This window comes from Crinia signifera, chromosome 6, assembly GCF_055691185.1.
Source record: "Crinia signifera chromosome 6, ASM5569118v1, whole genome shotgun sequence".
Lineage (NCBI taxonomy): Eukaryota > Metazoa > Chordata > Amphibia > Anura > Myobatrachidae > Crinia > Crinia signifera.
Genome location: NC_139222.1, coordinates 125,155,905 through 125,300,083, shown reverse-complemented (window position 1 = coordinate 125,300,083; position 144,179 = coordinate 125,155,905). Strand labels below are relative to the sequence as shown.

The 144,179-nt window shown below is 43.5% G+C and overlaps 3 protein-coding genes across 5 annotated transcripts in view; 2 read left to right on the top strand and 1 right to left on the bottom strand.

The window, feature by feature from the left end:
• The window catches only part of LOC146008105 (embryonic polyadenylate-binding protein), a 155,314-nt gene extending 139,183 nt beyond the window's left edge, over positions 1–16,131 (top strand). For both annotated transcript variants that reach the window (XM_083147041.1, XM_083147042.1), the window contains exons 13-15: positions 1,147–1,240; positions 2,287–2,417; positions 15,793–16,131. In XM_083147041.1, the coding sequence (XP_083003167.1) occupies positions 1,147–1,240; positions 2,287–2,417; positions 15,793–15,873 (306 nt within the window). In that variant the 3' untranslated portion in view covers positions 15,874–16,131. The remainder of the gene's footprint in view (positions 1–1,146; positions 1,241–2,286; positions 2,418–15,792) is intronic.
• A 13,125-nt stretch (positions 16,132–29,256) lies between these two features.
• LOC146008104 (serine/threonine-protein kinase 4-like) lies at positions 29,257–107,550 on the top strand. 2 transcript variants are annotated; one of them, XM_083147040.1, is made up of 11 exons: positions 29,257–29,358; positions 35,598–35,678; positions 37,677–37,805; positions 44,599–44,713; positions 66,107–66,271; positions 67,513–67,680; positions 76,026–76,163; positions 79,055–79,183; positions 86,814–87,012; positions 101,962–102,113; positions 106,819–107,550. In XM_083147040.1, the coding sequence occupies exons 3-11, from the start codon at positions 37,789–37,791 to the stop codon at positions 106,975–106,977; spliced, it is 1,242 nt and encodes a 413-aa protein (XP_083003166.1). In that variant the 5' UTR covers positions 29,257–29,358; positions 35,598–35,678; positions 37,677–37,788; the 3' UTR covers positions 106,978–107,550. The 2 variants fall into 2 exon arrangements, with proteins under 2 accessions (XP_083003166.1, XP_083003165.1); XM_083147039.1 differs by lacking the exon at positions 29,257–29,358 and adding an exon at positions 30,414–30,783.
• Positions 107,551–113,536: 5,986 nt separating this feature from the next.
• Positions 113,537–138,170, bottom strand: LOC146008103 (delayed-rectifier potassium channel regulatory subunit KCNS1-like). The gene is made up of 4 exons (XM_083147038.1): positions 137,553–138,170; positions 126,175–126,287; positions 125,094–126,080; positions 113,537–116,379 (listed from the first exon to the last, which is right to left on the bottom strand). Exons 3-4 carry the CDS (start codon positions 126,057–126,059, stop codon positions 115,990–115,992), a joined length of 1,356 nt encoding a protein of 451 aa, XP_083003164.1. The 5' UTR covers positions 126,060–126,080; positions 126,175–126,287; positions 137,553–138,170; the 3' UTR covers positions 113,537–115,989.
• Positions 138,171–144,179: the final 6,009 nt, after the last annotated feature.

Below are 144,179 nucleotides of genomic sequence, written 5' to 3'. Positions count from 1 at the left end.
ATTTATTTTTTACAAATAAAAAATTCTAAATGAGTACTGTGAGTTACTTTATATAACCAATCTGCATGTATGTGTGTCTGTAGATAGATATATATATATATATATATTTATATATGTATATATATATATATATATATATATATATATATTATTTATTTTTATATATATATATATATATATATATATATATATCTCTGGAATGAGCGAAACGCCTTCGTTTCAATCTGGCATCGAAGTAGACTGATCCTTCATCAAAGTGGGTTTTACCATACCTAGCCATTTTATACACTATTGGGCTTGATCTCGCAAAGCACCTTACCACCTATATTTGTATTGCATTACCTGGGAACACAATATACCCCCAGAGAGTTGAGCTGGATGGAGATGCTGATGTCAGCATGGCGGGTGAGACAGAACTGCACCTCCCTTGCAGACATCTAGTGAAGTAGAGCATGGACTTGGCACATCAGGCAGGCCAGCTGGAGCCAGAGAAGCGGACAGGTGATATCCATCTCTCACCTCTTGCACCGATGTGGCACTAGGACCCACAAGTATCGGCCACATTTTTTGTTACCATAATGGGCCATTACATATTACATAACTTCTGCTGCCTGTGTACCCGGGAGCCCTCCCCCCCCCCCCCCCCCACATTCTGGTGCAGGCAGTGAGGCTTCCATCTCCCTGCCTGCCGCCGGCTCCCTGCGGCGGTTCACTTTTTGCCGTCAGGGGCAGCGAACCCCTGCAGCGTTGAATAGGGTGACAGCCCTCCGGAACCCTGCATATGTGCAGCGAAACCTAAACAGGATTTGCTGCACATCGTGAAAAAACGCATTGAATACTCCTCTATATGTGGGGATTAATCTATATACATTTAAGATCTTATATGACACATGGGATGTATAAATTTAACTAGTATCTTCTATTTATGAAATCACTGCTGACATGATGATTATTCTGTCATACTGTATAATGCCCCCGAGATAATTGAGTATCATCAAAATGTTCAAATGTAGTGGTTTTGGAAAGGTTTGAAACCTATATAAATGTCATCATGTTTACATAACGCAAATCAACGAAAGAAACACATTAAGATTCTGTGCAAAAAAGTTCATACATTTTGAGTTGCAAATTTCTCTTTCCCCATAGGTTATAGAACCTGCAGTGTTAATGCAAGGACAAGAACCACTCACTGCATCTATGCTTGCAGCTGCACCACCGCAAGAGCAAAAACAAATGCTTGGTATGTACATTTTCTCTTTTGACTCAGGTACAGATTCATCCTTCTACATCTAACCTTAATATGTATGCCATGCAGTGTGATATGTCTTCCCTGACAGCATTGAACCGGGGGTCTCGGCAGAACGAGCCTGACTTCACAAGCAGTAGGGCTCGTTCTGCTGGGAAGTGATGAGCTCCCGGCTGCAGCTCGCCTCTTCCCAGCCGCAAGTCGTGTCCATGCCCCCTTCTCGTCCCACTGCAGGAGGGACATTGAATCCCACCTGCAAATTCTTGGTCGAGCAGACCGAGAATATGACAGGGTCACAGCTGTTGGGCCAGCTCGACAGCTGTGACCCAAGATTGAATACCCCCCTAAGACTGATATGATTGTATATTTTGTGTGCTTTGAGTTTGCATACGGAGCACAACATTGTAGCTCTTCCTCCACTGATTCCGAGACTCCGTTGCACACAGATATACAAGGGTCACATATGAAACTAATCATCTTAGTCTCCTGGTGGGTCCTAGCAGCATCTGTTGTGACAAGATTTATTTTAGGCACCCACTGCCAACAATCTGTGTTTCTAGGCAGTGTTAGGCACGACTACAGCAATGATGTACGAGTAAGAGTCTGTGGTGAGATTTAATAGGATGAGAGATTCAGAAAGTGAGAGATTTTGTGAGAAATCTCCAGTTTTTTTTAAAGCGGCAATCATTTACATTGCAAAATCAGTGTGATTTTGCAGTGTAAATGATTGCCGCTTTAAAAAAACTGGAGATTTCTCACAAAATCTCTCACTTTCTGAATCTCTCATCCTATTAAATCTCACCCTCCATTTTTAAAAGTGACAAAACAATCACAAGGAGCCATACTGTAAGTGCTATTCTATATTTGAGGGGCTTTTTTTTTTTTTTTTTACTCTGTATAAAATTGTGAAGTGCTTTAGGGGTAGTTCTCCCCTCCTATACAAACAGGAAACGAAACGTGGCAGCATGGAGTGCTCAGAGAAAGAGGACCCATTTATCCTGTCAAGTTGTAATTTCCAATTTAATGTTTATTCGTAACAGGTGAACGGATTTATCCTCTGATACATGGAATGCACTCAGCCCTTGCTGGCAAAATAACTGGCATGCTATTGGAGATAGATAATTCTGAATTACTGCACATGCTGGAATCTCCAGAGTCCCTTCACTCAAAGGTATGGAAAACCTGAATTGTATGCATTTAAGTATTTTGTAATTATATTACGGATAGTGCATATGGTGTATTACAACTAACATACCAGATAATGTATTTATTGACTAGTAAGCCCGCTCGAAGCATATGCTTCTAAAGCTAGTAGATGTAGTTTCACTTGCTGCCAACAGATGGCATTGTTTCAGAGTCACACAGACAAAATATATATATATATATATATATATATATATATTTGTGATTTAATTCACCCCCCCCCCTTAACTGTATTCTTTAATATTGGCTCCTATAGCAGTCTGCCACAGACTACCTTTGTTCACTCGACTCAAAGGTACTGCACAGGGCAGACATCAGACCCTTAGCAGACAGCAGGAAGCCAGCGTTTTTTGATGCCACATCATTGAAAATTGAGATGTTTGCCATTTAAAAATCAGGCAGGGCGCAGCGCCATGCTAAAACAGCCTAGCTTGAAGAATACTTACCCTTCTTTTGGTTTCACACCGTCTCTCCACATGCTTCCATACATGAAGTACTTATATCATATATTATCAGAATTCTCTGTGTGGCTCCAGGCTGAAACACATGTATAGAATGCTGCCAATTCGCTCTGATCATGGTGTGTAATTTCATATTTAGAGAAGCCAGGCAGCATTCTCTACCTATGTTAGGAAATGATTGAGAAAATCACCCTCAAACATTGCTGCTAAATATCAACACCTGACGAAGGGTCACCACCCTTCGAATTAGACAGAAATCAACTAGTAGATAGATGGATAAACATAAAGTGCTAAGATAAATGAGACAAATCTGTAGACACATAAAACAGAACTCTTTTTATATTTTTTAGTATCTGGGTTTTTTTTTGGAGTGGTTTCCTTCTGTCACCACTCAATGATCTCCCCATATGGATGATGATGTATATAGAAGGGGAACAAAATAGAACAATAGTGTAGTATGTTCAGACTGTTATGATGAATCTAAGAACACCCCTACAAAGTGTCTCTTCTCAAAAAATAACTATGGTGATGCTACTGTAACACTCACTGTGTGTATGTTTGGAGGATTCACATATCGGTATCTTTACTTTTCATAAGATTTCATCACAAAAAAAATATATATATTTTAATGGAATCACTCTCCAAAGTACATAGCATGAAAATAAAATAATATATGAAAATGATATTCATCCGATGCCCTTATAATACCAACACTGGGAGTGAGACCATAGGTGAAAGAGAAAAATACTATTATCACCTGAATAGATGAAGTCCAGGTAGTCTCATTATCCTAGGTTCTAATGGTCAAACTCCTTGTAGTGTGGAAGATGGTCTTAAGATCAGGGCTCCTTTCTTCCAAACCATGTGTTTTTGATCACCAAGGATCTTTTTCAAGATGTGCAGAACTGTTTACATACTGTAGATGGCTATAACACATTGAGAGTAACCGAAAGTGGCATAGCTTCCTGTTCCTTTGTGTGGGTATTACAAATATTTTATAACAAATGCAATATACTCATACAATATATGCAAAGCTTGATATGAAATGAAAAACTCCTCCCTTACTAACAAAATAAATTTCAAAGTTTGATCGTCCCTCTTGTGAAGATAGCGTGACTAAAAGGTAAAAACTCCATGCCGGCAGCACATGCGTTTTATTTGCCAGTTTCCATTTCACCGGCCCGAAATCACATGGCAGAAGTGTCAGCACACCATACCTGGTGCTCACCACTAAAATAAAATTAAGTGTTGGTGCACTATCTGTATAAGTATGGTTCTTTACTCAACCAATGTTTAATTTTAATAAAACCAATATTCTAGCAAGACCAAAACAATTCTAACAATGTTAAAAATCAAACATTAGGAAGACATTCAGACCCTTGGTGTGATTTGTGAGACATGGTAAGGTGCGTATTTGTGTAAAAAAAGCAGAGCATAACCAGAACCGGTCCTTGATTGTACAAAACCAGCACCGGGCTCAAGGGCTGGTTCTGGTTCCCAAAATATGGGGGGACAAAATGAGTAGGGGTCCCCTGTATTTCAAGAACCAGCACCAGGCCCAACCAGCCAGCAGGTTAATGCCACAGCCGGGGGGGGGAGACGTTTTATACAAGCCGTGTCCACCCCCCCAGCCAAAAAATTCACCTCCTGACCGGTCCGCATGGACAGGGATCCTGGGGAAGTGGAGACCCCCCCCCAGAACTTACCTGCTCATGCTAAACCCGGGGCTGTCCCCGATGGCCCTGGGCTGTGGCCATTGGGCTGATAAATGTGTAAAATTAGGTGTAACTATTGTGTAGTATTGTGGGACTTGGAGAACCACAAGCCCCCAGCATGCGGGGCATTAAAGGAACCAGTGGGACTTGTAGTTCCACTACAGTACAAATAGTGAAAAAATACAGACACATGCGTACAATAAAACTTTATTACACACATAGCCCATTCATTCAATACTCACCTACACTAGCTTGCCACGAAGCATCGGTCCCTTTTTCCAGCAGAATCCATTTTGGGTACTCACCAGCTGCATTCTCAGCTTCTCAGAGTCTCCGCCATCGCTGTACACACATCGTGGCTACTGTTTACATCTGGGGCTCCACCCACAGACCGGGAGTTAGGCCAGCCCACCAGCCAATCATGATCGGAGAAATTATATAGTCAGGACAAACCATGCCTTAAAAAGTTGATGGAACATTTAAGAAGTCTAATCGGTGTGTTAAATGTTTTTGGAAACCATAATCCTTAAATATAATTATTTTATATTCAATCTACCATATCCGAAAATCCGATATTTGCAATATTCAGAAATCAAAAATATTTTTAGCGCACCTAGAATAGTGCTTTTTGCTAGGAGGGCACTGGATGAATTTCTATTTTATTGGAAGTGCCGACACTATTGAGAGATATAAAATATATATATTTTATACATTTATACAGGTTGAGTATCCCTTAACCCAAATATCCATTATCTAAATTATTCCAAAGATAATAGTCTCCAGAATGTACTTCTTTTTTTGATAAAAACTTAATGGGGACATCTGTAACTGGCACTACTGAGGACATAAAGTGCAATGAGCCAGCGCTGGCTGAATAATCGATTTAGACAGTAATAAAATAAAAAATGTATTAACTCTAATTATACAAATATTTAAATTAATAAAATAACTTAGTGATGCATAAATCAATACATAAAAGTAAAAATAAAGGATAGGGGATGTCACATAGGTGACATCAAATTTGCAGATTGCAGGGTTTACAAGTCAAATGTCAAAAGATTGTGCCCAAAGCAAGTATTATATTGTATATTACCAATTGGGAATCCGCTCCACTGATGTGCACTGGTTAATGGGGTGGTTGGAAATCCCCTCCAGTTATAATGGAAAGAACAGCAATGATGATAATTGTATGCTCTATTCCATTGAGAGCAATAGGGATCCTGATGGCAAACCACTCGTTTTCTGGTAAGTCTCTTTAGGGAACTGGCGTAGTATCCCAAACAATGTAGAAACTTGATCCAGGTTCAGGTTTTGCTCTATGATGATCAGGAATATCGATAAATCCTCAGTGGGTGTGGGGGTCTCAAATACAGGCACTCAACGTGTTTCCCCGGATAAGTGTACTTCCAGCTTCCTCAGGAGTGAATGATTTGGTGTGGGCTGAGAGCTCCTATATATACCACATTCCAAAGGCGTAACTACCATAGGTGCAGGGGGTGCAGCTGCTATGGGGCCCAGAGCTGAGAGGGGCCCACTTTGCCTGTCAAAGTATCATGTGCTGTATACTTTTTTCAGCTTTAGGTGATAAATAGGGGCCCTTACAATCTTTTGCTGTGGGGCCCACATGTATCTAGTTACGCCACTGCCACATTCCTTAATTGGTGACCTGCAGCACCTGTGTGGGGCTTGGGTGTTAACATAAAAACAGTCATGAAAAAACAAACATATGTAATAAATATAAAAAGGAGGCAGTCATAGTATTCAAATGGATTAATATATTAAATGATTATACAATAATTCAATTGAGAAAAGTAAAAGCAGACTTGGCACAGCTGGGTGGTGATTAATTTATAAAAAAATGGGAAGTGCCGATATGTCACGTGACCGCAATTCGTTTAGATGAATAAATAAACAGATTATTTACCAAAGATATTGTATATCGAAAAGCAATCAGATCCTGGAATTGTGAGTATGATCAAATAGCTGCAAACATATCTGATGTCGATTGTGTACTGTATAAATTGTGCTGTCAGCGTGTTTAAAACATCACTCTGTTTACTAGGTAACAAGTGTCCGCTTACAAGATATTGTGTGGAGTTGTATCACATGACATAGTCACATGGGCCCTTATTCTGATCGGTGCGGCCGGAGCCGATTATGCGGCCAGGACCGTGCGTGCGAAACCCCGCCTTCCATACGGATCGCCAACTCCGTCCGTATGCGGTAAGAAGCTGTCCGAACGGACCGCACGTGTATTTTTCACAGAATACGCCTCCTCCATCTAAGGGAACCTCCCCCATCATTCGATGGTCGCAGACCATCTAATGCAGGACCGTGTGCTCCACCAGCACCCGCAACCTCAGACCACACGGACATTTTTCCGTGCAAAAGCAGGGATCTGGGCGGGCAGCTGACATCCGGCGATGTCATATGTCTGCCCCCTACACGTGCGTCACGGCCGCATTACCATACGTACGCCCAGCGTTTTCATGGGAACTCCCATGAAACGCGGGGCGTATGCATATGGTAATGAGCCCAAATAGCCCTTCACGCCCCTCTCCACCCCCTGTTCGGAGTGTTCACATACCATGCGGGATTTGGCCGTACGCCCCGCTTGCACATGCGCAGAGACGCCTCTGCACATGCGCAGACACAAAACATCGGCGGGCCGAACGCACGCGGATATATCCGCACCGATCAGAATAAGGGCCATGATTATGACGTATTCAGTCTGTCATAATGATCAGACACTCCGGTCACGTGATATCGGATAACCCCAAGAGTTAAGTATTATAGAATGAGTTTCCACCAAGCTGTACAGATAATATCATAAAATAAATATAATAGTGTTGTCAACGCATGGAAATATAAATAGTAACTTTTTATTCAAATATATTTGTTCAATTCTCGCGCTAGTACGGTATCTCTATATGATATAGATATTTGAAACAATGTGGCTGATTAGATTAATGAGGTGCGCAGAGGGGGTGAATGGAACAAATGTCCCAGGAACCACGCGTAAAGTACATATCTAAAGTACTGTATTAAGTTCAATGGTCTCATTGAGACCTTCTGGATATAAAGAATTGAATTTAAGAGTCCAGAAAACATTTGCAGGGTTTCGGAGGGCTGGAGCATTCGCTGCCAGCCCTCCATGTCCCCCTATTCAACTCATCAGGAGCAGCGAGCCCCTGGCAGCAAATTTTAATTCGCCGCAGGGAGCTGTAGGAAGGCGGCAGGCAGGAAGATGGAAGTCTCCCTGCCTGCGCCTGACACTGAGGAGGGCTGCCAGGACACTGGCAGAGCCCCCCCAGAGCTGGCAGGGGGCTGGGATCATCAGCCGCTGCACTCCCTGGTCCCGATCATGCATATGTAATGATCGGGACCAGAGTGCAGTGAATAAATGAATATTAATGAGCTGCTCTCGGCTCCCTGCTGGCCAAAGTGTATTAAAAAATTTTTTACATTTTTTTTTTAAATAAAATTAAATATATATTAATGTGCTTTAAGCACATGATTACAAATAGCATGCCCCTTCTTAGAAAAAAAATCTGATTTTTTTTACACCAAACTTCCCCCCCCCCCCCCCCCCCCAAAACCCTTTATTTCAAAAGATCACTTTTCTGTTCACCTAAAAAAGATGTCGAATGCAAAACGGCGAATCATGGCAAAAATCATGGAGAAAGCAGTTCTCCGTCCTAGCATTGAATACACTCTTGGCGAATCCCAGTGAAAACCCCATTGAAATACTCCAGCGACTTGCAACGAACAAGAAACGGAGAACTGGCCGGAATTCACTGTTTGCTTTCGGCGAACAGTGAACATTGAATAGAGGAAATCACATTTTCAGTGAAACAGATTCACCGCAAGGAGTGAAAACCGCCCGATTCGCCGAAAAAAACTGAGACTTGGGAGCATTGAAAACTGGCCAATATCTTGTAAGCGGACACTCGATACCTAGTAACCAGAGTGACACTTCCAGTTTTAAACACTTACGCTGACAGCGCCGTTTATATAGTACACAATCGACATCAGATATGTTTGCACCTATTTGATCGTGCTCACAATTCCAGGATCTGATTGCTTTCCGATATACCATATCTTTGGTAAATACTGTAACCTGTTTATTTATTCATCTAAATGAATTGCGGTCACGTGACATATCGGCACTTCCCATTTTTTAATAAATTAATCACCACCCAGCTGTGCCAAGTCTGCTTTTACGTTTCTCCATTTAATTATTGTATAATCGTTTAATATATTAATCCATTTGAATACTATGACTGCCTCCTTTTTATATTTATTACATGTTTGTTTTTTCATGACTGTTTTTATGTTAACACCCAAGCCCCACACAGGTGCTGCAGGTCACCAATTAAGGAATGTGGTATATATAGGAGCTCTCAGCCCACTCCAAATCATTCACTCCTGAGGAAGCTGGAAGTACACTTATCCGGGGAAACGCGTTGAGTACCTGTATTTGAGACCCCCACACCCACTGAGGATTTATCAATATTCCTGAACATCATAGAGCAACACCTGAACCTGGATCAAGTTTCTACATTGTTTGGGATACTACGCCAGTTCCCTAAAGAAACTTACCAGAAAACGAGTGGTTTGCCATCAGGATCCCTATTGCTCTCAATGGAATAGAGCATACAATTATCATCATTGCTGTTCTTTCAATTATAACTGGAGGGGATTTCCAACCACCCCATTAACCAGTGCACATCAGTGGAGCGGATTCCCAATTGGTAATATACAATATAATACTTGCTTTGGGCACAATCTTTTGACATTTGACTCTTAAACCCTGCAATCAGCAAATTTGATGTCACCTATGTGACACATCCCCTATCCTTTATTTTTACTTTTATGTATTGATTTATGCATCACTCTAAGTTATTTTATTAATTTAAACATTTGTATAATTAGAGTTAATAATTTTTTATTTTATCACCGTCTGAATCGATTATTCAGCCAGCGCTGGCTCAGTGCACTTTCTTTCCATGATAAATTAGGGGATTGACAACCCCACAGCCAGCTGCTGATAATAGCGCACCTCACACCCAGTATACTACTGAGGACATGATATGTAACTGGCACTACATATGTGCAAGAAAATGATTGCTTACCATTCAAAAACTTTAAAACCTTGTTTCATGCACAAATAAAATATATTTCTCATTCCTCCAGCATGTGTCACTGGAGTGTAGACAGTGGGTATAGAAGGGCGACCACAGGGAGCATGGGCACTCTATGGAAATGAGTGTGTCCAACTCCACCCCTTCTACTCCATCCCCTGCCTGTCTGCTGCAGGGGAGTTGCCGGTAGGACCCGGCCACCGCTTCAAAGCACTGCGCCCAGGTCCCAGCTGAAGGAACCACCGTTCCTAGGGAGCGCGGCACAAGCAGATAACTGCCGGTGTTTCACGAGCCAAACCACTGACCGGCCAGCATCGGCAGCGGTGAGTATTGCCTGACATCTCCAGTTAGTATAGATGCCGGAGGAAGGCGGTGGTAGCGGGACTTAATTTAAAAATTAGCGCCAAAGTCACGGAGCTGTCGGCGGGGCTTATTGCGTCATTCAGCCCAGTGTTTTCCCACGCGGCTCTGCTCTCACAGGACTGTGAGCGCCATTTTAGAGCACTAGAGCTATAACTCTACACTTCTGGGCAATCCCGCTATAGCTCTAACGGTCTGTGAGTACACAGTGGGGTTAGAGCTGGTGAGACAGTTTAGGCTGTCTCAAAATTTAGGGGTCACCCGTAAGGTGGCTCCCCCTGAACCGGTACCGGTTATGCAGGGTTTAGAGGATCTGATTGCAATGGTTAAGATTGCAGCTGACCAGGAGGTATCTGAGACCCCGGTAAGCCATCCTTGTTTGGTAAGAGACCAAAACAGTCTCCCACGTTTCCAGATTCGAAGGAGCTGGACAAATTTGTAACGAGGGCCTGGAGTCGTCCGGATAAGAAGTTCCAGGTGCTGCATACATTTTATTTATCTTATCCTCTTCCAGCGGAAGATAGAGAGTGGAGCCTCCCCCTACTGTGGACCCGTCGGTCACCCGCTTGTCAAAGAAGACAGTGTTACCAGTCCCAGGAGCCACTTTCCTGAAGGATGCATCAGACCGTAAATTACAACTTACTTTAAAGTCCATTTTTACTGAAGCTCCAACGCCCAGCTCAGGTAGGGTGTTGGGTAAACAAGGCTATGGGTGTCTGGGCATCCAAGATTGTGGAAAGCCTTAAGGATAACCCAGATCCCTCTGCAATTTCTCTGTGGGCTGAGCACATCCAGGAGGCCTCGGCCTATTTAATGAATGCTTCTGCCAACTTCTGTAAGATGTCCGCCCGTATTTCAGCCTTGTCTATTTTGGGTCGTAGGGCCCTCTGGCTTAGCCAATGAGTCCAAGGGTGTGGTTGAGGCCTTGCTTTTTTTGGGAGGTGTTCTTTTTGGGGCAGAGTTAGATAAGTGGATTTTGCAGGCTACAGGAGGAAAGTCGGCATTCCTCCCTCCACCACCTCCTCCAGACCCTCATAAGTCCTTTCAGTGGCCTTCATTTCACTCCTTTCGCCCACAAATCAAGTTTTGTGGGCGTCCCAGGGGTGGCTTTGCCTCCCCGAGATGAACTCGTGGCAGGGGCAGAGGCACTATTGCTGCCCTGCCAGAGCCTAAATCCACCACCAAGCAGGCATGACTATCTATCATAGGAAGATCACAAGGTGGGGAAGAGACTTCGACACTTCAGACATGTGTGGCTTCTTTCTTGTCCAGTCGCTTGGGTGAGGGATCTGGTATCTTTGGGATACAAGATAAGATTCCAGTCTCCACCTCCTCGAAGGTTCTTCAAAACAGGCTGGCCAGTTTCTCCAGAAAAAGCACTTCTTCTAAGGAAGGCGGTGGCCAGGCTTTAGTCCATGCAGGTAATTACCCCTGTGCCTGCGGAAGAACAAACTCAGGGGTTTTACTCCAACCTGTTTTTGATCATGAAACCGGATGGTTCGGCACGACCTATCCTCAACCTAAAGATCCTGAATCCTTACCTTCAGCCTCTCAAGTTCAAGATGGAATCCATTCAATCTGTCATAGCAGGTTTGAATCAGGGGGAGTTCTTGGTATCAATGGATATCAAGGACGCCTACACATACCCATTTTTCCCTCTCACCAGAAGTTTCTTCATTTTTCGATTCTGGACAGTCACTGGCAGTTCCAGGCACTCCCCTTCGGCCTCTCTTCTGCACCACGGGTTTTTACCAAGGTAATGGCCGTGATGATGGAGATTTTACAGTCCAAAGGGATGACGATCATCCCGTACCTGGACGACCTCCTGTTAAAGGCTTTTTCTCGGGAGGAGCTTCTCAGAAACATTGCTTTGACCAAAGAGGTTCTCCTCGAACATGGATGGATCCTCCATTACAAAAAATCCCAGCTATATCCATCTCAGACACTGCAGTTTTCTACCAGAGGACAAGATCAGGTCACTTCAGGACTCAGTACGTCTTGTGTTGCATCAGAGAAAAGTATCAATACTTCTTTGCCCTTGCCTGTTGGGCAAAATGACTGCATCCTTCTAGGCTGTGCAGTATGCTCGCTTCTGCCCCTTTCAACTCAATTTACTAAGTCAATGGTCCGGCTCTCACCTTAGCCTACAGAGAAGGGTGACCTTATCTGCAAGGGCTAGATACTCCCTGGCCTGGTGGCTCAACTCATCCAATCTCTCTCAGAGAGGGCAGGAGGTTTGCAATCTGGGACTGGGTCCTTCTCACAACCGACGCCAGTCTTCGGCGCTGGGGAGCAGTCACCCTGGATCACCAGTTTCAGGGTCGTTGGACCAGCTCGGAGTCCTTCTTGCCCATCAACATTTTGGAGCTCCGGGCAGTTTTTCAGTTTTTCTATGCGCTCCTACATGTTCACCGGCTCCTCCAAGGTCGGCCGGTACGGATTCAGTCCGACAATGCCACGGCAGTGACTTACATTAACAAGCAGGGTGGCACAAGGAGTCCAGCGGCTATGAAGGAGGTGAGTAGGATTCTGTTGTGGGCGCAGTCTCACCTCCTGGCCATATCAGCAATATTCATCCCAGGAGTCAAAAATTGGGAAGCGGACTACCTCAGTCGACAGGACGTCCACCAAGGCGAGTGGTCGCTTCATCCTCACATCTTCCAGCACCTGGTACATCAATGGGGGGCTGCCCTCAGGCAGACATGATGGTGTCGTTTCAACCATCAGCTGCCTGTGTACCTGGCGTGGACTCAGGATCCTGCAGCACCCGGAGTAGACGCGCTGATGGCCCCTTGGCCTTACCATTATGTGTTCCTTCCATTCCCGTTGATTCCCAGGGTGCTTTAACGAATTCGGAGGGAGAACGTCCTGGTCCTTCTCATCTCCACGGATGCGCCATGTCGATCCTGGTACACCAGCCTCTCACGTCTCTTCTGGTGGAAGAGCCATGGCCACTAGCTCTGCAGGAGGATCTTCTCTGTCAAGATCTGTTGGTCTTCCCAGACTTAAAGCGGCTTTGTTTGACGGCGTGGCTGCTGAGAAGTCCATTTTGAGGCGTGCTGGCATCCCACGGGTGGTGATTCCTACTATGATGTGCGCCAGGAAAGATGTCACCTCCAAACATTACCACAGGATTTGGAGGGCTTATGTGGCCATGTTTGAATCTCGCAGAGTTTCTACTACGGCCAGGCTCCTGCTGTTTCTCCAGACTGGATTGGCTTCTGGGTTGAGTCTCTGTTCCCTCAAGGTTCGAGTTTCGGCGTTGTCTATATTTTTTCAGCAGCGTTTGGCCCTGATACCTGAGGTGTAAACCTTCTTTCAGGGGGTCCTGCGGTTGCATCCCCCTGTGCGCCCACCCATGGCTTCGTGGGATTTGGACCTGGTCTTGATTTTCTGTGTTTATCCAATTTTGAGCCTCTGGAAGAGGTGGGTTTGAAGTACCTTACTTGGAAGACGGTTCTGCTCTTAGCCTTAGCTTCCGCTTGGAGGGTTCCACAATTGGAAGCTCTATAATGCCGCTCCTCCTTTCTGATTTTCCATTCCGACAGAGCGGAACTCCAGACAAGCCTTTCTTTCCTTCCAAAAGTTGTGTCTTCATTCCACATCAACCACCCTATTGTGGTTCCAGCCTTTTCCGAGGGTCCGGACACGGCCTCTTTAGATGTGGGGCGGGCCCTGAAGATATATGTGGCCAGGACTGCCTCCATCAGGAAGTCTGACTGCCTCTTTTTCACCTACGATCCAGTTCGTCGTGGCTTGCCTGCGTCAAAACAGATTTTTGCTAGATGGATACGAATCACCATCAGACAGGCATATGTGACGGCGGCTCAACCGCCCCCATCTTCCATTCGAGTGCATTCTATGCACTCTTTGGGCCCCTCTTGGGCGGCTGCCCAGGAAGTTTCTATTCAGCAGTTAAGTAGAGCTGCCACTTGGTCGGGACGGAAGACCTTTGTGAGATTCTACAGGTTCAACACTTTTGACACCACGGCCGGATGGTTTTAAGGGGCTATCAGCGCCTTCCCTCCTGTCTTGGGGGCTCTGGGACGTCCCCACTGTCTACACTCCAGTAACACCTGCTGGAGGAAGGAGAAAATGGGGATTTTGTACTTACCGCAAATCCCTTTTTCCGAGTCCACAGGTGTCACTGGAAGCCCACCACGGCTCTTACTTGTATGTAGGTTATTACACCAGTTGTTTACACCCTCTCGAGGGGGTTGTTTTCTCCTGTGTGTATGTGTGGTTGGCTGTTAGGTGTGTTTTCACCACTGTTTTTTCCTTTTTTCATCTTGTATGTTAGATGGTTTGATGTTGCCTCCTCTTTGGAAGTGTGCTCTTTCTTCCAGCTCCCTCTGGCACGATCTTTATGACTGCCGGGGAGGGAGCAGAAGGGGAGGAGTTGGCCACACTAATTTCCATAGAGTGCCCATGATGCCTGTGGTCACCCTTCTATCCCCACTGTCTACACTCCAGTGACACCTGTGGACTCCGAGAAAGGGATTTATGGTAAGTACAAAATCCCCGTTTTGTGTGTATTTGTTTTTGATATTCGATGTTTATACAACATAAATGCAAGATTATTTAAGAGAACACATTGAAAATTAAAAAAAAAAAATCCAAAATACGGAATAATCCATTATCCAAAATGCTTCTGGTCTTGAGCATTTTGGATTAGGGATAATGAACCTGTGTATCCGAAAACTACTAAAATCCAGAATAAAAATAGCTCATCAGTGAAGCCACACACATATGCCATTTTGTAGATTTCACTATGCTTTGTCAATGATCAAGAGGTACAACAGGTCAACATGTTCAGAATGATAACCTGACAATGTCGAGGTACATAATAGACACTAACAAAATGTTGACTGCCAAAATGTCACCACCAAATTTTAAACCTGACCTAACTAAAACGTATTTTGTTTACAATTTGGAGGGTATTCAATCCCGGCTCACGACTGTCGGTCCGTCCCAACAGCCGCGACCCTGGCACGTTTTACTTTTGCTCATCCGCAAATTGGCAGGCAGGATTCAATGTCCCGGCCTGCCGATCAACAAAAAGGGGGCGTGGTCCCATAAACAAGTGTGGATTGGAGGGATCTGGTCGTGATTGCGACAATTCCCCTGTTGGAAATAGAGACGGGGATTGAATACCCCCCTTTATGTCCACATTTTACAGGTGTTGACATTTTAACCATGTTAGCATTATGGTGTTGAACTTTTAACTGTTGACACTAAGATTGTAGTATGACTACATCCCCGTTTTGGGTTTGTCACATTGAAGACTCATCTTGGCAGGTGGGGGAACTCATTTATGGCACCTAATTATCCCCCCTTCCCTACCCCATTAGGTAGAGAGAGGGTCAGGGGCAGGGTTTTTGGCCACCCTTCTTCAAACTAGAATGTTTTTCTGTGAGAATTACTGTGCAGGGCCAATGTGGAGGTTAAAATGTTCCACCTCGCCATGAGAGGTGGTGGAACTCAGTTCCAGCCCGGTCCCCCTCACTTTAACTAACCCCTGTCCAAATATGAATGAATATGCAGCAAATGAAACCTTTTAAATCTCCTTAAATTCCATTTCTGTATTTCTTCAATGGAAAATGGTTTTCTTTTTTTTTTTTATTTGCTTGGCTGTATACTAAGTTTTTGTTTTATGATAACAGGTTGAAGAAGCAGTTGCAGTCTTGCAAGCCCACCATGCTAAGGAAGGTCCGCATAAAAGTGGGCCACCTTCTCTCATGTAATGCTCTCTTAATTATTGGTGAGGCGTATGGACTGGTGACAACTGTACAATTTGTATCAAAAGCACAGTGGAAGCAGATTGTATATATTTACAAAAATGCTAGTATTTTGTTTGTGTGTCTATTCAATATTGTGTGAGGTACAGTATATTATGTTTTCAGAAATGAACAGTAACCATATATAATTTAGAATTTTTTTTGTTCGAATTTTGTTTTCTTTTTCTTTTGATTTCTGCATTAAACAAAAATTTGCCAATGCAACTTGATCTTTTATTTTTTTTTACAGAAAGTGACCAGTTTTACTACTGTTTTTCTTAGCTACAAATAAAATCATAAATGTAATATACACAATTGTAATATTGAACATGGATACATGACTGCAGTTAAACAATATGAAGCACCCACCGTGCTTGTAACCGTTCTCTTTGTCTGCATTTAATGGGCGTTACGGGTTTGCCTCGCCCCAAACCCCCCACCTATTTTTTTCAACCTATTACACCTCGGAATACCAAAAGAAGTGAACACAGATGCACACATGCCAAACTTCACCTATGCTGCAAGCTTGAAGGTAGGCATTCTGGAGAATGATGACAGACTGCTGTTACCATCAGAGGGACCCTGTCTTACCCATACCCATATGACCTTTACAACACTCATTTAAACGTGACAATGATGTTCATCGAATAGAGCAAGATACATGAGTGGGGTGGAGGAAGAGACATCGGTGGATGTAGAAGAAAGGGAGAAACACGGGGGGGGGGGGATATGGGAGGTTATGGGGGAGACGGATGGGATACGACTGAGAAGTGAGAGCAAAATGGGTAAAAGGGCAAAGGGTAAAAAAGCCTGACAACACTGGGCACGCCAGCTAGCTAACTGGCAAATTACAGGTCCACAATAATGGTAATATTTGCCAAACATTTGATTTGATTTTAATTTCATGGTTGGTTGTTAGTCTCTGATATAATATCGTGATTGAGTTTGTATTCTACTTTTCTTCAAGGGGCATTTTAAAGTTGTTCAACTAAGTATATTATTCTAATTTGCATGAGTTTGTGGATTTTGCTCTGAAATTATACTCGATATATAACACCCACTGTTTTAAAGAAGCAGACAATTTTTGTTTCTGACAATTTGGTCCTACGTTCAAAATATGAAATAATATTATGAAGTGACAATGTTTTCGCACACCTAGAAGGGGAGTGGGGACAGGGACAGTTTAGTTTCTTGACAACTGTTAGGGCAAGGGTAATAGAGGTATAATCTCCTTACACTCTGTGCTTAAGTTGCAGTTTACAAAACTGCAACAAAGCAATGCTAAAGGATCACATCAGTTCTTGTGTAGTTTCACAGCGCCGTGCTACTTCCGGGTTCTACGCTCGCCAAAGTATCTAAAATAAAGAAACTTAACTCCATGCCAACGTGGATAGTTCATACCCCCACTATCCACGTTGGCATGGAGTTGATTTTAGATAGCGTGGCAAGCCACCAAGCCCGCAGCGTGGGCGAGCGAAGCGAGCCCCGCAAGGGGACTCAGACGCCTGGCGCCGTGAAACTACACAAGTACCATCACATCTACATTTTAGGTTTATGACCAAATTTTTAAATGAAAGTACCCTATTCCAGATTTTCCGACATTCCCAGAACTGATTAAAGAAATTAGCCCTATGGTTTAAGAGAGACCCCAGATTAATTTGGAACCGTGTTTTTTTTTTTTTCTCTGCCCCTGAGACTCCTATGCCCTTCGTAAAGCCTTTAAATGCACTTTTTGGAGCATGGCTGAATGCAAACTTTTCGTAGTTTTCAGATAGTGGGAAGTTTAATGTGTGGTAATTAAAGCTGTTCTCACACTCAGTCCTCAGGACCCCACACAGTTCATGTTTTCCAGGTCACCTGTGGATTTGTAAAATGTGACAGTTGGTGATAAAACAGTGCTCTGTCGAATGACCCAGAAAACCTGACCTGTGTTGGGGTCTTTAGGGCCAAGGTTAAGAACCACTACGTATAAGAGCCATCACAATGTCTATCCCAGTGGTTCCCAAACTGTGTGCCTAGGCACCCTGGGGTGCCTCAGAACACTTGCAGGGGTGGCCTTGGTTGGTGGAACAGGATCAATTCATATTAGTTATGGTCAATGTACCAGGCAAACAAGTGCTTGTGGCTGCCATAATATGTGTCATAATATATGTGGACAAACAGAAGCAAATCCTGTCCCACACCAGATAACTGTGACATATTACATTAAGCGCATTGTGTTTATATTTTTTTTCTGAATTTCTTGATAAGAAGCATTTGGCCTAGGGGTTGCCTTGAAAATATTTTGATGCTCTAGGGCGCTGTGTTCCAAAAAAGTTTGGGAACCCCTGGTCTATCCTGTAAATACATATAAAAATGTGATTTTAGTAACTTTCTCACACGATACTCCTCCAGGATCAAATACATCTTGAATAGCCAAAATCCCTTTTTTCTCCAGCATAAACAAAGGAAACATTTTCCCAATTTATAAGAAAAAACTTCCTCCAAAACTTTAACTTTAGAAGGCCCTATCGGACTAAACAAACCCTAGCCCTAAATCTTCCTGCAGAAAACAGAGTTAAACCTTTCCAAATATACCTCAAATACTCACTTTAGTCAAAAAGGAAGGATCATTTTTTTTTTTCCGGTACTTGTTTCCTAGAACGGTGCCCTAGAACGGTGCCCATCGCGGGCATCGCATGTACATCGCATGCCATTATAATGGCATGCGATGCCCGCAATTTTACATAGAAATGAATGGAAAAATGTAAATCGCGTTGGTCGCATCGCATGTGGCCATAAAATCGCATGCAATGCGACCGACGCGATTACCGATTTTACATAGGGAACAATGTTAAATGGCCCAATTGACCCGATTTCACATAGGGAACAATGTTAAATGTCCCAAAGACCCCAAATAGCCACCCTGAAGTGTGAAATGGCCCCCCAATTGTAAACACCACCCCACCATCAACCCGAAGCGTGGCGAGTGCAGCGTCCTCCGACTTTTTCATACCCCCACTATCCACGTCGGCGTGGAGTTGAGAATAGAAAGTGTGGCGAGCGCAACGAGCCACCGAGCCCGAAGCGTGGCGAGCAGACGCGGATACCTGTGAAGCCCGCGAGGGGACGCGTCTAGCTGTGAAGGTATCCGCGTCCCCTCGCGGGGCTCGCCATGCTTCGGGCTCGCTGTGCTCGCCACACTTTCTATTCTCAACTCCACGCCGACGTGGATAGTGGGGTATGAAAAAGTTGGAGGACGCATACCGCCGCCCCTCGCGGGCTCGCCTTGCTTTGCGTTGATTGTGAGGTGGCGTTAACAATTGGGGGGGCCATTTCACACTTCAGGGTGGGTATTTGGGGTCTGTGGGCCATTTAACATTGTTCCCTATGTGAAATCGGGTCAATTGGGCCATTTAACATTGTTCCCTATGTAAAATCGCGTCGGTCACATCGCATGCGATTTTTTGCCCGCATGCGATGCGACCGATGCGATTTTTTTCCCTGCGATGCCTAAGATCAATATCATGGGCACCGTTCTAGGAAACAAGTACCTTTTTTTCTTTGCAATAATGGTTTTACGCCGGGGGTTCCCGAACTTTTGGGAATCATGGTACCCTGGAGTTTCAGAATTTTTTTTCGTGGCACCCCTAGGCCAAAAGTTTCTTATTGACTACTTAAAAAAAAAAAAAAAAATAGATGTGATGCTTAGGTCCAGTTATGTTGTGAGGGACAGTATTCACTTCTGTTTGTCCACATATTGTATGATGGAAGCCACATGCACTGATTTTGCCTATTACATTGACCATAAATAAAATTAATTGGTCCTGGACCACCATCTCAGGGCACCCCTGCAAGTGTTCTGAGGGCACCCCAGTGTGCCGCGGCACACAGTTTGGGAACCACTGTTTTACGCATCAATGCCAAGCTTCAGCTCAGAACGTCCAATATTATATCTATTATCCTGCTGATAAAGGTAAATTCCATCTGAGAATACAATTCCCTTGAAAGAGAAGAACTGGTCTGCAAAGATACTTAGATGAGTGGCACACAGCAAGTTAACCTCCATATAAATGACTAGACCAAGGTTTGGAGAATTATGAAAGAAGAATGGCATTTGCACTAGATATCCCTCAATTTCTAATTGTCCCTTTTTACATTTCCCGAGAAGGTGGTGTTCCATAGAGTTTGAAAAGACTGATCAGAAAGAAATGTAAAAGGAAAACTCTTTGTTAAGGGCAGTTTTACAGTCTTCTTTATCCTGTCCTGATGGATACAGGGCTTCCCAGCAGAATGTTGCCCAAAGCATCACACTGCATCCACTGACTGCTTACTCTCTGCCAACTGTTTCTTTTGTTTCAGGCCTTAGAACCCAGCCACTGCCTCAGTGATACGTACAACCACTCCTACTAAAGGTGCCCATACATCAGCAACTGTAATGAATTGTTGCTCTGAGCCTGTGATTTTTTTTTTTTTTTTTGGGGGGGGGGGGGGGGGGGTTGTTGTATATCCCCAAGACACCAAGATATGGTTTCCCTAGATATGGTTTCCCTAATCTATCTGACTTGCTAATACATTACATATTTGTTTCAGTGATTGTCAGATTTTTTTTCCCATCATAAGATTGCATCTTCAAATCTTGAAATTGCCCATGCATCACCTCAATCGTCACATGGGGCCTTATTTTGGTTCATTCTTTCTGACAAAATCCTTCTTAGATGGGCAAAACCATGTGCACTGCAGGTGGGGCAGGTGTTACTTGTGCAGAGAGAATTAGATTTGGGTGGGGTTTTTCTTCAAAGTGAGATCTATATTGCAGTGTAAAAATAAAGCAGTCAGTATTTTCCCTGCACAGAAACAAAATTACTCACCCAAATCTAATTCTCTCTGCACATGTTACATCTGCCCCCCCTGCAGTGCACATGGTTTTGTCCATCTAAGAAGGATTTTGTCAGAAAGAATGAACCAAAATAAGGCCCATGGAGAGGATTTTTTTTTTTTTTTTTAAATGGCGGTTCTACTAATACCGGACCCATTCTACTCTTAAACTATCACCAAAATGAAAGTTAAAATATACATTATAAAAAGTTAAATCATTAAAATAAGTAATTAAATTGTACCTTATTAAAATAAATACACACCAAAACCTTAATAAAAACGAATAATTAAAAAAAAAAATACACACCAACAGTTTTAATATTTTATTTCTCTGCACCTTCAGCTAAGGGATGGTGACCTTTTAAGCTTTTTAGCATGGCCACCACCTTCCTTCCTAGGGCTTTCTCTGGCATCTTCATCTGTTTTCTTCACCTGGAGGTGGCGGCCTTTACATTTTTTTTGCATTTACCGCCGCCCACCAAGGACTTTGGATTATTTAGGTGCTTTTCTCAGCTCGGACTGCCTTTCTCTTGTCTTGCATTTAATAATATAGGAGGTGGGTAATGACTGCCATGCCATGGTTGCCTCACTGTGGCCATCTTGAATTTTAAGAAATGGCACCGTGTGTAAGCCACATTTTTGAACTGGGCACTCCACCAATCATGACCATTTCTCTCCTGGTATCCAGAGTGGTATGGAACTAAAGGCATCAACACCATCCCTGGCCCTGATCTCCTCCATATACTAGCCCTGGGTAGCCAACCCTAGTCCTCGAGAGCTACCAACAGTGCATGTTTTGCAGGTCTCCTCACAGAATCACAAGTGAGCTAATTAGCTCCATCTGTGTATCTTTTAAAATGTGTCGGTGATTAATGAGTGCAGCAGCTAGGTTGTCTGGAAAATGTGAACTGTTGGTAGCTCTTGAGGGCTAGGGTTGGCTACCACTGTACTAGCCAAACAAATGGGCCAATTCAGACTTGTGCGCTATGGAAAGTCGTCCGCACCCTCAATGACAGCGTCGGGCAGGGGGAAAGCCACTCAGTGTGTATGCGCTGATGTGAAAATCGCTGGCCGGAAAATCGCTCAGTGCATACACACTGCTGCCGGCAATGTTATGAGGATGAGCACCAGTGATCACCACTGGGCCATACACACTGGGGGATTTTCAGGTGAAAGTAGCTCAAAACACCAAAAGTGGGCTACTTTCAGCTCAAAATCGCCCAGTGTGTATCGGCCTGCTCGGCACACTGAGAGATGATGGTTAATAAATGAACCATAATGGTCAGACATGCTGGTAAAACCAGCATATTAAGCACTTTCCTAGCGATGATGCGGGAGAGGGCATCATCGCTAGTCGGGGATCACTGGCCCATACACATAGCAAATGTCTAAAGGACCATTGTGTATGGGCCTTTAGACTTAGCAGCATGATTTAGTGTCACAGATCAATATTTATGGTATTCTTTAAATTGCCTTTTCTATGTGCCTATGTTATACTGTTGTCTCAATCCTAAAATACATGTACCACTGTGATTACTTACACGAACTACGAATGTTTATGTATGTCACAATTTTATGAAAACCTATTTTTAACAAAAGGATAAAAAGTTCTGTTTTAAAATTATTACTATACAAAAAGAGAGTGCTCCACTTTCAATCAAAAACCTTTCTTTGAAACATTGACCACAGCTCATTTTCCTGTAGTTTTCAATTTACATTTTGACTTGTTAGAGCAGAGGTTCTCAAACTGTGGGTCCCGACCTTCTGAGCATGGGGTCGCGACTCCATGTTGCGGACCATCAGGCTGATGACTTTTCTAATCTCAGCCTAAAAAAATCTGTTGAATTGTCTATTATTTTATACTCCCCACATCATTTAGTGCCTCCACAATGCTGCCATGTACAGTATGTGCTTTCTGTAATTATTTTGGTACTTGTTTCCTAGCACGGCCACACCGATTCTAATCGGGGGCATCGCAGGTAAAAAATCTCATCGGTCTCATCGCATGCGTGCTAAAAAATCGCATGCGATGGTCCCGACGCGATGCCCCCGATTTCCCATAGGGAACAATGTTAAATGCCTCAATTTACCCAAATGAACAGGGAACAATGTTAAATGGTCCAGAAACCCCCCAAAACACCCCAGAACAGTGAAATGGCCCCCCAAAATTAGTTAACGCCACCCCACGATCAACGTGAACCCGAAGCGTGGCGAGCGGCGGTGGCACGCGTCCTCCGACATTTTCATACCCCCACTATCCACGCCGGCGTGGAGTTGAGAATAGAATAGTGTGGCGAGCGCACGCGGATACCTTCACAGTTATACGCGTCCCCTCGCGGGCTTCACAGGTGTCTGTGGCGACGCGGACACCTGTGAAGCCCGCGAGGGGACGCGTTTACCTGTGAAGGTATCCGCGTGCGCTCGCCACACTATTTTATTCTCAACTCCACGCCGACGTGGATAGTGGGGGTATGAAAAGGTCGGAGGACGCGTGCCGCCGCCGCTCGCCACGCTTCGGGTTCACGTTGATCGTGGGGTGGCGTTAACTAATTTTGGGGGGCCATTTCACTGTTCTGGGGTGTTTTGGGGGGTTTCTGGACCATTTAACATTGTTCCCTGTTGATTTGGGTAAATTGAGCCATTTAACATTGTTCCCTATGGGAAATCGGGGGCATCGCGTCGGGACCATTTAATGCTTATTTAGCCACATGCGACGCGTCCGACGCGATTTTTTAACTTTTCAATGCATTTCAATGGGAAATCGGGTCCATCGCGTCGGGGGCCATCGCATACCACTATTAAGGGCACAAGATCAATGCGATTGTGGCCATGCTAGGAAACAAGTACCTTATTTTTATTGTCTGATGGAGTCGCAGAGCAAAATAGTTTAAGGACCACTGTGTTAGAGTATGAAAGTGTTTATGACTGGCCTTTGGCAGTCACGCTGTCGAATGTCCACTGTTTTACCTGATTGTTTACAAGAAAGGTTTCTGTAGTGCTCATAAAATAAGACTCTTAACCTTTGCACCATACAAAAGGAAATCATTTGTAATTGTAACATGTAGACCACATGGTCAGTGTTGGAAGTACCGGTATATCCAGTTTACATGTACTGTAACATCATGTAAGGTACATATTACTTTCTATTCACTATAAGCCCTGATACCATGCATGTCTCCTACTTTTTGCTTTATTATTTTATGGTTTAAGCTTACTGATATTGTTGTCAAAGTAAGTGCATCAGATTCCACGTAAGGACACATTTGAGGCAGGGCCATATTAACAATGAGCAATACGGAGCTGTATCACATACAAAATAAGTGAATTCTAGCTGGGTGGGCCAGGAAATGCAGCAGCTGCATTGCCTGATTCATCTATAGCTCCATTCCTGAATCCCAGGCAGGAAGCTCAAACCACTCCCCCTCTCAGCACCTTCACCCAGGCAGGTGTGCCTCTGGACGGCTGATGGGTGAGGGAGGCTAGTTGGGGTACTGAGTGGTGAGTGAGGCCTGCTTTGGGTGCCTCAGATAGGCGGGGCCTGGGACGGCTGTCCAGTTTTACCCCTCCCCCCTGTTCCAGGGGGTTGCAAGCCCCCAACCAACTGTGGTTACCCGATAATTTTTGATTAGATTTATCCAGTAACGTGGGGTCACTGAAACCCCATCTGTTTCTACAGTTGGGGACCTATAACTCATTTTTGCCACCTTTGGTCACTCAGGTCACTATACCTTTGATGACTATATGCAATGAATGACAAATTATATGTGTGGCCATCTTTTTCAAATCATTGAGATATAATTTAATATTTAATATCTTAAAGTACCACACAACAAAAACTAAACGAATTGCACATGCAGAACGATGTTTAATGTACTGATGCGCCATGCCGTCCTATTTTAACAAGTCCACAATAAAAGTTATGTTTTAAAAAAATCATCTATACATTTTTCTAAAGAGTGCGCCCAAAAAGCGTTTGCTTTCTTTGTTTTGCTTCTTGCAAACAAAACAAACCCACCCTCAGTTATAGCTACTGAACGCAGGGCGCACCACCAACCAAATAACCACCAGTAGTTATTACCATGTGGTTTTGATGTTGGTTACAACACAAAATTTGATTAATTAATCTAAATCAATCAAGCTGTGCGGGCCCTTCCCCACCTTTCCTTGTACCCGATAAACCCCCTGCCACCAAATGTCTCTACTTGAGTCACCCAGGCTCACAGCACATCCATCCGCCCACCTGTCTCGACCAGACTCATCATGCGAGTGCATCCCGCCCACACATAACTCCTGGCTCTGGCTGACTCTGCTCACTGCTGGACTGTCTCTCTCCACTGAAAAAGATGCGACTGCTAGCAGGCTCTCTTGTTAGGGCCCCCGGCCATGGCTCCCCTGTGACAGCACTGCTTCACCCCAGGGAGACATGGGGCACAGTTTGGGAACCCCCAGTGTATGGGTTATACATGCCTAATAAATGGACCTAATTGGTAAATATTTATTTTTATATATTGTAAAAAGATATCACTTAAATAACATTAATATACATACATGTAACAGTACACTAAAATAAAATGTTAAAAAGATAAACCTCACTCACAGGATGGTGGAGTCAAGAATCTTATGTCTCTTTAGTGACCAGTTCAATTGGAAATAGATAGACTTTATAAGAGCTGCTGATCCTGGTACCGCTGTTTTTCGATAGTAAGTTAGGTGGGGAGAAATCACAGGTCCTCTCTATTTACACAGTATCCCAATCTGGTGCCGATGGAGGAATTTGTGAAACAACGGATGTGGGGGAACTCTAGGAATTTGCCCAAGGTCCTCTCTGGTGGTGCAGGGCCCCCAATGGCCTCTGGAGGGTGGTGGAATTGGAAATAACAAGGGCCAAGATAGAATCGTCCTTTTACAGGTGACTGCAGATGGTGGGGTTCACCTGGAGGTATCCAATTATTGGGTATCTTGTTGGGGGGCCACAATGGGTCCTATAAGGGATTCCCCAAAGAAGCAGCGACCTAACAGGAGACTGGAGGTATCCAACTGCTAAGTATCCTTATAAGGACCCACAGATGTCCTGTAGAAAGTTCCCCAAAAGAGCAGTGGTAAGGGGGATATGTGCAGCTTCTGGTAACTGTAAGTACAAAGCTGGAGTTCTGATGGCAAACAACTGATGCGTTTCGCCACTGGCTGTGGCTTTGCAGTCCAGTGATACTTCTTCCCTGAAGCAGAGACGGGCAGGGACCTGCTGCCCAGCCGCCGAGAGTGTGAGACGCACGCGCGTCCCAATTTTGTTGGGGTTTTTTTTTTGGGGGGGGGGGGGGGGGAAGAGAATCTGTTTATTGTTTTCAAAAAGACACAAAACAGTTTACATCACATATGGTGTTACAAGTCTGAATTAGAACAGAATAGAACAAAGTGAAAAAAAACAGTCGATAAGTAAACAGCAGGATTAGATGTAAAAATGATGCAGGCTGTAAAACAGAGCCGTAAGACAAACAAAAAACATAAATGATATAGAAAAGAAGATCAGAACAGATCTATCTGGTATGAAAGCGTAAAGCCAGCTGTGATGTAAAACTTATATCAATCTAATTAACATCAATAAAAAGAAAAATGGGGGGGAGGTAGTCAGTCATACTGTGATATAGTGGGATCAGTGTTAACCGCTTAGGCAACATTATCCTGGGTGTAATGCTCCCACCTGTTGAACCCTGATAGAAGCAATAAGACAATAATGCGTTTAAATAAAAATAAATTAGTTTTCAGGTTACAGGTATGTTCCTATTCTATATAAATACAAGGTGATGGGTTCGTATATTTTCAAAATTTTGATCTGTGTATCTGAGTCAAGGGACTCTATGGGCCTTATTTTGGTTCACTCTTTCTGACAAAATACTTCTTAGATGGACAAAACCATGTGCACTGCAGGGGGGCAGATGTAAAATGTGCAGAGAGAATTAGATTTGGATGAGTTATTTTGTTTCTGTGAAGGGAAAATACTGGCTGCTTTATTTTTACACTGCAATATAGATCTCACTTTGAAGTAAAACCCCACCCAAATCTAATTATATCTGCACAAGTTACATCTGCCCCACCTGCAGTGCACATGGTTTTGCCCATCTAAGAAGGATTTTGTCAGAAAGAGTGAACTAAAATAAGGCCCTATGTAAGGACCCCATTTTCTATAAAAAGGAAGCTACTCCTTTTTCCAGGCCTGGCACAATAGCCTGTGTCATAATATAATGTAGTGAGCAGCAGGGTTTTTACTGCACCCAAAAATGGGGGAGTAGGTACAGTCCAGTTATATAAGAGAACTTTCTTCGCTAAGGTTACAATTACAGTTAGGAGAGGGATGATCTGTTTTCTATCAGGTCCAAGGTCACATTCTTTGAAATTTGCACATAGAAAAGTCAAGGAATTACTGCTAAGGTTTAAGTGGAAGACACCATTAACAAAAACCACTACTTTACCCCAAAACTTTTTTATTTTTGGGCACAACCAGAAGTTGTGGATAAAGGTCGCATTCGGGCGTTTGCACTTGAGGCAGTTACCAGACTCCTCAATCACCATATGTCTTCTGCGGGCCTGAGAGATATACGTGCGTCCCAGTTTAATGGAGTACCTCACCACCAGCGCTCGTCAGAGGGGACATTCTGGCAGGTGCCGGGAAACAATGAGAGCGGCTTCATCTGTATATATAAGTCCAGCCCAGTCCAGTGGTACTGCCTTTAAAGTCCAATGATACTGCTACATAATTCCAGTCCAGTGATACTGCTGCAAAAATTCAGCCAAGTGGTACTGCAGATAAAGTCCAGTGATATAGCTGTAAAATTCCAGTCCAGTGATACAGCTGTATAATATAATTCCAGTCCGGTGATACTCCAGAAAGATAATGGAGAACCAAAATTTGGAGAATAAAATAGTGAAAGAACAAGAACTACTTCCTTCTAGTGCTGAAGCTGAAGCCACTAGTCATGACATAGACAATGAAATGCCATTGTGGAGGGCCGCAATTGCCCAGCCCTGCTGTAGGATCTCTGTCAGAAGAAAGATATTTGTTCAAGGCACTGGACTGAACAAGACTGACTTCTTTTATCCCCTGTAGTGGTTCCTGATTGGTAGACTGTCATGTGACTTCAGCGGGGACTGGACAGGTAACAGTGGGCCCTGAGCCACATGGTACGCTCTGGGGATTGGAGTTCATGGGTCAGATGACCCCGGGTGTTATGGCGTTGCCCATGCACCTGCACACCGGCGTGGGATGCCAGGCCACATGCCGAGCTACTGCAGCGAAGTGACAAGGAACAATGGACATCAGACCAGCCTGCAGCACCAACAGCGATGCCAGCAACAGATCTGCGGCAGAGTGCAGACCAACACGCGGGTAAGACTCGTGTGCCAGTGCGGCATTTCCTGACAGGAAGATACCAAGTAAGTAAAAGGTTAGCTAGGGTTACATAAGAAGCATATCTGGGGGAAATTTACTAAGATGGGAGTTTTATTTCACATGGGATATTGCTATGGGCAACCAATTAGATACTTATTTATTTTCTTCTACAAGTTGCTAAATGAATAAGAAGTAGATTCTCATTGGTTGTCCATAGCAATGTCCGATGTGAAATAGAACTCCCATCTTAGTAAATTTGCCCCATTTATCTCCATACAATTGCATTTCAATATCAGTTTTAATCCAAGTATCATGAAGTAAAGGGAAGAATATACTTGCTTGTGGTCTATGGGAACCAAGTAACTAAGCCTTGGATAGAGGGATAAAGTGCTAACCAATCAGGCTGTGTTTAAAAAATAGGTTATGAGCTGATTGACTGGTGTATTATCTCTGTCCGCTATCTGTCTGTGCATGGCTTAGTACATAGACCCATATAACTTCAGAGCTTCAGTGTGAGAGTCTCAGGTTTTAGAAAACCCGGTACTTATGTAATATCTGGGCTCCCGTTTTTCTTATGAGACCGCGTCCCCTCGCCACGCTTCGGGTACGGTGGCTCGCTCCGCTCGCCACACTATATAAAATCAACTCCGTGCGTAGTTGGATAGTAGGGGTATGAAAAAATGGGGTGCATTTAACATGGGAGCCCAGATAATACATAAGTACCGAAACCCCATATAGCTCATCATTTTCACATAGTTCATCATGCCTACACACTGAATGATGAGGCCAAATTGTGAACGATAGGTTGTTTATCATTGCGCCTGCTGAAGGGATCAGCAGGCTCAATGAACGACCAGCAGGCACCTGCATTGGATTGTGATCACACCCACGGAAAGTTTTTAAAACAATTGGTCGTTCCAACCTGTCAAAAACTGCCATATCGTTTAAAAAAAATCTTACCGTGTGTGGCAGTGGAGTTTTAAGAGAGGAGGCCTGTGTGCATCCTCCTCCTGCCGCCTCCCCTCCCCCTCTCTCTCTCTGCTGGGAGCAGCACTGTGTAGCATTAGAGTGCTCAGACCCTACTACGCATGCACAAATCTCTGGCAAAATGGGTAATAGCGGCAGCACTAGAGCTCCAGGAAAAATGGCCACCGCGCCATTTTTATAGCGATTTCGGAATCACTACAGCCACCTCCGCTGGACTCCGGAGAGTAAGTATTATAAAAATGTGTCCAGCATGTGCACATTGCACCCATTGTAGATATGCCACTGGTGTGTGGGCACCTTAATTGTGTGTGCGATGATTTACCTGATTTCGGACTATCCTTGTGTTTCTGCTGGCCACCAAGACTTATTCAATAAGAATCCTTGAGGGATATTCAGCCTGGTAAACTTGTAATTGCTTGACAGTGCCCCTCAGATGTCATTTCAGTATTGAAATTCTGTAACTGTACTTATGTTAATAACTCAACCCACCACTACCATTTAACACACTTTCAGTTGTGCCTTTATGTATGGAGGGTAAGGGGCCATCTGGCTGCTTTTATTTAATTTTGGATATTAACTACATTTTTTTAAGCACCCAAATACATGTTTTTCTATAACAATGTTTCACATTGACATTAACATCTAATAAACAACATTTCAAAAGACCAAAAAGGTTCCACAGCAACCCCATGAAATGTGCACGGCAACAAGTAAAGTAAATTTAAATGTCACCACCACCACCACCACTACAAAATAAAGAAGCCACTTTGCATTTGGTGCAGCAGTCTTAATTCAGGTTAATTTGCAAAAGACAACTCCTTCTTTAATGGACAAAACCATGTTCACTGCAGGTGGGGCAGATGTAGCATGTTCAGAGAGAGTGCTACATTTGGCTGGGGTGTGTTCAAATTGAAATCTAAAAATTGCAGTGTAAAAATAAAGCAGCCAGTATTTACTGTGCACAGAAACAAAATAACTCGCCCAAATGTAACTCTCTCTGCACATGTTACATCAGCCCAACCTGCAGTGCTAATGGTTTTGTCCATTAAAGATAGAATTTATTTTGCAAACCAACCTGAATCACCCCCAATATGTAGGTGTGTTTAGTCTCTTTCAGGCTACATTGTCTACTAAAATTATGGCACTGGCCCTATGGCTCCAGACTCCACTTAAGCATTAAATGAACACCTGTAGCCTGCATGACGTTCTGGGTCTTGTTATCCCAAACCAGCTGTCTCTAAGCCACAGGTTGTCCAGCCGGGACTGAAAGTGTGTGAGCCATGGGACGGTGGCTTCCTTCCCGCACCTTGCATATATGTTGCGGGTTTCAGACGTCTGCTGTGCCCGCAGCCATCACATGGACATATTACACACACAGTAGCTGAGTGTGTAGTATACAGTTACACGCGCTTCCTGTTCCTACTTCCGTTCACTGACTTGTATGTATAGTTTAGTACGGTGGTGTGTGAGGTGGGGGCAGATAGGTTGCACACAGCCCTGACCAGCAGCAGCAGGTACATGTAGTGCGCGCAGCGGGAGGGGGGCGGCCGCATCCCCCGATTCCTGGGCACAGTACATCCCTGTATCTGCCCACACTGACCCTCAGCCACCGGGATGGAGACTGTGCAGCTACGGAGCCACCCCAGGAGGTAATCATTATAATAGTAACCGTAATATGTACAGTCCTGTTAGTAATTACTGTCTCTTCCGATTCGCAGTTCTTAAGTGAATAGGCTATATTACTGCTAATCTGAAAGTAGCATGCTACTTTATACCTGTTTTGTATAGAGTGGCCGAGCCTGTAAGCCAATCAGACGAATGGCCACCTCGTATTGCGTTTATTTATTATAGAAGGCTACATTGAATGTGTGTGTCTGTATGCATTTTGGGGAAATGGAACTATTGATAGTTGATAGTCGCACACAAAGCAGATACTTGAGACAGAATGATGCTGATCGTTTTATATTAGCATTTGCAGTACCCATAACTATGCCTTTTCTTTAAAAACAGCTTTAAATTTTGATATTTTGTTAGCATTTTTGCTTGCAAATGATATTAACTAGTTATATATTGTAATTTAGATGGTGACTGTTTTGTGAATGCCGACTGGGTGTAATGTCAATAACCATGTCAACACTGATGAAATATCGACATGGTCATAATGGCAACATTCCTATTACAAGTGTAGTTTCTATTCAAATGGTACTTCATATCACCAGTCGGTGTTCTTATTGTACATGGGTAGAGCTTATGTAATAGTGGGGATTTGTTTGTTTTAAGCTCACCTATTAGCCATTGGTAGCCTGATGAAACTATTTAGCTGTTTGGATTTTACTGCACAGTTTCAACTTGCAGCCTCCTGTGATGGTAAGTAGAAATCAGCGAAAAGTTAGCTGTTTGGGTGCCCGACGCAAGCCAGTTCGCTAAAACACTTTTTTAGACAAATGGTGTGCCTAAACCTACTGAATTTGTTAGAGACCAGTGTGACAATTAATACAGATGTGCCCAACAGCAGAACAATTGAATAGCTCTGTGGCACCGGTTTTAACTAACTGGCACACTAAAAACAATTGAATACTCCTCCCCCCCCCTCCCCATTGGTGCATCATCTGTTCTATTGGTAATAGGTATGCCACCATATATCTTGCAGCTTAAGTTCTCCACTAATTCAATTAAATGCTAATGCTATAACATATGCACAAAGTATTTGTACCTGGGGGCTACAGACTTCTACTGTAGTGTACAAGGTCTGAAGGAATGCAGGATCAAGCTCCAAAACTACATCAGCCAGATGAATGGTGCATGCAGTGTGCTTGGGTATGGGTCATTAGGTTGACCACTGAATGTCGACAGAGACAAAGGGTCGAGGTCGACGCATGTATTAAGTTGACATTGGAAAGGGCGACATGGGTTTTCACATTTTTTGGGCCCAAAGGGCGACGTGGACGCGGTATCGTTGTACCGGGTCCCCTTGCATGGCTCGCTGCGCTCGGCACACTATTTTATTCTCCGAGCATGCCCTAGTGCAGGGATGTCCAACGTTGGCCCGCCAAATGTTTTGAAACTACACATCCCAGCATGCTTTGCCACAGTTTTGCTATTAGAGAATGCTAAAACTATTGCAAAGCATGCTGGGATGTGTAGTTTCACAACATCTGGAGGGCCAATGTTGGACATGCCTGCCCTAGTGGATGGTAGGGCATTAAATACAACTGGAAAAAAAGTGAAAAACCCATGTCAACATTTTTAATTCCCTATGTTCACCTAGTTCATGTGTTGACTGTACGACCCTGTTGACATTAGGCATGTCGCCCTAACGACTGTTCTTTGTGTCATTATGCAAAGTATGTGTGTGGTTTATGTAAGTTCAGACATGGTTCAGGCTTCTACCCAGGCAGGTGTTTCTGACCATTATTATGGGGCCTACAGTTTTAGCAAGGGGCCCAGAGCTTTATTTGGATAACAATTAATGTAGAAAGAGCAGTGTCTGCATTGTTGCTGTGTGCTTACAGTCTAATGCTGACCACAGTCCCCTATATTAATAGGGATCTGCAGATGCATCTCCTGCCCCCTCAAAACCATTGATGGCCTAGGACCAATGTCAGATACTTATCCATTGATGGGGGAGAACAAACTGAATCCCCACCATTGATGGTGTAAAACTATAACATGTTAATTTTGTATCTACAAGCGGCGAGACACAGAGCATAGTTTCTTCCTGACACCCACAATTCCCTGACTTGACTGATGGGCCAATCGGTGAAAGAACAGGGAAGACCATCAGTGGGTGAAACCATTGATGTCCTTCCAAAACACAGCTTCACCATCAACGGTGAGCCCGTTGATGGTTATTCCTAGTGCCAATGTGAAATCCTCCTCCAATGCAGCTGGGATCCGATATCCCTGCCATGTACAAAGAGCAGTAGCTATATCCACTGTCCCTGTGAACTGCGCTTACGGGAAGATTTCACGAGTGATATTCTTGTTACAAATGGTACATGTTGCGCCAACCAATCTGCTTCTGTAATTAAACAGATGTAATATAAACACATGAACCTATTGGCTGGAGCACCATTTGCCATTTATTAATAGTGATAACAAATGATTACTCATTACTAAATCTGCCCTGCGTACATAGCAGGAACAGTTTAATAAGAAAAATGTGTATTTCTGATGTGATATGGACAATTAGTCATTGCGGCACTGCTGCAATTAATACATAGCCCCTTTACTCTGTACTACGTTTGGAAGTGGCTGGTTGATGAGTGTCTATTTTAAACTGTTTAATGTTTCACTGAAGTAATATGATGAAGGAAATAAGCAGTTAGTGTTCATCCTAGCACCTGCTATCTTTTGAAACCCAAACAGTTTCTGTTCCCTGCCTGGGGTGTCGCTGTCTGCTGTGGTGTTTCTAGCACATGTCTGGTTTGCATATCAGTGCTGATATACAGACCACACTGTGCTTAAAGCACAACAGCAGACAGCGACACCCCAGGCAGGGAAGAGGAACTGCATGGGTTTTCAAAGATAGCGGCTGCTAGAATGAACACTAAGCAGTGAAACTGTGAATAAGTAAAAATGAGCCCAGTCTATTTTATGCTGTGGTGGCGTTTGTAGCATGATTATTTACCCCATCCATCTGAGGGCGAAACAAAGAGTGGTTGTACCTTGGACCTGAAAAATGTGCCATCTAAACTAACATTTGCCTCAATGCATTGCTACATGTTCATTTTAGTTTAAGCATTCACTTGTGTTTATTCCTGTTATTTGGATTATTAGCAAAGCTGAATGTATGCTAATACGTGTGTGTGTGTGTATATATGTATGTGTGTGTGTGTATGTATGTATATATATATATATATATATATATATATATATATATATATATATACACTTAACATCGGCACTCACCTTTCCTAGTTTTGGGGTGCCCTATGGCTTGTGACCACATTGTTTAAACAGACATTGGATGGGCTCTGCACACACTAAATTAACTGATAATAAATAGTGGAGATTTGGTTCATGAATTGATCAATGCGTTTAAGCCTGCAGCCCCCGTCAAGGGACCCCACTGTTCTGCAGGTCCTACCACTATCGCTGAAAATGGCTGCAATACACATAGCTATCACATCAATGTTTGATACCAGGCATGCTATCAGGTCTGAAGCTCACAGCAGACTTTGCTTTTATAGGTGAGCAGCTACCAACACACCTGTCACTAATCATCTAGGGAAATGGCTAACACAAGCTATGGAATCTTAGTTAAAAACAGGGTGCATGAGAGAATGTATATATATATACCTGTCTATAGGTAATAATGCTGTGAAACTGCAGTTTCTCTCCTATGATAGTGAAAGGGATGCTTTATAGGCGTAAATACAGGATGTGTTGTCATAATTAGAGATCAGAAAGTCAGTCGCTTTATTTTACTTACACAATAGTAGAACTGTTTAGCGTTCCGAGAGCTGCTATGATGGTCTATGTGGGTGCTTTCACATTAGTGTAACTGCAGCCTGAGATTGTGCAAGACATAATTGGGCAACTGTCATTTGGTTCTGCTTCTGTACAGGAACAAGTCTATCATTAAATTACCCCGCTGTTCACATTTACATCCTCCTTTGCTTTTTGCATGGCTTTATTCATGAACATGTCCCTTTTTTTTTTCTGTAGTATACTACATTTCTTTGTTATGTTTATGTAGCATGACTCGTAGGTTTAGATTTAGTTGGACATTAATTGAACATTTGCAATGCCTTTAATAAAGAAAATACAACTAAATATTGTAAATAACAAAGATTAAAATATTTATTACATGTACTGTATTTTCAGTGTTCTTATTATGGCAAATTTTAGTACTTTGAGAGATCTATGTAGCTGCTTGGTGGTGGGTTAATGGTTGAATAGTGGCATAATGACCACATGGGATATTTAAGGCATTGTGATTGGTAGAAATATCTAATGATATGTAAATATGCTATAAAGAGAATACAGTCACAAAACATTACATACTGTATGTCTACAAAATATTAAGTGAATAGTGATTCATATTTTTTTGCTTATTTAATTATTATGAGGGGCATTTCTAAAACTGGTGCATTTCTAAAACTGGTGCAAAGACAAAGAGGCGTTGGTTATACAACGCCTCTATTTTTGGTTATACAAGGGAGCAATGCCCCCTATTTCTCATGCCTCCCTAGAAGAGTGTTATGCTGTTTCCTGGATCAGGATGCCATTCCGGAACAGAGGTTCACTGCATTGGAGGGGTACTCAAAGAAAGTGGGATGACGGTGGTGTAGTGGCACCACTAGCTTAAGGTATTCCCTAGTGTGGCATGGACATGTCCTGTGTACCATTCTCTTGCTTCTCCTGCACCTTTGAAAAATAGATGGATGCTTAGATATTTAATTTGTTTTTTTATTTTTATTACATTATTTCGTACAAATTTTTACTATTATTTACACAGGCAATTAAAAAAGTTAAGTGAGGAAAGTTTGAATAAACAGCCAGAAGAAGTTTTTGACATCCTCGAAAAACTAGGAGAGGGGTAAGTGCTGTATGATATGTGTATACTGCTTTTATGCCTGACACACACAGTATATACTATAGGTAGACTTGGTTGTGATTTTGTCTCTGCATAGCCCTTATGGATATTTAATGTACATATTGATCTGACAATATGTTTTGTTATTAATCTACTTCTTTTAAACTATATCCATACTAGTAAGCCCACGCGAAGCAAATGCTTCAAAAGTTAGTAGATGGCAGTGTAAACCCGTTCTAAACAAATGCTTCGAAAGCTAGTAGATGTAGTTTCACTTGCTGCCAACAGATGGCAGTGTTTCGGAGCTGCACGGACACTAGACATATATTTTATATATATATATATATGTTATAGTGCACTCCCATTTTAGTATTCAGCTTTTTGGGGTTCTTCACAGCTGCCACATAGGTAGTCCTCCTGCTATAGGCTTAAATATAGAACGTAATTTTGTAATCCTTTTTCAGCGAACATTTAATCTTTTTACTCAAACATTATTCAACTGACGTTTCGGAGCGATAATGGGACCTTAATCATGGCAACCAAGGTCATATCCAAGAGACAGCAGACTATATAAATACAGATGATCAGTATATTAACAGTCATTATCACTAGGTGCAGAGAATGATTGCACCTGATCATACTTTTGTGCGTCTGTGAATGTAACCTCATATATGTAATGCCACATAGAAGACCTGACACAGGACAAGAGTACAGTAGCAACAGAAGCATAAGTAGAACATCTTAGGCCCCATATCTACATTTAGAGGGCTCCCAATGCAGAGAGGTTGTTTATATTATGCCCTATTGTACTTTCCTAGCTCACATTATGCCATCTAGTGTGAAACTTATCCCTCCGCCACATGGAATAGAGTTTCTTGAACTCCACCATTAAAGGTTTTAATAATATCCGTTCTTGAGTTTAGATGGTTAAATCAAGTTTACTGAGATGCTTATTAAGTCATCTATGCTCAAGCATGGATATATTTAAAACCTGGACTATAAAGGAGAAGTGGCACGCAAGAGCATGCAGACAATAATTTGCAGATACTAACCTGTTTATGCACATATCAAAGGACAAAATAAAGAGAAAAGTGACTGACATTGGTTCTTTTTCCAATAGTGTTATACTAACCAATTCAATTGACTTGTAATTTCGCTACAAACTACCAGCTGCTTCGTGCTAACAAATTACAATAAAAGTTAACACTACACAGAATTGATGCCTCAAAGCAGTTAATTAAATCCCCTTAGAAAATAGCCATCTCCTCGCCGACACCGATATTGGCGGCTGGGAGTCAACAGAGGGCCAGCATTTGCAAGTGCATATACACCTGCCCACAACGACGGGGAAGGGAGCGGCAGCAGGGGGGAACCAAGGCTATGCTCCAGGCAGTCATTAAAGAGGACCTCCCTCGCCTGAACATGTAGGACAAGGAAGGCGGTCGTTAACAGTATTAAGTGTGCACACTAGACTATATTGTGAACAATATGGCTCAGAAAGCCTTTTCTGAGCCATATTGTTCACATCACCTAGTGTTTATGGGGCTTAATAGACTAAATATCTGGACACTCGTATTTGACTAAGGGGTTGCCCATAGCAACAATCAGATTCCACTTATTTTTTTTATCACTTTGTAGAAGATAATAGATAGGGGTAAATTTACCAATCAGATTCTAAGTGTTTGTACAGTATTTATCATAGCTAAGCATCACTAAGATTAGTCATCAGGTTCTGGACTATAGAAGTGGGTGGAACCAAGGGGGCTGGTCTCCTGTCTTTGGAGTCCTGTTTAATGCGTTCGGGGCTGTCCCAGAGGACTATAATCTCATGACTATTCTTTCAACTCACAAAATAGCTACTTTCCAATGTGTGCGTGTCTAGGCATCAGTAATACTAGCAACCACTTCAGTGGCACCCTATGTTATGGCAAAGTTGCAGGCTTGATTATATAGAACTATATTTTTCCAGATGTCTTTGTGATGCTTTTTATTCCTCCTTAGATCATATGGCAGTGTTTTTAAAGCCAGTCACAAAGAAACAAGCCAGATTGTGGCCATAAAACAGATTCCTGTGGAGTCGGACCTTCAAGAAATCATTAAGGAGATATCTATTATGCAGCAATGTGACAGGTAAGGACATACAGGGAAATACATACAGTATATACAACAGAGTTTGTAACTGCAGAATATATAACATAGTTTTAAGAGGGACTGTCAAAAATGGAATGATTATACTTCTAATCTGGGGTATTTCACAATTTTTTTTCCAGATTTTGTAGTACTAATTTAAATGTTTTTGAATCTATTCCAGTGGTTCCCAAACTGTGCGCCTAGGCTCCCTGGGGTGCCTCGGGACCCTTGCAGGGGTGCCTCGGGTCGGTCATCCAGGACCAAATCAAATTATTTATGATCAATTACTTCTGGACAAAACCAGTGCTGGTGGCTGCCAATCATAAAATGTGTACAATCAGAACCAAATCCTGCCCTTTACCACATAACTGACCCTAAGAAGCACATATAAACACAATCTATTTCATTTGATATATATTTTTTGGGGCCTATGGGTGCCTTGGAAAAATTCTGATACTCTAGGGTGCCGTGATTAGAAAAAGATTGGGAACCCCTGATCTATTCTATTGTGGTTTTCACCATTATGTAGGCAATTTTCCTGGACAAGTTTCAGGCTAAGTAGCATTATGATTGGTCATCAGGGGACTGTGAGCGAGGCTCTATGGGGGAGGGGTCCACTGCACTTCTTACCAGTTTGTTGTTTGGGTACTTGTGTAATAGCATGGCGCCCGTTACTTAGTTAGCGTAGCGGCCCTGTCAAAATTAGCGTAGTGTTCACGCGGCCAGCGTAGTCAGAAGTAGCGTAGTGTTCCCGTGGGCAGCGTAGTCAGCGTCCCTGTCAGATATGTGTTCCTGAAACACCCCCACTAACCATGTCAGCTCGAAGCGTGGCGAGCGCACACGTTATGCGTTCCCCCGACCTGTTCATACCCCCACTATTCACGTTGGCGTGGAGTTGATTTTATAAATCAACTCCAAATCAACGAAGCGTGTCGAGCGGACGTGGAATACATGTAAAGTAATCCGCGTCTCCTCGCCGCGCTTCGGGCTCGATGGCTCGCCACACTTTAGAATATCAACTCCACGCCGACGTGGATAGTGGGGGTATGAAAAGGTAGCTGCACTCACCAAACTACAGGCTGGCATGGATAGTGGGGTATGAAAAGGACTGCCTCAATAATTACTGACGCAGGAGCATCTGAGACAGTTGGAGCGCCTCTCCGCCATCGCCCACATGCTCCCCTCTGCGCCGGCGTCCACCAGCGCAGGGGACTTGGCGGTTACCAGCGCTGTGTGTGAGGTGCTCACTAGGCTTGCCATGGACGCTGGGTACCGAGCCAGGCTGCCGCGGAGTCACTATGCCAACTACGCTAGGCAGCAGTTGGGCTGCCGCGGAATCATTACGCTAAACGTAGCGTAGCCGGGCGCCGTGCTATTACACAAGTATCGTCATTTGTTGAGATTTCACAATGCCTAGGAGAACACCTAGGAGGAGTGCTGCAGGTAAAAGTGATCCTCAGCGGGGCTGGATACACATAAATGTTACCCTTGCCTTTTTTCAAAACAATGGAGTTTCCTTCACCATTACCTTAATGCCATTAGTTTTCATCTGTGGGCATGCATACAAGAGAAGAAAGAAAGCAGTTGTTGTAGGATCAATCAGTGTGACCCATGGAGTAAGAATGTATGTGGCAACTACATTACTCTGAAGGTAGTAAAACAGTTGGTCGCTGTTTAAAAAATATTGAGCTACTTGTACAGTAGTAAATGTCTGGTTCTGATTGTATCTCTTTTGTAGCTTTAGAATGTTTTGTGTAGCAAGCCATTAATTGTTTATTTATTTGAAACTAAATCAGTTGTGTGTTGGATGTTTAAGTGTAAACCGGAAGTAATAGGCTGAATGTATAATCCTGCTTTCTTATTGAAGTGTCTGTTACCACAGGTTTCCTGCATCATTATTAGCGTTTGAGTTAGACCTCTCAGTGCCTTGGAAGCCAGTAATACCACTTTCACATCGCCGACACGTTTTAAAAACCGGTATTTTAAAACGGTAATTAAAACGGGTCAGAGCCTTACATTGCCGCAGATTACCGTTTTAAATACCGGTTTATACCCCTTTCACATCGCACTTTTAAAACGGTAAATTGCCGTTTTTTTCCCCTTTTTAAAACGTTTAAGCCTGCACTGTGAATGCATAGCATTGTACACATTCACATTGCACAAAAAACGGCAAGGAACCGTGTAGGACTCTGCTTTTTACACGGTTCGAAATGCCAGTTAACTTTAAACGGTAAATCGGCTGTGGTGCATTCACAGTGCAGGCTTAAACGTTTTAAAAAGGGAAAAAACGGCAATTTACCGTTTTAAAAGTGCGATGTGAAAGGGGTATGAGGAAAACACAACTTTTCTTAAAACTGGGACAAACAAAATAGACAAAATAAATGCAGGCATGAAAACAAACCCTAATTCATGCATTCATTGTGTTCCACATTGATTATTGCAATGGTTTCCTCCATCGTAGTGACTCTCGCCCCTACAATCTGTTCTGTATGCAAATTTGAGGATGCTTATACTTACTAGGTATTGCCAGTGCAACAGCAGCACACACACCCCCTCAGCAGCAGCAACAGCAACACACACCTTCAGCATGAGCTCTCACGCTGTCAGTGAGATGCTCATGCTGGGCCTGCTCACAGCACATGCTGTTTGTGTGTGCTGCTGCTGCCCGGGAAGGATTGAGGGGGGAGGGGGAGTCGGACCAGGGCCCCCGCCGGGCCCCTCCAGAAAGCCTGGGCCAAGGTAATTAGTACACACCCCCCTCCCCCTCTCGGCAGCCCTGGGTGTTGCTGCTCTGTTCTGTCAGTATTTCCATAAGTTACATGTATTCTACTGATTCAATATAAAATACTTACACACAAGGCTTTCAATGTAACACATATCATTTCAAAATAACTCCTAGATCAAACCATCTTCTCTGCACTCTCATCCACATGTATTACCTGCTACCATTCACATTAGAGGGCCTTTCTGGGCTGCACCCACTCTGGAATGTCTTTTATGCGCTGGAAGACTTTCTTTCAATCTTCAAGTGTCCCCTGGAAACTCCCCTCTTCAGGCAAGTGTATCAAATTCCAGAACAACTCACAGAAGCTATCCTACCCAGTTACATCACCTTTGTACAGTCCACACATATCACATATTTTTCTTTCTTTACTTCCACATCCTCCAGACCAACTTTCCACTGTAACTATATTATGGGTATGGGTCATAGGGTCGACAGCCATTACTAAGTTGACAGATGAAATATGTCGACATGCATTTAGTCAGCATGGCCACTAGGTTGACACAAGCATTATGTCGACCTGGAAAGCAGGGCCTCCTTACATCTTTCTTGTTCTGTTATTTTGCATTCTTGTTTTATATATTAGGACAGGGAGGATCTAGGGGCACCCAGGTGGTATATAAAACACAATATAATATGTGGGGTGACAAATGTGCAAAAAAAAAAAAAAAAAGAAAGGCTGCTTGTAAAACACTCCTCATTGTAGTATGTGAGTGGCAGCTCCTCATGCAGTAAAACGGTGTTCTGGAGTACACACCACAAAACAATATTGGAAGAAAAGAAGGGTGGAATGCCTACTAGTGTGCTAGGGGTGTTAGGACACACTAATACCCCTTTCACACCACCCTGAATTCCTGGGTTGGTCCTGGGATCAACCCGTGACTAGCGCTGGTGTGCAAGGTTCCCAGGAATTCAACCCTGCTAGACAGCAGGGTTGCTCCCGGGACCAGTTCGGGAAACAGGCCGGTGTGAAAGGTACTTACCCGGCATTCTGGCTTGCTTCCATCTGGGCAGCAGGGTCCAGGGATTCGAGCTGCGGGGATCCACCAGAGGCGGTTGGTCGCTTGTAGCGCTATTTGTCGGGCAGCGGGGTGGAAAGAGATGCTGGATTTGAAAAGACTGGCTGGACGCTCTCAGCCAATCAGCGTCCAGCCATTCTTTTCAAAATGCTTTCAAATTCTCCCGGCCCGCTCCCCGGCAAATAGCTCTACAATTGCTCAGCTCCCGCTGCCGGATCCCCACAGTCTGGATTCCACCACCCGCTGCCCCCTCACACCATAAAATGCAGGGACTAGGCTGGTGTGAAACCCAACCGGCCTAGTCCATCTCTCATCCACCCAACCCAGGAATGTCCCTGCATGATCCAGGGACCATATTCCCGGGTAAGTCCCTACATTTTCTGGTGTGAAAGAAAAGCAAGATAAGGTGAAGCAAAGGGATATATATGAAACATAACTAATCTGAAATAAGTATCTTCGGTGCTAAGACCACCAAATAAATGATTCATGAAAGATAAAACCATAAATATAACAGTGTTTACCGTTTTGAAAAGAACGGTATCGTATAATACAGTGTATGTAACCTTATTAGGAACACACTCGTCCCATAAAAATCACCACAATTGGTATATCAAGGTGTAAAATACACATATTTAATGCAGACAAGCGTCTAAAAAGCACATGTACAGGATGAGAAAACATATAAGCTTATCTGTCCATAAATAGGGTCAGGTGACCAATGCATTTCATTTTGGTATGACTTCATCAAGGGGATGCCTATTTCAGATAAGTTATGTTTTTATATAACCCTTTGCTTCACCATGGTGTTTCATAACACTCTTAGCACACTAGCTTAAGCGTGTCAGAATGACGGCTTCTGCAATGTACTTAGCCGTAAAAGAGTTTTTAGCCCACAAACTCTCCAGCCCACTGCTACCTCCAATTTCTGTCTTCACAGTTCCCTCCCTTCATATCCAACAAGTGTCCCTGCAAAAATGGCTTTCATTTTCTGTTCAGGAGTAATTTGGTGTGTAGCATGGCTTCTAGTCAGTGGCTGTACTTCACCACATAGAGGTGAGTAGTTAAGCCACATACACACACACTTGCCGGCGGGGGCCACGGTCGATAGTTAGTCATAACAATATTATCCGTACACACTAAACAAAATAATGAGCGCGCATCGTTAACGATATTGAGTGTACACACTAGACAGTATTTCAACAATATGGCTCAGAAAACCCCTTTCCGAGCGATATTGTTCACAATATCGCTTAGTGTGTATGGGACTTTAACACTTCTGGTGCGTTTTTAACTAAGTGATTTGACATGTCTGCTGATTCCTTTTTCACTACTATGAAAAGCAGCCAATTATGTAAGTAGAAAAGTGGGAGTTATCTAATAAAAATATCCATCCACAAGTAAGAAATGATATTTCCCCAGAGAGTTTTTTCCCCAAAATCCTTTGCTTCTAGTGTCTCTTCATATTTCTGAAGAGCAGTGATGGTTCAGTAGAGAAAATGTAGCCAGGACACAAGGGAATGAGGAATACTTTAATATTTAAACTGTTATAAATTATTAAATTTTGACCTTTTTTTTTTTTCCCTGCACCAAGTGATTTATTCCTCTCCAGTTAATTTAGATAAGTTCCTGTAAAACTGTTTACACATATCTCTGCATATCATACTGTGCAAAAAAAGAGGTCAGTCCTGGTTTTACTATTGAGGCTATATATCCACTATGGGGTTGAAATAGACCTTAAGGGTCTGTTTTGAGAATTTCAATTCCTTTATTTTATATATGCTCATCTAGAATGCCCAGACTTGCCTTACCTGTGCCCTTTGCCAGCTTTGGTGTGCCTACCATAGTGGGTGTGGTATAGGGGTCCGACAGTCGGGTTTCCAACCATCATTAGACCAGAATCCCAACTGCCGGCACTCTGACTCACTGCACTCGCCACAGGTTGTACTCTCTCTCTATAGGGGTCATAGACACACCCCCCACCCCCCACCCACCCCCCCAAGAGTGAATAGTCCCTATAATTCGGAATCCCAACTGCTGGGAGGTCATCCGGCTCCCACCATAGTGAATACTGTTTGCATTCACTTCTTTTCTTCATCTCAAACATGAGGCTTCTGAGTTTTAACTCTGATTATGCTGGCAAGATGGAGACTTGGCTTACATAGTGTTTCTAACACTCGAAGACTTTTACCTTGATTTTATTACATTTTTTCCTCCATGAAACATTGCATCCATTCCTGAGATCTTTGCAGATGTGGATACCTGAGTTTGAAAGAGTAGAAAAGATTATCAGCTAAACTCCTTTTCCTTTCTTTTAATGCACGCAGCAGTTTGGCACCTTTATTAAAGTGTTAAGAGACTGTACATCCTATACTATAAATGTTCTTCTCTCTTATCTTCCCTATCACATGCACCTTTGCCCTGGAACAGGTCTGAGGAGCGGCTGTTGTATGAAATTTTGGACAATTTGGGCCCTACATCATTTCAGTTAGTGTTAACAGCTTCTACTCATCCCTCTGCCTCTTTAGAAGTGGTATAGAAATACACATCATCGTAGCCTTCCCTTCTTCCCCAGCAATAGTTTCCTGATACTGGTCAGTATGAAGATGTAGTGCAGGCCAATATAATAGCATAACAAGTGTGAGAGACTTTGATTGCAGAAGGATATTCTCAAGATCCTGAATAAGCTGCACTTTTTGTTGCCTTGGCAAATATAAAAATGTATCTGTACATCCCTGTATAACTTCGGTCTTGCCTCCATCTGTATGTTCCACTTAAATGACTCCCATCTCTCTGCATCACTAGAGATTAGCCACATATCAAACTTTATTGTACAAGTTCCTCATCCATCACTTTCATGTCACCTACAGCTTTGAACCTTTCAAGGTGTCCTAAACTGCCACCCCTCGCCAGGTCCAGACTCTGCTGATTATTTTACATTTACATACAATGATGTCATTTGTTTGCTATAATATACACATTTTCTCTATTGCAGCCCACATGTTGTGAAGTATTATGGCAGCTACTTTAAGAATACTGACCTCTGGATTGTTATGGAATATTGTGGAGGGGGATCAGTTTCTGACATCATCCGTCTAAGGAAACAAACAGTAAGATCATTTGTGAATATTTTCTTTTTATCTGATTATTTATACCATTTTTATTTCTCTTTTTTTTTTTTTTCTCTCAATTACTTTGAGTCATTGGCAGGTATTCAACGCTGTGGGCGAGCGGCGACAGCGAGGATCGCTGGTTTTCTGCTATCCTCGCTGTTTAACCCCCTCGCCGGCCGCATTCAATACCTGCCTTTAATGGTACTATCAAAAGTGATCTGATCTTTGACCATTTTTTATTTTTTGGGGGCGATTTATTACATACAACCACGCAGCATCCCCATAAAACCATCCTAGAGTGTGAGCAGACGGTGCTAATGGCACTATTAGCAGCAACACCTGTGTGAGCAGAGCGAGACTGACTGTGCACTCCCCTCTATAGCCTGGCCTACTGTATGAAGGCTTATGGAGACCGTGACAATGTCATAATGGAAGGTATAACAGCTGTGTTAGAATAAGAGGAGGCTTGATAGCGCTGATGGGCTACTTTCGTCACTAACAACTCTCTTTTCCCCAGACTAGCATGCAGTCCCTGACACAGTGCCAATGATTTATGTAGTGTTTTGTGGTGTTAGTGGTACTAGGGGGAGAACAATACCCATTACCATGTTTTGTATCTGGAATGCGAGTTTGTTTAAAGTCTATGTCCGCAACAGAGGCAAGCCAGCACAGCTCCATTATCTCAGCATCTAGGAGGCAGAGTCCTGATGTTCTAAAGTTAATCCAATAGACTGGCTAATTGCTGCCCCCGTCACCCTGCCTCTGTTCCAGCCTTTGTTAAAGGGTCCTGTCCACTTGGCCAAGCTCTCCACCGGCATGGTAGGATATTGGTCTGATGGGGCATACACACAGGGCGATTCCAGGATAATTTTAAGGCAGGCCTATCCAAACTATGTAACGCCAGCTATTATGAAACTACACATCCCAACATGGCTTGCCATACTTTTAGCATTCCCTAATAGCAAAACTGTGGCAAGGCATGATGGGACTTGTAGTTTATCAACAGCTGGAGGACCATAGTTTGGACATGCATGTTCTAAGGGATCTTAATAGATTGCTTAGAAATTAAGCACATATTGCTGCATGTGTTTGTCCGTGTGTATGCAATCCCACGCTACGCCGTAACCTGACTAGATTTCTACTGCATGCAGTATAAATCTAATGAGATTGCCAGTGTTCCTGCCAGATAATACTGGTCCGTACAGATCTCTTGGCACACATCGCTGGTGCATCGCATGTGTGTCAGCAATGTATGCTGAGCGATCTGTGCTAACATGCATCGCTTAGCACGGGGCTGAAATCGCCTCGTGTTATTAGAGTTAAGGCCCATACACACTCGAAGATTTTCATTTCAAAAGACTTTGCCAAAATCTTTGAAAGATATATCTGTCACCAAAATAGTGTGTACACACTGAGCTATTTTCCCAAAGAGCAAGAGATTTTCAGGAGGCGAAAGACATTGCTGAAAATCTTTCATATAAAAGGCTATTTACATAATAGGCTGGGTTTGTATTCCAAGGGTGGGAGCAGCGGCCATTTTATTCAGTGCATTTCTGTTCTATGGGCCTGATTCAGAACTGATCGCTGGGCTGCGTATATTCGGAGCCAAGCGATCAGGTAAAATCCACCCTGCGCATCTTCAGGACTGAATACGGGCCCCCCCGGCCCGAAACTCCGTTGGCAGCGCAGTAAAAGTACTGTATTTTCAAGAGCCTGGAGATTTTTTTCTTCCATAATTGTGTGTGTGTGTGTGTGTGTGTGTGTGTGTGTATGTATGTATGTATGTGTGTGTGTGTGTGTATATGTGTATGTGTGTATATATATATATATATATATATCTCCCATTTATAGAATGTGGTGGAAATATCATGCCTCAGGGTGTCAGGAAACACGTGTCAGCAATGTATATATTAATGGCACCACTACCCACCAATGAATATATATATATATAATTTCCCTTAATGCTATATGGAGTATAACCACGGTACATCCAATGAAGGTATTCACATCACAAATGTTATTGCCATGAGATATTCAAAACCGGGTACATGTGAAAAAACGAAGGTTTTGCATAGCGTAAATGACATTTAATAACAACAAATAAAGTTCCAAGATAACAAATGACACAATACATGTATGCAGTAATTGAGAGAAGCACATAAACACCAATATCTGGTTCCCGGTAAGAGCCCTGAGTATAAGTACCAGATGTTATGCAGCTGTATGAATGCACAGTTCAATAAAACAAGTATATAAGATAAGTGGCTGTCTAGGCAGCACACTGATCCTTCCTACTTGCAGGTAAGTCTCCTCAAGGCAGCTTCCACATTCAGATACCTCCAAGAGAAGTTCCTGGTTTTTATGCCCAGCCCAGCCTATTCTTGTCCAAATAGTTCGCCTGTCTGGTATTTCACAGCAATGCAAATTCACTGTGGTCTGTGGGAAGCAAACCTCCAGGAGGTTCACCGGCTGTTATTTTTTTCTTTGGCTGCAGTAGTTGCCGATCTTCCGGCTTGCATTTACTTGGCCTGTGGGTCCATCACATGATCTAGACTCCAAACTCTTGTTGTATAGCTTCCGCCCTAACATGTTTACTTCCACTCTTAATGGTGATGTCCAATTTCTATTTCGTCCATCCTGGCGACACAGCTCAACCATGGGATGTAGGAGGGTCTGCAGGAGCAAGGCACCTATGCTGACTTCTTTGAGAGGCAGGCTCCTCCCTTCTGCATCCCAGAGTTCCTCAGTTCGTTTTAGGTGCCCACCGGAGTGGGTGCTGTGCTGACTGGCTGTGGGCTTCAGACGTTTTGTGTAGAGTTGCTAGGTGTTTTTTATTTTATTAATTTTCACTAGTTAGTGCAGGCACAGTGTGTTACTTCCACAGGAAGTTTAGACACACTGAGAGCACAGCAGAGGCTGACAGAAGCGCGTCCAGTCAGCTCTCTGTGTGCAGAGAGACGCTGCTGCATCTTCTGCACAGCGCTTCAACCTCCTTATAAGAGAGGTTTCCTGGGCCCCGGGGGGTGAGTCCTGAACTGGCTCCCTGCTTAGGGGGGATCTCTAAGGATGGACCCCCGCTTTGGCGGCTGCCATTTTAAAGGGTTTATAGGTGGGCAGCGCTTTCCCTGGTGATCGCTGAGGATCCATTGCAGCAGCACAGCCAGATAAGTACACAGCTACATTATTCTGTGCAATCGCCTGACATTGTGCGCTGTGTGTAATTATGACAGAAAGGTATAGTGCTGCTGCTCTTGGGGAGGGAGCGCCTGCCATGTTAATTAACTGCAGATTTTGTGGTGTTAAATTAACCATTGAACAGATGGATCAGGGGGATTTGTGCCCCTCGTGTGAGTCTGTGCCCAGTGGGGCTCAAGCCCAGAGGTCTGAGCCTGCGTGGGCAGCTGCTTTAGGGAGGTCTATGAATGCTTTGGTAAAGGCTTTAAATAGGCAGAGATTGAGAGATGACCTTGTGAAATCTCCTGGCCCCCTTTCCCCCTCTCAACAGTCTCTGGGCTCCTTTACCCCATCTCAAGGGGACCCAGCTTTACTGCAGGACACTGCGCAAAGTGTTCATAAAATGAATACATTTATGTAACAACTTGCCAAAACCCCTGAGGTCACTTCTCCCAGACAACCCTTATCTACACCTCCCCTATTGAATCTAGATTCTGATGATGAGGGTGTGTGCGCTGAGGCTGGCTTTTGGGACCAGAGGGTATTGAGGATTGGATCCTGGCTGTTAAGCAGACGTTAAATATTTCAGAGGAGGATAAAGTGCCTGCTCATTGTGTATTTAAGATACACAGAGATTCTGTGACATTTCCCTCAGATGCCTAAAAGATTTCCTAACATGTACCCTATGCCAGAGGAACATGTAAAATTATGGGAAAAGACCCCCTTAGTGGATGCACCTGTTGCCAGGTTGTCTAAATCCATGGCTTTACCTGTTCAAGGAGGTGCTGTATTTAAAGACCCTGTGGACAAGAAAATTCAAGGATTCCTTAACCCCTTCCCGACATTTGACGTACATTTACGTCATGGCCGGGATGTACTTCCCGACACATGGCATAAATGTACGTCATGACTTTAAACTGTCACTGCGTCTCGAGACGCAGTGACAGAGGGACGATGTCTGCTGTCCCTGACAGCAGACATGTCCCTGCATGCCCAGGGGGGGCTGCGATGTCGCCCCCCCATCGGCGATCGCTGTGATTGGCTGTTCAGTGTGAACAGCCAATTACAGCGTTTTCCTGTGTTACCAGCGAATCAGACGCTCGGTAACACAGGTGTCAATCACCGCCGGGCGTCAGGGGGCATGAGGGGGTCATCGGTGACGATGACACCTCACCCCACCCTCACCCCACCTGCCCCCAAGGCTGTGATTGGTCCGTGGGACCCACGGACCAATCACAGCCAAGGCGCGACATTTAAACTAACGGTGACTGCGCTGCAGACGCCATTCCGGTCTGGAATAGCGTGCAGAACGGTCACCGTGCCTGTCTGCCGTGAATACCGACCTGATCCTTGCTAATACTTACCTGATCCTTGCAAATACCTTACCTGATCACTTGATCACTGCTTGTAGCGTGCTGGACGCTTCCTGGATCTGACTTCCTGAGACTTCCTGCTGCTGCTGCAGTGTGATAGAGAGATAGAGAGATAGAGAGATAGAGAGAGATAGAGAGATAGTGACAGAGAGAGCTATATTTTGTGTCTGCTACCCCCCCTTTTTGGGGGTGCAGGGGTTTTTTATATATAAATAACTGTCGCTGCTGCTGCAGTGTCATAGTGATAGATAGTGATAGATAGTGAGAGATAGTGAGAGATAGTGAGAGATAGTGAGAGATAGTGAGATTTGTGTCTGCTACCCCCCCTTTTTGGGGGTGCAGGTTTTTTTTTTATATATATAACTGTCAGTGCTGCTGCTGCAGTGTCATAGTGATAGATAGTGATAGATAGTGAGAGATAGAGAGATATAGAGAGATAGTGACAGAGAGTGATAGAGAGTGTATATTTTGTGTCTGCTACCCCCCCTTTTTGGGGGTGCAGGTTTTTTTTTATACATATAACTGTCAGTGCTGCTGCTGCAGTGTGATAGTGATAGATAGTGATAGATAGTGATAGATAGTGAGAGATAGAGAGAGATAGTGACAGAGAGTGATAGAGAGTGTATATTTTGTGTCTGCTACCCCCGCCTTTTGTGCTGATCACCATATCTGAGGTGATCAGCAACTTTTTGGGGGCGCCGAGGTTTTTTTTTTTATATATACCTGTCAGTTGCTGCCAGTTGCACCAAAGGTTGTGCACCTGCTGCCCCTCACTGGTAATCAGTGTCGCATCACTGATCACCTTTTTTTTTTTTTTGTGGGTGCTGTGGGGTCTTTTTTTAATTTTTTTTTTACACACACTGTGATTTTGTGGGTGTCCTGTGGCCACTGTGCGCTGATCAGTGACGTACATCACTGATCAGCTTTTTCGGCACAGGGTTGATCTATTTTTTTTTTTTTGGATCAAATTCCTGTTGCCTTTGAGCGCTGTTCAGTGACAGACGTTACTGACCAACATCTGTGCTCAATTTTTGGCGCAGGACCTTTTTTTTTTTTAACCCCTTCAATTTTTTTTTTTAACCCCTTCAATTTTTTTTTTTTTAACCCCTTCAATTTTTTTTTTTGGTATAAAGTATTTTTTTTTTCTGCACTACATACACATTACACACTACATTCCCCCCAGGTTGAAATAAAGTTTGTACCCCCCCCTACACTATACACGTGTTGAAACATTTCACTACCAGTAACACAAAAATAAAAATGGCATCCCAAATGTCCTCCCAAATGTCCTCCCAGTCATCCAGGAGAATGTATTCAGTGGAGGAGGCATATGCCATGCTTGCCTCTGACTCTGACACAGCCAGTGATGCAAGCGGGGAATTTGAAGGATTCGTCTTAAGCTCCTCTTCCTCCTCTGGTGATGAGGGACCCCCTCAAAGACGCCCCCGTAGAGCAGCTGAGACCCCCCCCCCAACAATTGATCTCGTATGGACCCCACCACCAGACAATTTTGAGCCCCAGGTTCCTGAGTTTTTGGCCATGCCAGGAATCCAATTTGATTCCACAGGTCTCAGAGAAATTGACTTTTTCAAATTATTTTTCTCTGATGATTTTATAAATTTAATGGTGGACCAAACTAATTTATATGCCCAGCAGTTTATTGCTCAAAACCCCACGTCATCATTTGCTAGGTGGACCCCTGTAGATGCAGTAGAGATGATGACGTTTTGGGGTCTGGTGTTTCATATGGGCATAGTAAAAAAGCCAGAAATTAGGCAATATTGGAGTACAGATGTTCTGTACAGTACTCCATTTTACCGTATGGCCATGACCCGGACTCGATTTGAGACAATTCTTAAATTTATACATTACACCGATAATGCACAGTGCCCACCCAGAGATGATCCCACCTTTGACCGGCTATTCAAAGTCAGGCCGGTCATTGATCATTTCAGTGCCAAATTTGAAGAGGTGTACATCCCTGAAAAATTTATTTGTATCGACGAGTCCCTTATACATTTTAAAGGAAGGGTTAAATTCCGCCAGTACCTTCCCAGTAAGAGGGCAAGGTATGGCATAAAAATGTATAAACTGTGTGAAAGCACCTCAGGGTACACCCACAGGTTTAGGGTTTATGAAGGGAAGGATTCAAGAATTGAACCGCCAGAATGCCCCCCCTCCCTCGTAGGTGTTAGTGGGAAAATTGTCTGGGATTTAGTGCACCCCTTCCTGGATAAAGGTTATCACCTCTATGTGGATAACTTTTACACTAGCATCCCCCTGTTTAAGGCCCTTGGTTCAAGAGGCAAGAACCAAAGAGGCCTACCAAAAACGCACATTGCCCAAGTAATGAGAAGGGGTGAAAGCAGGGGAATATGCAACGAAAATATGTTGTTGGTCAAATATAAGGACAAGAGGGATGTCCTTATACTGACAACAATTCACGGAGACAGTACCACCTCCGTCCCTGTACGAGGTACCAGTACCCACACCTCAAAACCTAATTGTATCCTGGATTACAATAGGTACATGGGCGGAGTGGATCTTTCAGATCAGGTACTGAAGCCGTACAGTGCCCTGCGGAAAACAAAAATCTGGTACAAGAAGGTGGCCGTGTATATCATCCAGATGGCACTGTATAACGCTTACGTGCTATTCCGTTCTACCGGCCAGAGGGGGACATTTATGCACTTTCAAGAGGAAGTCATAAAGGGCCTAATATTTGGGAACCAGCAGGCAGAGGGCCCCAGTACTTCTAGTACTGGCCCCCGTATTGTACCAGGGCAGCATTTTCCTGATGAAATCCCCTCCACTGGAAAAAAGGGCAGGACACAAAAAAGGTGCAAAGTTTGCTATAAAAAGGGAATAAGAAAGCAAACTATTTTCCAGTGTGACACTTGCCCCGACAAACCCGGCCTATGTATAAAGGAGTGTTTTAAAATATACCACACATCTATGGAATATTAGGTTCATAATTTCACCGTGCTTCGGGGGTCTTGCTAATGCCACATAGCACCCACCATTCATTCCACCAGAATCTGAGCCGCAAAATCCAAAAATCACTCCTTCCCTTCTGAGTCCTGCCATGCACCCAACTGGTATTTTTTGGTCACATGTGAGGCATTGCCGTACTTGGGAGATATTGGGGCACAGATTTTGGGGTGCTTTTTCTCCTTCATTCCTTGTGAAAATGAAAAATTTTGAGCCAGAACTGCATTTTTGTGTAAAAAAATGTAATTTTTCATGTTCACTGCCCAGTTTTATCAAAATTGGTGAAACCCCTGGGGGTTTGAAATGTACACTATACCCCTAGATGAATTCCCTGAGGGGTGTAGTTTGCAAAATGGGGTCACTCGTGGGGGGGTTCCACTGTATTGGTGCTTTGGGGGTCTTGCTAATGCGACATAGCACCCACCATCATTCCACCAGAATTTGTGCTGCAAACTCCAAATATCACTCCTTCCCTTCTGAGTCCTGCCACTTTTTGGTCACACATGAGGCATTGCCGTACTCGGGAGAAATTGGGGCACAGATTTTGGGGTGCTTTGTCTCCTTCATTCCTTCTGAAAATGAAAAATTTTGAGCCAGAACTGCATTTTTGTGTAAAAAAATGTAATTTTTCATTTTCACTGCCCACTTGTATCAAAATTGGTGAAACCCCTGGGGGTTTGAAATGTACACTATACCCCTAGATGAATTCCCTGAGGGGTGTACTTCGCAAAATGGGGTGACTTGTGGGGGGGTTCCACTGTATTGGTGCAACATAGCACCCACCATTCATTCCACCAAAATCTGTGCTGCAAAATCCAAAAATCACTCCTTCCCTTCTGAGTCCTGCCATGCACCCAACTGGTATTTTTTGTTCACGTGTGAGGCATTGCCGTACTCGGGAGAAATTGGGGCACAGATTTTGGGGTGCTTTTTCTCCTTCATACCTTCTGAAAATGAAAAATTTTGAGCCAGAACTGCATTTTTGTGTAAAAAAATGTAATTTTTCATGTTCACTGCCCACTTGTATCAAAATTGGTGAAACCCCTGGGGGTTTGAAATGTACACTATACCCCTAGATGAATTCCCTGAGGGGTGTAGTTTGCAAAATGGGGTGACTTGTGGGGGGGTTCCACTGTATTGGTGCAACATAGCACCCACCAAAATTCCACCAGAATCTGAGCTGCAAAATCCAAAAATCACTCCTTCCCTTCTGAGTCCTGCCATGCACCCAACTGGTATTTTTTGGTCACATGTGAGGCATTGCCGTACTCGGGAGAAATTGGGGCACAGATTTTGGGGTGCTTTTTCTCCTTCATACCTTCTGAAAATGAAAAATTTTGAGCCAGAACTGCATTTTTGTGTAAAAAAATGTAATTTTTCATTTTCACTGCCCACTTGTATCAAAATTGGTGAAACCCCTGGGGGTTTGAAATGTACACTATACCCCTAGATAAATTCCCTGAGGGGTGTACTTCGCAAAATGGGGTGACTTGTGGGGGGGTTCCACTGTATTGGTGCAACATAGCACCCACCATTCATTCCACCAAAATCTGTGCTGCAAAATCCAAAAATCACTCCTTCCCTTCTGAGTCCTGCCATGCACCCAACTGGTATTTTTTGTTCACATGTGAGGCATTGCCGTACTCGGGAGAAATTGGGGCACAGATTTTGGGGTGCTTTTTCTCCTTCATACCTTCTGAAAATGAAAAATTTTGAGCCAGAACTGCATTTTTGTGTAAAAAAATGTAATTTTTCATGTTCACTGCCCAATTGTATCAAAATTGGTGAAACCCCTGGGGGTTTGAAATGTACACTATACCCCTAGATGAATTCCCTGAGGGGTGTAGTTTGCAAAATGGGGTCACTTGTGGGGGGGTTCCACTGTATTGGTGCTTTGGGGGTCTTGCTAATGCGACATAGCACCCACCAAAATTCCACCAGAATCTGAGCTGCAAAATCCAAAAATCACTCCTTCCCTTCTGAGTCCTGCCATGCACCCAACTGGTATTTTTTGGTCACATGTGAGGCATTGCCGTACTCGGGAGAAATTGGGGCACAGATTTTGGGGTGCTTTTTCTCCTTCATACCTTCTAAAAATGAAAAATTTTGAGCCAGAACTGCATTTTTGTGTAAAAAAATGTAATTTTTCATGTTCACTGCCCACTTGTATCAAAATTGGTGAAACCCCTGGGGGTTTGAAATGTACACTATACCCCTAGATGAATTCCCTGAGGGGTGTGGTTTGCAAAATGGGGTCACTTGTGGGGGGGTTCCACTATATTGGTGCTTTGGGGGTCTTGCTAATGCGACATAGCACCCACCAAAATTCCACCAGAATCTGAGCTGCAAAATCCAAAAATCACTCCTTCCCTTCTGAGTCCTGCCATGCACCCAACTGGTATTTTTTGGTCACATGTGAGGCATTGCCGTACTCGGGAGAAATTGGGGCACAGATTTTGGGGTGCTTTTTCTCCTTCATACCTTCTGAAAATGAAAAATTTTGAGCCAGAACTGCATTTTTGTGTAAAAAAATGTAATTTTTCATGTTCACTGCCCACTTGTATCAAAATTGGTGAAACCCCTGGGGGTTTGAAATGTACACTATACCCCTAGATGAATTCCCTGAGGGGTGTGGTTTGCAAAATGGGGTCACTTGTGGGGGGGTTCCACTGTATTGGTGCTTTGGGGGTCTTGCTAATGCGACATAGCACCCACCAAAATTCCACCAGAATCTGAGCTGCAAAATCCAAAAATCACTCCTTCCCTTCTGAGTCCTGCCATGCACCCAACTGGTATTTTTTGGTCACATGTGAGGCATTGCCGTACTCGGGAGAAATTGGGGCACAGATTTTGGGGTGCTTTTTCTCCTTCATACCTTCTGAAAATGAAAAATTTTGAGCCAGAACTGCATTTTTGTGTAAAAAAATGTAATTTTTCATTTTCACTGCCCACTTGTATCAAAATTGGTGAAACCCCTGGGGGTTTGAAATGTACACTATACCCCTAGATGAATTCCCTGAGGGGTGTACTTTGCAAAATGGGGTGACTTGTGGGGGGGTTCCACTGTATTGGTGCAACATAGCACCCACCATTCATTCCACCAAAATCTGTGCTGCAAAATCCAAAAATCACTCCTTCCCTTCTGAGTCCTGCCATGCACCCAACTGGTATTGTTTGTTCACATGTGAGGCATTGCCGTACTCGGGAGAAATTGGGGCACAGATTTTGGGGTGCTTTTTCTCCTTCATACCTTCTGAAAATGAAAAATTTTGAGCCAGAACTGCATTTTTGTGTAAAAAAATGTAATTTTTCATTTTCACTGCCCACTTGTATCAAAATTGGTGAAACCCCTGGGGGTTTGAAATGTACACTATACCCCTAGATGAATTCCCTGAGGGGTGTAGTTTGCAAAATGGGGTCACTTGTGGGGGGGTTCCACTGTATTGGTGCTTGGGGGGTCTTGCTAATGCGACATAGCACCCACCAAAATTCCACCAGAATCTGAGCTGCAAAATCCAAAAATCACTCCTTCCCTTCTGAGTCCTGCCATGCACCCAACTGGTATTTTTTGGTCACATGTGAGGCATTGCGGTACTCGGGAGAAATTGGGGCACAGATTTTGGGGTGCTTTGTCTCCTTCATTCCTTGTGAAAATGAAAAATTTTGAGCCAGAACTGCATTTTTGTGTAAAAAATGTAATTTTTCATTTTCACTGCCCAGTTGTACCACAATTGGTGAAACCCCTGGGGGTTTGAAATGTACACTATACCCCTAGATGAATTCCCTGAGGGGTGTAGTTTGCAAAATGGGGTCACTTGTGGGGGGGTTCCTAAATTTTAGCATCTTATGGTGCCTAGAAACCTACATGGTGCCTAAAAAATAATCTCATAAAAAGGAGGCTCCAAAATCAAGTAGGTGCTCCTTCTATTATGAAGCCTGTGGTTTGGTCAACGTGCACACTAGGGCCACATATAGGATATTTTTGAAAACAAAAGAATTGGGGGAATCAATTTTTAGTCACATTTCTCTAGTAAAATGTACTGTGTTCCTTAGAAAAATGTATTAAAATTGCAAATCTGCAAAAAAAATGAAATTTTGAAATTTCACCTACACTTTGTTTTAATTCCTGTGAAACACCTAAAGGGTTAACAAACTTCCAAAATGCTGTTTTGAATACTGTGAGGGGTGCAGTTTTTGAAATGGCATCATTTATGGGGGTGTCTCACATACAAGTCCCTCAAAGTCACATCAGAACTGAACTGGTCCCTAAAAAAATCAGTGTTTGAAATTTTCTTGAAAATTTGAGAATTTGCTATTCATATTGTAAGCCTCCTAGTGTCCAAAAAAATTAAAAGGAAGTTGAAATAATGATGGCAACATAAAGTAGACATATGGTCTATGTTAGTTATTAACTATTTTGAGTGGTATGATTATTTGTCTCACAAGCAGAAAATTTAACATTTTGCAAATCGCTAAATTTTCCATTTTTTCACGACATTTTGGTATTTTTCACAAAAAAACACAGACTGTATCGACCCAAATTTACCACTAATTTGAAGTACAATGTGTCACGAAAAAACAATCTCAAAATCACTGGGATAAGTAAAAGCAAAAAAAAGTTATCCCCACTTAAGTGAGACATGTCAGATTTGAAAAAAATGGCTCTGTCAGGAACGCAAAAACTAGCTCTGTCAGGAAGGGGTTAAGGCTGTGTTTGAAGGGGTGGGCTTTACTTTACTTTAAGCCCTATTATTGCCTCTGCGTGGGTATCCAAGGCTATGATTAAATGGGCTGATGTCTTATGTAATCAACTCCAGCCTGACTCTGAGGCTTTTGCCTTGGCTGAAAAGCTTAAGTATGTTTGTGAGGGTGGGGAAGAAGGAGCCAAGATGGTGTCCCAAGTGTCGGCCACCTCTATGACAGCGAGGAGAGCTCTGTGGCTTAAAGCTTGGGAAGCTGACAGCGAATCCAAGAAGTCTCTTGAGGCCTTGGCTTTTAAGGGAGAACTCCTGTTCGGGGCAGAACTTGAGTCCATTATAAAACAGGGGAGGGGGGGGGGGGGGAGCACATTCCAGCCCACCTCGTCTAAACATTCAGTGTCCAAGGTTGGGTCCTTTTAAGCCGTTCTTTCGTTCCTCCTCTCAAGAGGTTGAGTCTAATAGAGGACAGGCGGGAAGATCTCATTTTGGGGCTTTTGTGAGGAAGCACCTGTCCAAGAGTGAGGATAAGTCCTCGTCATGACAGGGCGGATACTACCTGTTCTGGGTTTGTGTGGGGTCGCCTCCTGAAGTTTCAGGACCGGTGGAACATCTCCACCACGGACCCTTGGATTCTATCCATCATTTCTCAGGGTAACAGAATAAATCACAAGGGGTCCCCCCCAAAGAGATTTCTTCCAACACCCCTGCCGCAGGAAGCCCGTCTGCGAAAAGCTCTCTTGGGGGCTGCAATGTCTCTTCTTGAGAAGGGAGTGTTTGTCCCGGTACCTCAGGAAGAAAGAATGAGAGGTTTTTTATTCCATTCTTTTCTTTGGTCCTCAAACCAGACCCATTCTAAATTTGAAGTCTTTAAACCTGCACCTGTGGGTAGACCATTTTTGCATGGAATCTCTTTGATCAGTGCTGTTAAGCATAGAGGGGGTTATTCTGATCTGATCGCAGTACAAATTTGTTTTGAAAATGGGCAAAACCATGTGCCCTGCAGGTGGGGCAGATGTAACGTGCAGAGAGTTAATTTTGGGTGAGGTGTGTTGAAACTGAAATCTAATATGCAGTGTAAAAATAATGCAGCCAGTATTTACTCTGCACAGAAACAAAATAACTTGCACAAATCTAACTCTCTCTGCACATGTTACATCTGCCCCAACTGCAGTGCACATGGTTTTGTCCATTTTCCCCCAAAAAATTGTACTGCGATGAGATCTGTATAAAGGCCGGGAGTCGGGAGAATTTCTAGCATCAGTGGACATCCAAGATGCTTATCTTCATGTGCCTATCTGCAAGGAACATCAGTCCTTACTACGTTTCGCGATAGGGGAGACTCCTTTACAGTTCCAGGCTCTTCCTTTTGGCCTAGCTAAAAGGGATAGTGATTATTCCGTACTTGGACGACCTCCTGTTGAAGGCGGAGTCGGCGGAGAAGTTGCAGGAACATCTTGACTTTGCGACACAGTTCTTCCAAGACCATGGGTGGTTGTTAAATCTCCCGAAGTCTCATTTGACACCCACACAGAGACTTCAGATTCTGGGGTAATTCTGGACACACACCTACATTGTGTGTTTCTTCTGGAGTCCAAAGCGGTGGACATTTGACAGTTGGTCCTGTTGATTCTGCAGTCTTCAAATCCAACAGTATGGCAGGGAGAGAAGCTGCTAGACAAGATGGTGGCAACCTTTTGAGACACTGCAGTTTGCAAGGTTCCATTCAAGAACCTTTCAGTGAAACATGCTGTCCTGTTGGTCAGGAAATTCAAAGACCATGAAACAGAAACGGCTGTTGCTGTCTCAGGAGACAATGGATTCCTTGATCTGGTGGACGGATCTGGACTCCCTGCAAATGGGCGTTCCCTTTGCTCGTGGGATTGGCTGGTGGTCACAATGGACGCCAGTCTCAGGGGCTGGGGGGGCGGTAGTCCTACACCTGAGTTTGCAGGGTCTGTGGTCCAAGGAAGAATTCAGACTGCCGATCAACATCTTGGAGCTCCGGGCGGTTTGGAACACCCTTCTGCAGGCAGAGGATCTCCTGAAGGGATTGCCTGTACGCATACAGTCAGACAATGCCACGGCTGTGGCTTACCTGAATCATCCGGGTGGGACTCGCAGCAGGATGGCAATGCAGAAAGTCTCACAGATTTTCAAGTGGACAGAGGTAAACATTCCTACTCTGTCGCTACATCAGGAAGTCTTTCAGGAGATAGTGATTCTCTGGGGACTCCCAGAGATCGACCTTTATGGCGTCCAGACACAACTGTCTGGTTCCAAGGTTGTGCTTTCGGACCAGGGATCTGACTGCGTGGGCAGTGGATGCCATGATAACCTTGCCTACATGTTTCCTATGATTCCATAGGCCTTAAAGAGGGTGAAAACGCAGGAGACACAAATCATTCTGATGATGTACCGGACTGGCCCAGGAGCTTGTGGTATTCAGACATACTGAGGTTGTCGACGGACTCTTGGCGTCTTTCTCTTTGGCCGGACTTACTCAGACAAGGATTGTTTCTGCACCTGGACCTACTGTAGCTCGTCTCAATTTGACGGCCTGGCTTTTGAAACCTCCTTACGAAGAAAGAAAGGTTTTTCGGAGACTGTTATGCAGGCTATGCTCAGGGCTCGCAAGCCTGTATCAGCTGCAAATTACCATCGGGTCTGAAAGATCTATATCAGGTGGCGTGAACGTCAGAAGGTGCACACCTCTAGGTTCAAGGTTTCTAGACTGTTAGAATTTTTCCAAGATGGGTTTTCAGCAGGTCTTAGCCTACAGTCTTTAAAGGTACAGTTGTCGGCCTTGTCAATTTTTCTTTCAGAAAAGGGTTTCTCTTTTACCTGAAGTACAGACTTTTTGCGGGGAGTTATGAGGCTTAAACCCCCATATAGGCAACCTGTGGCTCCTTGAGACCTGTCTTTAGTTTCGTCAGTGTTACAAAAACCTCCATTTGAGCCTTTAAGGTCTGCTGATCTTAAATTTCTGTCTTGGAAACTTACATTTATGTTAGCTATAGCCTCTGCTAGGCAAGTTTCGGAATTAGGGGCCTTGTCTGGCAAGCCTCCATTTCCGTTTTTTCATGATGACAGGGCTGTGCTTCGTACAGTATCTAAGTTTCTACCTAAGGTAGTGTCAGGTTTTTATTTAAACCAGGAAATTGTGCTCCTGGTGTTTTGCCCTCCTGAGAAGTTGAAGAAACTGGATGTTCGCGTTTTGCGCATAAACGTTGAAAGAGTAAAGGATATTCACAAAACTTATTTGTTTTTGGTACTATATGACCTACATAAGAGAGGGTGGCCTGCTTCTAAGCAGACCATTGCTAGATGGTTAAGGTCAGCAACACTAAGGTAGGCAGACCTATTCCTTCAAGGATTTATGCCTATACCACCAGGTCAGTTGCTTCCTCTTGGGCTGTGTCATGGGGCTACAGTGGATCAGCTATGCAGGGCTGCCACCTGGTCCTCTGTTCATACCTTTACCAAATTCTATAGGTTCCATGAGTTCGCGTCGGATGCTTCATTTGGGCAAATAGTGATAAGAACTGCAAGCCTGAGTGTACCCTCCCAAAGGACCGGCTCTTGAACGTCCCATTGTTAAGCTGTCGCCAGGATGGATGAAAGAGAAAAGGGTATTTTTGTAAGCACTTACCGTTCGAATCCCTTTCTCTGAGTCCATCCTGGCGACACAGCAATCCCTCCCTTACGCTCAGTAACTTTATATCGTTCATGTGTTGTCATGTTATTGGTTATGTTGATATGTTCAGGCATTGTAATATATCCTAGTGTGCTTTAGAAGTTGAACTGAGGAACTCTGGGATGCAGAAGGGAGGCGCCTGCCTCTCAAAGAAGTCAGCATAGGTGCCTTGCTCCTGCGAACCCTCCTACATCCCATGGTTGAGCTGTGTCGCCAGGATGGACTCAGAGAAAGGGATTCGGACGGTAAGTTCTTACAAAAATCCCCTTATAATGAAGCAGCAAACCACAAAAAAAGGCACTAGAAAGACCTAATTATAAATTAAGCATCACGTATGTATTCATATTCGAAGCAAGTCTAAAACCTATTTAAAACAATGCATAAATATAGTATAAAGAATACAGGTATAAAATTGTAGGTGTTTATATAATCCTATCTAAGTTCAATGGGTACAGGCAAAGAATATAAAATAATATAAACCATTATAAGAACCATTTAAGCTCAAAATCAGTATTTATGCCATTTGGTGTTAGTGTATTTAAAAATCATAAATTATACACATTTCTGCTTTGCCAATCAAGTGTCTAGGTCACGTCTTTTATTTCCTTCTACCAATTTTATACCCATAAAGCTCTTTCTGCAACTGAACTACCGTGATGAACTGCTGGGCTGATGAATGTGTTTCAACCCCATTCTTAATGTTTCTATGTTCTCCTAAATGAGTTTTTAGTGGGCATCACTGCCCCACAAAAAATAAATTACACGTGCATTCAATAAGATCTGATATTCTTTTCATTACATGTAATTAATCCATTTACTGTGATTTCTTACATTTTCTTAGAGGTCCCTTTTACATTCTTGCACACGATACAGCTGCCGCACCTACAGTATGAAACACTATAGTGCAGATACCTCGTCTCAGTGGTTTAGCTAGGTGTATACTTCGTGTTAAGTTATTTCCCAGATTCTGCCCTCCTCTAAATAAAGCATGGTTTTTCTGACCGTTCCCCGCCTATTACTGGGTCTTTCTTTAGTACATTCCAATGCCTCCAAATAGATTTCTCTACTATCTTATGTTGGACATTACACTCTGTAATGAATGCCCATTTTGAATGTTCTGATTTCGATTAACCATTAGTTTTATTATTTTGTGGAAGAGTCTTTCTACTTTTGCTGTATTCTCCGTTGCTCGATTCACAAAAGAAGTGGAGTAGCCATTACCAATGAATCATCTCTAAAGCTGGCTGTTGATAAATACTATCTTCCGTGAAGTTACATTTTTAGTGTCATCTTTATTTGTTGTTGTTAAATGTCATTTACGCTATGAGAAATCTTTGTTTTTTCACACGATTGTTAATCTCTCATGGCAAGAAAATTTGCTATGTGAATATCTTCATTGGGTGTACAGTGGTTATACTCCATATCTTAAGTCATTTAATTGCACAGAAACATTATAAGGTTTAAGTAACATAATGTTATACTTGGTATCGCCACTGAAGCAGTAAGTCCAGCACTGCTTGCTACAAATTATCCGCTTAATATAGTGTACGTTTCTATAAATGATCTCATCGGCCCATCAGAATGAAAGAACAACATAGATGTAATGCCCGTGCCAGCAGGGTTGTATGGCCAAATATGGCAACACTTGAAATGGGATGCAGTCATTAGGTTGACCCTATTTAGGTCTACATGCATCGGGTCGACCATTGAAGGTCGACATGGCTTAGATGGACACATGAAATAGGTCAACAGGGCTGGAAGGTCGACACAAGTATTAGGTCGACAATCAAAAGGTCGTTTTTTTTTTGTGAGCCAACGTGCGGACAGGCGGTATTTCATGCCGTACCATCCACTACGGCATTTTAGGAGAACAAAATAGTGTGCTGAGCGCAGCAATGTACTGTGCCCAAAGTATGACGAGCGAATCGAGTCATGTGGGGGTACGTGGTACAGTTTGACTGTGTCTATTTCGACATTCGGGGCAAAATAATGTGAAAAACTCACGTTGACCTTTCGACTGTCGATCTTCCCATTGTTGATTTAATGCTATTGTCGACTTTAGCCAAGTTGGCATATTTCATGTGTCAACCTAAGCCATGTCAACCTTCAGTGGTCAACCCAAAGCATATCGACTTAATATGGGTCGACCCAATGACCCATACCCCTTGAAATACTCCTTCGGGCGCCCGACATGGTGAGGAGCAGCATTAGCCTTGTATTATAGGATTGTAGGAAACTTTTCTGGTAATTAAGAATTCTAATATTCTAATTCATAGTTACAAAATCTGTAGTCCCATTAGTACAAGGAGATGGCATAACTGGAGTCTCCGTGCCTATGTTTATCCCTAATGATGTTATTACCTTTAGTAATCATAGCGTACTTCTTCTGCATTCTTAACCTTTTTTATTATCTTCTCTTTTTTTCTTTTTATTATAGATATATATAATTATTATTGTGCATTTGTAATATTAGTTGTTTCCATATTGCAGCCGGCTATGCCTATCCATGTTTTTGTTGTATTTTAGAAATCGCAACCCAAGGTTTGTAATTATTTGTCTTCTTACATTGCAGAGTGGGGAAAAAAAACGAATTCTATTATTGGTTATAAATGCAACTTTTATTGTTCTGACATTTATTTATAGTGTCCCACTAAGAGGAAGTGCTTAGATTATAGTGTGACAGTATAGTATATGAGTGAGTTTCACTTCATGTTTTATGTAAAACAGGTGTGGTTGGTTTTTGGTTCCTCCTGCATAATGTTTCTGGTTGCCATGCAGAGATGATCCTGATTGATGCGGTATGGGGCAGTTGTGGTTTAACTAATTATGATTAGGTTCTGAATGTTGACAATCGGAATGTCGACAATCAGAATGTCCACATGGACATTAGGTTGACAGCCATTATCTCAGTATACTGTACGCTTGTGTCGACATAATTAAAATGGTAATATATTTAGACTGTCAATATTTAGCATGTCAACACCAGAATGTTGACATATGGTTTTCGCTTATTTTAGCCTTACTTGAACTCTAAACATAAAACTAGCTGTAAAAATGGTACTTGTGTATTATCTGGGCACCCGATTTTTTTTCATCACACGTTAAAAAATCGCATTGCATACAATCATATCGCATGCGATGTGACGCGATCGGACCCGATTTTTAATTGTACAGGCACCCAGATGGGTGATTACTATGTTACATGGCCCCTCATTGTTAACGCCACCCCACTATCAACGCTAACCCGAAGCGTGGCGAGCCCGCGAGGGGCGGCGGTATGCGTCCTCCGACCTTTTCATACCCCCACTATCCACGTCGGCGTGGAATTGATTTTATATAGTGTGGTGAGCGCAGCGAGCCACCAAGCCCGAAGCGTGGCGAGCGGACGCGGAATACATATGAAGTAATACGCGTCCCCTTGCGGGGCTCGCCACGCTTCGGGCTCAACTAAAATCAACTCCATGCCGACGTGGATAGTGGGGGTATGAAAAGGTCGGAGGACGCGTACCGCAGCCCCTCGCGGGCGCGCTGTGCTCGCCACACTTCGGGTTGGCATTGATACTGGGGTGGCGTTAACAATGGGGGGGCATTTCGCATAGTAATCAGGCATCAGGGTGCCTGTGCAATGTAATATCGGGTATAATCGCGTTGCATCGCATGCAACTAGTTAAGGCATGCGATGCTACGCGATATTAACATTGTACACTCCTCCCGGGAAAGGCTCAAAATCGGGTACCATCGCATCGCATGCCTTAACTAGTGGCATGCGATGCGATATATCGGGCGCCCAGATAATACACATGTACCGTAAAAATATATATTCCCCACAACAAACTATACTTACTAGCTATCAGATCTGATTTTGCATTGATCACTATATACAAGTCTTAATGACGTTTCAATAAATCATATTGGCATTTACAGTATTGAACAGTCTTCATTTGCAGTCACCATTCCCTGTTGCTGTAACGAAGGATTTCAGAAAAACTTTTACTATATAAATGCCAAAAATATGCAAACACACAATATAAAAAACTAAGAATGAAAAACAATATAAAGGTATCAAACTCATAGGGGGTGATGATGGCCAACAGATGATGGAAATAGGTACTCTTGGACCATGGTATTTTTAAAAAGGTAAGCGCACATTACTATACTTTTCCACCGCTGAAGGAAGAAGTAGTGGACAGGGTCCAAAACAATCCAGGTGGTAAATGTCCTCACCATTAGTGATGGCACAATATAGTTTGCTGCTGGAGGGAAGGTTTGGTGCTATGGGCCTTATTCTAGTTCACTCTTTCTGACAAAATCCTTCTTAGATGGACAAAACCATGTGCACTGCAGGTGGGGCAGATGTAACTTGTGCAGAGAGAATATAGTGAATAGTGATCAATGCAGATTTGGGTGGGGTTTTACTTCAAAGTGAGATCTATATTGCAGTGTAAAAATAAAGCAGCCAGTATTTACCCTGCACAGAAACAGAATAACTCGCCCAAATCTAATTCTCTCTGCACATTTTACATCTGCCCCCTGCAGTGCACATGGTTTTGTCCATCTAAGAAGGATTTTGACAGCAAGAGTGAACTAGAATAAGGCCCTATATCCTTAGAGTGCTGATGTTTTATGTCCTCTCTATTACTCACGGCTAAATATGTTTGGCCGCCGGAGGATGGAGGTCTGGGGCCATGTCCCAAATGAACCGATATCTGGTCCACTCTAGTGTGCAGTGGTAGATGGAGAAAGTAGCCAAGTCCAAGAATGTCCAAAAACCTGAATTGGTCCAATAGTCAAGAGGGGTAATGCTTTGGAGTGGTGCCAAAAACAACTAACATGTTTCGCTACAAGCCTGTAGCTTTATTAAAGGACTACCAACCATTCAGAGTGACCATGCTGACTCTTGTCCATAGTTGAATGTTCCTACAGTAGACCTCAGGACTGCACAATGGAGCAGAAGGTGGCCTAGTCTGATGAATGACATTTTCTTTTTACATTAGGTGGCACTAGAATGCCATATGGGAAGAAGGCAAGCTGACAGCGGCAGTGAGCAAGGTTCTGCTTGGAAACCTTGGGTTTTGGCACTCATATCTATGTTACTTTGACATGTACCATTTACCAACAGACCAAGAACATCCCTTCTAGCACTGATATTCCCTGATGGCAGTGGCCTCTTACAGCAGGATAATGCTACATGCCATGCTGCAAAATTTGTTCAGGAATGGTTTGATGCATTGAACATGTATGGTCCTGTGGAGTCCCTGCCTCATTGTGTCACCGCTGTATTGGTGGAATGTGGGTAGGACCTACATAATATTAAGCAGGTGGTTATATTGTTATGGCTGAAATTTGTATATGCATTACATAGGATGCTCCACAAATGGTTATTTATAAGCATGAATGCAGTTTTGACCCATTCAGTTTTGACCCATTCAGTTTTATTGTTGCTGCTTTTTTTCTGTAGTTAAAAGAAGATGAAATCGCAACCATTTTGCAGTCAACTTTAAAAGGATTGGAATATCTTCATTTTATGAGGAAAATACACCGAGATATCAAGGCTGGGAATATATTATTAAATTCTGAAGGCATTGCTAAACTAGCTGATTTCGGTGTGGCAGGTCAGCTAACAGTAAGTACTCCACACATCAACCCGACTTTATAACATTTTTGTGGTTCTGTTGTATATCTGCCAATAAACTCACCTAGGACTGCGTGGTGATGAGCCATATATTGCAGAAACCATTTGGTACAGAATATCTGCAGAAATTGCACATGCTTTGTTTTATGTAACTAGTGGAACAATTAAACTACCGTAAGTCTTGGTAAAAGTACATCGCGCTATAGGATTCAGTATGCTCCTGTTTGTTTGATATTATTTGTTCTCTGTCCATAACCATATAAATAAGAACATTTTAAGTAGTTTAAATATCCATTTTTTTAGTACTTAATTATTCTATATTATATCAAAGGCACTAGAACGATTGTACAATGTTAGTGTGCAGTATATTATAGTATAATTCAGTGGTTCCCAAACTATGTGCCGTTGCTCCCTGGGGTGCCTCTGGGTGGTGGTCCAAGACCAACTCATATTATTTATGGTCAATTATTTATGGACAAAACCAGTTCTGGTGATTACCAATCATAAAATTTGTGTACAAACAGAACCCTTTACCATATAATACCCCTTTCACATTGCAGCTGTAAGCCGGTATATTGCCCTTTTTTTTGTCTTTTAAAACGGTACCAGCTGCAGTGTGAAAGCTCCCCAGTTAATTTACTGTTACCGTTCAAAAGCAGGATCCTGCACGGTTCTGAGCAGTTTTTCCTGCAGTCTGAACAGCCCATAACCGGTTTGAACTACACATGATAATCTGCACAAGGGTCATTGGTTGTCTCCCTGCATGTTGTCACCGCCCACAAGCACGAAGTGCACAACGGAGTTTTATTGAAAAGAAGCCGTTTTTTATGGGTGAAACAGGTTTAATGTGAAAGGTACAAAAACGGTATTGAAACAGTAATATACTGGTTACAACATGCAATGTGAAAGGGGTTTAACTGGCTTTTGACCCATTTTATGAAACTTTTACAAAAGTGGGTTGAAAGCAGGGTTGCAATGTGAAAGCAGTATAACTGAACATTAGGATCACATATAAACACAATTCACTTAATTTCATAGTTTTTTTTATAGTATTTAATGGTATAATAAAATAAAAATGGGATTAGATGTTTTGCTCCTTTTTTGTCCAAGGATACATTTTGTAAACTTTCTAAAAACTCGCTATGTTATCAAGTTATTTATTTGTGTTTGCACCAGCTAAATGCAATATGTGTGCAATTCTTTCATTATAACTTTTATGTTATTTCTGTTAGGACACTATGGCGAAGCGGAATACGGTTATTGGTACACCTTTTTGGATGGCTCCAGAGGTGATCCAAGAGATTGGCTATAACTGTGTGGCAGATATTTGGTCTCTTGGTATAACTGCAATTGAAATGGCTGAAGGCAAACCTCCATATGCCGATATTCATCCAATGAGGGTAAGCAATATGGCTACAGTGAGCAATAACGGTTACGGTCTTGGATAGGTAGGCAGTGGGTTGTGTACAAATGTCACTTCGCTTTTCTGCCTACCAATAGTACACTATTCAGAACATTTAGCATTTACCTTCAAGTTTGGTTAATGCTATTAGCATTTGTACATCCAATTATGGCTCTATAGAACCTGCATGGTTCCTAGTAGATGTGGACTATAAAGCCTGTATCTCATCACTGTTGTCTTCTAGAGCAGATATATCCACATCTGGTTATTGACATTCACCACTTTTATGTGTCATTTAACTATATAATATGGTTTAAATAACGTGTTCAACATGCTTTTTCTTTATAACACTTTCCACAAAGATGACCATAAAAAAAGATATGCTTAGATTAAGCCTAATACATGTTTTCCAACACCTCCACTCCTGAATACAGTAAAAGCATATAAAGCCAAAGCCTGAGTGCTTGGCTTGGAGTCTAAATTACAGATGAATTGAGTATGAAATTCCGGCCGTCATAATCTCAACTCTAAGGGCAGTATTCAATGTCAAATATTCTCCGTGCATGGCGAGAGATTTTTTCTCTCGCCATGCACTCTCCGTGTTCCGGAGCCTCCTGCTCCCCCTATTCAACGTGTTAAAGTCTTAACCCCTGCAGCGGACGAGCGTCCGCGGCAGGGAGCTGTCAGGGAGCCGGGGGACGTAGCAGCCAAGAGAGATTAAAGTCTCTCTTGGCTGCTGCAGGGGATATGGGGAGGGGAGCAGGGCTCCCCTGGACCCAGGCAGCACAGGCTGCCCCCCCTATAGCCAGCGGGGGACCCAGTATTCACTGTACCCGAACGTGCATCGGGGGCAGTGAATATATGAATATCTAATGAGCGTCTCGAGCGCTCCGGCCCCCTGCTGGCTGCACTGTGTAAAAAAAAAAAAAAAAAAATGTAAAAAAATATATTTTTTTTTAAATTAAATATATATTCATGTGCTATAGGCACATGAATAAAAATAACATGGCCCTTCACAGAAAAAAAAACCTGATTTTTTTACACCAAAATTAAAAAAAACACCCTTTTAGTTTAAAAGTTCACATTCCTGCTCTCCATCAAAAGATGGAGAATTTCTACACGGAGAGAGACGGTGAGAATCACTTAGAAAGACGGAGAATATTTCACATTGAATAGGGTGGCTCGCCTTTGGAGAAAAAAAACCTCTCTCCACCGCGTGAAAAGCACAAACTCTCCAGAAATCACAGCGAATTTTTCTCATTGAATACTGCCCTAAGAAAGCTATCAGCTTTCGGGTAAGTATTTTACCCCAGCTGTCCCCTCCTGTAACCTACCCCTAACACTTCTCTCACCCTGCAGACTAACCCTACCCCAGACCCCTCTTATTCACGACGAGGATCCGTCTGCATTTTTATTCTAGAGATTCCGGTGTCGGGATGCCGTCAGTTGGTATCCTGACCATATTCTTTACAGATCAGTGAAGCAAACAAATAAAGAAGCTTAACTTAGATCTCGTTTAACAATATGTGTGTCCCTTTAGTTACCCTCTTAAGATTTCTTTGGCCCAAGGCTTCTTGAATAGGACAGGTTTTGGGGACATATGTCACTTGCTTTTGGTGAAATACTTTTATGGTGAAGGTTCTCCCTGCACTGTGAGCAGCTGGCGTGCACATATGCATTGCATCTGTCCATATGCTGACACTGGGCGGAATGCCAGGATATATGCTGAAAGTTAGACTGGCTTCTATGGACTGCATCAGCTGTAGCCCATAGAAGCCGGCTAGGTCTGCACAAAAAGCATGGAGCGCTCTGCTTATCTGAGCCCATTTTGGCAGTCGCAGTAGAAGGAAATGGCTCCCAATGGGACTGTCTGTAGTGTCTGACTGACTGGTAGGACTTCCAATAGGAAATCTCTGCCAGTCACAGTGGACCCAGTGCAGTCACGAACTGTGTTTGGTCTTCCTGTACCCAGGAAGTTGAGTTGGCATCCCCTGCTATCTAGACATAGACAGGGGAGACATGGTCCCCATCTGTCTGCTGTAGCCATCCACAGAGCCTGACCAAACCAGATGGCTGCTTCAGTGGCTTCCAGGCAACACAAAGATAAGGTAAGACTCTTACTTTACCATCTATGTCATCATAGTAGAATAGTGTGCCGAGTGCAGTGTGGCACACAGCCCGAAGCATGGCAAGCACAGTGCGAGGGAACGCAATACACTATTTGGGGGTCCATGTCGACAGTCGTCGACGTTGACAAAAAGTCTACCTTTCTTATGTGTGACTTTTTCATGTCAGCATTTTCACCCCGTCGACTTTTTTTCCCACCCATGTCGAACTTTTTACCCTGTTGACCTATTGCATGTCGACCATTTGGGGAAGACCTATTGACAGTCTGTCTAAATACTGTCTATATAATAATCCGCACCCGCCCTGGAGAGCCACTCCATCGGTAACCTGCAACTGTTATTCCCCTGCTGTTGTCTCGTGGAAATGTTTTGGCATATTTATTTTTCCAGAAACCTATGCTAAATGTCCATGACAGATGCTACAAAGCATAATGTAGTGTGGCAGTGCCCTAATATATAGCTGTATATCAGACAAGTAAGTAGTGTATCCCATAGAGAAAGTGTTGCACCTTAGCATTGTCACTGGTTTGTAAATGGTACCAAAGTACTATGTAAAGGCAGACTTTCCCATAAGGCAATAAAAAAGCATCCTCACCTTTTGCTCGTAGCAAACAGCTTTTCTTTAACAGATTTAGAAGCTGCATAAGATTACTAGTCCCTTATTAAAATGCTTTATTTAGTTTGAAATTGTCATTAATAGTTTCAGTGCATTTGTTTCCATCACCAATAACATTCCTTGCAAAATATTTGTGGCTGTATTCTGAGTTTTGCAAAGATGCCACATCAATGTAGAGGAAAATATTTTTTTAGCACTTGTACTATCTGCAATTCACCACCAGAGAAACAGTCACGTTTTCTCACAGATTTTATGTTACACATGCTTATTACTTTTTCCTGCTAATTCAGCCATTCTTAAATCAGTTTTTATTGCAGCTGATTATTTCCCCCAAAAAAAGATGTAGGCCCTGTGTTTAGCATGCTCTTTTGTAATTCAATATTTACACCACTATGTGGCAGCAAATGAATGATATTCACTCAATTCTGGTAAATTAAAGCACTGTCCAATGTTGGTCTGTGATTGTGTGTTTTTTTTTTTTTTTTACTGCAATAAATTTGCTGCCGAGTATTGGCAATGCATATTATTATCCTTTATTTATATGGTGCCACAAGGGTTCCGCAGCGCCCAGTTACAGAGTACACATAATCAAAATGGAAAATAGTAATTTACAGTTGAAGACAAGACAGGATAAGTACAGGGTAAATGATGATAGGAACATCAGCCGATTGCTGCAACATAAGTATCCAGGTGGCAGCAAACAGCGTGCTTTGGTGCAGTCGAAGACTGCTGAAGTAGGAAAGGATGAGCACATGAGGTAAGAGGTCCCTGCTCGTGAGAGCTTACATTCTAAAAACGCATAAACAACAGCTTCAAACACACAAAGGACAGTAGATGTATCCTTAATTTAAAACCAAATTAAGGCCAAATGAAACCGTTTTTTTAGGAGACTAATACCCATGTAGAAATGAAAGGGTGCCGGACGGGTTCCCGACAGTCGGGATCCCGACAATCATTTACCCGATGTCGGGATCCCGACTGTCAAAACGCCGACAGCCGGGTGCCCGACGGCCTCCCGCTATTTTCCCTCGGGGGTCGACAACCCCCATAGAGGGAGAATAGAATAGGTGGCTCGCGTAGCGAGCCACCGTGCCCACAGCGTGGCGAGCGCAGCGAGCCTGCAAGGGGCTTTTTTTGCACTCGCCATGCTGTCTGACTCTGGCCAGTCGGGATAATGACTGTCGGGATCCCCACTGACGGGGTCCCATACCACACCCGAAATGAAAGCATTAGATTACTGAAATGACCTTCGTGGACAAAGAGGCACACTTGTGTACATAAGGAATCTTTGCAGGCCTGGATTTTGTTTCTTTTGCAGTTAATAAAGGAGCCATTAACAAAATGAAGTTATTCCGTTTTGATATTATTAATGCAAGGAACACACACACATGCCAAGATTTATATTTTTATAGATTCCTCAATAAATGACATGTGACTTGTAATAACACTCACAGAGAAAATGCTCTTTCGTGGCAAGCTGCCCCACCTTTGTGCGGGTGCACCTGATTTTACAGAACAGTGTGTATAATTACATGCCAGGGTAGCAGAGGCTGTAGGCATACAATACATATCAGGGAAGAGATGGGCAGCATGAGAGCATTCCCTGCTCACTGGGGATTACAAATGTGCTTAAGTGCATAAACAATGTTTCAGTTTGTGACATTGATTTATGTAAATGAGATACCGGAGCAGAGAGGTTACATTTATGGGTGGTCACTGCTTTGAGAGATGACACACAACTTAGATTTTCCTGCCATTAATGTTTGGGGCTTTATGTAGAAGAAAGACACATTTTGTAACTTCAATTTGTAGATTTGTAAGCTTCAAATATTAAAGATCAGGTTTGTAAAAAGCCATCTCCTTGTACCGTCCTGATTTTCTGACATGAATGCGGTTATTTATATCAGAAAAACTGAGTTTAAACGAATGAATGTTATAATCCCAAATTTCTAGGTTGAATCTTGGTGTTTACAATTACTCCCCAGCAGTATCATCCTGAGCATCACCCAACCCAGAAAGTTAGGCACAGACCCACATGGGACTGCATGCACAGAGGACACCTGCTGCTGTTCACTTCAGCTTGTGGAAACTGTCTGACTACCTAATTCTGACTCCCCCCCCCAAAAAAAAAGCAAAGGCACTTCTGTCATTCGCACATGTCTGTATCGTAAAAAGTAGGCCACAAGTTGAGAAACGAATAATGATTTGGAACCTGAAATTGACATTAGCCTTTAAGATGGTATCTGCTCATAATACCTCCATTTTTTGGGGGGAAAATATTTTTCTGAGGCGGTGTGGTGATATCCAGTCAAAAGGTCGACCACTATTGGTCAACAGTCAGAAGGTTGGCATACATTAGGTCGACATGTACAAAAAGTCGACAAAATCAAAAGGTCAACATGTTTTTCATGATTTAAAAAACAAAACAAAACAAAAAAAAACTTGTTCATTCTTTATCATCCGTGTGGGCATAAAGTTAGATTATAATAGCGTGCCGAGTGCAGCATGGCGGGCCCAGGTGGTAAACATATAGTGTCCATGTCGAGCTATGTCAATATAGACACAAAAATAATGAAAAACCTCATGTTGTTCTTTTTTCATGTCAACCTTTTATCCTAATTTGTCAAACTTTTGTCCATGTCGACCATTGACAGTAGCCTGTTAGTGCGTAAGACTGGAGTGATGGAATGATCGTTGACCCAATAACACCCATTGCAGGGTGCCTTAGGTGGCTTCTCTTTTGCTTCGTCCCCACTTGTGTGACCTCTCGGGCACCAGCGGCAGCCCTTCCCTGGAACAGATTTGGAGATGGATAGATAGATGACAGACAGATATCTATCAATAGGTGTTTCTAATTTATTTACTTTTACTGAGCATCATTGTGTACTTTTCTGTAAACATTTGTGAAAACACGCACATGTTATTAGTAATAGCTGTAATATCAGGTACCTGGGATATTGCATATGTACATTATATTATTAGAAGTATGAGCCCTATTACTATGGCATTGCAGCTCTTTAAGCAGGAAATATAAGTCCAGTATTCCTAGTGCAGAAAAATCTAAATGAAACTGCGGTGTAACAGGCAGTCATTGATCTCCGGTTAATGGATCTAATTATAGGGCCTATTGTGCGAACACTGCCTGTCTACTGTATCTTGGAGCCATGACGGGAAATCAGGGCTGATTGGAATCATCTCCGATATCTCACATTACAGTCAGGATATTGAGGGAGAATATTAGACAGATTCAAGATATTGTAGATGGCCAAGTTGGCTCTGCTCAGGGAAGGACAGTTCCAGGCTTACAAATAGTTGTTGGCAAATCCTTTCAATTGGATGATAATATTATAGCCAGCATTACCAGGTTAAAGGGGGTAATCTTACAAGCTGCTTAAATCCTAAACCACAATTGCATATAGTGTTTTCAATGTAAGGCTGTTCAACTTGGTTTGCAAACAAATTTCCTTGTAAGCTAAAAGTATTAGCAGAAGTGTCAATCATCTTTAGCTATGTCTACCTGGAAATATTGTCCTATGTATCCACCTCATGACGGTTTCAATGACAGGTCTGTGCTTTAAATAGGATAAAGACACCTTGGGGCTGATTCGGAGACAAACATAGACGTGGCTGGGTTCCATTTTTGTATGCTAATGCAGCTACAAATTATTTCCCTTGTGTCCCCCCAAATGTGCAAGGACAGAGAAGCCTGTAGCTATCCACAGTCATTGCATGACAGTCTGGTGTATCTTTAGACACCATAATTGTTTGCAACATTAATACTTGCAGTGGCCCTATGGCAGGTGCTGGCTTCCTATTTAACCTTTTGAGTGCCAAAATCTCTGTGAGATGTTTGATACGGAATCCCGGCGTTCAAAATCCCGACAAGGGGGGACGTGGATCGCCCCCCCATCCCCCTTGCGGGCTCGCTGCGCACGCCACACAGTGGGCCCAGTGCCTCGCTGCGCTCGACACACTAATTTATTCTCCCTCTATGGGTGTCCTGGACACCCATAGAGGGAGAAAGTGTCGGGATTTTGAACGCCGGGATTATAACTGCATCCCGTTTAAAAGATCCACTAAAAATGCCAGTGTTGCTCACAGTTGTTATATATAAACGGTACTTGTTTCCTAGCACGGCCACAGTCTTGTGGATCGTGTACCTTTTAAGTTAAGGTACACGATCCACACGATGGACCCGATTTCCTTTGAAATCAGGTCCATTTTGCCGGCAAAGGTACAAAATCGGGGGCATCGCGTCGGTCGGGACCATTAACATTGGTCCCGACGCGATGCCCCCGATTTCCCCATAGGCTTCAATGTTAAAATACTTTTTAACATTGAAATCGTGAGGATCGCGTCGGTCTTGTGCCATTATAATGGCACAAGATGAGATGGACTTGATTAAGTCCATCTCACCTTTAAAAAAATGTGAAATGGGCCAATATGACCCATTTCACATTATAAATGTCCCCGTCGTCACCCCACGATAGACGCCAACCTGAAGCGTGGCGAGCGCAGCGAGCCCGCGAGGGGCGGCGGTGCGCGTCCTCCGACCTTTTCATTCCCCTACTATCCACGTCGGCGTGGAGTTGAGAATAGAATAGTGTGGCGAGCGCAGCGAGGGGACGCGTATAACTTCACAGGTATACGCGTCCCCTCGCGGGGCTCGCTGCGCTCGCCACGCTTCGGGCTCGGTGGCTCGCTGCGCTCACCACACTATTCTATTCTCAACTCCACGCCGACGTGGATAGTAGGAGAATGAAAAGGTCGGAGGACGCGCACCACCGCCCCTCGCGGGCTCGCTGCGCTCGCCACGCTTCGGGTTGGCGTCTATCGTGGGGTGGGGTTTACGTCGTTAAATTTGGGGGTCTAGGGAATATTTTACATTGAATCCAATGTAAAATCGGGTCCCAGGGACCCGATTTACATTTCATTCAATCAAAAAATCGGGTCGGTCGCGTCGATCGCATCGCATGCGACCAAATCGCATGCGATGCGATCGACCCGATTTTTCCGACACGACCACCCCGATGTAAATCGGTGTGGCCGTGCTAGGAAACAAGTACCATAAATTCAAATAAAAGGTAGGCTTTACACTCCCCCCCCCCCCCCACCCACTCTGGCAACCAAGATTGTTAATATATCTCATTGCTACTATTTCTTGCTTGACCTTGGTAAAGAGGCGAAGCAGGAAGAGTGAAGGCAGCATGATACAGGTCTTCAACCTGTGGCCCTCCAGATTTTGTGGAACTACAATTCCCAGCATGCCCTGACAGTTTTGGCATGCTCTTATAGGAAAAAATGTGGCAATGCATGTTGGAACATGTAGTTTCACAACATCTGGAGGGCCATAGGTTGAAGACCCATGCTTTGGTCCATCTTGTTAACACAAGGGCATTCCAAGTGTTATGGTGAATGAACTTCCAGCACAGTCACTGGAATACATTTTGGTTAAATCCCCCTATTTCTTGTATTTTTATTTTATCATATTTTATTGCGTGACAGAAACTTTTTGGGGCGGGGCTCATTTTATAGCCTTTCATAGAACACTTAAATATGTCTATTATGTTATACTCACATGCATTATTTATCTTTTTAAAGGCAATATTCATGATCCCATCAAATCCACCACCAACACTCCGGAAACCAGAACTTTGGTCAAAAGAGTTCATAGATTTTATTAACCAGTGCTTAGTCAAGAATCCAGAGCAGAGAGTGAGTGCAACGGAACTTCTACAGGTATGGAGCTTTATGACTTCCAATTGGACATCAGATAAACAACTATATATAATAATTCGATTTTATAGTGACTAATACACATGTATGTGCAGGGGCTTATTTTAGATGAGGGGGCCCCCCCCTCTCTAGACCGCAACAGTAGGTGTGTTTTTGTATAATTCAGTGGGAGTAGACTCTAGCAATGTACTAGAAGAGGTGAAGGTCTCCGTGAAAATGGAGCAGTACCCATTTTTCAGGCAACTTCCTTACTGAGCATGGCATGAACAAAACTCTGGAAAATGGCTGCCGTGCCATTTTTCTATAGATTATTATTATTTTTTTTTTTTTAAATATATTATTTAAGCACTGCTGATGCAGAAGTATGATGGTCCAGCAGTGGCTGCAGCGGCTCCTGAGCAACTTCTGAATTCTGATAGAATGTTGACACTTTGCCTGTTTACATTTTAACAATGACCCCATCATAACTGTTGACAATGTCATGTTGGCATTGTTGACCTTTTGACTATAGCCCGCTCATATAACCCTGATAGGTCATACATATAGGTCTTCTGAGAATGTAACCTACACATAGTATATTGGAAAGGGACAGAACAATATAAAATATTGGAACATGATGGCTACTTTCACCCAAAGAGGTCAAATCCAAGGTAAGAATAAGCATTCTATTGAAGAGCCTTGACTGGTATCTGGTGGAAGCCAGTTGTGGTCATGGAGCACTGCCGAATCACACAGAGCCTGGCCTATACTCGAGCAGCATTGGCATGGAATCGGGATGTAAGGTGTGATTATCAGGAGGATGGAGGCTAGGGTAGATTACACATAGCTTTCCCTGATTGAGAGTGATGAACTGAAAAATGAGGTTTTTCAGCAGACCACTCGGAGAAAAGCACAGATCGTATTCACATGGAGCATTAGTATGCTGTCCATAGGAACATACTGATGTAGTAGTATGTCATGGACAGACCAGTATTTAGTGAGACCTTCAGTCTTCCCATCATAGTAGTTTTCTATTTTATTGCGGTGTGTAGCTAGATGCAGTGTTTTCCTTTAATTGCTTAAACTGTGAAACTCCTTGGGAACTCTCTGGGTACGGATTTCCCTTCATAGCCAGTATTTTCACTGCTGAAGAGATAAAGTGGTCAGAGAGCTGCGTAGGCAGCAGGAAGACGTGACTTCAGAAAACTAGGACATGATGTGGTGGGAATAGTATGTTCTGTAAATATTACACTGAATTATTTAGTGACCTTGTATTTGGCAAAGTCCTACTCTAACACATATTAAATTTAAAATAAATAAAACAAAGTGGCAAGGGTAATGTCATCCATTATTAGTAACAAGAAATGTTAACCTATTATAGTGTTCATTCTAGCACCCGCCATCTTTGAAAACCTATGCAGTTCATGTTCCCTGCCTGGGGTGTCGCTGTCTGTCCCTGCCTGGGGTGTCGCTGTCTGTTGTGGTGTTTCTAGCACAGGTCTGGTTTGCATATCAGTGCTGATATACAGACCACACTGTACTAGAAGCACTACAGCAGACAGCGACACCCCAGGCAGACAAGAGGAAAGTGCTAGAATGAACACTATATTACATATACCAGGAATGTTGTGTTTCTTTATGTTCATGCTGGTGTCAGCACCGGGTCTAGAACGTTACAAGTATTTACAGGTCACACTTGAAATTGCCGGTGGTCACAGGGCCAGGATGGGGTTGAATTAGCAGCTTCTACTTTTTATCATGTAATAGAAAATACATTATGTGACTCTTAAAGTGTACACATACAGTACATGTTTCTAGTAATAGAGTTTATGGTAGATTGTGTGATGCAGAAGAAAGATAAGTCAGTGGCCACTTTAGGCAGCGGAATATTTTGGTACATGTCTGCTGCGTAATTTCTGAAGTTTATGGCTTCTTTGCCAACAAGTACTTTCTCAGTCCACAGGTTAATACAGAAGTCGTATACACATTGGGCGAGCATAGGATATAGAATAACCAGTTGTGTGTATATAGATGGTAGAAAAAAACGCATTGGTGCTATTTTCTGAATGCCTCCCCTGTGTATCTCTTTCTGTTAGATACTCTAATATCTCTTTGAACTCAGGTACATTGGAATACTCCACTAGATAATGTACTGTACTTAGATAATAAATGATAATATTTTACAATGTGGCACATGTATACTGTAGTGCTGTGCAAGGTGCAGTGTTACGTATGTAGATAAATAGAATCTGTTGCATCTATCATAAAAATATGGGTCACCGCTGCAGTTGATGTGATTAGCATACTACAGTCTGAGTAACATGTTGGTATCCCTAGCCATGAGCCTGTTCTGGGTGAAAATGAGGTCTAATTCCAATTTGTACAGTAAGGCACAGTTGCAGTGTGCATGTTGGAAATAGAGGTTTCCTGCATGCGTTTACAGTGCAATCTAAGTGTTGTCAGCCAAAGCTTATCTATACTGACTAGAATGCTAAGAGGAACTGCGAGTTTTGTTTTGCTTTGTTTTATATTATTCTGCCCACAGGCTTGTACATAAACCATTGGTTTTGTGTACAAATCTGAATCTGCCTCATGCTTTGAAGGAGAATCAAGCAATTCTGTGAATGTTGTGGTTTTTTTTGTTTTTGTTTTTTTTCCTCCTTATGCATTTTCAGTGCAATTTATGTGTATTCTTCACCTTGGGAACATGTATTTGAAGGAATAAAGTGTGTGGCTATGCCTTGTAGTAAGCATTATCAAACAATGGGCATGCAGATAAGTATAGATACCTTTTTGTAAGTTATTAATAATGAAGATTAAGTGCTTGGTTAATGGTAATATTTACCTTTTATAAGACTAGATTGCTAAAAAGTCTGGTTTACATATTGTTTTTATTTTAATTTTGTCTACTGTAGCACCCATTTGTGAAAACGACTAAAGGAGCAGCTATTTTGCGACATTTAATAACTGATTCCATGGAGAAAAAGATCAAACGCAGTGAATTACAGCAGCTTGAAGTGGAGCCTGAAGAGGAGGAAAATGTGGTTTGTATTCTGTGAACAGTATTTAGACTTAAAATAAACACTCTTTTTTTATTAAGGGCTTGTATACGTGGCTACCAGACAATCCGCTGTGGCTCTACAGCTACAGGGTCTGTTCTCTTAAACCCTATCCCTGCTGGACGTGGGGCCTTATTCAGCATGGATTCCAAGTTATGGGGCCTACACACTTAGAGATTTGTGCCAGTGATTAACATGGGAGATTCCCCTTGAGCTTCCCAGAATCTATCTATCTAAGCAATTTAACGCAGATCGATCATCGTTATTGCCACTACACAAAACATAGGTGATCTGCAGTCTCTTGCTAAGTGGTCTGTCTAGATTTATCCAGCAGGCTGGTTATACATCTCCCGGTGATAGCGGCACGCGGGGACTCGCATCGCTATGGCTATGGGCCCTACACACACAGTGATGTGTGTTTTAATTTCTAAGCAAACTAATTAACAAATTAAGTAAGATCGCTTAGAAAATAACCCTTTATCGCTATGTGTGTAGGCCCCATTAGGTAAAAAGCAGTTTCCTGCGATCAAAAAGTGACCACCCAGACAAATTACCGCCTCTTGCAAAATGGCAATGCATTCGCACATCCATTTACAAAAGCCGAACTATCGAACCGTTTTTTCTTACATCTAATCTTCTAAAGAAACAGGCTGGAAGGGGTCACCACTGACATCAGAGACCCACCCCAAAAAAAACTTCTGAGCACCCCTGCACTATCACAAACACTCAGAACACCATGTTTTCACCCCTAAACGCTGACTTCCTGTCAATCAAACTGTGACTGCTATGTGTACCAATTATTTACACGCTAATTGCAGTCCAGCATGTGCAATGCAAACACTGAGCATGCACAGTTGTTCGATAGCCGAACAGATTGCAAATTCCCTAATTAGCGATCCATGCTGAATTATGCCCCTGGTCAGATATGAGAATCTAACGCTAGATATGTGTAACATTGCTTTTTAGAGACAGCAATTTTTTGTGGGTCACTTATTTGTTCCAGTCCTGAAGGAAATTGTGGCAGTGACACTTTTGGGTCTAATGCAGGATAGACCCAGTGACCCTGGAGTCACACAGAAGCGCTGGTATGACTCTGGTGGTGGGTTATTTTTGCTTTGGGTAAGCTGCAGCCTCCTATCAGAGGAATTGTGTGCCTCTGTACTTTGAAACAAATATGGAGAATGGTATTTGCTGAATGCCAATACCGCTAGGTGGCGCTGCTTAGCTCAAAGAATAAATCAAAAAATAAAAGTGTGATATAACTTATTTAATAAGAAACAATTCATACATAATTCATATACACAGTACACCATGATAAACACTGACACACAAGACCTACAACATTTAACACCTATAGCGAGGCTGGATAGAATAGAGTTCTATTATATACTGAGGCTTTTTGATAATTATTATTTGCTGTTCAGTTTATATCAGACGCATTTAGCAATAGTTACCGATTCCATTTATTTTATTTATTTATTTACAGTTTCAGTACTTGTGTATTAGCCGGGCGCCCGGCACGTAATTAGCGTAGCGGCGCTGTCAGAATAAGCGTAGTGTTCCCGCGTAGTTAGCGTAGTCAGTCAGAAGTAGCGTAGTGTTCCTGCGAGCGTCCCTGTCGGAATCAGCGTAGTGTTCGCGCATAGCGTTGTCAGTCAGAAGTAGTGCAGTATTCCCGCTGCCAGTGTAATGGCTGCAGAACCTGTGACAATGTTCAGCTTGGCAAAGACAGAGGAGGAGGCAGTGTTATTCTTCCAGCAGCACCATTTGCTGCCACAGACTAAAAGTTGCATAAATGGACACTCAATGCGCCTCAGCATGAAGGAGTCAACATGGCTCTGCCATATCAAATCGTGCCGTAAGAAGGTGAGCCTGCGTGCGGCACATTGGTTCCCGTTTACCGTTTTTGACACTGGTATGCTTTATTTATTCCTGTGCGGAGGAGCTTACAACTATAAATTTTTGTGGGCGTCAATTGAACATGTCCAACAAAACAGCGGTCCAGGCCTGCACTTTGGCCCTGATGACGCAGCCCCAAAGCCCCAATGCAAAATTGGCGGTCCCGGGAAAAGCGTTGAAGTCGACGCGAGCCTCTTTGTGCAGAGGAAGGGCCATGTTGGACGGATGCTGCATCAGCAGTGGATATTTGGAGGCATTTGCAGGTAGACTGGTGAGTGCTTTGTGACACCAGTACGAGAGACACATCTACTCCGATTGCTGGCGTGCCTACAACACAGAGCAGCTGGAGCTGGCAGGGTACCACCATGCTCTGGTGCACCATCGGTACAACTTCGTGGATCCGGAGACCGGGGTTAACACCCAGAACATTGAGCGCCTTTGGGGATCCTGCAAGTGGTGCAACAAACGCCAAAGGGGCACTGCGCGCCATCAGTTCGACCCCTACTTGCAGTAGTTCAAATGGAGAAAAGACTGTCGGCGCTGAAAACACATTCGAACGTATCCTCCATGCGCTAACCCTGCTCCCCAGGCTGAGAAAGGTGACGGCGCAGAGGCAGAGACAAGTGCATCCACTTCTGATGCTGTTTCTGCCAATGCAGTTTCTGAAGAATGACTGACTGACTGACTGATTTTATTTTCTTTTCTCATGATTAATTGATTTTATTACTTGTTAATGTGATCTTTTCTCCTTTATTATTTACTAAAATCCAGTTAACAGATGTTGTCATTACCGCCTCAGATGTATGATAAGGCAGGTGTGAATGTGTTCCTGAAACACCCTCACTATCCACGCCAGCCCAAAGCGTGGCGAGTGGACGCGTTACATCGGCGTGGAGTTGATTTTGAAAAGTGTAGCAAGCCACCGAGCCTGAAGCGTGGCGGATTACTTCACGTGTTCTGTGTCTCCTCGCGGAGCTCGCTGTGCGCGCCACGCTTCGGGCACGGTGGCTCGTGGCGCTCGCCACACTTTAGAGAATCAACTTCATGCCGATGTGGATAGTGGGGGTATGAACAGGTCGGGAGGACACGTACTCATCCCCTCGCGGGGGCTCGCTTCGGGCTGCCGTGGATAGTGGGGGTTTGAAAATGCCTCCTTTATTGTGCATAGGACACACTTGCGCCTGCGTACCCCCTTTATGCATGAGGCGTACATACTAATAATTACTGAGACGCAGGAGTGTCTAAGACGCACCTGCATCTCAGACAGCTGGAGCACCTCTCCACCGGCGCCCGCATGATCCCCTCTCCTCCGGGGTCCGCCAGAGCAGTGGATCTGGCGGTTGCCGGCGCTGTGTGAGAGGTGCTCAGTACACTTGGCATGGACACTGGGGACAGAGCCGGGCTGCCGAAGCTAGCCTACGCCTGCATACGTAGGCTAATTGGGAGCCCGGCTAATACACAAGTACCAGTTTCTTATATAGCGCAGCAGATTCCGTTGCGCTTTACAATAGTAGACAGTGATGGAACAGACTGGGTAACAACAGACAGACTTGGAGGTAGGAGAGCCCTGCTGCAAGCTTACAATCCATGTATTTTTGTTGCAGAGCTCCTTTGGTGGTTAGATAGTGGACACGTTTCCTTTCTCAGAGCAAGATGAAAAAGTCCTCCTTGAGGTATAGTCGACCCTATTTTATTAGCCTCAATAACAAATTTATTAATATGAGGCTAATAAAATAGAAATATAGAAGCAGTAGGGCAAATATATATACCGGAAAGAAAATGTGTGTATCACCTTTTTATCCACACCAGGTGGAAAAAAGTGTACCCGTAGGGGCGCAAGGTACAGGAGCTGTCTCAGTGGGTAGCAGCTGCACAAAACCAGGTGTGTCAGTCCTGGACTAGGAAACCAAAGAAAAAAAGGTGAGGGGTGTGCAGCGCTGGTTGTAAAATAATAGGGAATAAATATACGTTGGATTGACTTTACATATATTTTTATAATTCATAAAATGCAGAACATAATTACACAGTTGTAAGAAAATATATCACATTTTTAAAAACATGAAAGAGAGGGGGAGGTAGCAGCGCTACAATAAAGCGAATAAAAGAATTGGATGATCATTACAGCAAATATTTTACTGAAATAGATATATAAAATAGGATCATATAAACATATGTATTAAAATGGTCGACATAAATAGCACAATAAATGAAAGCCCATTGCCACACAAATATAGCAGTAGGAGAGTCCGTTCCTATTTTGCCCGGATAGGAGGGGGGGGGGGGGAATTGTGGGGTAGTTTGGTGGGTATATTTACCACTCCACACTTGGTTGGTATAATTGTCCTGAGGTCCACGTGGTCGGCCCAAGATGGCAAAAATCACCGAAATCCACTGGAGTTTAGATCTAGAACAGTTTAGTATATAACCTCAGGTACCTGGGTATTGTGTGTGGTAATATTCCTGATGGTGATGTCCCCAGTTGGTAGAGAGGGGCAACGAAGTTTTTCTCCTGGGCTGGTCCGGACTGCGATCCAATAAGGTGGTGGTGGCAAAGGGGCAACAGCACACTGACGCGTTTCGCTGCCACAGCAGCTTTATCAAATGTGTTATATACAGAACTGTTCTAGATCTAAACTCCAGTGGATTTCGGTGATTTTTGCCATCTTGGGCCGACCACGTGGACCTCAGGACAATTATACCAACCAAGTGTGGAGTGGTAAATATACCCACCAAACTACCCCACCATTCCCCCCCCCCCCCCCCCCCCCCCCTCCTATCCGGGCAAAATAGGAACGGACTCTCCTACTGCTATATTTGTGTGGCAATGGGCTTTCATTTATTGTGCTATTTATGTAGACCATTTTAATACATATGTTTATATGATCCTATTTTATATATCTGTTTCAGTAAAATATTTGCTGTAATGATCATCCAATTCTTTTATTCGCTTTATTGTAGCGCTGCTACCTCCCCCTCTCTTTCTTGTTTGTATACACAGGACTAACTATCCTGTTTTTTAGCAGCTGCTGGGAAGCATCTCTTGCCAAGCGCCCCCCTAGATCCCTTCCCTATTTTGGGTGGGCTCACCAATTTTTTCTTTTTAAAAACATGCATGATAAACATATAGATACGTTTTTTGTTATAAAATGGTGTGGAGGGGGAATATGTGGGGTGTTGAACACCCTCACTGTCCGTTCCTAGTATGCCTGGAATAGTGAGGACCAACTCTATGATGTCATTAGAGTGGTTATATTTACCGTCCACCTTTGGGCTTGTGGGTTATGGATCCAAATCGTGCTGTATTTGGTTTGGAAGATTGGTCCAAAAGTCCCTTTTTTTGGTCCAGGTGTGGAGTAGCACACACCTTTGATGGTGACTGGCGTGCAATGGTTCAGGTCCGTCCAGGCTGGTTCGGGCAATGGTTTTAGGGGTCCAAATGCCACTGAGGCTTGTAGTCCTCCTCCACAGTGGATAGGGTCCACCTCCTAACGCGTTTCGCTTGTAAAAGCTTTTTCAAAGGTAGTTTGAAAAAGCTTTTACAAGCGAAATGCGTACCAAACCAAACTAAATACAGCACGATTTGGATCCATAACCCACAAGCCCAAAGGTGGACGGTAAATATAACCACTCTAATGACATCATAGAGTTGGTCCTCACTATTCCAGGCATACTAGGAACGAACAGTGAGGGTGTTCAACACCCCACATATTCCGCCTCCACACCATTTTATAACAAAAAAATTATTTATATGTTTATCATGCATGTTTTTTAAATGTGATATATTTTCTTACAACTGTGTAATTATGTTCTGCATTTTATGAATTCTAAAAATATATGTAAAGTCAATCCAACGTATATTTATTCACTATTATTTTACAACCAGCGCTGCACACCCCTCACCTTTTTTTCTTAAATCTATATACCGGAGCTGTAAACGAGGCTTGGAATACAAATGATTAAAAGGCTTGATTGTACACAAAAGAAAAGGAAAATGTCCGCACTATAAATCTTACTGGCTGATGAAAACGAGGCTTGGATGTAAAAATAAAGATGGCCATCGTAATCCACAAATAACAGCCGCGAGAACGAGGCTTGAGATGCAAATGCAGAAGTTCGCGGATGAAAATCCCTGCGAACAGAAGCTACATAAAAGGCAGAGCAAGCCACCGACTACATCTAAGGCGAAGAAACGCGTATTGGAGCCCTATCTAGCCCGGTATTGCCATCCCCGGTTATTGCCTATTTGGGTGCTGTTTATCCCATGCCAGGGAGTTGTCCCTCCTGCAAGAGCCATAAAGGATAAAAATATATGGACGCTAGCACCTGGAGCCGGTCCCTTCATTAAAGGGTCGACTATACCTCAAAGAGGACTTTTTCATCTGCTCTTAGAAAGGAAACGTGTCCACTATCTAACCACCAAAGGAGCTCTGCAATATAAATAAATGGGATCGGTAACTATTGCTAAATGCCTCCTGATATAAACTGTACAGCAAATAATAATTATCAAAAAGCCTCAGTATATAATAGAACTCTATTCTATCCAGCCTCGCTATATGTGTTTAATGTTGTAGGTCTTGTGTGTCTGTGTTTATAATGGTGTACTGTGTATATGAATTATGTATGCATTGTTTTTTTATTAAATAAGTGATATCACACTTATATTTTTTTATTTATTCTTTGAGCTAAGCAGCACCTCCTAGTGGTATTGGCATTCAGCAAATACCATTCTCCATATAATGCAGGATAGCCTTCAAGTCCATTTATTCAGATGGGTCTGGCTATTATTAGCACTGCATATGCTCTGTAACCTAATAACTGCAGCTGCAGATGATTTATAGTCCTGCACACATCGGTCACATCAGCACTGAAGGGGAGTAACTGGTTAGCAATGGGTGTATGCACAGAGGCTAAGTTGAATGAGATTGTGCAGGCAGAATTGTGGCCTTCCATCTCATTTTGGTTCGTTCCAGGTGCTGGTGCAAGGGCTACACCAGCTATGTTGGGTGAAATTACTCTGGAAAATGGGAACAGCCACTTAATGATGATGATTATGATGACAATAGCATTAGCAAACCTTTTGTGAAGGTACTTACTGATAGATGCATTAGTCAATGTACTAGAATACAGTATATTTATGGTTGTATGTCATGATTTTGCACACATTTTTGCGCAAATGTTTTTTGTTTTTTAAGGTTTTTTTCTCCTCCTATGAGATGGGGAGGAGTCTCTGATGCATTGGAAGTATCTAAAGTTTTATTCATGCCTATTTTGCAAAAAAGTAATGGGGTAAATGTGAGCGAGCCATATAGTTAACCTAAACTGGGCAGCAGTTACAACTTTTAATATACGGCACAAACAATTTCAACTTTTACACTGAATGAAAAATTGCGGTTACTTTGTGTGGTGCAATTGTGGCCTTCTCTACATAAGGTCCTGAGTGTGCAATCCTACTCTAACTTAGATGCCATACTTGCCAGATAATGCATGAAGTACAGGTAACACTGCCATGCCGAAGGTGTACCAGCTAGAACCAATAAATAAGTTCAGGACTTAGGTTTAGTGTTCAATATGTTATACCTAAAGGTCCAAATTGTTCATTTATCTTGTTAAAGATTTGAACATAATTCATATAATATAAGCCTACACTGACCAATGTGCTGTAAGGCAGATAAGTGTATATATTGCTCTTAAATTAATGTCTTCTGTACCTCTCTAGGATGAGGATAATGTTGATTCCAGCACAATGGTTCAAGCCAGAAAAGCATATATGAACACAATGCAGGAGTTCAGTACCATGAATGAAGGGGTTGATGGCACAATGGTGGAAAATGACCACTTGGAAACACAATTAGGAACCATGTTAATAAACAAAGAAGAGGACGATGAGGAGGAGGAGGATTCTGGTACAATGAAACGTAAGATTCAATCATCTGTAATAGAATAACAATACTTTTGTTATGTGTTAGATAGGTTGGGTACAAAATCCCTGCAGTCAGTATCCAGATCCCGGTTTAGTATTTTAAGCCTAACCCAGACCTCTGCCCCTGCAGCCTCACCCTCCCACCACTGGTGCCTAACCCAGACATCTGCCCCTGCAGCCTCACCCTCCCACCCCTGTGCCTAACACAGACCTCTGCCCCTGCAGCCTCACCCTCCCACCACTGGTGCCTAACCCAGACATCTGCCCCTGCAGCCTCACCCTCCCACCCCTGTGCCTAACACAGACCTCTGCCCCTGCAGCCTCACCCTCCCACCCCTGGTGCCTAACCCAGACATCTGCCCCTGCAGCCTCACCCTCCCACCCCTGGTGCCTAACCCAGACCTCTGCCCCTGCAGTCTTACCCTCCCACCCCTGGTGCCTAACCCAGACCTCTGCCCCTGCAGTCTTACCCTCCCACCCCTGGTGCCTAACCCAGACCTTTGCCCCTGCAGCCTTACCCTCCCACCCCTGGTGCCTAACCCAGACATCTGCCCCTGCAGCCTTACCCTCCCACCCCTGTGCCTAACCCAGACATCTGCCCCTGCAGCCTTACCCTCCCACCCCTGTGCCTAACCCATATCTCTGCCCCTGCAGCCTTACCCTCCCACCCCTGGTGCCTAATCCTAGACCTTTACAATTACTTTTTGGGATCCATCAGGATTATGATGGTTGGGATACCACTGTCAAGATCCTGACCACATCCCATTACATATTAATGCATAGATGACTGGATAAGTAGCAGTAGTGTGCAGAAAAGTCACTTTACATTATATTCTTGTATCAAGTATAGCAGCTCTCCAATCTGAGATTAGTAACAATTCAGATTATCAGTTAAATAAATATGTTGCATAATGTTGGTCATACTAATGAAATTGTCTCTAACAATGCTGTGTTCTCAGAAGAGTTGGGCCATTCCGAATTTTTGCAGCACAGATGAACAAATTGGTTCCAGTCAGTTGTTCAAGGTGCTGAGCCAGACTTGCAGTGCAGGCTTTGCGTTTTTGCATTCCCAGAGAGAGTGATGGTCACACACAAGAAGTAGTGGGTCAACTTTGAGATCTCCCAATAAAATATGACCCATGATGGGGAATGCGGCACCCACATATAATGCAGTACTTGATTAATTGCTGTAGTTACCAACCAAACTTACATTATCAAATCCAGTGTCGCCAAGTTTTTTATTCTGCACTACGCCAGAGCTGGATTAAGGCTTCGGAAGGCCCAGGTTTCATAAGCTAAAGGGTGCCCCTAAATACTAAATAACCACACACACATAGCATGCATTTTACCTAACACAACCTGCATTACTTATACACATACACATACACACACACACACACACACACACACAGCATACATATAGACACATAGAAAATACATACACACACACACACACAGAACATACATTCATTCATAGGGAAGTATTGAATGCTCCCGATTCACTGTGTTTTTCGGCGAATCGGGCGTTTTTCACTCCTTGCGGTGAATCTTTTTCACTGAAAATCTAATTCACCCTATTCAATGTTCACTGTTCGCCAAAAGTGAACAGTGAATGCCGGCCAGTTCTCCATTTCATGCTCGCTGCAAGTCACTGTTGTTTTTTAATGGGATTTTCACTTACATTCGCCATAATTCGCAGTGAGTGTGTTCAATGCTAGGATGACTAATTGCTTTCCACGTGATTTTTGCCGTGCTTCACCGTGTAGCAGTCGCCATCTTTTTAAGGTGAACTGGAATGTTTTTTTTGTTTTGTTTTTTTAACCCCTTCCCGACATATGACGTACATTTACGTCATATGTCGGTTGAGGGGGAATCAAGCCAGCTCACGGAGTGAGCTGGCTTGAAAGAGAGCAGGTAATGGCTGTATATTACAGCCAGGTCCCTGCTCTCACGGCCACGAGCGGCGAGTTCGCCGATCGTGGCCGTTTAACCCTTTAAGCACCGCGGGCAAAGCGACCGCAGTGCTTAAATAGCTGATCGGAGGGGGGGCGCCCCCCTCCGGCGCCGATCGGGGCCCCCCGCGGCGAGATCGGAGGGTGCCGATCGGTTGCCATGGTAGCCAGGGGTCTAATGTAGACCCCTGTGCTGGCCGTGTCAGTATTCCTATTACATCCTGCCTGAGGCAGGATGTAATAGAAAGTGCTGAAAATCACTACGTTCAGCCATAGAGCTCTATGGCTGAACCTAGTACAGGCGATCGCGCCCCTTAGTGGTCAAGTACACTAGGGGGCCTTGTAGTAAAAGTAAAAAAAAAAAAAAAAAATAAGTTTAAAAATAAAAAAAAAATAAAAAAATATTAAAAGTTCAAATCACCCCCCTTTCCCCATTTCACAAATAAAAATAAATAAAAAATAAAAAAAATAAACATATTTGGTATCGCCGCGTTCCTAAAAGTCCGATCTATTAAAATATAACATTAGTTATCCCGCACGGTTAAAGGCGTAAACGGAAAATAATTCCAAACGCCAAAACTACGTTTTTTGGTCGCATCGCGTACCCAAAAAAAAATAACTAAAAGAGATCAGAAAGTCGCCCATATCCCATAATTAAATTAATTAAAAAGTACCCTTCAGCCCGCAAAAAATGAGCCCTCACCCAGGTCCGTAGGTGGAAAAATAAAAAAGTTATAAGCCGCAGAACATGGCGACGCGACGCAAATTAGAAAAACCGTAAAAGTTGCGATTTTTTTTTTTAGTGGTAAAACATAACGAAAACTATATAAGTTTGGTATCACCAGAATCGTAACGACCCATAGAATTAAGATAACCCATCATTTTAAACGAACTATGAACTCCAAAAAAAACGTAACCAGCGCAAAATTGTGGAATGGCGTTTTTTTTTTTTTTACCCCACATTGAATTATTTCCTGATTCCCCAGAATATTATACGGTATAGTAAATGGTACCATTACAAAGTACAACTTGTCCCGCAAAAAAAAAGCCCTCATGTGTCTATATAGCCGGAAAATTAAAAAAGTTACGCTTATTTGAACGCAAGGAGGAAAAAAAAAAAAATAATTAACATAAAAGGCAATGTCGGGAAGGGGTTAAATTAATTTAATTAATTTTTTTTCTGTGAAGGGGCATGCTATTTTTATAAATATGCACATGAATACATATTTAATAATTTTTTTTTACACATAGCCAACAGGGGGCAGAGAGCCACTCATTACATATTCATATATTCACTGCTCCCGCTCATTACATGTGCACGAGCGGGAGCAGTGCAGCAGCTCCCTACCCGCTCCCCTGCCAGCTTGTGCTGCCTGTGTCCCAGGGAGCCCCCCCCCCCCACACACACACACACACATATTCCGGTGCAGGCAGGGAGACTTCCATCTCCCTGCCTGCAGCCGGCCCCCGCAGGGGTTAAAATTCGCCAACAGGGACAGCGTGCCCCATCGGCTTTGAATAGGGCGACATGAAGGGCTGGCAGCGATTGCTCCAGCCCTCTGGAACGTGGCGAATGTGCAGCGAATTCTAAACAGGATTCGCTGCACATGCCGAAAATCGGTATTGAATAATGCCCATACACACATCACTAAGAGAGGACAGAAGGAGAGCCCTGAGTGCTCAGAATCTGGTGTGCTATGTGCTCTGTACTCACTGCAGAGAGCTCTGCTGTCTCAAGAGCTCTCTGCATCATGCTGACTAGGGGGCACCCCCCCCTCAGAGATGGGGGAGTCTTATGTCCTACCATACACTAGGGCAGGGCTGGGCAATTGCGGCCCTCCAGATGTTGATGAACTACACATCCCAGGATGCTTTGCATTCGTTTTGCTATGTGGCCATGCACTAGGGCATGATGGGAGAATAAAATAGTGTGCTGAGCATAGCATGGCGAGCGGACGCGGTGCTACATTTCAGTGTCCATCAGGTTTCGCAAAAACGCGCTATAGCGCGTATTTTACCCCAAAACAATCCCCGGGGACTCAGTTGTCAAAACTAAAGGGGTCCCCGAGGACACGCTGTGCAGATTCTGTACCTGTGACTGAGACGCCGGCGTGAGCCGCTGCAAGCCAATCACTGCAGCGGCCGCTGGGACCCAATCATTGTACAGTGGCCGCCTGGCAGCCAATCACTGTACATTTTACAGGTTGCTGCCGCTGCGCACCCTAAAGCCGCGCTCCCTGCAATTTGAGAGTCACTGTGCGTCCCCCGGACCGCCCCCCCGCCATGTAAGTCCAATACGCTGCTGAAAGCGCGGGGGGGACGACAGGATGCGGCTGTAACAGCCGCTCTCAGCAGAGTAGGTGTCGGTGAGCGGGCTGTCAGGATGATGGGGGACTGGACTCAGAGCAGCGTGTCAGCTATTCCAGCCACATCCAGTCCCCCGCCACGCTGATAGCCCGCTCACCTACTCTGCTGAGCAGCATGTCGCTTTTCCAGCCCTTGGGCAATGACCCCCCCTCCCCCCTCCGTGGCAAAAAGCAAAAAATGCCCCCTCCCCCCCTCCATTGTGGCAACGAACCGAAAATGCCAACCCCCTTCCCACCTCATGGCAACAAGCATAAAACACCCTCTACCCTGTGGCAACCAGCATAAAATGCCCCCCAGCATGTAACCCCAGCAAGGAGCATTTAACCCCTAGCAACAAGCATGTAGGTAAGCAGCACTTATGTGCTATAATATATACTTGTCATAAAAGTGTGTACTATAATGTGTACTGGGCATATCGGTGTGTTCTATAATGTGTACTGGGCATAATGGTGTGTACTGTAATGTGTACTGGGCATATCGGTGTGTTCTATAATGTGTACTGGGCATAACGGTGTGTACTGTAATGTGTACTGGGCATAACGGTGTGTACTGTAAAGTGTACTGGGCATAACGGTGTGTACTGTAAAGTGTACTGGGCATAACGGTGTGTACTGTAATGTGTACTGGGCATAACGGCGTGTACTGTAATGTGTACTGGGCATAACGGCATGTACTGTAATGTGTACTGGGCATAACGGCGTGTACTGTAATGTGTACTGGGCATAACGGCGTGTACTGGGCATAACGGTGTGTACTGTAATGTGTACTGGGCATAACGGTGTGTACTGTAATGTGTACTGGGCATAACGGCGTGTACTGTAATGTGTACTGGGCATAACAGCGTGTACTGGGCATAACGGTGTGTACTGTAATGTGTACTGGGCATAACGGCGTGTACTGTAATGTGTACTGGGCATAACGGCGTGTACTGTAATGTGTACTGGGCATAACGGTGTGTACTGGGCATAACGGTGTGTGCTGTAATGTGAATTGGTACTACTATGTGACCACACCACTTCCCCCCCCAAAAAAATGCCTGTCCCTTTTTTCAGGTTTATATAGTTTCTAATGTATACTGTATATATCTTTATGCGAGTGGGCCAATTGATACTTCCGCCCCGACCCACATGTGCCATGCTGGGGAGAAGGGGAGAGGAGGCTTTATTCCGTTGGGACCCAGAAAAGGTCAGGTAGGACCCCAATTTTTAGAAGTGAAGGGTCCCCGGGACCCACTTTTTTAGGTGGTTTTCGCGAACACTGGTCCATGTCGACTGTGTAGAAATTCGGGACAATATTTTTGGGAAAACCCCATGTTGACCTTTTGACTGTCAACCTTCCTCATGCCGACCTAATGCTTGTGTCGACCTAATGACCCTGTTGACCTAAATGCATGTCGACCATCCTGCTGTCTACCCCATGATCCATACCCAAATGAACACTGGGGAAGGACTTGTATTGCAAAAACACGCAGAAGCAATACCGGCAAAAGTGTCCGACTCCGAATCAAGCCCAGAGTGTGGACTGCTATGACCGTGCCAGCAATAGGTTTGTGTTGTGTGAGCTGTTCACCCTCTACTCTTTATAGTGTTCAGCCTTGGGCAACTGATAATTACCTGTGAAGGCAGGGTTGTGTTTCTTGGAATCTGTGTATGTACTGGACAAGGGTGCAATTGTTTCATTAGGGAAGCCAAACCTGGGATTGAGCATTTTTCAATCCCCAATTCCAGAATTGAAAAAATGCCCTGTGATTGGCATCCCTAACTACATTGTATTGGGAATATGGTTCTGATTCAGGATTTACGCTAATGCTGCCGCAGATGTATTTTTTGAGACTGTGTGAAAATATCCTAAAGTAACAGCCACCGGGATTTGTATAGTAATGCCCATAGGAGTCTTCACAGCTGACTGCACCTGCGTTCACGTTTGCAGCATCAGCGCAGATCGGGCAAATAGCAAACTCCTAAATGAGTATGTGGTCATTTCGAATGGTTCCCACATCTGGGGCATGTGTTGTGCATACGGGACTCCTACAAAAGGGCTGCTGTATGTCAGTCACTTACTTACAAATAAATCTTCACTGCAATTCAATTGCCACATATGCGCATTGCAGCAGTGACAAATGCACAGACCATTGATAATTGATCAACTCATGACTTACATCTGAATAAGGCTATATGTTTCTGACTTTTGAGCCATTGAAAATTGCTTGATTATGCACTGTAGTGCGGGTAAAGAAAAAATCTTCAATTCTTCAATGTGTAAGAAAATAGTCTATATTCAATGCGGCCTGCGAGGGGGTTAAAAGGCAGGGATCGCTAAAAACAAGTGATCCTCGCAGTTTAAACCTCACACCAGCCTATTCAACGTGCCTGGGAAATCTGTCAGAGGACGGCGAGGATTCCCCCAAACCGTGAGGCTCGCTGCCAATGCAGGGAGCCCGCTGCATTTAGCCATGAGCCTCTCTGTTTTAGCAGTCGCATACACCGATTCCCCGTTGCTCCAAAAACCTAGCAAGGTGGAAACGGCAAGTGCAGGGGGTCTGTTGAATACTGACCCTGCGAGCTGTGACAGCGAGTAGTCAGCACAAAAAGCATTGAACACCACTATGAAAAATGAAAACACTGTGGAATAGCCCCACATTGAGTACCTCACATGCAATACCCCGCCAAATACCTGCCAGGGAACCATCCATCTCACAGGCTTCAGGATGGTATACGATACATTGTATGCACTCCTTTTGCATACGATGTATCGTGTGATGCCATTGACTGCTACAGGATCCATCCAATGCTTGTGGCAGGCATGGCAATCTATGGATCTAATACTTACGGGACATGCATCGTACCGTATCCAGAGGTAAAGCACATGATATGGCACTTTTCACACAATTTATTGTCCCGATGGGTCCTGTCATATAAGTGTATGGGTATCTAATGCCGATTTAATCATTACTGTGTCTCCGTTTTCATGCATAAATTATTTTGATACATTTATAAACCTGTTAAAAGCTGTATCCATATGATTTACAGTCATCTGAAAGCACCTCTACTTTATAGGTTTAATTTTTCCTCCAAGTGTTCCAGAAGAACTATAAATTATATTATTGTATATTTTAAATGGCTTTTAGCGTGATCTGCCAGTTTGCCTTACGGGGCAGAGAGGGAAGGCAGCCAAGAAAGTGTGCCAGCCCTTGTCCACACATTAACAAAATTGTCCAGCTGCTGGAACAAAACTTCTATTGAGGGATAATGTTAGCTTTACATATTGAGCTGTTCAGTGTAGTAAACAGGCATATATTTTCTTATATGAATTTTTGAGATGTTAGCAGTACACAGGAGGTTGTTTGATGACCTCTGAACTCCAGCGGCACCTGAAATTTAAGAGGAAATGTGACTAAGAAATCCAACGTCAATCATTTATTCTCTTGGAAATGTAAGCTGCATCTCTAGTTTTTTAATGCAAGATAGCTAAAAAATAAATACATTGTACAAGCTGTACCAATAGCATAGCAGGCTAGCGATATTATAGATCTAAGGTAGGACTAAACTCAAAAATATTTTTGGGGATCTCTTGTAAATATAAGTTGCTTTCCGTCGGGGGTTAGGAGTAATTTGTGTTAAATTTATAATTAATTAAACATTTAGTCCACTTCAATATAGCACAAAGTTGAGATGGCCCATATTTATTTTGTATAAATTGGTACCAGACTTGCACCACAAGATGATATTGTTGCATAGACATATGGGGTCTTTGTCAGTATTCGGATGTATAGTTGACAGATAAACCAATGATGTGATGCCTTCTCTTAAATTATTTGTTTTGAGTTTCCGAGTTGTCAAACTTTTTAGTCCAACGAATCCATTCAGGCAGTTATTACATTTGGCAGAATATAGCAATGAGTCTGAAGCAACTGTGGCACCTCAACTTAAAACTGACGCAGGGACTTTTTTTGTTTCCATAGTTTACACTATAGAATAGTGGCTGATAGTGTGCTCTTTGTAATCCTATTGTCACTCTGGGGGAAATTTACTAAAGGAAATTTGTAAAAAAAAATAGGTGTATTTGTATCCAGAAATACACTTATTTTTGACATTTACTATATCAAAAATACGGGAATTCGTAGTCGTATTGATGTGCTATCAATACGACTACGAATTCCCGTATTTTTGATATAGTAAATGTCAAAAATAAGTGTATTTCTGGATACAAATACACCTATTTTTTTTACAAATTTCCTTTAGTAAATTTCCCCCTCTGTCTTTACTCATTAAGTATATGGCTGTAAGCCCTTAAGTGCAAATGACTACTTGATTATCTCTATACTAACCCTAATTTGTCTGAATGCCTGTTTGATCAGTAGGATAAATAATAAAATGCAGTTACATAACCCATTCAGAAATCATGGGTTAAAAACAGGAATGGCACGATTGCCTAACCTCCCTCCTTGCATCACCATACAGGGCCAGGCTCAATTTTCATGATTGGTGGACCAAGATGTGATCGGGGGGACTTTCTGTTAGAAAATACCTTAGCAATCCTCAAAAGACTCCTTTACTAAGAAGGATGCCTGGATAGCTGGTTTCCCTCACAGAGAAGTAATACACAGTAGTTTCAGATCCAAATACTCTACAACAGTTAGAATTATCTTTAAGTTCACAAATAAACCTCTTCAATTGGTGAGTTGGATAGAATCAATTTAACTATCTGTTGGAGAAGTATCAAATATAGAGCTAGCATCAAATATATTTTTAACAAATGCCATTTGCTTTCCTATTCTCTCCAGCCATGCATAATCAACCTTCTGGCCACTCAGTAATAAAACACAGTAAGGCTTCCTCTAGATTACAGCCTTGAACTTTGAACTGAAATGGTTTGGATATTTTTGAAAGGGTTCTGTAACTATGGAAACTCCTTTGTGTCCCCCCTTAAAATAAGTTGATATATTTATTAACCGTTTATTATCTGGTTCAGCATATGCCGTTGCGCCTTACAATTGGAAACAACAGGGAGAAAACAAAACTTGGTAATAACAGACAGTCCTGGCCCTTCCCGTAAACAAAATGCTATTGTCTACTCCACATTGGGGATGTAGCCTGCTCGCAGTGTCGTAAAAATTACCAGTTAGACATTTAAGTTTCATTGTCATGGAAACATGTCAGCACTCAATATGCAATGCTACTCTGTCAGCCACAGAGCCTCACACTCTTTTATATAAACCAAGGGCGGACAGACTTTTGGAGTTGGAAAGCTATTGCAATCCACTAAGGCCTCTGAAAAAAAAACATACCCCTTGTTCCCCACAGAAATAAACCTCACCACACACAAAACACTGTCAACTACAAAAAGGAAAACCTACATTAAAAGCCCCAGCCCCCCACATAACGACTGATCTGACTGTCGGAGAGGAACTACCAGTTCCTCAGCAATGGCGATTCTGCAGCATCAGAGCATGATGTGTGTGGAGAGGTAGGATCAAAGGCAGTTGTGGTTGCAACCATGCCCGCCAGTCTTCATTAGTCCATGGTCCCATCTTTATCCACACTTCACCCCCCTATTGGCTCTATAAATCAGAGTTGCATACACTTGTCCTATGAATAGAGATTTGTTGTAATGTGTCATAATTGAGTAAAGCTTCTTCCTTGTATCCCTTCATCTTTTTTTGTTGTTTTAGACTGCACTGAGAGCATTTGCAGTCACTGTCAGTCTGTGTACAGGTTAAGTCCCTGCAACTCTATCCCACAGCAATCTTTTAAATTGTTCCTAACAAGTTCCCCAATACTTGAATCTGAAAGATAATCCTCCCAAAGGAAGAAATGCACTTTGCTGCATCTCCAAAGGCATCACATGCTAGTCCTAACCTTCACAGCTCAGACAAGGTCACAGGAAAAGGCACGTAATGGCCAGAAACAGAAAGGCTTTCAGTCTTAATAAGAAACACATGCGCACGTGTGTATCCAAGCTAAAATATCTCCTAGAAAATAATGCAGATGAAACATTTTATAATACACAATGTAATTTGAGTACACATTACAGAAAGAGGGAGGCATGAGCACAGTGCAAGGCTGAAATGTAATACTGTTAGCCTCCAAATGAAAAATATCTTTTAAACCTGCAAAGTGTAACCCTTACCCCCTGCTTTTCCAGTATGCTACCTTTCTCTAAAAGTGAAGGCTATCAACAATGGTCTATAGAGGTTAGAAAGATCATATTCTCATCTATTGGAACCTCCAATCGATAATACTACATTACACTCGCAATTGAAAATGACAATGGGCTTCATGCACATGAGCGAGAGGTTTTGGAGTGTCACTGTGAACTGTATTTTTGCATCATGGTGTGCACAGCCACGATCTCATGGGCCCCACTCAGAGCGATATTCAGCCACTTTCAATGAAAAACTGATCGCTCTGAAGGCACTGCACATCTCTGCATGTGCAGTGGCCTTCTGAGCCATCAGTGAAGCTGCTGGAGGAAGCCATATACTTACCCACCCTGGAGCCACCAAAGCCGCCAGTAGAAGCCTTCCATCGTGGATAACTGGGATGGGGGAGAGGGGATTGAGGGTCCGCACACACTTTTCTCTTATGTAATATATCCCTTATATATTGTTGGGAGATGATTTGTTCAAACGCCTTTATTTGGTTAACGTGGGCGATGGGTGCTATCCGGGCAACGAGGTCATAACAATGGTTTAAGGAGAGAAAAGAGTTGCACAGTGGATGCACACCAAAAGGAAAGGATATTTTACAAGAAAGTAAATGATCCTGGAATGTTTAAAATGTACACTTTTATTGGTATTTTAAACTAAAAGAAGAAAGAAGAGTCCTGTGCAGATTTTTTAACATATGGAATCTCACGAGGTGATCTCCTTCTATGGCTTGTGAAATTTACAAGGGGTTAAAACTTTTTTACAATATGTTGTATGTATGTAAAAAAGTTTTACATACATACAACATATTGTAAAAAAGTTTTTATGAGATTCCATATGTTAAAAAATCTGCACAGGATTGTTCTTTTTTCTTTTTAGTTTAAAATACCAATAGAAGCCTTCCATCGCCCTGGAGCCACCAGAGGAAGCCGCTGGAGCCGCCGTGCCTCACCCACCATCTTCATTCTGCCCTGCCTGCAGGAGTGAGGACGTGCCGCCGCTGAAGACATGGTAAGTATTTTTTTCCACTCAGCCATCAACATTTACTTGTGTTTGGGGGGGGGCACTAGATCACCAATGATTGTGTTACGGGTGGTGGGGGACCAATATATCACCAACAATTATGTGCTTAGGGGGGTGGGGTACCCTCACTATACCAGGACCGCCTCGGGCTTCAGCCCGGGCTAGTGGAGCCCTGGAGGGGGCGACCCCTTTATTGGTGGGGTCCCCACTCCCCCAGGGAGCTGGCCAGGGCTGACCGGCCACAGAGGTAATGCTTTGGCCACGGGACCTTATATAATAAGCATCCCCCGGCTGTGGCATTTTCCTGATGGGTGTCTGAGCCCGATGCTGGTTTCCAGAATACGGGGGACCCCTACTCCTTTTGTCCCCCGTATTTTGGGAACCAGGACCAGTCAAAGAAAGTCGCCGCTCTGTGAGAGATTTAAAATCTCTCATGCTGAATCTCCCATTATGAATCTCTGGCACAAATCTCTCTCTGTGTGGGCCCATTATCTGAGAGATTCAGTTTAAGGGAAATCTCTCATGCTGAATCTCTGGGATAAATCTCTCTGTGTGTAAGGCTTATTACAGTTCATAGCAAATCACATGATCACACCCCCCAACTGAAAAAAGTGCGTTCCACTGAAGGGGTGCAGCACAGGCAAAGCCCTGAACTCTAGCATGGAAAGCAGTGATCAGGGTGGAGGAGAGACGACAGTCGTCGGCCGGCCGTAGAGGGCAGGAGGGAGTGTGAATGGTGATGATGTTAGAGATATATGGAGCAATGGAATTAGAGATGGCCCTGTGTGTGTGTGTGTGTGTGTGTGTGGTGTTTGCAGAGGATTCTGTAGGGGAATGGAAGCCAGTGCAGATTTTGTTGAATGGGAGTTGCAGTAGTAGAGCGCCGGGAGAGGAAGATGAGCCTGGCTGCAGAGTTGAGGACAGATTGGAGAGGAGTCAGTTGGGATTGAGCGAGGCCAGTGAGGAGAACATTGCAGTAGTCGAACTGTGAGATGAGTCTCAGCTGCTGGACATAGACAGTTTGAGGTGTAGCAGTTATCCCTAAGGTACTTGGCCAGGGAAGAGGAGCTTGTCATTCCTCTGTATGTGGTGAGGAGGAGAGATGCAAAGTGGCACCAACCAAAGAGAGGAGTATTAGTGAGGGTACTAGTGAGAAGTGTTGTAATGTAGCAACTTTTTTCTTTTAACTACGCATCTTATTCACAACGCATCTTATTCACATCACAAACATGGCAAATGCCACTCAATCTGTACCAGAGACCCTAGGCTGCGACTTTTACTTTAAGGGTAGATGTATTATACCTGTATGTATTGTGTGAGCAGAACGCTTCCTGCTTCACCTCTTTACCAAAATGAAGCACTAAAAGGCAGCAACGAGATGTGTTAACATCTCAGATGCTGGAGCGGTGGAGTAAAAGCTCCCCCCTCAGGCAATGCTGATGTGTGGACTCACCTTCAGCAGAGTCTCGTGTGATCTCCTGTGTGCCCCTGGAGCCAGCAACCACCACAGCATCAACACCTGCAGCTGTCATAAGCGATGGCTCCAGACGTGGGAATGGTCACCGCTAGTGACCGTTCATATATTGCCCAGCTTATCGGCAGACATGTCTGCTGTTACCCAACTTATCAGCTGCTGTCTTTCTGAGACTGCTGTGCAAACATGTCTGATGGAGAACAGCCAGCAGTGGCAGTAATCTATGCCCACCCCTCTTCCCTCTCTGTAGGTATACACAGTCAGTTGTGAAGGAATTAGAAGGTGCAGTAGGCTAAAATTTTGCCTTGGATGCTGTGACACTTTGCACCGGCATTGGACACCCTACTAATATCAAAATACTCAGGTAGAAACAAGTACAGTGTATTATCATGTAACCCTGTCATCTATTCCATGTATAGGTGAGCAGGTTTTACATACAACTGATAGTAAAGTTCAACAAAGCTGATTAGTTTTACATTTTAAAGACCAGAGTAAATCAGAGGTCCTAGGCCTTAGGGGAGTATTCAATTATATATTTCTCCATGTGCAGTGAATCCTGTTTAGGTTTCGCTGCACATTCGCAGGGTTCAGGGGGGCTGCAGCATTCGCTGTCACCCTATTCAATGCAGCAGGGGCTCATTGAGCCGGAGGACGGAGGCAGGCAGGGAGATGTAAGCCTCCCTGCCCCAAAATTTGTGGGGGAGGGCTAGGGAGCCGCTCCTCTGGTCCCGCACGTAACAAGCCGGGACCAGAGTGAAGTGAATATATCTAATGAGCGGCTCTTGGCTCCCTGCTGGTGAAAGTGTAAAAAAATATATATATGTATAAAATTAAATAATAATTAAATATAAATAATGTGCTTCAAGCACAAGAATAAAAATAGCATGCCCCTTCACTTTACAGTTCACCTTTAAAAAGATATCGAATGCAAAATGGTGAATCATTGCAAAAATCAGGGAGAAAGCAATTCGCCATCCGAGCATTGAATACACTCTCGGCGAATCCCAGTGTAAACCCCATTGAAATACACCAGCTAATTGCAGCGAGCATGAAATGGAGAACTGGCCGGCATTCCCTGTTCGCTTTCGTTGAACAGTGAACATTGACTAGGGTGAATCAAACTTTCAGTGAAAAAAATTCACCGCAAGGAGTGAAAACAGCCCGATTTGCCGAAAAAAACCCGGTGAATCGGGAGCATTGAATACTGGCCATAGCCTAGTGGTTATACAGGAAGCAGAGAGAAGGGTGGACCCAAGGTATCCACTCAACAATGTCTAGGTCAACCACTAATGGTCAACGGTGAGTAAGTCGACACCTAAGAATGGTCAACATACACTAGGTCAACATTGACAGAATGTCCACCTGAACATGGTAAACACAGTAAAAGATTGAGTTTTTTCATATATTTTTTTTTTACCATTTTTTCCTTACTTTAAAATCCAAGAGGACATATAGTTGGCATCCTGCCTGAGGGACAGGATACCAGCAGTCATAATATCAATGCCAGCATCCTGTCTAGTGGCAGAACACCGGTGCCAGAATGCAGACATAGATCAGGATGCTGGAGACAGAATCCCAACTGCTGGCATGCTGAACGCAAAGCTTAAGCACTAGTGGGGAGGGTTCGGGTTATGCTGCGGGAGATTGTGGGTGGTGCTGGGGGGGGGAGGGTTAGGAAGGAAGCAGCCGGGAAGTACACTTACCTGACCACTGTCAGTGTTCCGTCAGGATACCTGTGTCTGTCTTCTGAATGCCAACATCTCTGCCGCTGGTCATCTGTATGTATTCTACACCAGTAGCATCCCTTTGACATAAAAATGCACTGCAGAATTATTTCCCATTAGGAATAGGAGTGTGCTGTTTCTGTTATGTGACTGATGTAGAATTAAAGTGCTTCTTATATAATATGATTTAGGATAACCTAGCTTTGTATATATTATATAAAAAACTATTTTTTTTTTTGTAATTTTATCAATACAGAAAGCAATTCGCCCTCACAGCCTGCCAAACCATCATTCCTTGAGTATTTTGAGAAGAACGAGAACCAGTTTGGAACACCAGAAAAGAAAGTAACCGCACAATCCCCAGATTCCTCCGAATGGAAAATACCTCTTAACGGAGACTACAGCTTTGTAAGTACCCTGATGGCTACAGGTTCATAAAAATGGGAGATTTGCTGGTACGATCAAGAATGATGACCCATTTTTAGTACATAACCCACGATGTATTCTCAAATTAACCTTAATCCTGTATAGTCCTGCCTTCAACATTTATCAATCCTGTCCATTTAGCAGATAATTCCACATTTATTCAGTTTTTCACATTATATTTTTCTGGGTTACATATTAATTTTACAGATACATGCCGGTGTGCATGGCTGTGTGCTATAGGAGAGTGCTTTGTGCAGCCAGGGGTATATTATTACAGCATGTATAATTATCTTGTGTTTGCAGAATGAATGAGTATAGTAAGATATTTGGCAGTGGAGATTCCCCACCATCTGCTTATCATCCTGCTGCTGCCTATGTAGAACCTGCTTAAATTGCAAAACCTTAGGACAAGAAAAACCAAAATAACCATGTACATATTATTTAAATATATTTGATTATGAAGATTGATATTTAAAATTGGCTCCACTGCGCTCTACTGTTCACTTCCTACCTCTGTCATTACTCCCTCAGTAGCTCCCACAGGGGCAGATGTATTAAGCCTGGTGAAGAAATAAACTGGAGATAAATTGGAAGGAGATAACGCGGTACTTGTGTATTATTATGGCGCCCACTAAGCTATTTGCTTAGGGAAATTGCATCGCATGGGCCATTGTAAGTGCCATGCGATCAGATTTTCCTATGTAATGTATTCAGTGCTCTTTTATTTGTATTGTATAGGATGTACAATGCCATTAGGTATACAATAATGACATACAATGAGGTTTTAGCCCCCCCCCCCCACTATCCACGCCACCCCGAAGCGTGGCGAGCGGCGGCGGAACGCGTCCTACGACCTTTTCATACCCCTACTATCCACGTCGGCGTGGAGTTGATTTTATATAGTGTGGCGAGCCCCGCGAGGGGACACGGAATACATGTAAAGTAATCCGTGTCCCCTCACGGGGCTCGCTGCGCTCGCCACACTATATAAAATCAACTCCACGCCGACGTGGATAGTATGGGTATGAAAAGGTCGGAGGACGCGTTCCGCCACCCCCCGCGGGGCTCGCTGTGCTCGCCACGCTGTATGTCATTATTGTATACCTAATGGCATTGTACACCCTATATCAATAAAACAATATCAATAAAAGAGCACTGAATACATTACATAGGAAGATCGCACGGCCGTTACAATGGCCCATGCAATGAGATTTTCCTACGGTTCCGTACGTACAAAACTTGGGCGCCGTGATAATACACAAGTACCGATAACGCAACAACTAATCAACTCCCAATTGTCATATTTCAAACACAGCTGATTGGCTGGTGCGTTATCTCCTTCCAATTTATCTTCATTTTATCTCTTCGTCAGGCTTAATACATCCGGCACACCGTCTCTAACAGTTGTGAAATCTGCTACTAACCTCTCTTCTTATTTTATGTGTGCAACTATTCATTTGCTATCTCCATAGGGATTTCCAGAGTTAACACAATTGCCTCAGTCTCTCAAGTCAACGCCTTGATGTCATTTCTGACTCTGGCCTCTGCTGTACTCCTTACCTCCGGTATCTTTGTTTTGCTGCCTCTATAGTCTACACACTGAAGAATATGCCTTGTTTTTAGATGCAACCAAATATTTTACCTATTTTCTCATCCTCACCCTCCTCAATTTTTTCAACCTTCTGCTGAGCATTGCACAGATTTCTATACACATGTCCACACAATGTGCCTGATTCAGACCTGATCACTTCTGTGTTAAATTACAGTGGTCAGCAATCAGATAGCCACTGTCAAGACAGAGTGAAAAGTCTTCTATTGAATTGCAAATGGATCGCTGATCTGCAAATCCATTCTCTTCGTACTCATTGTCAGGGCCAGACTGGGACCAGAAATCGGCCCTGGCATTTTGAGCACACAGGCCCACGTTCAGTAGGCGGGACCGTTGCGCGGCGAAGACGTGCGGCAAAAAGGGGGCATGGCATTACACATTATGGAACACACCGTAATGCCCATTACAGAATATGACAATCCATTATGCCAATTACACATTATATCCCACCGTGATGCCCATTACATATAAGTCTACACAATTTGTTATGCCCATTACACATTGGTGGCACACACTAATGTATGCCCATTAAACATTGTGCCGCCTTTCTCTGTTGGCTACATATCAGGGTTTCCCTGTACGGAGGACACTGGAGAAGGTTCATTGAAAATTTCTACCAGGTAATTTGCTGAATAACACAGGTATTTCTTCTGTGTTAATGGGTCAACCCTGGTCATAAATCCCGTGTCCTCGACCCTGGTCAATTCCAGGGTCGGAGACACAGGATTTACGACACGGGTGTGCCCTTTCACACAGAAAAAGGACCCGTGTTATTCATAAAATTACCAGGTGGAACTGCTTCACCCGGAAATTTTTGTTTTCTGTCTGAAAGGGGTATTACACCCGTATCCCTAACCCCCTTTCTGCAGCCTATTTTCTTTTATTTGAAGGAATGGCCACAGCAGCAGATCAGGTGCATACAGAGACACTCTACCCCTGACTTAGGAGGCCATGCAGAGAAAGTATACCTGCCATAGGGCTGGTGAATGTTTCTATGGTGCGACCACCATATGCACGGATGTACACCAGAAAAGTGCTTTGTAGCGGCAATAGCAAAAAGCTGGAAGATGTGACTGAGGTAGCAGATGCTTCTGCAAATCAGGCCTTGGCATCTCCCTTATTTTTTAGTACTACATTTCAGTTATAGAGAGATAGGGCCAGATCTATCAAGCTTCAAAAATTGATCTAATAGAGAGTGATAAACAACCAGCCAGTTAGCTCCTACCTGTCATATTTCAAACCCAGCCTGTAACATGACCGTTAAGAGCTGATTGGCTGGCTGTTTATTACTTTCAATTTTATCACTTTTTGAAGCTTGATACATCTGGCCCATAGTGAGAGTAGCTTAGATATTGACGTAAAACCACACTTTGAAAAGTGTATTTCTATTTAATACCCTGATTAATAGAATTATTCTCAGATCATTATCTACATAACCATAAAGTTATATATGTTTCTCTGAAATTTCCTGAGATTCCTGTAAAGCAATGAGTTATCCAGATATATGAGAGCATAAACGTTATTATCTTAGGCAGAGGAGCAAATTCTGTAATCAGATATAGGAGATGTAGTCAGAGATCAATACATTGTCAAGGCACTTCAGCACAATATGTGCTGCCATTACTTTTGTTTTCACTGTATTGTAAATCAATCAGGTTAATTTTAAACGTAATACAAGAGTGTATTGTCCCAATGTCAGGGGAAAGTCACATGAATAGCCGCATATTCCACTCCACCATCTGCTCCACATTTAACAGATCATCTGCACTCCATTACGGCTATTATCTTGGATAATTCCATATTCATCAGTATGCAGACTGTACAAATCACTAGAACTCTGTCACTTTAATGAGGTACTTTAAGAACGTGTAGCCTATCGGTGTGGTATGTGCTGCTGACCGTCAGGATTCCCACGGTCATTAGTCCGACATAGGAATCCCAACTGCCGGGACTCCAGCAGGGGGGCGAGCGCCAAGCAACCTGTTGCGGGCGTGCTGCCTCTGTTGGCGGCTTGCTGTTTCTCGCCACAGGTTCTACTCTCACTCTATGGGGTCATGGACCCCCATAAGGGAGGATAGCATCTGTAAGTCAAGATTCCGACCTCGGTCTACTGACCATCTGAATCCCAACTGTCTGGAGGCACCTCATCTGGCACCTGTAGCCTGTCACTTCCCTAAGAAGCAGTGACATCATAAAGGCTGATGCCATCAGGGCTTATGCACAGTTGGGAGCAAATTTGAACCTTGGCAAACCATGGCAGATGTGACCGGAGGTTTAAAATTGTTTAATTCTAAATGTCGGTAACAGTACTGTAATTTTTTTTTTTTTCTTGGTGTCTGTGATGAAATCTACAAATTGACATAACAAAATGTCAACTATTTCCATGTTGGTCTATTGCTTGTGTTGACTTTTTGTGTATGTTATCCTTGTGCATGTCGACCATTTTGTGTAGAAGTATTGACTGTCGACCCTTTATACCAGTACATAGGTTTCTACATTGAACTAAATGTCTCGTTCAGGTTTTTTTTTTTTCACAACTAAAGGAAAGATTTCATAGCTTTCGAGTTACATGCTGTGCTGGACTTTGTGTGTGGCTGCCTGTATTTTTAAAGGGGCAACCATTGATGCAACGATTACCGCTTTAAAAATAGCGATTCGCACACTGTCCCTCACATATTGCAACAATAACATTTCACCCTAAGGGTTAACAAATGAAAAGAAAGACTTGCAGAAGTAAAATGCTATTAAGTAGGCTAGGGAGGGGAATGTGAGAGACATGACTACATTGTTTTCAAATTCAACATCTACGCATAGATCTCCAGTTAACAAGTATATTGGTTAGACACAGGTTGGTTTGGTTTATTTTACCTGCTAGTTGTAGCTGCAATTACAGCAAAAGACAGTAAAGTAGTTGTGACTCAAATCAGCTGCTATAAACAATAATGAGATCACCCCAAACATTACTTATTCATCACAAAGTCATATTATAATAAAGAGGTTATACCTTATAAATAAATGTCTATCACTCGGGTTTCCTTTTCTTCCAAAGTGTTTATTTGCTATTTCTGTTTCTCCCAGTTAAAAGACTGGAGTGTGGCCGACCTGCGGATGCGGTTAAATTCACTGGATCCAATGATGGAACAGGAAATTGAAGAGATTCATCAAAAGTACCAGTCAAAGCGGCAGCCCATTCTGGAAGCCATTGAATCAAAGAAACGCAGACAACAGAACTTTTAAAGGCAGTTAAACCATGATTAGGCTTTAATCTATTTTTATTAAACATTTTTGTATTTTTATAGTAAAATATTTTATATTTTGCAGAGACCTCTTATTAAATGTAATAGAATGTATGGAATCCAATAAGATTAAAATAAATCTTTGTTTATTCAGTTGACTGACACAGAATTGCTACTTCACTAAGAACATATGCAAGGCGCCAGTGGTGCTACAGGAAAAACCCAACTGGAAGCACATTTGATGAATAAAAGTATTTTGCATTTTCAAAAGAAAAAGAAAACCTCACAAACAACAAGACGTTAAAACCGGTCCATGTACTCTGTAATTCAGAGAATCCTCAAACCGCAGTTATCTCCTAAAATTGAATAATTGATGGATTTTAGGATTGGCTGCACAGCTGTGGCTCCAATATAATGTATTGTATATATTTCTTGTAATGTTCTCCAGATGTTCTCTCATGTGTCTCAGACAGTGAGTTTATTCGACACAATGCCTCAATTCTGCTATCATAAAAGTTTTGTATATTTCAATTCACATTAATTGCAATAGTTTCAGCAGATATCTGCCAACACACCTCCTTGTAAGTTCCTTTATCTCTGAAGCATAGAGGCAGTTTCCAAGCATACATGGGGCTAGATCTCTGTTGGTGCAAGCTAATTTGAGTGTGCCACCTCCTTTAGACATGGTAAGTCTCTGAGTTAGAACAGAGGGGGTAATTCAGATCTGATTGCATAGCCGCAAATGTGCAGCAGCCAGTGATAAGGTAGAACGCCACCCTGCTATAGTGAAATCCTGTCTTCGGACTTCATGTGCATAACCATGTAACCTGTTGTTAGAGTCTAACAGTCATGGCAGGCTCAGAGTCGCCAAAGACTTACTCAAGCCGTGCAAACGAGGTCTGAGTCATCCCCTGAGTCATAATTAAAACAGCACTGTATGGATGTCACAACAGTACAGCTCACTTATTGACGGTACATGGAGATATCTCGGAGTCTATTCTTTGATGCATTTCTCAGGGGTTCCGGTTTCATCTTTATTTAATGTACTTATGAAACCAGTGAGGAGTCTAAAATGTCCTTAATCACCAAGCATATGCACTCCAAGCTATCAGACCAGCAGTGGTGAATTTCTCATGAGGCGTGTACCTACTGACATGTACACTGTCAGTCAGAAATACCTACAAAATATCTCCACTGTACTGTACCATATGCCATCCTGAGTGGGGTGTTGTCAAGTAGGACCTGAGCAGACTGTCTGCAAGCTGCCTCAAGTAGTGCCAATACCATTAAAAATAACACCCTAGCCTATGGCTTGTTTTATTATTATTATGTTATATTGAATTGTCAATTGCTATGATAATCATACATGTTTATCAGTTTAAGGGAGTGACAATTTTTTTCTATGTACTTTTGTAGCAAGGACGATAATTATTTACATAATTATCTTCGGTACTTGTGAGTTATCTGGACGTCCGATTTTGGTACTAGATCGCATACGATATCGCATGCGATATCGCATGCGATTTGCGATTTGCATGCGATTTAGCATGCGATTTGCATAAGATTTGCTATTCATTTCATTACCCCACTATCCCCAAAGTGTGTCTATCAACAAGAACCCGAAGCGTGGCGAGCGCAGCGAGCCCGCGAGGGGCGGCGGTACGCGTCCTCCGACCTTTTCATGCCCTACTATCCACTAGGGCGTGGAGTGAGAATAGAATAGTGTGGCGAGCGCAGCGAGCCACCGAGCCCGAAGCGTGGCGAGCGCAGCGAGCCCCGCGAGGGGACGCGGACACCTTCACAGGTATCCGCGTGCCCTTGCGGGCTTCACAGGTGTCCGCGGCCCCTCGCGGGGCTCGCTGCGCTCGCCACGCTTCGGGCTCGGTGGCTCGCTGCGCTCGCCACACTATTCTATTCTCACTCCACGCCCTAGTGGATAGTAGGGCATGAAAAGGTCGGAGGACGCGTACCGCCGCCCCTCGCGGGCTCGCTGCGCTCGCCACGCTTCGGGTTCACGTTGATAGACACACTTTGGGGATAGTGGGGTAATGAAATGAATAGCAAATCTTATGCAAATCGCATGTTAAATCGCATGCAAATCGTAAATCGCATGCGATATCGTATGCGATATCGCATGCAAATCGTAAGTACCCAAATCGGACGCCCAGATAACTCACAAGTACCTTATCTTCTCTGTGTACAAAATTGAACACTCATAGACATTGCTAATAATGAGGACTACAAGACTGGTGACATGATAGATAGCCCAGGGGTTTCCACCAGCCATGGTTCTCAAGGCACAATAAACCAGCCGTTGGGTGGTTCCGACCAACCTAGCCATATCACCAGGGGAGTGCCTGGGGCAAATTCCCAGTACGCCACATGGTTTCAATTCCCTGTCCTTTCTGTGAAGAGCTTCCTTGGTTGTGATTAGGGAGGGGCTTGAGGGGATGCTGCCTAGCATGTTATGGCTGTGTCTGAACACAGGGGCCCCTGCTGGTGAGCTGATTAATTACTGGAAGCTGGTTGCTACTCTGAAGAACCAGCTGCAGTTGCCCAAGCACTCCCTTCCCTGCCTCAGTCATTGAGTACTTGCCTCCTCTCCTCCCCATCTATCTATTCTGCTTATGCCTCCTATCCTTTCCCAAGACCCGCCTAGTCACAGTGAGTCCCCACCCCTCCTTTACCCTATTTATCTATTCTGCTAATCTTTCCTGGCTCTGCCCAAAACTGTCCCTCACCCCAGTCCCTTTTTCCTGGGGAGGCCAGAATGTGTATTAATACTGTCAGTCTATAAATATTATGCGTGTAGGAGGGTGCGTGGTATATTCATATTCTCATGTTACATATGTGTCACTGGTGGTATCTGCCTTATAAGGTAATCACTGTGATGGATTCCGCATTATATGCCAGCCACTGCAACGCTCCCTGCTATATTTGGAGGCCATTGCAATGCACTCTTGCTACACAACCCCCAGTCATCTGGGTACACTGCAGCTTTGCCCCACCTCCCTTTACTCTGTGAGCCCTTAATGCCACAGTGGGACACTGAGCATACAGTATGTTGTTATTTAGGGGGAATTATGTTATTTTGTAAAAAATACAAACCATTTCACTAAATTGTACTTTAACCCCTTCCCGACATTTGACGTACATGTACGTCATGGTCGGGAAGTACTTCCCGACACATGACGTACATGTACGTCATGGCTTTAAACTGTCACCGCGTCTATAGACGCGGTGACAGTTTGGAGATGTCTGCTGTCCCTGACAGCAGACATCCCCCCTCGCCGCCCAGGGGGGGCAGGGATGCCCCCCCCGGTCGGCGATCGCTGCGATTGGCTGTTCAAAAGTGAACAGCCAATTGCAGCGTTTTCTGTGTTACCGGCGGCTAAGCCGCTCGGTAACACAGAGATCGGTGGTGATCGGTGCTGTTAAGTACAGCACCGATCACCACCGAGCGGCAGCCCGCCCTCCCACCCGCCCGGCAGCCTAACCTCCCACCCACCCGGCAGCCTAACCTCCCACCCAGCCAGCAGCCGCAGCGCCAGCCCCCTTCCCACCCCCCCACCAGCCGCAGCACAGCATGAAATTACAGTATGAAATTACTGTATGTGAAATAAAATGAACTATATATATATATATATATGTGTGTATATATATATGTGTGTGTGTATATATATATATATATATATATATATATATACACACACATATATATATATATATATATATATATATATATATATACAGTGATCGGTGCTGTTAAGTACAGCACCGATCGCCAGCCCCCTCCCACCCGGCAGCCCCCCCTCCCACCCACCCGGCTGCCGCAGCGCCAGCACCCCTCCCACCCCCCCACCAGCCGCAGCGCCAGCTCCCCTCCCACCCCCCCACCAGCCGCAGCGCCAGCCCCCCTCCCAAAGCTGGTGAGCAAAATGGGGTCACATGTGGGGGGGTTCCACTGTATTGGTGCTTCGGGGGTCTTGCTAATGCGACATAGCACCCACCATTCATTCCACCACCAAATATCACTCCTTCCCTTCTGAGTCCTGCCATGCACCCAACTGGTATTTTTTGAGCCAGAACTGCATTTTTGTGTAAAAAAAATGTAATTTTTTACACAAAAATGCAGTTCTGGGTCAAAATTTTTCATTTTAGCAAGGAATGAAGGAGACAAAGCACCCCAAAATCTGTGCCCCAATTTCTCCCGAGTATGGCAATGCCTCACATGTGACCAAAAAATACCAGTTGGGTGCATGGCAGGACTCAGAAGGGAAGGAGTGATATTTGGATTTTGCAGCACAGATTCTGGTTGAATGACCCCTGAGGCACCCATACAGTGGAACCCCCCCACAAGTGACCCCATTTTGCAAACTACACCCTTCAGGGAATTCATCAGGGGGTATAGTGTACATTTCAAACCCCCAGGGGTTTCACCAATTTTGATACAACTGAGCTGTGAAAATGAAAAATTAAATTTTTTCATTTTCACAGCCCAGTTGTATCAAAATTGGTGAAACCCCTGGGGGTTTGAAATGTACACTATACCCCTAAATGAATTCCCTGAAGGGTGTAGTTTGCAAAATGGGGTCACTTGTGGGGGAGGTTCCTAACTTTTAGCATCTTATGGTGCCTAGAAACCTACATGGTGCCTAAAATATAATCTCATAAAAAGGAGGCTCCAAAATCAAGTAGGTGCTCCTTCTATTATGAAGCCTGTGGTTTGGTCAACGTGCACACTAGGGCCACATATTGGATATTTATGAAAACAAAAGAATTGGGGGAATCAATTTTTAGTCACATTTCTCTAGTAAAATCTACTGTATTCGTTAGAAAAATGTATTAAAATTGAAACTCTGCAAAAAAAATGAAATTTTGAAATTTCACCTACACTTTGTTTTAATTCCTGTGAAACACCTAAAGGGTTAACAAACTTCCAAAATGCTGTTTTGAATACTGTGAGAGGTGCAGTTTTTGAAATGGCATCATTTATGGGGGTGTCTCACATACAAGTCCCTCAAAGTCACATCAGAACTGAACTGGTCCCTAAAAAAATCAGTGTTTGAAATTTTCTTGAAAATTTGAGAATTTGCTATTCATATTTTAAGCCTCCTAGTGTCCAAAAAAATTAAAAGGAGGTTGAAATAATGATGGAAACATAAAGTAGACATATGGTCTATGTTAGTTATTAACTATTTTGAGTTGTATGATTATTTGGTACTTATGTAGTATCTGGGCTGCCGATTTTTTGATTGTATGCCTTAAGTTAAGGCATACAATCAGATGCGATGCGATGCGATATCGCATCGCATCGCATGCGACCATCGGATGCGATGACCCGATTTTTCCATAGGAATCAATGTTAAAATGGACTGAGTCCATTTTAACATGGAATTCAATGGGGAAAAGGGGTCCTTTTCATACCCCTACTATCCAAGTGGGCATGGAGTTGGATATAAACCTGTGGCGAGCGCAGCGAGCCACCGAGCCCGAAGCGTGGCGAGCGAAGCGAGCCCCGCGAGGGGACGGTATTCTGTGTCCCCTCGCGGGGCTCGCTACGCTCGCCACGCTTCGGGCTCGGTGGCTCGCTACGCTCGCCACAGGTTTATATCCAACTCCATGCCCACTTGGATAGTAGGGGTATGAAAAGGACCCCTTTTTCCCATTGAATTCCATGTTAAAATGGACTCAGTCCATTTTAACATTGATTCCTATGGAAAAATCGGGTCATCGCATCGCATCGCATCGCATCCGATGGTCGCATGCGATGCGATGCGATGTACCCGATTTAGAAATCGGCAGCCCAGATACTACATAAGTACCGATTATTTGTCTCACAAGCAGAAAATTTAACATTTTGCAAATTGCTAAATTTTCAATTTTTTTACAACATTTTGATATTTTTCACAAAAAAACACAGACTGTATCGACCCAAATTTACCACTAACTTGAAGTACAATGTGTCACGAGAAAACAATCTCAAAATCACTGGGATAAGTAAAAGCAAAAAAAAGTTATCCCCACTTAAGTGATACATGTCAGATTTGAAAAAAAGGGCTCTGTCAGGAAGGCAAAAACTGGCTCTGTCAGGAAGGGGTTAAATGAAATATTTGCCTCACACTGGGTAATTCATTTCTGTCAATAGTTTAGCTAAGTACTAAGCCATAGAGCAAATTATCAACTGTAGGCACCCACATTTCTCATCACTACTAATAATACCCACAAAACAGCCTACACTTCATAACCATGCTATGTATATGACCATGGTTATGCCTTCCTTTCCAAGGAATCAACTTTTCTCTCGCAAAGGCAAATTCCTTCTCAAATGGACAAAACCATGTGCTCTGCAGGGGGACAGATGTAACTTGTGCAGAGAGAAATATATTTGGGGAAGTTATTTTGTTTCTGTGCAGGGAAAATACTGACTGCTTTTTTTTTCACTGCAATAAAGATCTCACTTTGAAGTAAAACCCCACCCAAATCTAATTCTCTCTGCACGTGTTACAACTGCTCCACTGCAGTGCACATGGTTTTGTCCATTTGAGAAGGATTTTGCCTTTGCGAGTGAACCAGACTAAGGGCCCAGGTTTAGAAAATGAACTGCAAATTAAGATGGGTTGAAGGAAATGGAAACTAAAAATATTGAAGGTCTACACAAACCGGGCATATCGGCTAGTCTAAAATAAATCCAGAACTGTGTTTCATCTCTATTGTAAAATGGAAAAGTGATCTACTTTACTGGATATAAGTACAGTATGTTCTATATTGAAAATTAATTGCATTCCAAGCATTTAATATACCAGTGTGAGAGTAAGAAGCATGATGACGGCTTGTTATATTCATTGAAAAATCGCAGCCTGTGACCCATTGCTTTGTATTGCTTCTAGATATAAATTCATGAACATGGTTTCTAGCTTCGTCATAGAGATACAGGACACATATATATATATATATATATATATATATATATATATATATATCTGTCAAGAGCAGCTTTTGCTGAAGGAATTCAAAGAAAGGTGAAATGATAATTTTAGACAAGCAAGCCATGTATGTATGAGACCTGCAGCATGCATATGATCCTGTGCTATTGCAATTATCTGTTCTTTCAATTACAGCGGCAGTGACCTAATTCCAAATAACACAGAAGTAGGCCGCAGATGTGGAGGCATTCTGTGCTCGGATATGAATTTGGATCTTGGTGTGTGTATATATATATATTCAGAGTTGGCACATTTATGTGGCCACACAGCGCATATCTATCCATTTTAAATGTAGCTATCATCGGTGCCAGTGAGCATCGGCTCCAGGCTGGCCCTATACCTGGCGTTAGAGATCCGTTATGAAATCAGACAGATCTCTGCGCTTACTTTAGAACAGTCCACAATTTTCCTACATGCCGACATCACACTCTCAGAGCACTCACTTTAGTTCTCACAGCTGCTGGACTATTTTTAATACATTTTCAGTGGAATACACAGTAAAACCGAAACAATGTAGTGTCCAACCTTGGCAATGTATGTCATTAGAATTGCTCCCAATGCCATTTTCTAATGCAACAGTAAAATAAAGTATGTAAAATATGTGTGTTAAATGTACCAGTTTTTACTAAATTTAATTTATTGTTAAACTGTCAGCAGTAATCGAATAATAGATCTTAGTAAAAATGAATATTATCCACACTAACTCTAAGGAGTTAATTCAATAAGCCTCTAATTGATCTCATGGGAGTTATTCAATTGTCCCTCATAGTCGGAACCAACACCGATTTAGGATTATTTAATTGTCCCTCATAGCTGGTACTTACACAGATTTAGGGTTATTCAATTGTCCCTTATAGTCGGAACCAACACAGATTTAGGGTTATTCAATTGTCCGTTATAGTCTGAACCAACACAGATTTAGGGTTATTCAATAGTCCCTCATAGCCGGTACTAACACATATTTAGGGTTATTCAATTGTCCCTCATAAATGGTACTAACACAGATTTATTTTTACATGCCTGGAGGCAGGAAAAACAAATTCTGATAACTGACCCATTTTAGCGATTTCAGCTGCTAAAACAAATGGATCTGTGAACTTATACCAGTTTGCTCAATTTCGGATGAAAATGGGAATTCATGTAAAACAAAAATGGCCTGCCATTGAATTGCCCATAAAACCAATACACAAAAGATGCAGAAAAGCTGTTTATTGGGAACAACCAAATTCAATTTGAACCATGGACAAATTTGGAGGTGAGGGCACCACAGCCCCCTACCCCCTCCAAATGCCTAATTTTATTATTTAATAACAATAAATAGCCACTATGGCATTGTTCTATTTTTAATTATGCATACATATCTACAAAGTAGGATAGCTTACAGGAGCATTATTTGCATGTCTTACCCATTTACATTCCAATTCAAGATGGCATATGGTACAGCACAGTGGAAATATTTAGCAATTACTACAATTAGTATCAACACAAGAATCCAGTTGACACCCCCAAACAAGTGCCTAATGAGAATATCACCATTTCCCCTAAGAATATAAATGATTACATAACATATATGATTTTATCTTTATTTAAGGGGAACATGATAACAAAATACTGCTTGTGCCATAGTTCAGGGGGATCGCGGGAAATAAAAGATTTCATTTGCTATGTAGGATGTGGTGTTTGGCTGTACTTGGACTGCTGGGTTGTGGTGGCATCTTGTATATGTGTATTATATGCTTTGTGGCACACCTGAAGCTACCCTTATGTTTGGATATGGCAGCATAAAATATTGTCTGGTTGAGTTTTACTTTCTGTAACATGAGTGAAAGTTGGATGAGAAATGACCTTCAGGAATGTACTGTATCTATGCCTTTGTAATGGAATTAGCAGCATAACCAGTATATATTTTGCCGGGTTACTCCGTTCAGAATTTAATGTTAACAAATGAGGAAAACAAGCATGTCGTACGGTATACATATGTGCAATTATTGACGTGCATATTTTATCCTTAATCATTGGCTTCCTGTTTAAAGTTCTGCAGAGATCTCTGATTCCTTCTCACAATCGACATCAGGCTGTTTGCATGGCTTCCTGTCACTGTTCCTCACTGCATATTCCAAAGCTTTCTGTCTCCGGTAAAAGTGGGAAAACTTGTTAAAGATGATGGTTATTGGCAATGCCACAACCAGTATTCCACCCAAGATACAGCCAGACGCCGCTAGTTTCCCAGCTACAGTGGCAGGCACAACATCTCCGTAGCCTACAGTGGTCATGCTTACAGTTCCCCACCACCAACAGGAAGGTATTGTGTCGAACCCTGTGTCTTCATCCTTCTCCGCAGTGTATGCCATTCCAGAAAAGACACAGACACCAACCGCCAGGTAAAGCAGTAGTATGCCCACCTCTCTGTAGCTATGCTATAAAATAGAAAGAAAACACAACTGTAGAAGCAGATAATGGGCTTTGATTTAGGAATTCTGTAGAAGCCTGCAAATTACTCTCAGCTGTTCACAAATGTATGATCAATTTTGTTAGCAATTTACAACTGAGTTAAAAACATTTCTGATACATTTATTAAATAAAATGGCCCTAAAATTCCATAATACTCCGACCAATCCTGTACTGTTCTACGTCCTCTCCATTGATTTGTACTCATCCCTCAGAAGGTTGGTAAGTGCAGGGCTTCTCCTTATTCACATTTCAGTCATGGAGTGAGGATGGGGAACCTGAAACCCCCAGGATCCATCTCAAATACCCCATAACCCCTCACAGATATGATCACAAAATCCCCACTATGAATAATAATACCAAAAAAATTTATCATAAGAAAATCCATAATAGCTACATATGAAATAAAAATACCATAAATAATCAGCTTCATGTATTTAGAGATTGTCTCCAACAAGGCACACCAATACATGTCTATACACCAGGTGCATCCGAGCACCTATATTCAGTTGGCCAAAGTTTTTATTACTGTACATGTGCTCTCAGTGGGTGGCGATGCCTCAGAGATGATTAGGACACAGTCTGATTGACAGTTAGGGCTAATTATTGGGTGACAATGGAGGGGTGGGGAAGTACTGTAGCATGGGATTAGAAATAAGTAAGACTGTCACAAGAATTTTATAAGCATGTTCCATTGGCCTGTCTGAGTAGCCAATACTGTGTCTGTACACAGTCACTTGACTACGCAGAGCCACCTGTGGATGACAATACAAATTCAGGTAACTGCAACATTTGTATATTTTCGTAGAGTATTGGCATACAAGGACACAGCAGTGTCGGCATTAGTGTACATCTCTGAATCAGGCCAATAGATCACATGCCACTGGAAATGAGACCGAGAAGGTGACATAGTAAATTGCTTGAATGCTGAGCTAGGAATGTTAGACCTCTATACATGATTTACATGCTGGACTGCTATATTAGGGATGTGTTAGACCAAGGGAAATCAAAATATGTAGCTCTGGGACGCTGTCAGACAGTAAAAAAAATTGACAGGACACTAGCAAGTTACAGCAGAATGTTCGTCACATGTGTGGTCAGCAGACCGCACCTGCACAGTAGCATTACGGAGGCATTAAACAGAACAAAAGTGACCGCTAATGTAATTTCTTACACAAGGGCCCTTATTCTGAACTAGGCGGTACGGCCCGTGTGCGGCCGTACCGCCGATGTTTTCACTCTGCACATGCGCAGAGGTCACTCTGCGCATGTGCAGGCGAAATCGCCGCACACAAATTTTATATGCCGCAAAGGGGGCGTATAGGGGCGTGAGGGGCTTAATACCCTCATTTCCCTATGCATACGCCCCGCGTTTCATGGGCGTTCCCATGCAAACGCGGGGCGTATGCATGGTAATGAGGCTATGACGCCAGTGATGGGGGCGGAAAGCTGACATCGCCGGATGTCAGCTCTCCACCCCCATACAAGCTTTCACACGGACGATTGTCCGTGTGGTCTAAGCTTGCGTGAGCGGGGGGAGCGTGCGGCCCTGCCTTCGATGGTCGTCGACCATCGAATGCAGGGGGCAGCTCCCACCATGGTGGAGGCGTACGCCCCACCATTTTCATGCGGATCGCCAGCCGTCCGCGTACGGACGGCCGTGGCGATCCGTCTTGTAGGCGGGGATTGGTTTGTGCGGCCGGAGCAACGTATGCGGCTCCGGCCGCATAGATCAGAATAAGGGCCAAAGAGCGGTTATAAACGGTGCACTTTCAAATTGTATACCAGTACTGATGCCGCCCATACATGTCCCGATACGGGTGTGCATTCCGTGCTTAACAAGCACGGATCACATTGCATTGCATTGCCTGTGCATGCGTTGTGCATGCAATGTGATGAAAACTAAGTACAAAAAGTATGTGCAAGCACATACTTTTTGTACTCTGCGATGAGGTGCCGTGGGAGCGCGCACCTCAAAGCACCGTTGTTGCTGCTGCTGCCACTGGGCGGGGAGAGGACAGTCTGGCGTCCCCCTGCAGTCCTGTCACGTTGCCGAGGGGAGCAGAGCACACCGCGCATCTCCTTCCCCTCTCACTTCCCTGTGACTGGGCCGTCCACCAATCAAATCTCGCGGGCCGGCTCCTGATTGGCTGCCGGCCCGCAAGCTGTGATTGGCGGGTGGCCAAGTCACAAGGATGCACAGTGAGGGATAGGAGAGATGTGCGATGCGCGCTCTCCTACCCTCAGAAGGTATTCGGGAACCGGCAGCGGGTGATGGGGGACGGACGGTGGGCGCCGTGTCAGGCAGCAGTGCGAGCAGGAGCCGCACTTTAGAAGGGGGAGAGCCGCATGCGGCTCGAGAGCCACGGGTTGGCCACCGCTGATATAGAGGATGGACTACTAAGCAAAGTCTCCATCTTTGCGGACAATACTAAATTGTGCAGGGTAATCATGGGCAGGGCCGTCTTAACTGCAGTGTGGGCCCCTGGGCAAAGCAATGCACTGGGGCCCTTACCCATTCTCCCCTCCTAGGGGTGGGGGGTGCTATCAGCAGCAGCTTTGATGTCCCACGGGTGGCAGGGGGTGCTCTATCTTCCACTCAACATGTAGGACCTGGAGCAGTAATCTGCTAATTACTCCTTTACTGCAAAGGTGGTGGGAGGGAGAACACTAACGTGTGGAAGGGGGCACTGAGCTGAATAAAGGGTCCCTTGTAAATGATTTCAAGGAGGTAGGGGGTGTTTTATACGCAGAGGAGGGTTGGATAATGGAGTGGGCTTAATATTCGTCATTTTCTGGTGGAAGGGCAGCTTGTTTGACTGCAGATATTGCCATTATCTGGAAATAGATTTCTTAGCCTTCAATAGTATAAAAACCTAGAGTCCCAACTTTCAGGAAGTGCTGGGGACTTGGGGATCACAGATCAAGAGCCAGAGCAATCCATTGACAAAAATATAAAACTGTACACCAGACATTTAGAGCTGGAGCAGGGACCGGCTGCTGGAAGGCTGATATCTCTGGTTCTGGGCATGATAGAGATAAGCATCTAGTGTCGACAGAAAGGGGAGCTGAGAGTCAGAGAGAACATGAGAAATATGACTGGGAAGTGCAATTAAGATGTGGACTGCTGCTTTGAAGTTGGATATCTCCAGTTCCCCAGGGCCGATTTAAAAAATTCTGGTATCCCTGGAAAAAGGGGACCCTCAGCTATCACCTGGGGCCCCTGGGCAAGTGCCCATTAAGCCCATACGAAAAGACAGCCCTGATCATGGGTCAGGGTGTATCCATATAACAGAGATGAGTGGGCAGATAACTGGAAAATACAATTCATTGGGGCAGATGTATTAAGCCTGGGGAAGAGATAACCTGGAGATAAAGTGAAAGGAGTACTTGTGGCAGTAGCTTGGCATTGGCCAGGCAGAGCACTGGAGTGGGGGCAGAGCACTGGAGAGGTAGAGCACTGGAGTGGGGGCAGAGCTGCCTGATGGCTCCTTAGATCTCTAAGCCAGTTAAAGGAGGGGTCTGAAGTAACAGACAATTTCAATTATTTTTTATACTCTTCGGATTAACTAGCTGAAAGACCAAAGCAATCTGCTGACAGTAAGCAACATGGAGTTGTGGACCCATGGACCACAATTTCAGGATCACTAAGTTAGACTAAGAGACTGATCCATATTTGTACACAAACCCAATGGTTTGCATACAAGTACGATGCTTGGGGTCTGCTCAAGTGCAAAATAGGTCATATGATGTCACTTGTAGTCCTCTGTCAGCGCAGCACGATTAACAAGCTACTGCTACGGTATTTGGGTGCAGAGCAGGGACAGCACTGTAATTTTGAACTTGTGACAGCATTGTTGGGCACAGACTATTAGACAGAATTGCACAGCTGCTTCCTTACAAACATGAATTAGGCCCTAAGCATAGACAATCTGTGTCACTCCAGCTGCTGTGGAACTATACATCCAAGCATGCTCTGCCATAGTTTAGCATGTCCTAATAGAAAAACTGTGACATGGAATTATGAGATGTGTAGTTCCACAGTGGCTGGCATACCACAGGTTGTAAACCTATGTGTTAACCTCTATACAAGTGATATACATGCTTTGGTGGGGATGTGATTATTAATTCACTTTCAGGTACACTTTGCAGCCTTGGCTTATGGTATTTAACATCTACATTGTCTAGGTCTAGAATCAAAAGGTCGACAACGAATAGTCGACAGGGTCAAACGGTTGACAGTGAAAAGGCCAACTGGGTCAAAAGGTTGACATGAAAAAGGTTGACACATGTTGACATGAGTTTTTCATGTTTCTATTGTTGTATATGTTGACATAACTCGGCATAGACATGTATAAGTGTACCGCTCGCCATGCTTTGGGCCCGGTGCCTTGCTGTGCTCGACACAGTGACTGTCTGCCCACGTGGATGGTAAAGTATGAATAAGTTGGTTTCTTTAAAAAAAACATGAACAACTCATATGAACTTTAAAAACTTGTGTCAACCTTTGTTATCCTTTTTAATGTCTACCTTTTGACCATGTCGAACTTTTGACCCCGTGACCTTTTGACTGTCGACCTAGTCATTGTCTATCTAAAGCCTGGATACCGTGGCTTTGCAGGTGCTTCTCACATATGATTACTGAGCTTGGCATAATGCAAAGCTCTAGCTTTATGGACTCTGCAGTTTATAACAATAATAATAATAATAATAATAATAATAATAATAATAATAATAATAATAATAATAAAAACTGGTTAGCGTTAGACTATGAGGAAGGGTGGTTCAGTTTAGGCACAAAGGGGGTACATTAGGGTTAGGCAGCGCCATCTTATCATATGGGCTCAATGGACAATTGCCTAAGAGCCTTCAAACTAGAGAGATTGGCTTTGGAAATCTGCCTCCTGAGTTTCTTGGGAGCCAGTAGAGAATTCTGCCTGGTCACCATGATTTTGAATCACCCACATACAGAGCGATCAGGTAGCATTCTCTTCCTGCTTCCCAGCCTGCAGCCAGACGGTAAATACAGTAGTTACCAGCATGCTGATATGTGGAGAGCTGGCTCTATTCACCAGAGTGCTGACAGCCATTCACTGTTTGGAAGCAAGTAGAGCAGGCATTTCCGAACTGTGGCCCTCCAGCTGTTGTGATACTACACATCCCAGCATGCCTTGCCATCATTTCAGCATTCCCCAATAGCAAAACATGATGGGACTTGTAGTTTCACAACAGCTGGAGGACCATAGTTTGGACATGCCTGAAGTAGAGAGATAGCACAGGACCACAGGAGGGGCATGTTATGATTAGGTTTTGTTCACAATTTTCACCTGGGAATGGGTGTGGAGGGGCCTTAAATTTATTGCTTGCCCCAGGGTCTACAATGCACTTGAGAAGGCCCTGGGGTTAGGCTGCAGGTGTGAGGGTTAGGGTTAGTGGAAGAGGGTTAGAATACTTATCTAGTAAGTGTCCGGATTCTGTGCATCAGGATGCTGCTATCGGTACTCTGACCACCAGCATCCTCAGCGCGGACATCAGGTACCCATCCTGCTCAAGGACTGTGGTAATTTTAGTGGCTTGATCTCTGGGTCCTAAAATGCCAGCCACACTGCTGTGAGCACAGAGCATTATATGGGGCAATTATTGCTGAAACCACTCACTTGCAAACAGGGTATGCGTGTTTTAATGGTCTCTGGGCCTGACTCATTCACTTGCATTACTGAACACAGTGGATGAGCGAATATTTACTAATGTTGCAGCCACCTAGAAATACAGATCTGTAATGTATAGTATATTCCAAGACAAACAGAACTCTGCTGATTTAATTCCCAGAGTCCCAGGATTAAGCTATTACTGAATGTCTCACCAGGTGCGCTGGACCATTTGAGTGGTGTTAAAGTGTCTGCTTTCTCTTACTTGAAAGGGCATGTCTCCAAAAAATAATTGCCCACATTGCATTGGTTAGGCTGAAAGCACTATAAAAGCTTTGCTTATCTTTATTTTATAAGTTTAATTTAGAGCTGGATTGTTTAGTGGGCATCTCTAATATATCTCATGAAGTTCATATTTAAAGAGAACGGCTGTGTAAGTTGTAATTAACTTCTATTTCTATATATTATTTATTGCTGACTTTTTTTAACTATGTAATTATGTTTTCTTGATTACATTCATTTAATTATCGTACCATATTTTTCTTCTAAGCAAGATCCATCCAGATCAAAGAGAAATTTATTTTATACATTATTACTACCAGTTATTTATATAGCGCACACATAGGCCCTTACTCACTTACGCACACGGCGAGTGAAGGCACGCCTATAAGGCCACCGAAGCCATTCGTTTGAAACAACACACCAAGGGGAGTGGTGTGCTAATGCGCGTATGTTACTGTGTGCATACGGATCTTACCCTGTCTGCTCGAACTTCCAACGGGCAGACGGCTGAGTGAACAGGCTCTGCTGGTGTTTAACACGCCTCAGCACGAATCCGCACAGAAGTAATGCTCAAACCATTACCAAATTACCCAAAAGTGTGCTTCCTGTGTTGCTGCCATGTAGTTAGTTAATTGATAAATGAGAGAAATATCTATGCTGCATGAGCGTGTATTGCGTGCAGCAGAAAGCTATTGTGCATGTTGATTGTCCGAGAAATGCGGGCCCGCTGAGGTGGCTGGGCTGCGAGGCGTGAGACTTGCTTTTTTCATGCGAGTGTTTCTCATGTGTAACGGCCCGAGCGCGCGGAGATTCGAGCGAGGCTGATGCCGAGCACTTGTTGTCACCACCCATAAGTACGCCCCGGTTACCGCCCAGTTTTGATGCATGCACTATGATACACCCACATTATGCCTACTGTGTCTGAGCATGCTCGGCAGAGTATTTCTGTTCGCTGGGTTACGTCCGTGCACGGTTAAGTGAACCTGCACATGCGCATTGCGAATGGTACGCATGCGCAGTAGGCTAAAACCCACGCTCCGAGCGAAGTTGTATCCAAGCGAGTCAATAAAAATAACCTCCATATTCCGCAGTAAAGCCAAACATGGGGAGAATATAACTCCACTCAGGGCCATGGTGAGAATCAAACCCATGGGCTCAGGGCTGTGAGAAAGTAATGCTAACCATTTTACCATCCATGCTGCCCCAGGGGCCTCGTTCACCAACCACACTTACCCCTTTCAGTGCGACAGGAATTTGTCAAAATAGGTGTGAAAATTGTCAAGCCAACCTATTTTTATTAACCATTTTTATTAACCACCACACCACATAAGTTCAGCAACAATTTATTCTTTCCATAGTAATATGACTTACTATGGAAAGAATAAATCGTTGCTAAACTTAAGTGGTGTGGTGAGTGCCCTTCTTCGGTCTACTGATATTATTGGAATCTGACTTCCATGGAGCACCAAGATGATGATAAACTGTTTAACTGAGAGTGCAGAATCTCACCGAGTATGTATTTATATATGCGCATCAGCTCCCATTCTCCTCCAGACTAGGGATGGCCATTGGTGAGTTATAAATCAATAGTTGCCATTGATAGGAAACATAAGAAGAACCACCAATGGCATGACACCGTGTATTGTTATACCATTGATGGTAGCTGCTATAGGTGTTTCATGCATGCATGCTGCGCATCTCTAAATCCCATACATTTCTCTGCTGGGAAACAGAGAACACACCCATGATGGTGGGACAAGACATGAGTAGATAAGTGGGTGGTGCTGCAGAGCTCACCGACAGTTTGTCAAGTCAGTGCACACATAGCCAAAAGAAAGATGCAGATGACCCAAATCACAGGGCTACTACTTGCTGACAGCCTAGTAGTTCTGCGCTGCAATCTCAGAGGAAAATGACAACCATCAGCTGTTGGGGGTCAATAAGCTACCTTGATGGTGGAAATAAGTTGATTCACTGCTATTAATGGTACAATTATTCAACACTGGAAGAAAGGCGTCCCTACTCTGGACATTCCTCCCTGCAGTGGCAGCTGTAATCACAATAATGTTTCCATTCCCGGCCTCAGTGTAGACAGAAACAATGACAGAAAAGGATGCTTGCAGTTGTATTAACATTCCATATACAACTCAGAATCTCTCCCTTTATGCGGATGGAGCTTATTTTTTGTTACTTTGCTTGCACTGTGTCTAACACAGAACTGTGTTCCCAACTGTGTGTCGCCTCCAAAGCAGATCTGCTTTGGAGGCGACACACAGTTGGGAACACAGTCCTGGCATTACCTTGTTCAACATTGTTATCCGTTAAGGCATAAAAGTTGTCTGAAGTTTTACACTAATTTCCTGGATATTATCTGGATGAAAAACCCATACAAAGGGAATCATTCATTTTAATATTTTATTTGCTTGGAATATACTGTACCCCTGATGAAGTCGATAAGACAAAACGCTTACGGTTTGAGATGCATCAAGCACCAACTTCTTGATTGAAAAGAATTGAATATTAAAATGTATACTGTTTTTATGAAATTTGTTACTATATGTAATAAATATTCAAAATGTCTACTATTGAATCCTTTCTCTCCCTCTATATTTTCTTCAATATAGTTAGTAAATAGTTTGCAAACTTTTCTAATTATGACAGTGGGTGTTTAAACTGTCTATGATTATAATTAGTGTCTAAATGGAAGGTAAGCAAATATACAGTATGTTAAGTATTTAAGGCATTCATTTTACCTTAAGCGTAGCTCCAAGTGACCGAAGTCCTGTTGAATGCCTTGCCAATTTAAGGACTCGAAATATCCTCATTAGCCGAAAGACTTGAACAACCTTCCCTACATTTCCCAACTCATGATCGCTGCCAATGGTCACATCTACCAAAAGAGTAAAGTAGAAGGGTAACACAGAAACAATGTCAATCAAGTTTAAGGGATGCTTGAAGAACTTCTTGAGATTGGGAGCAAGAAGCAGCCTAGAGGACACCTCAAAAGTAAACCAAGAAATACAAAAATATTCCAGATTGTGGAGGATTGGGTCATCGATGGGAACATCATCCTCATCTACATTCTGATATTCTGGCATGCTGTTGATGCACATTGTGGATATTGAGAGAAGGACTACACAGATAGAAATAAAACTAAAAATCTTGCTTGGTATTGAATAGCCAGGATTTTCCATAGTCAGCCACAGTCGTTTGCGCAAGTTACCACATTTTAATGAGTTAAAGCGCATTAGGTCATGATTAAAGTCAGAAATTTCATCGACAGACATGTCTACGCTGCTCACTTCACTCTCTTCATCCCAATTACGACGTCTGCTCTCTAATTTACGTTCATGGTATCGATAGCTGCAGCAGGAGTCTAGAAAAAACTCACTGATGCCCCAATACTCTATTTCTTGGGAGAACGAAAAGGCACATAAGTCATCCATCATGTGCAGTTTCCCAGTCTCATAAAAATACAGGACATATGGGAACAGGCCTGGATTTCGGTCAAAATAAAACTCCTTCGACACCAAGTCATAGTCATCACAGATTTGTAGAATGGATTCTTCAGAGTCACAAAAAAGCAATCGACCTAGCCTTGTGTCTGGGAAATGCGATAGTGTAATAGAACTTATTCGCTTCTTCAGTCCCCCAACATTTATATTGATAGCATGATCCTTGAAACTGCCAACCCAAAATGTTTTGCTTTTATGGACCATGACGGCAAGTTATCACACTGCCTGTTTAAAGAAAAAAAAAAGGATAACATAAAATATTAGAATATAAAACAGAAAGTAGTACACTGTACATATGTTGGGAGCCCTTAAAACCTACCTGTACTGGACATAGATCACTTTTCAGATTGGCTCATTTCTTGCAATGCTGCACAAGCTCACAACAAAGTGTTACAGACTGTTCAGTCTTATTCAATATAACTCTATGGAACCCTGTGGAAGAGAATTGAACTGATTAAGACATGCTAAGAAGTGGGGCTGGTACTGCTTTGTTTGCTACATAACTACATAGTTACATTAACTATGACTCAACAATCAAACACTAAAGAGGTGGCAAAGTATATGTAGTCGGGAAATGTTTAGAGTTTAACAGCAATCAGGCCTTGCACACCCATTACGCGGACTATGCAGCTAAGTAAAGTGCCATAGAAAGAAGGGAGCTGACAGTGTCTTCTTCATTGCTGTCAGTGCCCTGATTACCATGGCACCTTACTGTTTGCTGCCGCTTACAGTAAAGAGGACAGCCACCATCCGAGAAGAAAGAGTTGACAGCCAGGCAGAGAGCAGTGGGCAGCCCAGCTGTATTCAAAGCAGGTCCCCAGCTATTTCAAATCTCATGCCAGCTTGTCAGACACTCAGAGCTCGCCGTTCCAATCTGGCTGTCCTCGCTCACAAGAATTGAACTCTCCCTTGGCAATGAGCATTTAACTCCCCTGTGACAATGTGCACCTAACTTCCCTATGGCAACGAGCATTTAACTCCCATGTAGCATCAAACATGAAGCTCCCCTTGACATTGAGCATGAAGCTCTTGGCATCAAGCATTAAGCCCCTGGCATCGAGCATGTAACCCCTGACATTGAGCAAAAAAACCCATAGCAATGAGCATGTAGGTAAACTGCACTTATGTGGCATAATATCACGGGTTGTGGCATAATGTGCAATGGGCATCACGGTGTGTGACACAATGTGTAATGGGCATTACGATGTGTGACACAATGTGTAATGGGCATTATGGTGTGTATAATCCTGATGCAGTGTATCTAAGGGGCTCTAGCCGGGACAGTGTGTCTAAGTGGCACTACTGTGTGGTGTAATCTAAATTGGTACTATTATGTGGCCACATCCTAAATTATTGATGCGCACGCACTGACCTTATTTTTATGTGTCAATTGATACTCCTCCCACATTGTAGCACCCCACATTGAGGGGTGCTAAAATCTATGTTTGCTTACCAAAGAAATTAGGCTTGGGCCGGCCCGGACTGCAATAATATTTGCGTACCATATTTATACTAGTAGTTATGCTTACGGGTATGAAGGAAAGATACTGTAATTAAGATTAGAGATATTATAGTTCAAATTAGTACTAAAGTGAATTTGTCCAGTTTGAGGGTCTCAATTTTCCTGTAGTATGATTGGAACGTTCGATGTACTTCAGTTGGAACAGTACTACTTTCTTTTATGTTTAATGTTAAATGCCCCCCAGACCCCATTTTTAATTGTATACCCACTCTTTTTATACCCCCACTATCCACGTTGGCATGGAGTTTATGTTATATAATGTGGCGAGCGCAGCGAGCCACCGAGCCCAAAGCATGGCGAGCGGACGCGGAATACGAGCCCGAAGCGTGGCGAGCGGACGCGGAATACATGTTAAGTAATCTGTGTCCCCTCGCCACGCTTCGGGCTCGTATGTCGCGTCCCCTCAACACGCTTCGGGCTCGGTGGCTCGCTGCGCTCGCCACACTATATAAAATCAACTCCACGCCAACGTGGATAGTGGGGGTATGAAAAGGGTCGTTATACAATTAAAAATGGGGTCTGGGGGGCATTTAACATTGGACCCAATGTAAAATCGGGTCTCAGGGACCATTTAACATTGGATCCAATGTAAAAAACGGGTCGATCGCATGCGATTTGGTCGCATGCGATGCGGCCGATTTTTCCGACCGATAAAATAGGGTCCCATCGCATCTGATTGCATGCCTTAAGTTAAGGCATGCAATTAAAAAATCGGATGCCCAGATATTACACAAGTACCATATAATGCTAGGGTCTATTTATGCCATGAAGCTCTTCGCTATGGATCAGAGGTTTTCAGCAATTGTTAATGTTCTAAGATTGTGCTGTGTGTGGCCACATTCATGCTTACAGTATGTAGTTATGTGTGCTAAACACTTCATTGTAGCATGACAAAAAGAAAGAACAAAAGAAAATAACGTCTTGTAGATCATGTGAGTGGAAAACCTATGACATTTCTACAGGCAAGGCAAGGTCATGCAGTTCTCTAGAGAATAGTCGTTGGCATTTCTTCAAATGCAACATTATGTTATCACTACACAAGGGGAATTATCCAAATCAGATTTGGCAAATACTTTGGATGGAATGTTGCAATATCGTATATTTAACTCTCAAATAGATCACTCTTATATGTAATCAAGTATGAAACAATAGTTATTGGATTTTCCAACTCTCGCCTGAGAGATATTGCCTCAATCCGTATTTAATGCAGATTTTTGCCCTCTGCACAGTCTTACGAAAGGTTCCTGAATATTGCTCATAGAGAATTCAACTAACAGACAACATTTATCGGGAATGACATATTCTGATGAGACAATGTCCCACTCCAAAAGCTGATTTACTCCACTGGTTTTGGACTTGTCCACTGCTTTGTAGGTTTTGGTTGCAAGTTAGGGCTTATGTTACTGAACATCTGAATAATTACCTCCCTTTTAATGCAGAATGGGCTCTTTTTGGCATTTTTTCTGGTAATTAAAAAAATCGCAAAGGGTTGTAAGAAATTGCTTATCGCTATAATCACGGCAGGTCGTAAAACGGTCCTACAATCATGGATTGTCCCTAACCCCCACCTTGGTTTCATTTATATCAAATGGATTGGTTGGAGATGGTGTAATGGTTAGCATTACTGCCTCACAGCACTGAGGTCATGGGTTGATTCCCACCATGGCTCTAACTGTGCGGAGTTTGTATATTCTCCACATTCTTGCTTGGGTTTACTCCGGGTACTCCGGTTTCCACCCACAATCCAAAAATATACTGGTATATTAATAGGCTTCCAACAAAATTAACCCTAGAATGAATAAGTGTGCGAGTACATGTGGCAGGGAATATAGATTGTAAGCTCCACTGGGGCAGGGACTGTAAATGTTCAACTATACGATGTAAAGCGCTGCAGAATATGTGTGCGCTATATAAGAAACTGTTAATAAATAAATAAATTATATTGGATAGAAATGGACTGGAGGGAAAAGGAGGTGGCTTCAGGCCTTGGTCTTCCTGCGCACCTCGGATGTTTATAGTAGCAATTGAAATGAGGTCTTTTGGAACACTATACATTTGGTACATGGTTCTAATAGTTCACAGATTTTACACTTTGTAAAGTAACATTTATGGTACTTAAATAAAAACAGGTGGAGGCGGCGTATGTAATTTGGGTAGGTGGCGTATATAATTGGGGGGAGGTAGACGGCGGTGTGTATGTAATGCGCGGGGTGCTGGCGTTGGCGTGTGTAATGCGGGGCGGGGGGATTGGCGGCCACTTATGTAATGCGGGGGGGGGGGCGGCGGTGGTGTTTGTAATGTGGGGGTTCATCTGCTCCTTTCTGATGGCTCCAGAATGGGGAGCGGGAGCTTGAAGGCCCATGGGAGGTGCTGTGCCCTGTCGCACATGCACAGCAGCCCTCCCGCGCCATTTTGGATGTGGGCAAAGTGCCGCAGCCCAGCCAGCCCAGGAGGGAGCGCAGCCCACCCGTTTTTAAGGACTTTTGGGCCGGCCCACCGAGAAATGGCCCGGTTTCCCGGCGGGCCAATCCGCCCCTGTAAGGGTAGAAGGGGAGTTTGAGAAAGGTATGCTCGGGTATGTGTTGTAATGCTGTCTCATCATTGTTTATGCTGCTGTTGCCCAGAGAAGCGCCCCCCCGCTGGACATTTCAGGCGCCCCCCCCCCCCAAAAATATTAACCCCCTCCTTACCCGTCCCCATTGCCGCCGGCGCTTCTGCCGCTAACCCGACACGCAGATCTGTGTCGGGTGACAGGCGGTCCCCGGCTCCGGCTGCAGTGCTAATATAATAACAGACACTCGGAAAATGGCTGCCCCCATACAGCATTATGGGGGCAGCCATTTTCCCAGTGTCTCTTATTATATTAGCACTGCAGCCGGAGCCGGGGACCGCCCGTCACCCGACACAGATCTGCGTGTCGGGTTAGAGGCAGCGGCGCCGGCGGCAATGGGGTAAGGAGGGGGAGGGCAGGAGTCGGGAGCCGGGACCAGGTGGTAACTATAGTCCCGCAGACCCCCCAGGCGCCCACACCTGCCTAGCGCCTCCCCGCCACCGCGGGGGCTGCGGGACTATAGTTACGCCACTGCTGTTGCCATGTCAGTGAATGAAAGGAAATGCTAACCTGATCTGTACAAATATTGTGCCGTGAGAGAGAAAAGCAAGGGAAAAAGATGTGATAGCCGTGATAACCCTGTCTGAACTTTGAATAAACTGCTTGCTGTTTGTCACGAGATGGCCTGCTGTTACTTTTCTTTCCTCCACTCTCATACCCAGTACTGCCTGGGTTTCACACATATCCTAGCACAGTGGTTCACAATTTTTTTGAATACCTAGCGTTCCGGCATGTTTTTTACATCACTACTAGAATAAATGTTTTTTTATTCATGAATTTGGAGAAAAAAAAAAAAAATTAAGTAAGTTGTATCAGTCTTTAATGTCTGTTCTGATTGTACACGTTTGTTATTATTGGCAGCCATCCGCCACTTTGACTATAAATAATTGGATTTGGTTCTGGGTCACCAACCTTTCACACCACTGCTAGAGGCTGGTGGCACCCGAGGGAGCTTAGACGGTACTTGTGGAGTATCACGGCTCCCATCGCATGCCATATATAGTGGCATGCGATGCGATACGATTTTTACCGATTTTGGCCGATTTTTGACAAAATCGTATGCAATCGCATCGCATGCGATCGCATCGCATGCGATTTGATCGTATGCGATTGCATACGATTTTGCACTGAAAAGCATCCAAATGCATTGGAATTAGTATTAAACATGTTCAATGGCCCCCAACTGGCATTTTTGAGGCTGTACCACCCCCACTATCAACGCGAACCCGAAGCGTGGCGAGCGCAGCGAGCCCGCGAGGGGCGGCGGTACGCGTCCTACGACCTTTTCATACCCCCACTATCCACGTCGGCATGGAGTTGAGAATAGAAAGTGTGGCGAGCGCAGCGAGCCACCGAGCCCGAAGCGTGGCGAGCGCAGCGTGCCCCGCGAGGGGACACGGACACCTGTGAAGCCCGTGAGGGGACGCGTATACCTGTGAAGGTATCCGCGTCCACTCGCCACGCTTCGGTCTCGGTGGCTCGCTGCGCTCGCCACACTTTCTATTCTCAACTCCACGCCGACGTGGATAGTGGGGGTATGAAAAGGTCGTAGGACGCGTACCGCCGCCCCTCGCGGGCTCGCTGCGCTCGCCACGCTTCGGGTTCGCGTTGATAGTGGGGGTGGTACAGCCTCAAAAATGCCAGTTAGGGGCCATTGAACATGTTTGATACTAATTCCAATGCATTTGGATGCTTTTCAGTGCAAAATCGTATGCGATCGCATGCGATCAAATCGCATGTGATGCGATCGAATGCGATGCGATGCGATTTTTTGGCATACAATGCCCATCGTGGGAGCCGTGATACTCCACAAGTACCGCTTAGACACATAGTTTGGGAATGGATTCGGTATGGAATCGCGGCGGTCAAAATACAGACGCCGGAATCCCGACAGCCGAAATCCCGACAGGGTGGGACGTGGATCGCCCCCGTTTGTGGGCCTAGTGCCTCGCTACGCTTGGCACACTAATTTATTCTCCCTCTATGGGTGTCGTGGACACCCACAGAGGGACAAAGTGCCGGGATTTCGATGGTCGGGATTTTGACCGCCGGTCTTCCGACCGCCAGGAAACTGACCGCATCCCTTGGGAACCACTGTCCTAGCTAACTCAGAAAGATTATTAACATAATTCTGTAAATAGGATTTTCATAAATTGTCCAGGCCTAAACCAAAAATATATAGGGGTTAAACAAAGGTATTCAAGTCTCAATCCTACCCTCGCACTCCAGTTCCTATGAAATTACTGTAGGAATCCTAAGTACAAGTGTTAGTAATAAGCACTAAGTACAGGCCTTAATCAAATAATCTCTGTGAACAATATGCAACTGGAGCTGCTGATATCTGGCAAATGCCTAAGCACACCATGGGATCCCACCATAAAACATCAGTCCTCAACCCAAGTCTACAGCCAAATGTTGCCTGAAAGAAGTTAGTCTGGGTGGACTAACTTCTTTCAGGCAACATTTGTCACCCAAATATGTCAGTAATTTATGTAATGAATAGACGTATACACACATTGCTATGTGTGCTAAACGATCTGTGCTAACCAATGCTTTGTATGCACTTGCTAGACGATCTAACTAGATTTTTGCCTGCATGTGCTAAAGTTCTGAGCCGTGCATCGCCATCGCTATGAGGTGTACACATGGAGCGATTTGTGCTTAATTTCTTTTTTTTTTTTTTTAAATAAACTTTTTTATTGAGACATTGTATACATACAAAAGGTAATATCCAGTAAACATTGTAGAGTATTTGATATATAATAAATTATTTGAGCAGTGTACAGAAGTCTGGTGTCATGAATCCAACCGTCTTACACTTTATATAAACAGTCTTGGTAACATATCCGTTATATGCTGTAGTCAAGTATCATTCAAGAGGGACAGGGGGGTCTTGGGCGGGCAGCCATCCTAGTGAGGTACCATGTGGTCGATTTCAAACTAGTATGTATCATTTTTCTTGTATTAAGCGGTAAGGTGGGTATGTAGGAGTCCCACAGAAGGAAAAACCTCTCTACATATTTGTTTCTATCTACAACAGCTTCTATCCAATCCATTCTGAATAAGAAGTAAAGTTTTGCTAAAAATAAGGGGAATTGTGGGGGTGTATGATCAATCCAACTTTGAAGGATAGTCTTTCTTCCCGCAGCACTCAAGGCCAGTAAAAGTTTTTTGCTTTCTTTCATCAGGCGCAGATCCGGATCAAATATGCCTGGAAATGCCCACTCTGGGTTCATAGGGACAAATGTAATTAATTTGGCCTCCGCGTAGCGTTTTACTAAAAGCCAAAAATAGCGTATCATTGGGCAAGCCCATAGACAGTGGAAGTTGTCTGCGTTTTCCATGTGGCATTTTGGGCAAGTATGAGCATTAGAAGTTCCTATGTGGTACCTTCTAATAGGAGATAGGTATGAGTTATGGTATATATTGAGAAGAAGTTGTGTGTACATGCTGGCCTTGAGGGTCTGTCGGGAGTAAAGAAGACCTTTTTGCAGTTGTGATATGTCTAATGAGGGAAAGTGGGTTAGCCAAGTAGACATTCCCCCTTTTCTTGTAGAATGATCAATGATTTTTCTTAGGTAGGTATAGTGTATGGATATAGCTTTGGAGGTTGGAACTGAGTAAGACAACATGGTATCCAGAGTATTAGTCCAGTCAGCATCTGCAAAATGATTGAGAACATGCGATACATAAAATCTAGCCTGTACAAATACTAACGGGTATGGGCTGACCGTAGTATATTGAGCTGATAGTTCGGAGAAGCGTAAAGGATGCCTCTCCTCTTTCATTGTTAACGACTCTACTGAGGTGATACCTGCCAGTTTCCAAGTATTGAAGTGGTGAGCAGCCATGCCGTCCAAGAATGCCGCTGTGCTTAATTTCTAAGTGATTTAGACAGAGAGCTTAGAAAATAGACAAAAATCACCCCCTGTGTATACCCCATTATGGCTAGGTGATGGTCCAAAGCAAAAGACTACATAGAATCTGGGGATATCACCTAGGACTGGCAAATTTCAGCCCGGGGTGCACACACAAACTAGTGTCCCTTATTTTCTATCAGTAATCCTTCAGATTTATTGTCGGCACTCAACATAAACACATCGGAAAACTTACTGGTCCTGATTCTGGTTCACTTGCAAAAGCAAATTCTCTCTCTAATGGTCAAAACCATGTTCACTGCAGGTGGGGCAGATGTAACATGTGCAGAGAAAGTTAAGGTGCCCACACACCAAGCCGATTTGGGCCAATTTCAGGCAATTGCGATGAATTGGGCCGTGAAATCAGCCCACATTGGCTCAGATTGATGTTCCCTCAGGTCAGATGCGCGGTCCCATGTGCATTGCACACGAGCAGGTAGTCGGACCTGCCGCCCGTCCGACCACCCTACCTGGGACTTCCTTCCCGTGCAGCGGGGGGCGGGCAGCAGGGTCCAGCCAGCTGGTGGTGGTGGCAGGGGGGCATAGTAGTGGCAGGCAGCGGGGTCCATCCAAGAGGAGGCGGCTGGAAGGCTGGAACTTGTAGCGGCATTTTGCCGGGCGGCGGGATGTACCTGCTGAATATTTTGAAATGACTGGCCGACCGTTGATTGTCTGAGACTCGTTGCTCGCCACTATGAGCTAACCGCCCCCCGCCACAACCACCACCAGCTGGCTGGAGACCGCTGCCCTCCCCCTGCCACTGCAGCAGTTCCCCCAGGAGAACTCCATCCCTACATAAAATAAATAAAGCAGCCAGCATTTATTCTGCACAGAAACAAAATAACACTCAAATGTAACTCTCTCTGCACATGTTACATCCGCCCCATCTGCAATGCACATGGTTTTGTCCATTAGAAAGAGAATTCGATTTTGCGAAAGAACCAGAATCAGTCCCACTATGCACTGTGCTGCATGCGGAGATCTCAACAGGACCGGATCCAGGATGCTGGATGAACTCACACTTTTTTTTAAGGAGCAATCAATTACAAGGCAAAACCAGGCCTTATAAATTATTGCAAGGAGAAGGATCTTAATCTATTAAAGAAAAAGATAAAAAGGCGCCTGTGATTTGAGTTGTTTCTCAAAAGCTGCTGCTGGGTATAGGGGCAGACAATCCCTATGATGTAAAGCAAAGACAAATACACAGATAAAGCAGCGCTTGTCTACAATGAAAACATATTCACAACAATTGATGTAAAAAACACATTTATATAAGAAATAATTAAAGCTTAAAAATGCATATATGAAATACTGATTGATATGCTCACTCCCAGAATTAGATACACCAAGGTGTTGGTAGCTCAATGGAAAAAGGATTGAAGGTAACTGCACTTACTTTACCAAAGGACTAGATGGTGGATCACTGTTCCCATATGTTGAAGGGTTGGAATAGCACAGGTCCTCTCAATTAACATGGTGTCCTAGATTGGTGCCGCTGGAGGAATCTGTGAAGGGACCAGATTGCTCAAGACCCCAACTCGGCCCGGATGTCCTCACTGGTGACGCGGTGTCCCCCAATATACCACTGGAGGAGATAGACCGGGCGATGTGGCAGACAATATGAGAGTCCTGGTATATGGGGGGACACCGCGGCACCAGTGAGGACATCCGGGCCAAGTTGGGGTCTTGAGCAATCTGGTCCCTTCACAGATTCCTCCAGCGGCACCAATCTAGGACACCGTGTTAATCGAGAGGACTTGTGCTATTCCAACCATTCAACATATGGGAACAGTGATCCACCATCTAGTCCTTTGGTAAAGTGCACTTACCTTCAATCCTTTTTCCATTGAACTACCAACACCTTGGTGTATCCAATCCTGGGAGTGAGCATATCAATCAATATTTCATATATGCATTTTTAATCTTTATTGTAAAAATCGTGTATATGTTTTAATTATTTATTATATAAATGTGTTTTTTTCATCAATTGCTGTGAGTATGTTTTCATTGTAGACAAGCGCTGCTTTATCTGTGTATTTCTCTTACAAATTATTGCATCTTTAAAAAAATGTCCAAGTTCAGCATGCATCCCCATCTATGGCGAACTTGAATGCTTTTACATATGCCAACAGAAGTCTGAAAAGGTTATTTGATTAATGAAAGAATTTAAAATAAATGAATTCAATAAAATACATATGGCAATAAAAAAGGTAGAAAATGCCCTCTAAAACTACATACATATCTGGCATTGTAAATATAACATTAATACACACATAGCTTCCTTAACTATAGCTCAATGATTTCCTTTATGTATATTTAATATCCAATTAAACGGCAAACTCAATATTTCATATATAACATATTAAAGTAAAACACACTGCTTCCTATAGTCACATTTGTTTTCAAAAGTTTGACATACAATCCCATCCATCCCAAAGAACTTTAGTGCTACCCATACTTTTCAGACTAAAGTGATGCTGATACAGTACAAAAAGCTGAAACGATAAAGCATAAGAATATTTTTTACTATTATTAATATGTTTATATAGCATTAGCATAATCTGTTGTGCTTTACAACGTGGAACACGGTTATAAAATGTGTCTGAAAGACATAAAAAAGACAATGGCAGTAATATTTATTGGGGCATAATTACTGTATGTTCTTAAGTCCAACTGACTGCCATATATATATATATATATATATATATATATATATATATATATATATATATAAATATATAGCTAACTTGACATGTTGTGACTTTTGCACTGTGCAAAGAGGAAATCTATTCCCCACCTAAGTAGTTGTTTTAATCATATCAGCTTTTTGTAGATGATTCAGCAAGGAACTTGCTGACAATATAAGGTAGGCAAAATACAACTAGCATTTTCGGTATATTAGTTGGTAAACCAGACACGCTCCAATATTTGTATTTAAATATTGTGTTACACAGTTTGATTACCACTCTTTCTCAATGACATCCCCTCTGGACCCTCCATTACTCCGTAACAAATGATGTGCTCACAAACTGATTAGTCAACTCACAAAAGCCACTACTACCCTATTATTAATTATTTTATAATGTGAATAATAAAGCTGTATGATTTTCTTTTTACTTGCAACTACAATGACAGGAGTGGATAGTATTTTAAGCAACAAATAATCCAGTCATTACACTTAGAAAATGTGGTAAAGGTAGAAGCAGACTGTGAAAAAACAAAAAGGCAGCCTGTTTGTGGCAACAGATAGAAAATAATATATAGAACAAAGCATTGTATAATCTCCCTGTGCAGTGGTATGCATACACATACTGTATAAATGTGTGTATGTTATGTAAGTGCTGATTCTGCACACACACATCTTGTGGCTGTCACTACACAGACTAGAATGCATTTAGGAGACATCAAACCCAACATCTGTTTATCCTTATACAAAACACATTATTCTAAATGTTATAACATCCATTTCAAATGTTCCAGTACTTTACTAAACAAAGGTAAGTTCCTAGAGGTCTAAATATCCATCTGTATAATACAAACAGGATGACAACTAACTTTATGCTCATTAAGGCACAATCACTGTACACACAGTTGATTGACCTGGAATTTGGTCAACAAACGACAAAACAGATTGTTTTTCAACTTACCCATACATAGCGTCCACATATGTCCCCCTCTTAACCGTTTTCTTCATGGAACGTCAAAGAGAATCCAAAAATTGTAAGAAATATTTACTAAATCCAGCTTAAAAATAAAGTAAATATTAGGATTTAATTACCGTCTGTAAAGAGCCCACAGCTGTAAGAGTGAATGGATATGACCTTTTGCAAAAAAAAAAAAAAAAAAAAAGATTTGGAAATCATGTATTAAAGGCCAACGTAGCAGTGCTTTTGTTATGTGAATCTCCTCTCATCTTCCTTGGGTTTGTAGTTAGATCTAGTTACTTAAATATTGATGTACTGTACATGCACTTCCAGGCAGCATCAACTCTGGATTGTTACGTTGTAAATTTAAACAAGTCTGAGCTGTTAACCTCTTGATTGGTAGAAGAGCAGGCAGCACTCTTCATAGCCAAATATCCTAACTGAATGCAATTTATTCTGCACTGAGGGAAAACCCTGCTTGCTAGTGGTACATGTCATCCCAGGTTTGTGCAGGACATCCATCCTCACAGAAAAATCACACTACAAGATGTCAATACTCTTATTTCTGTCCATGTGAGAATGGGAGGGGGGAATTTATCAATGGTTGGTTTAACTGGTGAGTCTTTAAGCCAGTCACACATTGGTTGTAAGCAATTTTAGCCTCCATATTGCCAAATTTGAAGGATTAGAAAGCAAATTACAGGTGTTCTAGTGCAGGGTGAATCCTGGCACCCTTACTTTATGTGCCACTTTCATGCTATTAAGTAATATATGCTGCCTCCCTATGAAAGATAGTTACTTGTTGGCTACTTGCTATAAAGTAGGTTGGGTTCCCAATTTATTTGCACTGGCAAATGGACTAGCAATCGGTCCATTTTGCAGGTTGAGAGCTTACTTTTCAACTACTTGGCTATGTTGGAAATATAAAGCCAAGAACTGATACTTTTATAGACTTTCTGATGTTTCCCAGGAATCCAGAGCACTGAAAATGGATCAATGACCCATTATTTTTAATAGAACTCATGTAGGCCATACACCTACGCCACCAATTCCCCACGCTGCTTATTGTGATAGTACTGTGTGGGAAATCATGCACTTGGGTCTCAAAAATCCAAAGACTAAATATAGTATAAATGGCACTATAATGGAATCTACTGAGGAAGAGAGGGATCTAGGTATCACTATTTCAGGGGACTTAAAAGCAGGTAGGCAATGTAACAAAGCAAGGAAGAAGGCAAGTCAGATGCTTGGTTGCATAGGGCGAGATGTATTAAAATACATTGCCGCCCTTTGCGCCCCCCCGCCGCGATGCCAGCGCATATGTACTAACATATGCGGCTGGCATCGCGGTGCAGTGATGGAGCCCCCCGCGATACCTGTACTCTGGTGTGCGGGGGGTCTCCGTCACCTCCCTGCTGCCTGGCTCTCCCCTCACGCCGGGGACAGCTAAGCAGGCTGTCCCCGGCGCCTCCTCCTCCCCCCTGCAGCCGGAAGGATGTCCGGCTGCTTCACTAGGGGGAGGAGGGGTTTACCTTCCGGAGTCCAGGAGGACCCTTTAGGAAGGTAAGCCAGAGGGGGGGTCGGCGAGGCGGCGGGTTTGCGGCAGCGGCGAAAAGAAGCCCATAGGCTTCTATAGGGTATCGCCACCCAAAGGTGGCGATACCCTTCAATGCGGTATCATTTTTGATACATTGGAAAATGCGGTAAAACCAGAGTTTTACCGCATTTTCCGTTTGATACATCTCGTCCATAGGGAGAGGTATCAGCAGTAGAAAGAAAGAAGTAATAATGCCACTGTATAGGTCATTGGTACGACCTCATCTAGAGTATTGTGTTCAGTTCTGGAGGCCATATCTCCAGAAGGATATAAATACATTAGAGACTGTACAAAGAAGGGCAACTAAAATGGTGTATGGCCTACATCCCAAAACATACCAGGAAAGACTAAAAGATCTTAATATGTATACTTAGGAGCAGAGAAGGGAAAGGGGGGACATAATAGAAACTTTCAAATATATCAAGGGCTTTAACAAGGTACAGGTGGGAGACATTCTTCACAGGAGGAGGAGTAACAGAACACGAGGCCATGCACTGACACTAGAGGAAGGAAGATTCAGGGGAAATTTGAGGAAGAATTACTTCACAGAAAGAGTAGTAGATAAGTGGAATAGCCAATCATCAGAGGTGGTAGAGGCAAATACAGTAGTACAATTTAAACATGCTTGGGAAAGGCATATTGATATCCTTACAAAGAAATAAGGATCAGATATGGTTTGAGGTATCGGGTGACATTCTATGCTATGCGCTAAATGCGCATGTTTTATTTGCGCACCACATCGCCGCAAATCGCCTATTTTAAATTCGCATTTTTCAGTCAAAATGCGCATATTTAATGTGATGCGCATTGGAGGCTGAAAAGTGCGAAGAGGGGCGATTTGCAGCGAAGTGGTGCGCTGTATTTAGTCCTGAAAATGTGCGATTTTCATGTCTGAAAATCGCACATTTGCAGGACAGCGCAAAGTGTCAAAAAAAAAAAAACGAGCGCGGGGTCCCCCGCCCGAGTATAACCAGCCCCGGGCTCACTGAGCCGGTGCTGGTGACATAAAATCAGGGTCCCCGACAAATAGGGGTCCCCTTGATTTTATGAAACCAGCACCAGGCTCAAGGTCCGGCGCTGGTTCCCAAAATACGGGGGACAAAGTGACTAGGGGTCCCCCGTATTTTAAGAACCAGCACCGGACACAACCAGCCAGCAGGGTAATGCCACAGCCGGGGGAAACTTATTATATAAGCTCCTGCGGCCAAAGCATTAACCCCCTGGCTGGTCAGCATGGGCAGGGGTCCTGGGGAAGTGGGGACCCCCCCAATGAAGGGGTCCCCCCCCTCCAGGACTTACCAGCCCATGCTGATAGTCCGGGGCTGTCCCCGATGCCCCTGGCCGGTGGGCATCGGGCTGATGACTTGTGTAAAAAAAAGAATTAAAACTATTGTTTTATACTGGCGAACTATCAGTCCCAGCAAGCCTACCCCGCATGCTGGGACTTGGGGAACCACAAGTCCCAGCATGCGGGGCATTAAAGGGCCCGCTGGCACTTGTAGTTCTGCAGTGCAAAAAATAGTTCACAAAATCACACTGACACACTGTAAAATAAAACTTTAATACACACAAAACACACACACACTGATACTTACCTACCTTGAGCCCGTAGGTTGTTCCCTGGATCCTAGGTCCGTCCTCCGGGGCTCCAGGGCAGATGAGTCCGGTTCCGGGGCCTTGGTCCTGGTTCCGGGGCTGGTCCTGGGGTTCCGGGGCTCCTGGGCTGCAGAATCCGGGGTCCGGGATCCGAGGTAGTCCACAGGGGTACCTAAGGAAGCAAATCCAACTCACCTGGTCCCCGGCGGCGACCTCGGACTCCTCTCCGGTGACTGCGCTGCTCCCATCTGGTACCCGGCTTGCAGAACTTTGACCGGCGCTGAGATGTTTCCTCCTCGGCGTCTCTGCACAGAATGATTTCTTGGCCAATCAGGAGCCGAGAAAGTCAGCTCCTGATTGGCCAGAAATCATTCTAACTAGAGACGCCGAGGAGGAAACATCTCTGCTCTAGATGCGCTGAGATGTTACTTCCTCGGCGTCTGTATTCAGAATGATTTCTGGCCAATCAGGAGCCGACTTTCTCGGCTCCTGATTGGCCAAGAAATCATTCTGTGCAGAGACGCCGAGGAGGAAACATCTCAGCGCCGGTCAAAGTCCTGCAAGCCGGGTACCAGATGGGAGCAGCGCAGTCACCGGAGAGGAGTCCGAGGTCGCCGCCGGGGACCAGGTGAGTTGGATTTGCTTCCTTAGGTACCCCTGTGGACTACCTCGGATCCCGGATTCTGCAGCCCAGGAGCCCCGGAACCCCAGGACCAGCCCCGGAACCAGGACCAAGGCCCCGGAACCGGACTCTTCTGCCCTGGAGCCCCGGAGGACGGACCCAGGATCCAGGGACCGACCTACGGGCTCAAGGTAGGTAAGTATCAGTGTGTGTGTGTTTTGTGTGTATTAAAGTTTTATTTTACAGTGTGTCAGTGTGATTTTGTGAACTATTTTTTGCACTGCAGAACTACAAGTGCCAGGGCCCTTTAATGCCCCGCATGCTGGGACTTGTGGTTCCCCAAGTCCCAGCATGCGGGGTAGGCTTGCTGGGACTCATAGTTCGCCAGTATAAAACAATAGTTTTAATTCTTTTTTTTACATAAGTCATCAGCCCGATGCCCACCGCCCAGGGGCATCGGGGACAGCCCCGGACTATCAGCATGGGCTGGTAAGTCCTGGAGGGGGGGACCCCTTCTTTGGAGGGGGTCCCCACTTCCCCAGGACCCTTGCCCATGCTGACCAGCCAGGGGGTTAATGTTTTGGCCGCAGGAGCTTATATAATAAGTTTCCCCCGGCTGTGGCATTACCCTGCTGGCTGGTTGTGTCCGGTGCTGGTTCTTAAAATACGGGGGACCCCTAGTCACTTTGTCCCCCGTATTTTGGGAACCAGCGCCGGACCTTGAGCCTGGTGCTGGTTTCATAAAATCAAGGGGACCCCTATTTGTCGGGGACCCTGATTTTATGTCACCAGCACCGGCTCAGTGAGCCCGGGGCTGGTTATACTCGGGCGGGGGACCCCGCGCTCGTTATTTTTTTTTTTAACCCTTTCTTTTATTTTTTACAGCAGAACCCTGCACAGAACATTGCGATCTGTGCAGGGTTCTGGCTAATTCGCCTAACAGACCCTGGTCTGAAATAAGTGCGATAATTAGTCACCTAAAAAATGCGATGTGCAAATGCGCATTGCATTAAATAAGCGACTTGTATAGTTTTCTATACGAAAACATCTGGATGCGATAAAAATGCGAATTTATCTCGCATTTTTATTCAGCATACCTTAACGCACATAATATGCGATTTCAGTCCCTGAGCGCATCCCATTAAATTAACGATTTAATGGGAAAATGCAATATCGCCATTTTGTGGTCTAATTACTGCAAAAAAACGATAATCGCACAGCATAGAATGTCACCCAAGATGTTTAAAAATGAGGCAGACTAGATGGGCCAAGTGGTTCTTATCTGCCGTCAAATTCTATTTTTCTATGTTACTGAATTTACACTGGTGAAACTGCATTCTAATTTGTAACTTAAGCATTGTCAGAGAATTGCTACCAAATGAAAATATATAACCTCTGTATATGAATTTTGGGGAGGTACACTATGTAAATGTGTTTAACTTATAGGAATGTGGGGGATTGTTTACCTAGCTGTTTGAAGTATGTCCCAAGGAGAATCATGTCTTACACTAGAAGGTTGCAGACTGGACATTCACTCTTCCCTTCTATCCCTAGGTACCTCTGATTACCCACTTGGACTTTACTTCCACAAGAAAGATATTGTAAGCATTAAATTGGGGAGTGAGATCATTATTGTACCCACTTTCATTCATTAATATCAGGAATAATCTTGTGGTGGTGGATGGTGATTAATCTGGTTACTTTTTAATGGGATATTGGTGTATTGCTGTGGTTCCCAAACTGTGTACCTAGGTACCCTAGGAGAAGCACACCTGTACACTACCACATACATGTCCCCAAGGATGACAGGTAGGCCCAATTTACCTTATTTAAGTTTTTTTTCCAAATGTAACAATACAAAAACCTTTAGCCCAAGGCCGTGCATGAAACAAATGCTAATATTCAAGAAAGTTTGGGAACCACTGGTGTATTGTATTGATACCTTAAAATATAATAAAGATAATAGTGTATGTTCCCTGTTGTCCTGTTTGTATTATTCTGAACTCTAAGGTAGCTTGGCTTACAGCTCAGTGCTTCACACTTGACGGCAGCAGTGTGATTGCATAGTACGACATTTGGATAGAACATAAGGTACTGTAATGGGACACAGCAGAGACAGAAGTAGACATTTTGGTTCCCTGTGCCAGAAATGTTCCCGGTACTGGTGGCCCCCCTTGTATGCTCTACAAAAGTGGGGTGGTCCTTTGAGGAAGAGTGTGGTCACACAAGAGTATCCCTAATTAAAATTACACTATACAGTAGTGCATTATTGTTCAATTACACTGCACAGTATTACCCCTTATTCATATGACACCACGTTATTACATACAGTAGAATTCTTTATGCACATTATGCCACACTGTAGTACTCCTAATTCACATAAGACAACACAGAAGAGCCCTTTATTCATGTTACACAACACAGTATAACACCTTATACACATTACACCTTTTTTATATTATGCCACACAATAGTACCCCGTATTCACATTATGCCACTGTAGTGTCCCTTATTGACAATAGTAAGCATTAGTACTGCTGTTAGATTAGGCTTGGGCAGAGAGGTGAAGGGAGCATTAGAATTCAAAATTAAATGAAATTAAGGAACAGTAATTGTTCTTTAATAGTTGAATTCTAACCCCCCCCCCCTTCTACCTAAGTCTGAATAAGGGACACTAATGTACAGTGTCATTTGATTTGGGGGTACTTTTGTCTGTCCATATTACAAATATGGGGATGCCAATTCTCTTGCTGGAATAGGGCACCAACATTTCAAGCTATGACTCTGTGGATGAGAATTGCTATGGATAATGATG

Excerpts from the sequence above, each read along its gene's own strand:
- LOC146008104 (XM_083147039.1), top strand. The coding sequence starts at position 30,749 with ATGGAGACTGTGCAGCTACGGAGCCACCCCAGGAG. Across the intron at positions 37,806-44,598 it reads ATTATGCAGCAATGTGACAG|CCCACATGTTGTGAAGTATT; the intron begins GTAAGGACATAC and ends TCTCTATTGCAG. Across the intron at positions 76,164-79,054 it reads GTGCAACGGAACTTCTACAG|CACCCATTTGTGAAAACGAC; the intron begins GTATGGAGCTTT and ends TGTCTACTGTAG.
- LOC146008103 (XM_083147038.1), bottom strand. The coding sequence starts at position 126,059 with ATGGTCCATAAAAGCAAAACATTTTGGGTTGGCAGTTTCAAGGATCAT. Across the intron at positions 116,380-125,093 it reads CACTTGGAGCTACGCTTAAG|CATAGCTACAGAGAGGTGGG; the intron begins GTAAAATGAATG and ends TCTATTTTATAG.